Source organism: Symphalangus syndactylus, chromosome 7 (genome assembly GCF_028878055.3).
Source record: "Symphalangus syndactylus isolate Jambi chromosome 7, NHGRI_mSymSyn1-v2.1_pri, whole genome shotgun sequence".
Taxonomy (NCBI): domain Eukaryota; kingdom Metazoa; phylum Chordata; class Mammalia; order Primates; family Hylobatidae; genus Symphalangus; species Symphalangus syndactylus.
In genome coordinates this window covers 30,992,843-31,137,021 of record NC_072429.2, presented here as the reverse complement: position 1 = coordinate 31,137,021, position 144,179 = coordinate 30,992,843, and positions in this window count along the sequence as shown.

Genomic DNA, 144,179 nt, shown 5'->3' with positions numbered 1-144,179 from the left:
GCTTCCATGCCCTCTCTAGGTGTACCATCCTCCAGGAACCTTCATGTGTTCCTGAAGCTCTCTGAACCTAGTCCTTTTGGAATTTTATGGAAGCTTTTTTAGGTAGTCATGATTGTTTACATCATTGTTCATTGATGATCAACTCAGCCTCTCTCATCTCCTTTCCATGTGATTATAAAGGTTCAACCCTTCAATCACATAGTTGAGACCTCTGGCAACCAGCCCCCATGCTGAGGCTATCCAGGAGCACAACAAAGTCTCATTAGAACAAAAGATGCTCCTATCACCGGGAAGTTACAAAAGTCTTAGGAGCTCTGTGTCAGGAACTAAGTTCAAAGACCAATATTACAACAAAAGATTCTTCTAGCACCTCAGTCTACAAGAATTTTAGGATCACTGTCTCAGAAAATAGATCGGAGACCAAATATATATTTCCCATTATGTCACAATAACACAAACTAAGAGCAATGTATTTGGGTGAAATGTATATCATGTCATCAGAGAACAGTGAAAAGTTTTATGACCCTGATTGCATCACCTGAAATCTTACAACAATAAATTAAAAACAAATATTCTATATTTTCACTTGACAGACTACCTCAATGGGCCTGTATGCTACAAAACACCTAGACCATAGTTAAACCTAGGTTTCAATGCACTGCCAGGCCAGGAGCAAGTAAAGAAAATCTCCATCCCTCCATGTGTGCAAACACCACCTTAAAATAAAACAAACCTTGAACTGAAGCCAAAGTGGGAAGTGCTGAGCAAGGAGCAGATGAGGAAAACCAAAATTGTTCTAACTACAAATACCCATATATTGCTGCATCTAAGAATCAGCCTTGAGCAAGCTAGCTGTGAGCCAGAAAGTAAGAAATCTGAACCCAAGATTCCTGCATGAACTCAGGACCTAGAAGAGGACCAAGAGTCCCTTGGTTGGTAGCTTTCTTTGGCTTCCAACAAAAGCAATAGTAAATCTTCTTTGGAGGAAAGCATTTCCTGTTTAGGCCTACAGGAATCCTACAGGTGAAGATAAAAAAAGGATCCCACAATTAAAGATGACAAAAATACACATGAAAACCAGCCAATATAAATCAGAGATATCAGAAAGAAAACAGACTTCAACTTCTAAGATTTTCAGGTATTAGAGTTATCAGAGAATATGAAATTACTGTGTATGAACATTTGAAGGAGTACGCCAGGTGTGGTGACTCACGCCTGTAATCCCAGCACTTTTGGAGGCCGAGGTGGGCGGATCACGAGGTCAGGAGCTTGAGACCATCCTGGCTAACACGGTGAAACCTCGTCTCTACTAAAAATACAAAAATTAGTCATGTGTGGTAGCACATGCCTGTAATCCCAGCTACTCAGGAGGCTGAGGCAGGAGAATCGCTTGAACCTGGGAGATGGACGTTGCAATGGGCGGAGATCATGCCACTGCACTCCAGCGTGGGTGACAGAGCAAGATTCCATCTCAAATAAAATAAAATAAAATAAAATAAATGAACATTTGAAGGAGTAAAGAGCAATTATTTAAAATATGACCATACAATAAAAGACCATAATAAATGATTAGGAAGATTTTACAAAGAACTTGTTAGAACTTTTTGAAAGACAGAATTGGTAGAATAAACCCTGAACTAGTTAGGTAAAACAGCATTGTAGACACAGCTGAATTTGGAGGAAGATAGACAGGAAGACATTACCCCAGAATTCAGCACAGAGAGAGAAGGAAATGGACAATATGGGAGAGAAGTGGAGAGATAGAAAGGATAACCTGAAAAGTTTGTTCGATGTTTAATCAGAGTCCCAGAAAAAGGGCAAATAAAAGAGGCACAACATTTGATGAGATAACAGCTATTTTCTAAAACTGATGAATGATGTTAATTTGCAAATATAGGAAGTTCAAATAAGATTAATAAAGTGTGAATCCACACATAGACAAATTGTAGTGAAATTGTAGAAGCAAACTACAAAGAGAAGGTCTTAGAAGCATTCAGAGAGCAAAGACAGATCCACCTGCAAAGGAACCATGAGTAATACTGACAGCAGGCTGTTCAATGGCAGCAGTGGAGGAAAGTAGGTCTGGAATAATGTCTTCAAAGCCCTGAGACAAAATAACTGTCATGCTGAAATTGTTTTCCTTTTAATAATAGGAAAAAAATACATTTCCACAGAAAGAAATCTTTACTAAGGAAACTTGTAGAGACTGCACTTACAAAAGAAAATAATCCTGGAAGGCTGATATAGAAGGAATGGTTGGTAAAATAAACTGGTAAAAATGTGAGTGAATTTAAACATTGTCCATATAATATGATATTATGATAATGTTCTAACTTGTGTAATATTCTGGAGAAAAACAAAATATTAGACAATAAGAGCAGGTAGCTAATCAAATGTAGAATCCTAATCTCCTAAACTGCTCTATAATCTGGCCATTTGTCTTCTGTCTTCCTCTCCCTCCCTTTCTATTTCTCCTCATCAATCTTACTAAAGGATTGTTAATTTTGTTACATACTTTAAAGAAAACCATTGCCTTTACCAATCTTTTATTTAATATTTTGTGCTTCAAAACACACGTAAAGTGAGAGAGAAGTTACAAACTGAAAAGTTTTTTTTTTTTGACAACACAGGATTAAGAAGTTGTGAGTAGAATATATAAAAAGCTACTACAAAACATTAAGAAAAGATAAACAACCTCTGGAAAATGGGCAAAGTTTACTAAGAAAAGGAAAAACATGAACAGTTGTTCAACCTTATTAGTACTTGGGGAAACGCAAAATGAGACATCAATTAGATATCTTTTATACTCACTAGATTAGAAGAAATTAAGAAGTCTGAAAGTACAAGGTGTTGGAATGAACCGCAATACATTGCTTTGGGGAATGTAAATTCTCCAACATTTAGGAGTATACCTTGGCATTTTCTTGTGAAATAAAACATTGGCCTACTCTGTGACTCAGAAAATCCTCTCCTGTGTGTACACACTGCAGATATTCGTGCACATGTGCTGCAGTTGACACATACGGAAATATTTATAAAAACATTGTTTATAATAGCAAGAAAATGGAAATAACCAAAATAAAATGTCCATCATTAGGAGAGTGAATCAGCAAGTTGTAGAATATTCAATGGATTACATAACAAAGAGAATGAATGGGATACAACTGCATACACTAACCTAAAGATGAACATCAGGATCAAAATATTGGATAATAATAAGTAAATTATGGTATTGTTACTGAGAAGTGCGAGTGTCCTTGGGTCTAGTCTTCTTGGAGGAAAGAATTCAGCCAAGAGACCAACTGTAAAGCAAGCAAAAGGTTTATTAAGGAAATAAGAGTACACTCCAGCCACTGTACTCCAGCCTGGGTGACAGAGCAAGACCCTGTCTCAAAAAAACAAAACACAACAACAACAACAACAAAACACTCTAGGAGAGGAGTGGGCTGACAGTAGCAGCCAGGGTTAGGTAGTAGTAGAGTTTATTTAAAGAGACAGTACACTCTGAAAGACAAGGCAGAGCAGGCTGCTCAAAAGAGAATTAGCCAATAGCCTCGAGAATTCTGTGTTGAGGGTTTTTATGATGTCAGACTCTTTCTTCAAGTTCGTGTTTCTTGTCTTAAGTCTCTGCTTTTGTCTACTTTCCAGCTTCTGTCTTAAGTCTCTGCCACCTCCCCACCTAGTTCCTGCCCCTGTTTGTAGGAATCTTCCTTCCTGCCCCTTGATGATGTGTATGTGTGGGCCCAGTGATCAATAGGAATCCTCCCTAATGGAGGGAGTGCTCATTACTGCCACCCCAGGAAGGTCATATAGCAGTTAAATCTGTACTTACTGTGCCTGTGTATCTCTTAGGAATTTCCTCTTTGCCCTTCTTCTCGTTTTATCAGGATGTAGCTGGCTACATTCTGACAGGCTAACTGCAGAGTCAGCAATTACTGGATGTCTTAAGGGTGTTTTGGGCCATTCCTTTATGCACAGGCATTTTCCGTCCTTTCTGCTCATATCCAGCATGAATGTTTTGGGTGGTCTCTGGGGTGTGAGATTTTCCAGAGCTTCCTCCTCCAGGGGCTCCCCATCCTGCTCATGTCTGGCTATCTGCCTACTCTAACAGTATGATACTATTTATGTTGTGATAACATTTTGAATTTTGATAAAAACCATACTACTTTTGTGGTTTATGTATATAAGGTAACACAACATATTCTAAGATAAATTTAAAAGGAAAGAAATTTAAACAAAATGTAATGTAGTATGTGATAGCGGTTAATGGAGTGGGAGGCCTGGAGGACAGAATAGGAATAGAACACAGTAAGTGGGATTCAGGGATGGCTTGACTTTCAGAAGCAGAGGGTTTCGGAATCTGGTTGCCCTTGAACTGTGGAAGTGAGGTTTCTGGAACTGATTGACTTTCAGAAGGAGGGAGTGCCACCGATTAGCTGGCTTTTAGAAACTTGTGTACTCATACAAAGCTGTCATTGATCAATTTGTATAGGTTTAAAACCAGTTTCTTGTGATGATAGCTGCAGAACAATCAGTCTTTTCCTTGGAGTATAGGGACCTTTTATTCTCACTTATGAAGTAAGTCTTATTATTTCCACTTTAAAGATGAGATGGTGAACTAACTTGCTCAAGAATTGCCAGCTACAAAGTGGTAGAGCTAGGATTTGAACCTCAAAATCTTGGCTCCACAGTCTTCTTTCAACATAAGGTAGCTATAGCTGAAGTAGTACCTGTCATATTCCATGCTGTCAGATTATGATAAGATAATATTTATGGGAAGACTTTGAGTTGTTTTCCTAGCTCCTGATGCTCCTCCCCCCTTATCTGTCTTGGCCAAATGGCACCAGTTGTGCAAACAGAAATCTGAGATTATCCTTGACGTTTCTCAAGATTTCACCCTATCTCTTCTAATCAACCAGGGTCCTAAACAATTTAATAGCCTGACCATTTATCTCTATCTGCACATTGTTGCCAGAATAACATTTCGGAAAAGGCAAATCTGAACCTATCACTTTTGACTACCTTAAAATTATTCCACTATATTCAATTAGCCTTAGGGTAAGAATCAAATCCTTTCCCTACCTCTCCATCTTATCTTATACCACTCTCCAACTCTGACCAGGGCTGCTGACTTTTTTTTTCTTTTTTCTTTCTTTTTTTTGGTTTCTTCCGGCCACAAAGACCTTCCCTTGTACTGTTTGATTTGAAGTTCAAACCACTAGACTGTGTTACCAACTACCCTTTCTTGTGATGGACATCTAGAAACCCTTAGGTCATGCTTCCTCCTAAATTCTTAAAGATTTTTGCTTCTGATTGACTCTCTTTCTTTAAAACTACTCTGGCCACATTTCTTGATAATTGAAATATTTATATAGATAATTTACCTAATATCCTGATCAATTCCTTGTACTCTCCTTCAGTGATCTTGTTCTCTATCCTACCTAATCTGACTACTACCACAGACATACCTGAGGCATATGGTTCTCAAATTTTAGCACACATCAGAATCACCTAGAAAGCTTTTTCACATACAAATCGCCGAGCTCCACTCCTAGAGGTTTCACTCAGTAAATCTGGGGTGTGGTCAGAGTTTTGATTTACATTACAACCTCACTCCAAAACAGGGAGATGGATTTTCAACACATTTTGAGGCTCTGTTCGGAATGATATGATACAACATGCAGTCCAAGTCACATGTATTAAATTCATTTGGGGGACACCACAAAGAGACTGAAAGTCATTGTCCATCATGGCCCGAGCTGATGAAGATCAAGAGGCACATGTGACCATCCATTGAGAAAGATGTGCTATACTTCCTGAGACCTCATGAATGAAGAGAGAAAAGAAATAGTAGTCCTAAAGAAAAGTCCTATTTTAAAAAATTTGTGAGTCATAGGCATGACTTCTGATCAAACTGGTCCTCACAATAGCAAAAGTCTCTGGAGCAGTAATAAGAGAGTAAGGAGCTATGGGGATGCAAACATTTGTGAATAATTTTCCCAGGTAATGCTAGGAGTTAATAATGACAACTGTGGTTTATTAGAAATCTATGTGGCAAATACTGCGATAGGATGTAAGTAGACATCATAATGCATGCAGAGTACTTACATAGTATAGAGCAATTAATGATTCAAATAAGTGATAGATGTTACTGTCATTGTTAATATTATTATTATATTTAATGTTAGTCCTTATTACTCCTTAAGAGGTAATCATTATTGAGATTTTTGTAGAGGGGTGAACTGAGACTTAAATTAAGTTCTGGGACACACAGCTTGCAAGTATCAAGGCCTGGAGATGTATCAACTACTAAAACACATGCTACTCCCTCTACTTCATGCTATTTACTCCTTTGCAATGGAAGAGGAGCTTGGCATCAAGGTATAACTCTTAGTTTTTTCTGAAGAACTGTCAGATTACTTCTCTGGAATATGATTATGCAGTTGATTCAGTTTTGAACTTAGAGCAGAAACACATGTATATCCTTGTCAAGCATTTATTGTTATTGGCCCTATAATCTTGTATATTTACATACGTTTGAAACTCAAGAATTTCATTCAGTGTATTAAACTTGTGCACACATTTGACAAGCATGACTGATTTCAGACATTTTTGTAGTTTTCGATTAAAATATATTTAAAGGGGGTCAGCCAAAAAAGGGAAGGCAGCAGACAGAGCCTTACAGCTGACTGCGAGAGATTCCTTCATTCTTTAATCTCTTCAATTTTATATCATTCATGAATGGAAGTTCTTTGTCATGGGTTGACTTGGTGTACATTTACTATCCTAATCTCACTGTAATCTATCCCACATTTTCCCCATCTTGTTCATTCATTTATCAAGAAATATTTTGGCAGACTCTTTACCAAAACCTACACATTCCACAATTATGGAATTTGATCAATCTGCAAGATTCATAAGCTTATTTTTCAGCTGATTTTAAATCAAGTTTTAAAGCAAATGTGCTTTGCTTTTGTTGAAGCTGCAATGACTTTAGTTGTCACTGCTTTCTTTATGAATCATTCTTGTTGTTTGTCTGAGAAAAGTAATACGTCTATTTTTTTCCATTTAAAGATTCTAAAATGATTTCAACTTTTAAACTAACTTTTAGTTTAAAGGTTTAGTCTATCTGGGGAGGCAAAGAGTCTTAGGAGCCTAACAAGCAAGTTATGAAGAAAACCTTCACTGTTACCTTTAGAATCTGGGCACTTGTAACAATTTTGTGTAACCAAATGCCTTCAAAATGAATGTACATATGTGCTGCAAATAGAAAAGATATTTTTACACCATTTAGATAAATAATAGTTTTGGTGTGGGTGGATTGTTCTACGAATGTACAGTAAGCTAATGCATTACTCATTCCTTTGCATCTTGTCCTTCCATAGGGGAGAGAGTTTGTTTAAATAGAGACCAGAGCCTGCATATTCCATATATAATTTTCCCTTATCTCATAGATAGTTAAAAGGAACCACCCTGGAGATGCATGAAAGGATGCATTTAATTTGGGAAGAAAAAAATAACCTGTATTTGTCCCTTTTAATTAGTATATGAAGAACCAGATTTCTCTAAGGGTCTTCTTTCTAGTGTCTATTTATAGAACAGCATCTTAAAATGGCAGTTTCCCAGAAGAATGAGAATTTCTAAAACATGCCATGCTTTATATCATAAAATAGATTTTTGAAAAGTACATTACATTTAATAATGTTTGAGCAGTTAGGGATCTTTCTCTGTAGAGTAGCAAACACTGAGGGCTCTGTGGGAGTCCTCAAGTCTGTGTGTGTGTGTAGGTTTGTTTTAATTCATCCCGGTTGTCATTTGCTAGTTCATAACAGCCCTTACCCCCACAGCCTGTTGTATTCATTTACTTTCTCCAAATGGCCTCTGCAAGCATTTGGATTGGTGACTCCTGGGGCAAAAGAAAGATGGTGGTCTTGGGGGATGGGGTAAGAAATTTAGATGAGATGATGCTTCCTCTCTGGAATTGCTACAGAACTCCTTAGATACGTAGGATTGGCCGTTTGTGTTTTTGTTTTAAACAAAAAGTGATTCTTTGACTATTTTATATTTGCTTAACACCTATGTGTATAAATAGAACTACCAAATATTTTGGTTGAATATGCACACAAGTGAGTAATGGATGCATTTATTTTCAAGTATGATGATAAGAGACTATTAAAGAGCATAGTTTTAGGGACATGAGTGACAAAAGTATTGGCTATCAGGAGTTTTACATTTTTGAGTTTGACAAGTTATCAATGGATATGGATATGCATGTTTTTATACCTCTTGATCTATGTACCTAAGCATTCAGATGACCTGTGTCTCAAAGTTACCATGGAACTCTGAAATGATTGTGTGAGTTTGTGGCATAGATTTTTTTTTCTTTTTTGAGACAGGCTTTCACTCTGTTGCCTAGGTTGGAGTGTAATCACGGCTCACTGCAGCCTTGATGTCCCCAGGCTCAGGTGATCCTCTCAGCTCAGCCTCCCCAGTGGCTGGGACTACAGGCACATACCACCACACCAGGCTAACTTTTCTATATTTTTGGTAGAGATGGGGCTTTGCCATGTTGCCTAGGCTAGTCTCAAACTCCTGGGTTCAAACAATCCCTCCTAAAATACTGGGATTGTAGGCGTGAGCCACCATAGCCAGCCTGTGGCATAGATTTTATATCAAGGTTTTTTTTTTTAAAAAAAAAAAAAGAAAAAGAAAAACACACACATTATTTTGCTCAAACAAGAACCAAGGTTCTGCTCTTTTTTGTAGTTTCATTTTTAACTCAGGTGGTGCCATTTTTAAAGGCATTACTAATTTTGTGGACTAGTCTGATCATTCAAAGACAGGCTGGGATAGTACAAAGTGCTTTGAAGTCAAACCTATGGCCCACTGTGTGAACTGTGTGACCTTGGACAAATCATATGACTTCTCTGAGACTGTTTTCTGTATGCTAAACAAGACCAGTAATCTTCTGTACTGGGATTTTATGGTTAAATGAGATAATATGAATTCAATGTCTATAATAAAAAAGCAAGTTATGATCTATATAACATTGACTAAGCATTATCCTCCCACTTTCCCCATCTCGTTGCCAATATCTTAGCCAAAATGACCATTTGTGTCTCATTTGGACAAGTGTCATGTTCACTTAACTGTCTCTCCCCACTTCCCATTGCCTTGTTCTCCATATGGCATGCTGCTAGAATGATGTATTTAAGAAGTAAACTTGATCTGATCAGTGCATGCTAGAACTCTTCCAAGGCTTTCCATTGCTCTGAGAACATGGTCTAGAAGTTTCTGCATGATTTGGCTCCTGCTGCCACTTGGCCGCCTCAGAGTCATGTTCCCCAAAGATCTCATCATTCAAGCCTTCTAGAAGTTTCTGCATGGTTTGGCACCTGCTGCCACTTGGCCGCCTCAGAGTCATGTTCCCCAAAGATCTCATCATTCAAGCCTTCTACTTTTCCTATGATTTCTTGCATGTGCCCTGCTCTGCCATACCATCCTCTTTCCCTTGGTGCCCCTCCTTACTCAGGCCAGTCTTTCTGCTCAGAGATGTTTATTCTGTACCTAGTTGGTTGATACCTACTCTTTCTTTAGATCTCCACTCTTTTGTTGCCCTTCCAGCTACTTCCCCATTTTCCTGACCTCCCACTTCCTAGGCAGGTCTGATTCCTAACCCCCATAGGACCATAGTTTTCTACAAAACACTTAGCACAGTTATAATTTATTTGTGGTGTTTTAATCAGTTTTTATCTTGTAGAATAAAAGCACCATGATATTAAGGGCTAGGTCTGTATTTCTAATATCTATTAGATGACCCTCCATCAATATTTGCTGGATAAATTAACTTTTGAATGTCAGGGACCCCTTAAGCTTTTCACATTGGCCCCTTATAATGACATTGTGAGGTAGATGTTATGATCCCTCTCTTATAGAAGAGAAAAATGAGATTCAGAGCATTTTAGAAGAGTTTTGTTCAAGATTACACAGCACATAGAGTGTGGTACTATGATTTGCATGCAGGTTAAATCTTGTACCCTTAACAACTGGCCTTTGCTAACTCCTAAAGAGTAGTGAGTGCTCAGGATGTGGTTGCTCTGGTTACAATAAGAAATGATCTCGGCCAGGGGCAGTGGCTCACGCCTGTAATCCCAGCACTTTGGGAGGCTAAGGAGGGAAGATCACGAGGTCAAAAGATCAAGACCATCCCGCCCAACATGATGAAACCCTGTCTCTACTAAAAATACAAAAATTAGCTGGGCATGGTGGCACATGCCTGTAGTCCCAGCTACTCGGGAGGCTAAGGCAGGAGAATCGCCTGAACCCAGGAGATGGAGGTTGCAGTGAACCGAGATCACACCACTGCACTCCAGCCTGGTGACAGAGACTTTGTCTCAAAAAAAAAAAAAGAAAGAAAGAAAGAAATAGATCTCATCTCAACTAGCTCTGTTTTGTTTGTGTATTATCAAAGTACCTGGACTTTATGGAATCCTTCTGTACTTCATTGTCAATCCTTTATTTGTTCTAAAAAGGGTCAGACAATGTGCTATTGCAGGGAAGCCCATGTTTTGGAGTAAAATGCACAAATAATTTCTCTTGCCTTGCAAACACATTTTTTTTTTTTTTTTTTTTTTTTTTTTTTGTCATTGCAATGTGCACAAAGGGCCATGAGGACCTACAAGAAAGCCTGCCTTATTCTGACCAGGAGTGGGGAGCTGACAAGAGGCTTCACAGAGCAGGTGATGTTTAGAGAAGAATGTCTGCCATTTCCTAGTAGCCTGTGAGGCTCTCAAAACCAGGAATCAAATTTCCCTTATTTCCAAGTTCTCAATCATGTAGGGATAGGGTTCCCAGGTGTGTCTCTACGTGTAGAGGCTCTATTATACCCTGGATACACATTGATATGCATATATAATGCTGGAATCACCAGCCCCCAGGTCCTCCTCTCAAGTGTGCGTGTTTTTTGACCCATGTCACATTTAAAGTTTTTTTCAATTGACGTGTTTTCAGACAGAGTTCCCAAAACATCCACCACTTTGACATAGTCCCCTGTCATTCCATATTGTCTTGCACTGACATGATTCACTCATTGATATTGCCTGTTGCGTCCCTGTGGCCTTTGAGTTTGCAGACTGTGTGTGGAGAGTACCAGGAGAAAATACTCCTTGAAAAGGGAAGCCAGCCAAATGTTGTGGAAAGAGAACTGGACTGTCATTTGGAGTCCTAAATCTGCTCTTGACCTGGCAGGGACCTGTGACCATGAATGCTTTTCTAATCTTCTGTTGCCTGATGTATCTGTTAGGAATAGTAATCCCTACTTTGTCTCCATCACGGGCTTATTGTGTAAACTAAATGAGATATGGGCATGAGAAAATTTTTTAAACAGAGAAATGGCATCCAAATATAAGGGACTATAATTAAGGGTGAGTTTGACTTCAGACAGTGAGCAGGCAAGCCATGGATAGCCTGCCCTATGATTTCTGACACTTGCCACAGGAGGAAAGGACTAATTAAGAGTGCAAGAGTTACAGTCATGATACACAGGCACAAAGGGAGAAGGTCTCCTGCTTCCAATCTCCAGCATGGAGGAGTAGGAGAAATGAGATAACATTAGTTGCAGCAGAGTCACAGGGAACTATACAACAATTACCCAGATAATCACATTACATTGTATTGCACTGGTTTGCAGCAATATGTTATGGCGTCAATTATAAGGTGGAACATTAAACACTAGTTTTAAACCACTTAAGAGTGTTAAGAAAACGTCATTCAATAGTGAATTTTATTTTTCAACTGACAAAAGGGAGGAAATGTTTTCCTAGCCTTAATTTATAGCTGGAAGTTTATTGATAAGGCATTTTATTTCATAGGGCTTAATTTTATGCATAGTAGTAGCAGAGTTGTCTGGTGACAATTTATGCATTTGTAATTATTTCTAACCTCTGTTTAAAATTCTCCCTTAACTTTCCACATTTGATAACTTTCCAGATACAAATGCTGGCTTAGAGTCAGCCCAGTTTTGCAGCCATGAAAGCCAGAGAGGACCCAAAGAAATGGGTGACGCACACATCAGCCACCTGCCCTCCCCAGGCTGCCACCTCTGAACTGTGATAATAATGTACATTAACCTCTTTCTCTTCAAGTCGAAAGACTGCCAGAGTGCAAGAGGCTCCGGTGCTACATTTTCCTAGAATATGGTGCATTTTCTTTGTAATTCACCAGGAGATGTTATCATAGCTTATGGCGAAATATTAACTTTAATTTACTGAAATTGAGTGCTCTATGAAACATTGAATCAAGCTGCTTTCTCCTAACTGGTAAACACATTTGTTAAAACAAAAAGATTAGTAATTTATTGTTCTCTACCTGGGCTGATTCACATAAACCATGAAAATAACATTTTCATAACCTAGGACTCGATGTTTTATTTTATTTCTGTTTGTTTGTACTGCTCTGGGACCTATGCTAAAAGACTAATAGAACTATCAGAGCTCTCAAATCCAACATCATAAAACAATTTGTCTTGGAGTCATTTACTTTGTGGAGGAAAACACATACTTGGCTCTTTGCTGTAAATCAGAATATTACCCAGCATGTTGTCACAGCTGAAGGTTTTCTCTCTAGTGCATAGTGACGGTTAAGTTGAAAAGGACTGGTTCTTGGGATTCTTTCTTTTATGGTAAGAATTGCCCTGTACTTTTATTTTCCTCATAGATTCCTGGGCATGCCCCTGGGGTAGGCTGGATCCTTCTGTGGGCTGGATCCTTCTGTGTTCTTGTAACACTGACAATATTTCTGAGAACACATTCATTCTGTTCTGTGTAACTTCTCTTTTACAGGGATTTCTCCTTCTCCAAACTGAATTACTCGGGCCCTGACTCTCAATTTGTTAATGTTTATGGTCCTGTTGTGTGCAGGGTGTTAGACAGGTAGTGGGCATGCAATTGATTGTGGTTAAATAAATGAATGGTTTTTGTCTTCTGTCATTTTCCTCTTCAGAGTCATAAGACAATAAATCAATAGAACTTTGGTGATTTAAAGTTTGGAATAACTTTTATCACCTTGCTTGTGTTGGTATCTTGTCATTTGTTCAATTACAACATGTGTATATAATGGATAAGAGTGATGAGACTCTGGAGTTAGCCAGACATGGGTTCAGGTGTTCCCTCTCTATGCTTACCAGCTGCATCACCTTGTGAACTTAACTGCCTCAGTTTTCTGATCGGTAAAAGGGCATAGCATAGTAGAGAAAGCTGATGTGACTTCTGTACAGCACCACTGGTCAATCTTTGATCAACATGCAGAAGTGTCAGTGGGTTAAGGAACTATTCAGAGAAATGTAAGGGATTATCCACAGGGTACTGATTATCTATAGGGTCCAACTTTCGCATGTGAAAGTTAGTTGGAAGTCTAGAGGTCGAGAAAGTTTAAGCTGTTTCTTTTCTGAGACTTATTTCCTTATAAAATACTTCTGCCTTGTTGCTGGATAGCAGACTTTTTTTTTTTTCCATAAGTTGATCTTTCTTCCTCTTCCCATCACATCCCCCAAATTGTTGATATCTTGGCCAAGAAAAGAGACCTTCTGTGAATATCTCACAAAGCCCAGTTACTTTCAAGGACCATCCCTAGAGCTGTTGTAGGGATTCAGTGAGATTATATTTACAAAGTGTTCAGTACAGTCCCTAGCACATAGTGAACCATTTAATAAACATAAGCTGTTGTTTTTATCATTGTTGCCCAGCCACAGTTGCAATTGCATGTGGCTAGAATTGATATAAAAACATTACTGGTTTCTGAGAAATGCAAGGTGTTTTGCAGGTATGGCTCATGAATATTAAACACTTCCCTGAGAAGCTGTCCAAGGAATGACAATCACCTGCACCACAAATAGAGAGTCTGAAAGCTTACATGGAAATCGGCATGAATTGTACACACTGGTGTGTGGGTGATGTCAACTACAGCAATGACATGAATTTGGCATCAAACTACCCCTCCTCAGAGCACCTTAGACTTTGATTTTGTCTCAGGCTCCTGGGATAAATTCCTGGGTTGGGTGTGTGTTTGTATCAGGTATTCATGGTAAGCAGTGGGTGATACCAGTCTATCAGCCTTGGACCACAGGCAGACTCTATGCTGGAAGAGGCTATAGCTGCCACTTGGCTTGTCAATGGGGCTTCTGCCTTGGCATTGCATATTCTGTTTCAGTTTCTGAGGAGGGTAGTGGCAAACATGCTGGTCTTGGAAACTTGCATTAAATTTAAGTTACAAGAGATAGATTTTATAGAATAATAGAAGGCCTAGAGCTGGCAGGGACCTCAAGGCTTAATCTATAGTAACAATGAGCCAGTATTTATTGCATAGGTACTATATGGCAGGTACTTCACTAAGTGATTTTCATATATTCTGACTCATTTAATTCTTGCTATAGCCCTGCAAATTAAGCAATATTTTACCCATCTTTGTATGCAACAGGTACAGGCTAAATGTTTTGCATATGTAAAACCTCATTTAATCTTTATAACTTTCAGTAGGGAGGGTGATATTTTCTTTGGAAATGGAAAGACAGAACCTTGGAGAACTCAAGTGCCTTGTTTAGCTACAAATAGTTACTAAGTGACAGAGCAGGATGATCAACCCAAGGGTCTCTGACAGCAAAATATAAACACCCAGCTACTGTACTTTCATTTCTTACCTGTTGCTTATTGTGGTTGAGGCTAAGAACTAAAAGGGACATGCCCCGGGTTGTACAGGATGTTGGGTGGGTCCTCTTCAGGATCAGAGTTCCTTCCACGCTCTCAAACTCACTGTATGGACTTGCATGGCTTCCAGGGTTCTTAATAGTCCTTGATATGGTTTGACTGTGTCTCCACTCAAATCTCATCTTGAATTCCCAGATGTTGCGGGAAGGGTCCCGTGGAAGGTAATTGAATCATGGGGGCAGGTCTTTCCGGTGCTGTTCTTGTGATAGTGAATAAGTCTCATGAGATTTGATGGTTCTATAATGGGGAGTTTCCCTGAACAAGCTCTCCTTTTGCCTGCCATCATCCATGTAATAGGTAACTTGCTCCTGCTTGCCTTCTGCCATGATTGTGAAGCTTCCCCAGCCACACAGAACTGTGAGTTCTCCATTAAACCTCTTTCCTGTGTAAATTGCCCAGTCTCAGGAATGTCTTTATCAGCAGCATGAAAACGGACTAATATAGTCCTCCGCTGGTGTTTTGAGTCAGTCTCCTTAGTGGATACCTTGAATTGAAGTTTTCCATGTTTGGAACATGGGAAAAAGGAAACAAAACAAACAAATACAAAATAATAAAGTTTTCCATGTTTAGTTTTATTCTGAGTTATGAGCAGAACCAGACTATAACAGCCATGGCAAAGTGATTTTCCTGATTGGTGTCAGCTCTGCAGATGTATGCTTACCACTGTCCTTACTAAACTATTGGGAAGGGAAGGACAGTTTCTGTTTCCAAGTTATTGATGATTGAAGTCATCAATACTTTTATGTTACATAAGTGAAATTTGCAAAAAGATAATTTGCAAGTGTAGTTTCACATTTCATGTGGCCTAGACCAGGGTTATGGACCGGTACCGGTCCATGGCCTGTTAGCAACCGGGCTGCGCAGCAGGAGGTGAGTGATAAGCCAGCAAACATTACTGCCTAAGCTCCACCTCCTTCAGATTAGCAGTGGCATTTGATTCTCACAGGAGCACGAACCATATTGTGAACTGCACATGTGAGGGATCTAGGTTGTGCACTCCTTATGAGAATCTATTGCCTGAAGATCTGAAGTAGAACAGTTTCATTCCCAAATCACCACCCTGACCCAGCTCAGTCCATGGAAAAATTGTCTTCCACAAAACTGGTCCTTGGTGCTAAAAGGTAGGGGACCTCTGGCCGAGACTGATTGACTGTGGCTCTTTTTTCTTCTTTATGGATAAGACAATTCTGGAAGGCTAACTGCCTTCTATTTTATGCCTTTCTTGTCCTCAGGGAAGTTGGTGGTCAGTTTACCATGATATTTGATCATGAAGTTGGTGTATTATTCTGTGATTGAAAAGCTTTTTGAGTTTTTATTTTTTTTTATTTTTATTTATTTATTTTTAGAGTCAAGACTGTGCTATATTGCCTAGGCTGGTCTCAAACTCCTGGGCTCAAGTGATCCTCCTGCCTTGGCCTCCTAAAGCACTAGGATTATAGGCATGAGCCACCACACCTGGCCCAACTTTTCAAGATTTGTTGAAGCTTCCAATTTGTCTCAAACCCTGTTATAATAAATTTGTATTATAATATTTAGACATTAGCCTTGGTTGAGCAAATGTTTTCGGTATCATAGCTAAGGGGCTGAAATTAATATTTCAGTTATGTAACATGTAGAACATTATGGTGTTACAAGTGAATTTCATGCATCATCCCCTTCTCTCTCTCTCACCACCTTTTTTCTCTCTATTGCTTATTCATTGCATACCTATCTTTATATTCTCTTCTTTCTGAAATGTAACTTTCTACATAGATGATATTAATGCAGAGTAACCATTTATATTTATTAACTATTTAAGACTTTTTTGAAAAACTGTTTCTGAGATTACAAGCAATGACACTATGCTTGAAATCCCAGAAACATCTTTAAACATGCACACTCTGCTGCTCAGGGCTTGTATACAAGATAGCACATGGGCAAGGACGCACCAACTTCTTTGAATCCATAAGTCAGCAGTGTGCATATTTCACTGTAAAGAATAATCATGGTGAGATGTTCACCATCAGGAAGTAAATGACCAAATTTATTATTGATTAGTAAAGTGCTACATTTTGAGACATCTTTCCTTTCTTTTCTTCTGCATCCAGTGGACAGGTCATCTTGTTTCAACTGTTAGCTCTGTATTGACCTCCAAATCTTAGTTACTATCACATACTTCTCAGCTGTTATCAAATTCATTAGGTTGAACAGCTTCTGAGCCATTAGCTCTGCTGCCGGGAGGCAAGAGAAATTTTCTATGAAGTAACTCATGTTATGTTTCTGCACATACATTTCATCAGGTTAGCTTATGTCAAAGCAACTTCCAGGAACAGATCCACAAACAGATTTTATTATCCTCACCATCATCATAATAAATTTTGAGATGTTTATCTCACCATTGTTGTCATCATTACCCTCTCCATCATCATCTCCATCACCCTCTCCATCATCCTCACCATCATCCTCTCCATCATCTTCACCAACGCCCTCTCCATCATCATGTCCATCATCCTCACCAATACCCTCTCTATCACCCTGTCCATCATCATCTCCATCACCCTCTCCATCATCCTCAGCATCACCCTCTCCATCACCCTATTCATCATCCTCTCCATCATCCTCTCTATCACCCTCTCCATCATCCTCACCATCACCCTCTCCATCACCTTCTCCATTTTCCTCTCCATCACCCTCTCCATCATCATCTCTGTCACCATCTCCATCATCCTCACCATCACCCTCTCCATCAACTTCTCCATCATCCTCTCCATCATCCTCATCATCACTCTCTCCATCATCATCTCCATCATCCTCTCTGTCACCCTCTCCATCACCCTCTCCCTCATCTTCACCATCGCCCTTTCCATCACCTTCCTCATCCTCACCATCACCCTCTCCATCACCCTCTCCATCATCATCTCCATCACCATCTCCATCATCCTTACCATCAACCTTTCCATCACCTTCTCCATCATCCTCTCCATCATCATCTCCATCATCCTCACTATTGTCCTCACCATTATTGTCATGTCTGCCAATTTTTGAGCCCTGACTATGTGCCAAAAAATGTGCTAAGTACATTAACTATTTCATGCTATTCTATAAGGTAAGTATTGTTATGTCTTCTTTACAAGTATACACTTGAATCTCAAGAAAGTAAAATTATTTTTAAAAAGTCCCAATAGCCACTAAGTGGCTGCATTGGAATAAGATGCTGCTTCTGTTTGATTCTGAAGCCCATGCTAAGTGTCATTATACAATTATACAATTTGTTCTTTTTCTGACTACTCCCACCCACCCTTTCCCAGGCTTGTTGAGGAGGGATAAAACAAATACAAGGCCTGACAGATGTGAATGAATGCTGGCCAGCTTGAGCATGTTCAGACAAATCACAACCGGAATTTAGGTTATCTATCTGAAAAAAAGACAGCTGAATGAAATTATGGTTAATGCATCTTATAGTCAAAATTTCTATGATTCTCTGACCTCTCTGCTAACCACCTTGGAAAACAGTAATAACATCTTTGACTTTTCCTAAAATTGCTCCCTGATAATAACTATGACATCTTTCTTGCTTTATAGTTTGCAGTGTACCTTTGCTTGTTTTAATAACAATAGTAATAGCAATAGCTGTCACCTATTTGGCACTTCCTATGTGCCAGGCACTCATTTAATCTTCATGGCAGCTCTAAAGGTTTGTTCTTAACCACAAGTTTGTGAGGGGCCTAGTACATGTATTAATGCTGCTACATATAATGTAAGTGATTCATCCAGGATCAGCCAGGGTACAAGGTCACCCAGCAGCTGGCCCAGCTGGGACCCTGACCTAGTTTTTTCAATCTAGAACCCACACTATTTCCATTAAACATGGTTGCCCCTCCAATAGTGTCCTATTTCACTTTACTGAAACATACCTGTGTATCATAATACAATTCATTGTAGTATGGCAATTCCTCTAATACTCAGTTACTTATTTCTTGTGTTTCTAACCTAACAATAGAAACATGTATTAGGAATCAGGAGTACCCTGGGTAGGTTAAGTCAGCCAGCATATAGTCAAGAACACGTCAAAAGGGAATGGACATTACTTATATGGGGTGTCTTCTTTACCCACTCCTGCATTGGCATTCTGGTCTTGGATCACTGCTACTGAAAAGATAATATGCTGAGAGCAGAAATCTTTGAATGGTGCTTCACTTTTATTCCAGAGTAGTACACTTGTTTCTTTAGTTTTAATTTAATTCTTCAATTGAACTCTCTTGTTATTGGGATTAAAACCATTGTAACTTGCCCCGGTTTTTGATCATTTTACTCTTTGAAGACATGATAGTACTGAATTTTCTAATTTCAGAGGTGAAGGAATCATAATGAAATCTGATGTCTTAGAAAAGTGAATCTTAACCAGAGAGGCTGACCTCTTAGAGGGCATATTATCTGAATTTTGGAGACAGAAGGTGAGAGGGCAGAGGGACTACCAATTGAAGAATAAAACATATTCAGTATTCTAAAATAATATTATAACAGTAATGGAAAGTAATGAATATTATTCTGTTAACTAAGTTGTGGAAAGTCAAGCTTTATAAAAATCTCCTTTACTAGTAGGGCATAAGAGTTAAATGCTCCCAACAAGATGGGCATTCCTCTTTCAGGGTCAGAGTTTGAGAATGTCTGATGGGATGGGCCACGTTCAAGAGAAAAATATAGGCATGTTCTCAGACACATCATTTGTAATAGCCAATAGAAAAAACTAAAGTGACATCAGAGAGAGTGTGGCTGCATAAAGTATTATATCATAGAATGGGATATTATTGAGCCATTGATGTGAATGAACATATGTGTTGATATTGGAATTTCTCCGATATACATTTGAAGTTGAAACAACAACAATGTGAAGAACACAATGAATAGTATGATTCTTTGGGTATAAAAAGCAATGACCCCCCACCAAAGCCCTATAAAAACTGTAAACATCTCTCATTCTTTCCCCCCTTCAATTATACACCTCTCTCTCTCTCTCTCTCTCTCTTTCTCCTGTGCTATACATGTAGACAGACTTTTTTCTTCTTTTGGAAGGATAAACAAGAATTGTTCTAGTAGAATTATTTGGAAAGAGAGACTGCAGGGAGAGAAACTTAAACTTTCATTTTGTACCTTTTTGCTTTTTGAAAATTGTCAAACTAATTATCCCCTTCTTTGTTCAACAAATACTTAAAAGGCTACTGTGTCCCAGGCAGTATAATAATCTCTATAAGACTGGCCAGATCCCAACTCTCAGAAAGTTAAATCTAGTGAGGAAACAAATGGTAATAAGAAAATATACAAAAGATAATTCCAGAAATATCTAAGAGCTAATAAAAATTTAAAGGTTATTAGATAATGATTAATAGGGAGAGGCCACTTTAGATAGCATAGTAGTTAGCTGGTACTCCTTAAATGCTACATAAACAACATCACCACCAACAAAAAACGTACCCAAACATAGTGCCTTTCGACAAGCATTTATTATCAGGCTGAATTCTGCAGGTCAACTGTGGCTCAGATAATTGAGGTTGGGCTTGGCTGGCCAGACCTGTTTTGAGCTGTGGGTCATCTGTGCTTGTAGGTTGCAGGCTGAACTCAGATCTGCTCTGCATTTGTTCATTCTGGAGGCTGAAAGGTTAGCAGCTGTTCAGGGAGGCCCTTTTCATGGCAGATAACAAGAGATCACAGAGTACAAAGGAGCCAAGCCAAACTGCTAGAGCCCATTGAAAACCTTTGCTGGCATCATGTCTGCTGATGTCCCAGTGGCCAGAGGGGGTCACATGACCAACCTCCGCATCTGTAGGGTGGGGAATTATACTCCATTCATGGGGACAGTACATGGAAGTGAGTGTTTTCTGTAAAAAACTGACCCCATCAGTCAAGGCCTGTCTGATAGTTGAGTTGGGAACTGAACAACAGCAAGACAGCCATGCTAAGAACATGTTAAGATCTGAGGAGAGGCAGAGGAAATCATTCCGGGCAGCAAAAACAATAAATACCTAGAATTACTATCTACATTCTCAACTTCAACTGATTGACTCGATTGGAAACCATCTTTTCTTTAAAGTTTTCTATAAAAATAAACTCTAATAAATGTTATTTCAAAAGAGAGTAGCATGGGTTAAACATGTCTAAGATGCCTGTAATTTCAGTGCTTTGGGAGGTTGAGGTGGGAAGATCACTTGAGGCCAGTAGCTCAAGACCAGCCTGGGGAACATAGTGAACCCCCATCTCTAGAAAAAAGTTTGAAAATTAGCAGGCATGGTGGCATGCACCTGTTAGTCCAAGTTACTTGGGAGGCTGAGGTAGGAGGATCACATGAGCCCAGGATGTTGAGGCTCCAGTAAGCTGTGATTGTGCCAGTGTACTGCAGCCTGAGTAACAGGGCAAGACCCTGTCGAAAGAAAGAAAGAGAAAGAAAGAAAAAGAGAAAGAAAGAAAGAAGAAGGAAGGAAGAAGGAAGGAAGGAAGCGAAGGAAGGGAAAGAGAGAGGGAGGGAGGAAGGAAGGAAAAAGAGAAGGAGGGGAAGGAAGGGAAGGAAGGGAAAGAGAGAGGGAGGAGGGAGGGAGGGAGGGAGGAAGAAAGGAAGGAAGGAAGGAAAGACTTGTGAATCTGAAGCCATATAGGCAATCTAATATAATCTAATATAATCTTCTACAGAGAAGAGAAATTATGATCATTAAAGTAACAGGACACAAAATTGAACTTTTCTTCTGAGGCATCAGGATGCAACTGTTGCTGCATGCCAAAGGAAGTGCTGGACCATATGTAGTATTTCAAAGTGAATAACCAAAAATCAATTGGATAATTGTTAAACCTCCCGCTCACATGGAGGAGTAATTAAAAAAACAAAAACAATGAAGAGATAGTTTTGTAAGGATTTTCTTGAAAATGCTGTGCTGGGATTCCCAGCTCCTCCCCACCACCATCAAATCCAGGAAGAAATCCTTGGTGGTACCTCCCGGGAAGAAATTAAAGCTGTGGTTGGCGAAGCTGGACTCACACCTGAGAACACTCAAGCAGCCTGTGAAGGAGACAGCTGGGCCTGGGCGTGACTGCATTTCCTCTTATGGGCTCAGAAGTGTATGAGTCCTAGAGCTAGATACAGAACTTGTACCTGCTGGCCTTGGGTCATTTTAAAGGGATCCTGCCCATCAGGGTGAGGGGACTCGGACTGGAAGAGTCTGGGTTGTTCACCTAGGGGTAGAAGATGTGAAAGGTAGAAACCAAGGAGAACCGCAGTGGAGGCACCTAGAAGGGAGAAGCCATAACTGTGCTCATGAGAGATAGAGGGTGCATTAAAAACCTGCTAGTCTCAGGGAACAGGAAGCCATCAAAGGATTGTCCAATCCACATACATTGATCCCTCTTACTCTCCATCCTCTCCCACATACACTTGAACAGCTCACACAGCGGCTACCTGAAGAAGGAAATAAGCAAAGAAGAAGGCCGAAGCGCACCACATCCCTTCTTGAATGGCAGCTGTCTATAGCTGTCTGTAGCTGGGGGTGTGTTGGAGACAGAAAGGGCCCTGGCTTTGATAGAAGAATGGACTGTGTGTTTACCTGCTAGACTAGCTATGGTAATTCCTCAATCAAATCTGATATTGAGTGAGAATGATGAAAAAGCTTCCTAAGAATGATTAGAAATGCCATTTGATTGCCTGCATTTTTATCTGGGGTACCCTTCTGCAAAATCACAAAGCAGATTTTAGGGGTAGAGCTAATAAAAAATAAATTCACTTTAATGATTATGTCCCTTTGAATCTTGTCCAACCTACACATTACATTAAGAATTACCAGAAGATGGCAATTTAAGCATTGTGTTAGGGATTTTATAGATATTTTCTTATTCACTAGAACTCTATAAGGTAATTACAGTTGTCACCATTTTACAGATGAGCAAATTAAAACCAAGGGAGTCTGAGTGATTGTCCAGGGTCACAGAACAGTGCACGTCAAAGCTGGGATTCAAACCAACTCCTTTTCACCTGACTCCAGAGTCGATGCTCTTAGTGGATTTGACTTCTTCCTCTCTGAGTAGCCACTCCAGTGTGTGTAGAAAGTGACCAACCATGCTGATCCAGGCTTCTTCTCCAGTCCCCAGACCAAAGGGGCCCCACTTCTACAGCCCATCCTTGAATGACCGGGTTGTGGTCTGTCCCTATCCAGGCCACTCTCCTGACCTTGGTCCTATTAGTCATGCATGGCACCCTGAGCACATGTGAATGCTAAAAATGATCTTTCACCACATACATGTGTGACTTAGCAGATGCTTCAGTACCTAACTATCAGCAGCTCCATGGAAGTGGGTCAGGCTGCTGGTGCGCTTTCCATGGGCTCTCATCTCTTGCTGTGATTTTCACCAAGGTGGCTGAGGAGGACCCTCCATGGGGCGGCCTGAGGAAGGCATGTCAGTTGCCTGAACTTCCCCCCAGGGATCCATTCTGCTCATACAAATAGAGAAATCATTGCATCTGCTTCTCACCCAGTGAGGCCCATATTGGCAGTGGCACCTTGTTAAATGAAGGACTGTTTTGTATTATAGACAATGTGAGACAAACTACATTTTCTGCTTACTAATAATATGCTTTGCTGAAGATAAGGTCCAGGGAGAGTTCTTGGTAGGTTTACCCTAATTCAAATCCTGTTTTTAAGGAACAGCAGTTTTGAAGATTGTTTTTATAAAGGGAAGGGACAGGCGGAGTTGTATTTTTTGTTTGGCAGGAAGTACAGTGGAGGAAGTGTGATTTTGAAAATGACTTGCTAACCACAATGATAATACGCATACCTGAAGGCTGTTGACAGAGTATTAAGGCTGTCCTGGTACACTGCCTTCCTGCAGCATCTGTTGTTCTGATTACTAACTTCTGCTAGCTTGCTTCCTACTTTAAAGCAGTCTTACTAAGCCACGTGTGCCGTTTCCCAAACGTCACCTATTCAAATTCCATCTTCCCAATGGGCGCTGTTTCTCTGTACCCTTTGTGCTATTATTTGTTTAATATATTTATTTGACAGATTTTTTACTTCTTCTAAGAAATAATGTCTGAAATCATGGGTGTGGTGCGTCAGTCATATGTATTATATATAGAATTGTATAGAGAGAATTTTATACCTGCAAAATGAATATATATTGAAGAACACGGGCCCCTGTACTTCTTAAAACCTTCCAGGGTTTTACCAGTGGTACTTTCAGTAGTACTGTTAGATGATTTTCACTGAATTCCATTTTTAGAGGAGAAAAATACGTGAGGGGAAAGCTGGAGATGGGTGGAAGGAAATGAAATTTGTATTAGGAATTGTCTATGTTATTCTCCAGTATGTTTCTTACATTTTGTGAGATGCAGTGAGAATTTGATAGTGGTATTTTTTGTTTTGTTTTGTTTTTGTGTTTTGTTGTTGTTGTTTTAGTTTTATTTTTTTTTCCAAACTATTTTGAAATGGTTTTGTTGTGTGGCTTCTCAGTTACTCACTCATTCCTGCATTCATCCATGCAACAAATGCCTGTTGAGCATCCACTGTGTATTAGACACTGAGACACAATAATGGAAAAGGAGCTCCCTGTTTTTGAGGGGCTCAGAATCCTGACTGGGAAATGCGTAAATAAGTCAATTGTCATGCTCTGGTGGAAAAAGTGCTAAATCGAGGTGTGAACCAAAGGCTGTGAGAGCACCCAGGAGTTGGTGATTGACAATGGTCAGAAATGTTAGACTGTGTTAGTCATGGCGCTGGGGCTAAATCAGAAAAAACGAACCAGCTCCAGAACCCCTCCTTTTGAGTTCTGTCTTTATTTGCCAGGAGAGATGAATGTTGCGTCTTTCATCCAGAAGGACCTATTTGACCTTGAAGTGAATCACCTCAAAAATTCCTCTTGTTTTACATGTAGTCCTTTTATAGAGAGGCCTATGCGGCTCGGTGAAAGGATATGTCCCTGATGTCCTTTTCAGATCTCATGTGTCCTCCTGGATTGCTCTCTGGAAAGGTTTAGTTGTTTAATACTTTTGCCATGTGCTTAAAGAGACAGCCAAATTGCTGCAACAAAGATATGTATCCAAGGATGTTCATTGCAGTTTTGCTTGTGATAACAACTGAAAATATCCTAAATAACCATCAATGGAAGATTGAGTAAATACATTGCAGAAGATGCTGCAAGATAATACCAAACTGTCCATTAAAAGGATTAGTAGGACTTGTATATATTGACTAGGAGAATTATTCATAATATATACAGTAAAAAATGTAAAGAAGCAAATTAGAGTACCACATCTATAATATTATATTGTTTGTGTAAAAAAATTTGAGTTAATACAGTCTATGCATACAAAATATGCTGGAATGTATTCCAAACTGTGAGGAGGCTATGGTGGATAAGGTGGTACGTGAAGTGATTGAAAGGAAATTTCACATTCTTATTTAAGCGTACACCTGCATTTCATGCATTTTAGACTATTTTTACAAACAGACAAAAAAAAAAAAAAAAAAAGAAAAAACCAAAAAACCAAACGCATATTCAATTGTAGAAATGACAAAAAAAAAAAAAAAAAATTTGGAAGGGAGACTTGGAGACCTGCATAGCAGAGGGAGAACATGCCAGAGGGTACAAGTTCATGAGTCTGGTTCTTCCACTTTGCTTCTAAATGGTTGAATGGTAGCCTGGATTGAACCCGTTGTCTTCCTACTCTAACTCAAAATCTTCTCTCTTCCCACATCCCCCAGTTTTCAACCTTGGCATAGTCCTGGAGGATTCTTCTTTTCCTTATTTACTTGCATTCTACATCCAACTAGCTGCAAAGTGTCTTTCATGCATTGTCATTCTTTCCTTTTTCTTTGTTATTCTTTTGTAATATGTTGGTCTGGCCTATTGGAATGGCCTTCTTCCAAGTATCCATCTATTACACATTTTTACTCACGGCAGAGTAATCCTTCTAAAACAGAGAAGTAGTCCTTTTTGTTAGCCCTCAAGATTCTACCTGATGTCGCCTCACCAATTCTGTCATTTCCTACACCCTACACAAGATTTCTTCCACTCCTTAGGCCATGCTTTGTACCTTTTCTCTTTATTTTTTTATTCATAGGACTTGCTTCTCCGTTTTTTTTCTACTATGCACACTCATAAGGTATATTACTTTATGTTATAGTTATGGTGGTTGTACTACTCTCCTTTTCTCATGCATTCATTCATAGTGTGACTTCTGGGTACCTGGTATTGTGCTGGGTGCTGAAGATACAACAGACCGCCACACCCCTGTCCCCTCCCCAGGCTTAGGCAAAGCCTAAGGAGACAAGCAAATCATATTTTACAACTTGGGAGAAGCACTGGGGAGAGACCAAACATAATATCAGGAGAATAATAGCAATGATAGGGTGGGCACAAGAAGGAGAGTGTGGTTAGGAAAAGTCTGTTTGAGGAATGACATTTAATTTGGACTTGAAGAGCATAAAGGAGCCTGCCATAGGATGTGGAGGGCAGGGGTGGGTGGGAAGAACATTCCAGGCAGATGGAATATTGCATAGAAGCAGATGTTCAAAGACCTTAGAGCAAGAAAATGCTTAGCTGTATAAAGGATCTGAAAGAGGAGTTTGGCTGGAGAAAGATGATTGAAGGGCACTGTGGCAGAAGATGTTAGAAAAGTAGTAGCCTTAAAAGTTAGGACATAAAAGTTATAAATTTGGATTTTATTCTGAGGGCAGTGGCATGCTGTCGGAGGGTTTGAAGCAAGGAGGTTAGATTATAAATCCAGCTTTATCCCTTTCTGCCTTCCCTCTGGCACCTGTCACAAAATCCTGCATATAATCGTTTCTCAGTAAGTACTTGTTGCATTATTGAATGCTGTGGCTGTGATTGATTATAGAATTAGCCACATGTCAGCATGGGATGAATTTAGTCCTCTTTATCAGTTTTTATCCCGCAAGCTTGATAAGTTCATAAAAAGGTAACTTTCTTAGTAATCTCCAATTTTCAGTTCATTAATCACATACTGAATGATGGCTCTGGTTTTGCTTTAAGAAACAGACGTGATCTCTCTGAAGTATTCTGCATATTTGAACCTTCATTTAAATCCCACTGAGAGGTTTTAATTTTTTTCTTTAACAGAAGAAGTTTGAATTTTTGACATCAAAAAAACACAAAAGTGCTCCTGTCATCTGAACCACAAAGTATATGTATTTGTAGTGACTTAGAACATAAGTGGTCCTTGGCAATTTGTAGATGAAGAAAATGAAGCCCAGAGAGTCTGTGTCCCTTGCGTGCAGTCATTCAGTTTGTTAACACTCGGATTTCCTGGGTTCCACCATGCCCTGCCATGTTGCAACTTTCATTTTACTGGGGTATTTCTCTTTTTCTAGATTTTTCCTTTTTTTAAGGCAGTGCCTTGTTCTGTCACCTAGGCTGGAGTGCAGTGGTACCATCATAGTTCACTCCATGCTCAAACTCCTGGGCTTAAATGGCCCTCCTGCCTCAGCCTCCCAAGTAGCTAGGACTATAGGTATGGACTATTATGTCCAGCTAATTTTTAAATTTTTATTTATTTATTTATTTTTTAACAGAGTCTCGCTCTGTTGCCCAGGCTGGAGGGCAGTGGCATGATCTCAGCTCACTGCAACCTCCACCTCCCGGGTTCAAGCGATTCTCCTGCCTCAGCCTAACTAGCTGGTATTACAGGCGTGCGTCAATGTGCCCGGCTAAATTTTTTTATATTTTTAGTAGAGATGGGGGTTTCACCATGTTGGCCAGGCTGGTCTCGAACTCCTGACCTCATGATCCACCCACCTTGGCCTCCCAAAGTGCTGGGATTACAGGCTTAAGCCACTGCACCCGGCCTTAATTTTTTATACAGATGGGGTCTCCCTACGTTGCCCAGGGTGGTCTTGAACTCCTGGGCTCAAGTGATCCTCCAGTCTTAGCCTCCCAAAGCACTGGGATTATGGCCATGAGCCACCAAGCCCAGCCTCTTTTTCTAGATTCTTATCTAATGCACTATAATGTTGATAAGCAGACTGCTTAATAATTATTAGCATTATTCTCTTTCAATAAAAGCTGCTTATTCGATTTTTAAGAAGACATAATTGAGAAGTTTCTCCTGTTTATGTTTTGTGAACAACAAGTAATAATTAGGAATCTCTTTATTACAAGTGACAGAAACCAAATTCAAAGTGGAGAATACTTGGTTTCCATAGTTAAGCCATGGGAAGTAGGGCTGGCAGCAGGTACTACAGGGTCACAGCACTTCAGAACCTGCCTCTTCCTGGGAAAAGGCAGCAGTTTCTGTTTGCACCAGTGGATAAATGGAAAGGGGGAGCAATTCGCTCTCACATATAAGGAGGGCACTGTTTCTAAGGGGAGGGATGCTGACACAAAGCAACAAACGCTGGCCATACTTTAGAGAAAACAGTTATTTAGAATAGTAATCATAGTGGCAAATATTTGTGTAGCACTTTGATATTTTCTAAGTGCTTTCATCTTCACAAAAATCTTCTGGGCTCTCAGGAGGGACAATCTGGCTAGAGACAAGTGAATAAGGTAAAGAGCAGTAGCAGCCAGGTCAGAGGGACATAGGGAATGCCAGTTCATCAGGCAGAGACAGGGATGGATGGAGCAGAGGTCTGTCCAGATCTAGAATCCTTGCTTTTGACCACTTAGTGTTTTATAGACCCCCCCTGTTATAATGACTCCTTTACTTTAGATCTGTATTGGATTTTTCCAAATGAATGTTACTTTGGAGTTAAGTCTTCCAGATATAATAGATAAACAAGTTAGGTAGCAAGGTTTTAAGTTATTAACGGTTTTCTGGGTGGTTGCATTTATGTAATGATTTTGTAACTGGGTACCCGCATTTTTTTCTAAGAAAAGGGGAATGAGTTATTGAGTTTCCTTTCTCTTTTCCCCTTTTCCCCTGTCCCTACTTCCTACTAACCCCTATTGAAATGCAAATAGAGCCTTTTACCTTTCTTTCACCAGACACTTCCTGCAGGGCAAGTTCATCTTACTATGTAAATCAAGTCAACAGTTGATTTACAAACCAAAGCATGCCCACTGTGGAACTCTCACCCACCAGGAGGTTACCTCTAGTACTACTACTTACAAAGTAAGTAAGCGCTCTCTAAGTTAGTGAGTAGTACTATGCTACTGTCTCCCACCCGGGGAGTTTTTGGCCTAGTCCTGCCCACAGGGCGCCTGTAGTCACCTACCTGACCACCCAGTAGATAAGGCACCGGAGCTAGCGTGTGGAACTCCCAACCCTTGCTCACCTCCTCTCTTGCCTTTTAGAAGTGTCCACTTCTGCTCCAAAAGTGAAGTAGTACCCTTTAATCAGGAAGCCTGTACTCCTTCCCTTAAGCTAGTTTTGGAATATCTTTCTTTATGCCATACCTTGCTCCTGTTAACTGGAGTTTGTAAACAGCAAGTGAGTTACCTGCGTTTTAGTTACAATTTATTATTATTTTTTCTTCATAGAGATGGGTTCTCACAATATTGGCCAGGCTGGTTTTGAACTTCTGGCCTCAACCAATCCTCCTGACTTGGCCTCCCAATGTGCTGGGTTTACAGGTGTAAGCCACCACACCTGGCCTGCCCTGACTTCTTTAATAAACTTCTTTAAAAATACCTGTGATGTTCTAGGCCTGGTACTGAGTATGCAGGATTAAAAGTTGAACAGGGCATTGTCATTGCCCAGGAGAGACTACCAGGTAGTTGGGAAGACAGATATGTGAACAGATGATTATAACAATGGGGTAATTGCTAAGGAAACTCTATTCCAAGATGGCGGGAGGACAAAAGGCAGGGAGTATGTCTAGGGGTAAGTCAAATAAAACTTCTTGAAAGTGACAACATTTGGATCAAGTCTTGAAGAATATTTAAGATTTAGTGCCTTTTCTAGGCCTTTGGGGTGGTGGATGGAAGAAGAATGCTGCAAGCAAGGGGTGTAGTATGTGCACAGGCCGGCAGAAGGTCATGATGATGTGACCGGAGCACAGAATGTGGGTGGAGATCTGAGGGTGGTGTGAAAATGTTGTGAGGAGGAGCATGAAACTGTCTCCTCACCCCAGAGTCCACTGTGAAATTATAACATACACGTTGATAGTTGAGTTCTAGAATACTTGATACAAGTTGGAATCAGATTTTTATAATTATGCCTCCCCTCTCAAGGACCCAACTTCTGTTTGGAGTCCATTTTCCCATTCAGTTAACGTGTAAGAGAAGTGACTGAGGGAATTTTATTCGAATTCCACAATGCTGGATTTTTAACTTGGCTCAAAATCTTGGGTCACTTCAGGATATTTTGGGTTTTGAGAGGCCAGCCTGCTAGCTTTATTTTAGGACTGTTGCTACAAAAAGCATTTTTCACAATTTTCAGCAATTTCTACCTGTGTGTAAGTAAACCCTGAATTGGAGCTCTGCGGGGGTTACTTTGGTAACATTCTTTCCCCTTAAAAATGGAAGCAGAAATCAGAGACTAGGAGCCATTTTCCCTTTGTCCTCGTGGTTTCCTACTGTTGCCGTAACAGATTAGTGCAAATTTAGTTACTTAAACAACACAATTTACTTTCTTCCTGTTCTGGAGGTCAGAAGTCCGAAATCCATTTCACTGTGCTGAAGTCAAAGTGTTGGCAGGGCTGGTTCCTTCTGGACACTCTGAAGGGAAAATCCATGTTCCTGGCTTTTTCAGTGTTGAGTGGCTGCCAGCATTCCATGGCTCATAGCCCCTTCTTCCATCTGTAAGACACATCACTGCAACCTCTGCTTTTGGTACCACATCACCTTCTCCCTCGCAGACTCCTCCTGCACCCCTGTGATAGGCACTCCTGGGATGACATCAGGCCCACCTGGATGATCCAGGATCATCTCCCCACCTCCAGGTTCTTAACTTGATCATATCTGCAAAGTCCCTTTTGTCACAGGAGGTAATGCAGGTCCAGGAATTAGGTCAAGGACATTTCTGGAGGCCACTATTCAGCCTTCCACAGACCCCTACCAGTTTATGCATCCATAAACTTTGGTGGCAGCAGCTCTGGTACCTTCTCAATCACATTGATGCTGCACACATTTCTGTAGTTGAAGTTTTGTGTGCTTTTTGTCTAATTTGCATCTAAATGCTTTTGAATTTACCATACAGAACAATGCAAACAAGGAATTCATTGATCTAAATTTAATATCATTGTTTCTTAGAGTTTCTTAAGACTTGCTTGACAGTGAGGGTAATATTTAGCATAAAGTTGCCTTAGTAAGTTTAAAGGAAGAAAACATTTATTTTTAAAGAGCGAGAGTGATTGATCTCCCATGATGTCCTGTGATGTCTTTATTATATTTTCAGGGCACCTTCTCTGCTTTATATTCCTGTTGTTTGTGTATGTGATTTGTCTATTAGACTGTAAGCTTCTTGGGTATGGGGCCCTTTTCTGATTTATCAGTCTATTTCATAGAGCACATAACACACCTGAAATATGATTAGATGCTTTGCATGTATTAACTTTTTAAATGCTCACAAGAAACCCATGAGACAGAGACTCAGAGGATATATAATTTGCCCAAAATTAGACAACTAATAAGATATAGTGCTGATACTCAAACATACACTGACTCCTGCACCCATGCTTTTTCCAACTCTATTATGCTCCTTTTGACTACTGCACTCAATGCTGAATGAATTATAATTATTGCTTTATAGCTAGCACAGCACTTTTACATATCTCATTAGATGCCCATTAAAAAAAAGACAGGCAACTATCACTTGCTTCTTTATTTTAGAAATAAGCAAACAGGGTCAAAATGGTCAATATGTCCATTTATTCACTCGTTCAGTCTTTGATTATGCAGGCATTCACTGAACTTCTATGAGGTGCCAAGCCTGGAGGATGCCTTGGGAAACAGTGGTAGACAGGGAGAGAAGTCTGTTCCCTCAGGGAGCTTATGAAGCTACAGGGAACACAGCATTACCTGGGCCAGTTCTGCTCCAAAGGAGAAGTAGAGTGTTTTGTAGAAACAGACAATAGGGGATTCTATCTGGGTCATCACAAACACTTTGCTGTCCAGGGTATATTAATCAATGCACTTTTGGTTTCCAGTAACAGAAACTGTATTCAAAAAAGTGAAAACTTTTGGGTAGGTATTGACTTACATTGCTGAAAAAAATTTCTGGATGTTAACTAGCTTCTGACTAGGTTCAGAAATTTATATAATGTTATTAGAACTCTATTGGATTTATTCTTCACAGATTATCCTACTTGATTACAAAGGTGGCAATTGGGCAGTGATATGCCTTTATTTTTCTTAATAATAGAGACCCAGGAATATAGGACGGCAATTCTTCCTTGATAACTCCAAAAAACATAGTTCCTTAGGGGGACTCAGTTTGGCCCTGTTTGGACCACATGTCCAAATATCACTATGGCCAAGGGTTCAGAGTACATTGGACAAGTCAGTTTGCCCCCTTTGAGCCTCATTTTCCTTATCTACAAAATATGAATAACAGTTATTATCCTCTTCACAGCTTTACTGTGGGAAATAAATGAGATAATGTGTGTATGTATTGAACACAGAGACTGGCACATAACACACTGGATAAATACGGTTATTTTCATAATTATCAAAGGTAATATTATAAAATCCTTAGGATGGAAGAAACCACAGAGGTGAAGTTCATCTCCAGTCTTCCTTCAACCCTTACTACCTGAGTACTACTGGAGCACTTTGATTGGCAAGACTGGATCCTTTCCGCACCACCCCCCCACCCCTGCCCCACCCCAGCCCCCTCAGCTTCACTATGCAGGAAGCAGAGCCTTGTGCTTGACTTTGGAAGAGGATAGTTTTCTGAAAGGCAAATTTTCTGAGATTTTTCTGGCAAAATGTCTGCTCATCTTATGAGACAAAACTAACAGATATTCCTTATAGACTCACAGAGTTAGTATAGTCAGTTATACTATGGCATGGACCACATGTTTTAAAAAATCACCACATTATACAAAGTCAGCCAATAAAAGCCAAGAGCTTATGGGACAAATGGGGTTATGGGCACCACAATCACACTTCATCAATGAAACATCAAAGGTAGCAACCTCATAAAAACACTACTATAACTTTATCCATGGATACTTCAATAAATATGACACCTTGGCTTGAGAAAGATCTGAAGTGTTACTGTTGGAGATGGACAAGAAAAGGGTTCCTCCTTGTGAGTTGTTGGGAAATGGTGGAAGAAACATTATCAGACTTGATGACCTTTTGCAGCCTTAAATTCTGGTACATGGTTTTCTGCCTTTTAGAATAGGTCTTTCATGGCATACATTTATATTTGATACATACTTCATCAAAGTTGTAAATTTGGTCCAGTATATAACCACCTTTTTCAATTAATATCTATATTGTTGCTGCAAGTTCTTTTATAGCTTTATTATCTGCACTTTAGCTTCACCAAACAATTGAAGGCTTTGGAAATTTGTAGTTTTTTTTTTTTTGTTTTTAAGACAGGATGTAGCTCTGTTGTCCAGGCTGGAGTACAGTGGCACAGTTATGGTTCACTGCAACCTCTACCTCCTGGGCTCAAGCAGTCCTCCCACCTCAGCCTCCAGTGTAGCTGGGGCTATAGGCACATGCCACCACACCCTGGTAATTTTTGTATTTTTTTTTGCTGGAGATGGGATTTCACCATGTTGCCCAGACTGGTCTAAAACTTAGGCTCAAGTGACCTACCCCACTGAGTCTGCCGAAGTGCTGGGATTACAGTTGTGAGCCACAGTGCCTGGCCATAGAAATGTTTGAAACCACCAAACCCACCACTGTTAGCAGTGAAAGGAGCCACTGATGGCATGATTTGGCCATTTCTGGTTATGGTCTTCTTACATAGATGGTGTTTTCTTTTTGTGAAAAAGGTTGTTTCTGAGTTTTTTTGTGTGTTTGTTTGGTATTCAATCCATATGCTCAACAATGTTTCCATCTCTTCTATATTTACAGGCCTTGCAGGTCCTTACTGAATTCACGGCGCTGGAAGTTGTTCCAGCCATAGACATTTTCTTGAGTTTCCTAACGTTGTCTCTCATGGTTTGTAATGTGGATTTCTTTATACCTATTGCTCTAGAGAGACATATATTCTTTTGTTTCTTTTAAAATGCTCATTTTGAGTTTCTTCTCAAATCTTAAAATTTTCCTTTTGCATGTACTTCTTGGCATTTTTTGAAACTGGATACTTAGACATGAAGGGGTGTCGAAAGGGCATTTTTTATGTAGGCTAGTTCACAAATGTCAAAGAATAGCAAAACACAGCATTCTAGGATAATGCACATGGTAAACTGGTTGCTGGTAGATATTTGAAGTGTATGTTTTGTGTCTTGCATGGCTTAGTTCAGCTGAGTGGAGTTTTCTGTGTTCCTCCAGCATAGTAGTTTTTGGTGGAAAAAAATGAGTTCATGCATATGCAATATTCTCTATTACACTTAAATTGTTTCCTAATATATCAGTTGCATTACCACAAATTTTCCTTTTCAAAAGACGAAATCCAGAAAAATTGTCTGTAATTGGAAGAGAAGGGAATAAAACCCAGAATTTTTAACTTAGCCACTTTTGTCCCCCCTTACAGCAGTGCTAAAAGGGCTACCAGTTGTGTGAACATTCAGTATTTAAAATATAAAGAAATATATTTTTAACACAGAAATGCCAGAGCCTATGCATCTAATTTTATTACCTCAGGAGGTTATAAGGCTACACATTTATTTTTAAGCTATTGCAACCACTGTTTAAAATGCATTTGGAACAGTTTTGGTTTAGCCTTCGTCTCCAGACCCATTTCAAGGTATATTCTAAAATTGCTTTTACTATTTTATTATCAGGTATCTAACAAGTCTTCCTACTTGATTATTACTTTTTTCTCTGACTCTATCTGATTCTGAAACATATTACTAAAAGAGCTAGAGTTTGTGAACATATTTTATAAACCTTAAAGAATTATACTAACAGAAGTTGCTACTTTATGTCTTTGGCAATAGGCACTCAAAAATGAATTACCTTCTTCAGATACAAGCTTTTCCACCATTAAGAATTTCTAAAATAAAGGGCCAGGGCCTTTGAAGCCAATTCTAAAAGAAGATCTCTCAAAATAAATTGAATTTTGTTGGGAAAATTGTATTGCCATCTCTGTTGGAATAAGACTCTGTGTCTCTACTGGAATGTATGTTTACTCTCATATTTTACATTCTCCATATATATTTTATTCATGCCTGGTAAAACCGAATTGTCAAAACCTGAGCACTGGGTCCATATTCTAATTTTTAAAAAATATTTATCCACATGCAGACTCTACTTTCGGAGGCTAAAGCAGGTGAATCACTTAAGTTGAGGAGTCCAAGACCAGCCTGAGCAACATGGCAAAACTCCATCTTACAAAAAGTACAAAAATTAGCCATGTGTGGTGGTGCATTCCTGTGCTCCCATCTGCTTGGAAGGCTGAGGTGGGAGGATTGCTAGAGCCTGAGAGGCTGAGGCTGCAGTGAACTGTGATCCTGCCATTGCACTCTAGTCTGGGTGATGGAGCGATACGCTGTCCAAAAAAAACAAAAAAAATTGTTTTATTCAGAACTGTTTTTGAAATCTATTTTGTTGTTGTAAACCTAGTATGTTGTTTCCATACTGTGCTCTGTAATAAGTATCCTACATTGTACTTATTCGTTTTCTCACTATTCTCATCTTACCTTAAAAAATGTTATCTGTGTTGACCATCCTGTACATGTTCCCTTATAAACCTCATGAGAATCTATGTGAGAAACTTTGTGGAGCAGATAATGAAATGTTAGACTCCTGGGCCATAGCGCATATGTATATATCTAATTTGTCTGAAAATGGCCAGACTGACCTTCAGAATAGCTGTTCAAATTGACAGTCCCCTCAGTAATTCTTGCCCTCCTGCATCCTTGCCAACACTTGGTATGATGTGATTTTTCATATTTGCTTTTGTAGTGGGTATGAAGGGATATCATATTTCAATTTTTAAAATTTGTATTTTTTTATTAAGAGAAAATCTGAGTACTTTCTCATATCTACTGGGCACTCAGGTTTCCTCTTTTATGATTTTCCCATTTATATAAACTTTGGGGCAATTTTTAACAATTCTAAAAGGACAAACATTAATTCACTGAAAAAAAATTTTATTCTTAGACTTGCAGGAATTAAGACACTAGAATAAACCTGGATAATCTCTTAGTAGATTTGGATGATATGTCCATTTTTTTTTCTAAATGCACAGGAACAATGTAAACAAATTCTGGATTCTCTGCTTCTCCATCTGATTATAGCATGGAAGATTAGCTCATTGCATGACACCAAGTTCTTTCCCCTAAACAGCTTGACATGGCCACTTTTTAAAAAGACACTGGGAAAGCTTTGTGGTCTTTAGAGCCATGTTGTGTTGTCTACATATCTGAGTAAATTTTATGTGCTCCAGCAGGATTTGATTTCAGATAGTTAGAAAATACTGTCTTTGTGGAGCCAATTAAAGTAGTGACATAGATGGTGTATTCTTTTTCTTTCTCTGTGCGGAACTCATGTCAGAGTTCCTGTATCTTAATTGGCTCTATTTGAAAGGAAAATTCGAAATCCCCCGCTGCAGTATAAATGTACTTATTTATCTCTTGAATTTCCATCTGGTGCCTTCACGACTGCTGAGAATTACTTGTCTTGCTGCTCTTTGGAAATGAGATGCAGTGGCATTTGAATTGATGAGAGCACCAGCACCTCAGATGAGGTGGCATTCCATAAAGATGGCAGGTGGAATGCAGTTTCATTAGGTGCAAAGGTGAAAGCATGATTTCTAGAAATACACAGTTGAATAGGAATGATTTAGTCAATTAAAATTGATTTCTAGCAGTGATTCTCAAACTTTTTGTATTCATAATACACTTTGGAATAAAGAAAATTTTTTGACCTCTCATTTGATGGGAATAAAAGACCCCAAAGGACTCTGAGAAAGATAACACTCTATGATATAATGAGTCTGACATTATCAAAATGTCTCTCACACTTTGTACAAGCACCTGTAATTATCACACCACTGACTTGGTCATTCTTCAGCACAGTGCTACAGTTTGAGTATTGAGGTTCACCATGCTGGCTTATTTTTCCTCTGTTTGTGTGTTTAAGCTTTTATTATGTGTTCAGTTTCTTTCGGAAGTCAAGTGAGACTTTCAATTTTATTAAAATGATGGAATTTTAGGCTTATAAATCACTATAGACATCATCTGGCCTGATTTTTGTAGAGAAGTCAGGTCTCCTAAAAGTTAAGAAGCAGTTTTTTTTTTTTTTTTATTAATTTTTTTTGCATACAAAAACAATAAACATTTTCTAAAAATACATACAAACAAAAAGATGCGTATCAAACATATTAGGAAGGTTGCACATGGGAAGTCGGGGAATAGAAATGGGGGTGGGAGTTAAAATAAATGAGAGAGGGACTTTATATGGATCAGTGATAATAACTCAATCCTCTATTTGACAAAGAAGAGGGAGAAGGAAGAGGAAGAAAAAGAAAGTGGGATAAAGGATCAGAAAGGGAGGAAAATAGAAAAAATTAGAGTATGACTCCAGGGTAGACCTGTTTTGTTGTCACTGAGTTGGTTGGTTGGTTTGTCTGTTGTATTCTTCATGTTTCGCCAAGTTGGCCAGACTGGTCTCGAACTCCTAGCCCGAAGTGATCAACCCGCCTCGCCCCCCAGAGTGCCGGGACCACAGGCGTGAGCCACCACGTCCAGCCCCCACATTGCTTCTGGCCTCCGTGGTAGACCTCCCAGACGGAGTGGCCAGGCAGAGGAGCTCCTCACTTCTACCCAGACACGGGGCGGCCGGGCAGAGGAGCTCCTCACTTCCTAGACGGGGCGGCCAGGCAGAGACGCTCCTCACTTCTTCCCAGACGATAGGTGGCCGGGCAGAGGCGCTCCTCACTTCCCAGACGATGGGTGGCCGGGCAGAGGCGCTCCTCACTTCCCAGACGATGGGTGGCCGGGCAGAGGCGCTCCTCACTTCCCAGACGATGGGTGGCCGGGCAGAGGCGCTCCTCACTTCCCAGACGATGGGTGGCCGGGCAGAGGCGCTCCTCACTTCCCAGACGATGGGTGGCCGGGCAGAGGCGCTCCTCACTTCCCAGACGATGGGTGGCCGGGCAGAGGCGCTCCTCACTTCCCAGACGATGGGTGGCCGGGCAGAGGCGCTCCTCACTTCCCAGACGATGGGCGGCCGGGCAGAGGCGCTCCTCATCTCCCAGACGATGGGTGTCCGGGCAGAGGCACTCCTCACTTCCCAGATGGGGCAGCCGGGCAGAGGCGCTCCTCACTTTCCAGATGATGGGTGGCCGGGCAGAGGCGCTCCTCACCTCCCAGACGATGGGTGGCCTGGCAGAGGCGCTCCTCACCTCCCAGACGATGGGTGGCCGGGCAGAGGCGCTCCTCACCTCCCAGACGGGGCAGCCGGGCAGAGGCGCTCCTCACTTATTCCCGGACGGGGCGGCCGGGCAGAGGCGCTCCTCACTTCCCAGACGGTGGGTGGCCGGGCAGAGGCGCTCCTCACTTCCCAGACGATGGGTGGCTGTGCAGAGGCGCTCCTCACTTCTTCCCGGATGGGGCGCCCGGGCAGAGGCGCTCCTCATTTCTTCCCGGACGGGGCGGCCGGGCAGAGGCGCTCCTCACTTCCCAGACGGGGCGGCCGGGCAGAGGCGCTCCTCACTTCTTCCCGGACGGGGCGGCCGGGCAGAGGCGCTCCTCACTTCTTCCCGGTCGGGGCGGCCGGGCAGAGGCGCTCCTCACTTCTTCCCGGACGGGGCGGCCGGGCAGAGGCGCTCCTCACTTCTTCCCGGACGGGGCGGCCGGGCAGAGGCGCTCCTCACTTCTTCCCGGACGGGGCGGCCGGGCAGAGGCGCTCCTCACTTCTTCCCGGACGGGGCGGCCGGGCAGAGGCGCTCCTCACTTCTTCCCGGACGGGGCGGCCGGGCAGAGGCGCTGCTCACTTCCCAGACGGGGCGGCCGGGTAGGGGCACTCCTCACTTCCCAGACGGGGCGGCCGGGCAGAGGCGCTCCTCACTTCCCAGACGGGGCGGCCGGGCAGAGGCGCTCCTCACTTCCCAGACGGTGGGTGGCCGGGCAGAGGCGCTCCTCACTTCCCAGACGATGGGTGACCGGGCAGAGGCGCTCCTCACTTCTTCCCGGATGGGGCGGCCGGGCAGAGGCGCTCCTCACTTCTTCCCGGATGGGGCGCCCGGGCAGAGGCGCTCCTCACTTCTTCCCGGATGGGGCGGCCGGGCAGAGGCGCTCCTCACTTCCCAGACAGACAGGGCGGCCGGGAAGAGGCGCTCCTCACTTCTTCCCGGACGGGGGCGGCCGGGCAGAGGCGCTCCTCACTTCTTCCCGGACGGGGCGGCCGGGCAGAGGCGCTCCTCACTTCTTCCCGGATGGGGCGGCCGGGCAGAGGCGCTCCTCACTTCTTCCCGGGCGGGGCGGCCGGGCAGAGGCGCTCCTCACTTCTTCCCGGGCGGGGCGGCCGGGCAGAGGCGCTCCTCACTTCTTCCCGGACGGGGCGGCCGGGCGGAGGCACTCCTCACTTCCCAGACGATGGGTGGCCGGGCGGAGGCGCTCCTCACTTCCCAGACGGTGGGTGGCCGGGCAGAGGCGCTCCTCACTTCCCAGACAGTGGGTGGCCGGGCAGAGGCGCTCCTCACTTCCCAGACGGTGGGTGGCCGGGCAGAGGGGCTCCTCACTTCCCAGACGGTGGGTGGCCGGGCAGAGGCGCTCCTCACTTCCCAGACGGTGGGTGGCCGGGCAGAGGGGCTCCTCACTTCCCAGACGGTGGGTGGCCGGGCAGAGGCGCTCCTCACTTCCCAGACGGTGGGTGGCCGGGCAGAGGCGCTCCTCACTTCCCAGACGGGGCGGCCGGGCAGAGGCACTGCTCACTTCCCAGACGGGGCGGCCGGGTAGAGGCACTCCTCACTTCCCAGACGGGGCGGCCGGGCAGAGGCGCTCCTCATTTCCCAGACGGGGCGGCCGGGCAGAGGCGCTCCTCACTTCCCAGACGGTGGGTGGCCGGGCAGAGGCGCTCCTCACTTCCCAGACGATGGGTGGCCGGGCAGAGGCGCTCCTCACTTCTTCCCGGACGGGGCGGCCGGGCAGAGGCGCTCCTCACTTCTTCCCGGACGGGGGCGGCCGGGCAGAGGCGCTCCTCACTTCTTCCCGGACGGGGCGGCCGGGCAGAGGCGCTCCTCACTTCTTCCCGGACGGGGCGGCCGGGCAGAGGCGCTCCTCACTTCTTCCCGGGCGGGGCGGCCGGGCAGAGGCGCTCCTCACTTCTTCCCGGGCGGGGCGGCCGGGCAGAGGCGCTCCTCACTTCTTCCCGGGCGGGGCGGCCGGGCAGAGGCGCTCCTCACTTCCCAGACGGTGGGTGGCCGGGCAGAGGCGCTCCTCACTTCCCAGACGGTGGGTGGCCGGGCAGAGGGGTTCCTCACTTCCCAGACGGTGGGTGGCCGGGCAGAGGCGCTCCTCACTTCCCAGACGGTGGGTGGCCGGGCAGAGGCGCTCCTCACTTCCCAGATGGTGGGTGGCCGGGCAGAGGCGCTCCTCACTTCCCAGACGGTGGGTGGCCGGGCAGAGGCGCTCCTCACTTCCCAGACGGTGGGTGGCCGGGCAGAGGCGCTCCTCACTTCCCAGACGGGGCGGCCGGGCAGAGGCACTGCTCACTTCCCAGACGGGGCGGCCGGGTAGAGGCACTCCTCACTTCCCAGACGGGGCGGCCGGGCAGAGGCGCTCCTCACTTCCCAGACGGGGCGGCCGGGCAGAGGCGCTCCTCACTTCCCAGACGGTGGGTGGCCGGGCAGAGGCACTCCTCACTTCCCAGACGGTGGGTGGCCGGGCAGAGGCGCTCCTCACTTCTTCCCGGACGGGGCGGCCGGGCAGAGGCGCTCCTCACTTCTTCCCGGACGGGGGCGGCCGGGCAGAGGCGCTCCTCACTTCTTCCCGGGCGGGGCGGCCGGGCAGAGGCGCTCCTCACTTCTTCCCGGGCGGGGCGGCCGGGCAGAGGCGCTCCTCACTTCTTCCCGGGCGGGGCGGCCGGGCAGAGGCGCTCCTCACTTCTTCCCGGGCGGGGCGGCCGGGCAGAGGCGCTCCTCACTTCCCAGACGGTGGGTGGCCGGGCAGAGGCGCTCCTCACTTCCCAGACGGGGCGGCCGGGTAGAGGCGCTCCTCACTTCCCAGACGGTGGGTGGCCGGGCAGAGGCGCTCCTCACTTCCCAGACCGTGGGTGGCCGGGCAGAGGCGCTCCTCACTTCCCAGACGGTGGGTGGCCGGGCAGAGGCGCTCCTCACTTCCCAGATGGTGGGTGGCCGGGCAGAGGGGTTCCTCACTTCCCAGACGGTGGGTGGCCGGGCAGAGGCGCTCCTCACTTCCCAGACGGTGGGTGGCCGGGCAGAGGCGCTCCTCACTTCCCAGACGGTGGGTGGCCGGGCAGAGGCGCTCCTCACTTCCCAGACGGTGGGTGGCCGGGCAGAGGCGCTCCTCACTTCCCAGACGGTGGGTGGCCGGGCAGAGGCGCTCCTCACTTCCCAGACGGTGGGTGGCCGGGCAGAGGCGCTCCTCACTTCCCCGACGGTGGGTGGCCGGGCAGAGGCGCTCCTCACTTCCCAGACGGTGGGTGGCCGGGCAGAGGCGCTCCTCACCTCCCAGACGGGGCGGCCGGGCAGAGGTGCTCCTCACCTCCCAGACGGGGCGGCCGGGCAGAGGCGCTCCCCACCTTCCAGATGGGGCGGCGGCCGGGCAGGGGCTGCAATCCCAGCACCCTGGCAGGCCAAGGCAGGCGGCCGGGGGGTAGAGGCTGCCGCGAGGCCAGACCACGCCACCGCCCTCCAGCCCGGGCAACACCGAGCACTGGGTGAGCGAGACTCCGTCTGTAGTCCCAGTACCTCGGGAGGCTGAGGCGGGCAGAGCACTCGGCGTCAGGAGCTGGCAACCAGCGTGGCCAAGATGGCGAACGCGTGCCTGCATCCAAAGGAGAAAAGGCAGGCAGCGGTGGCGCGCGCCGGCAGTCCCAGGCAGTCCGCGGCGCGGGCAGCAGCCAGCCGAGTAGATTGTAGCCTGGGCCGGAGAGGAGAAAGAAAGAAAGAAAGAAAGGAAGGAAGGAAGGAAGGAAGGAAGGAAGGAAGGAAGGAAGGAAGGAAGGAAGAAGCAGTTTTAATCAGTTTCTTAGGTTTTAGGAAATTATCAAAAAGGAAATATCGCCTTGCTATGTTTTTGTTGAAGATTTTTTGGTAAATAAGACGTGGAGTCATATGGGTCTCCTGACTTCAGGTGCTTTGGGGATTCCCATCACACCTCACAAACCCTTGCACAGAAGGACACAGGGATTCTCATCGCACCTCGCAAACCCTCACAGGGAAGGACATGGGAAGAAGGAAATCTTTGGTATGATTCTTAGTCTATGTCTTGATATTTTACAAACCACATTTTAACCGAATAGGTATTTTCAATTACTCTTTTTTTTTTTTTTTTTTTTTTTTTTTTTTTTTTTTTGAGACAGAGTCTCGCTCTGTCACCCAGGCTGGAGTGCAGTGGCACAATCTCGGCTCACTGCAAGCTCCGCCTCCTGGGTTCACGCCATTCTCCTGCCTCAGCCTCTCCGAGTAGCTGGGACTACAGGCGCCCGCCACCACGCCCGGCTAATTTTTTTGTATTTTTAGTAGAGACGGGGTTTCACCGTGGTCTCGATCTCCTGACCTCGTGATCTGCCCGCCTCGGCCTCCCAAAGTGCTGGGATTACAAGCGTGAGCCACCGCGCCCGGCCTCAATTACTCTTTTTTGAAACAAGGTCTTACTCTGTCACTGTGGCTGGAGTGCAGTGGCATGATCATGGCCCAATGCACCCTTGACCTCCTGGGTACCAGCGATCCTCCCACCTCAGCCTCCTGAGTAGCTGGGACTGTAGGCATGCACTACTATGCCTGGCTAATTTTTTTGTTTTTTTGTATTTTTTGTAGAGATGGGGTTTTGCTATGTTGCCCAGGCTGGCCCTAAACTCCCAGACTCAAGTGATCAGCCCACCTCGGCCTCCCAAAGTGCTAGGATTATAGGCATGAGCCACTGTGCCTGGCCTATTTTCAATTATTCTTAATCTTTGTATTCTTCAAACTACTTGATCATTAAGGTCAGTCCAGGACATCATCTTAGGAAAAGAAAGACTAGGAGAGAGTATAGTTAGTAGCCACCCTTGCATCCCATGAAATGCAGAGATTCCTTATGGTTTGCCTTGAAACAGGGGTCTTATGGAGGGAAGGGCAGAGTGGATGGAGTAACTACAGGTTTTCCACATTCATTTCAATCACAGCCATACTTTTTCATTTTTCTTTTCTTTTTTTCTTTTTTCTTTTTTTTTTTTTTTTGAGACAAAGCCTTGCTCTGTTTCCCAGGCTGGAGTGCAGCAGCATGATCTCAGCTCACTGCAACCTCTGCCTCCTGGGTTCAAGTGATTCTTCTGCTTCAGCATCCCAAGTAGCTGGGATTAGAGGCACCCGCCACCATGCCTAGCTAATTTTTGTATTTTTAGTAGAGACAGGGTTTTGCCATGTTGGCCAGGCTGGTCTCGAACTCCTGACCTCAGGTGATCTGCCCGCCTTGACTTCCCAAAGTGCTGGGATTACAGGCATAAGCCACCGCACCTGGCCTCATTTTTATTTTTCTTAATATGCATTTGGCTTTCATGAAAGATTCCATTTTAAAAAGAATTTGGCTGCTACAAAAAATTTGAAGAAAAAAAAAAAACACTTCTAAATCTAAACCACTCCTAAACCTCCTTTAGAAAGAAGATAAGTTGAAGAAATACAGACTAGTTCATTATTAGTAGTGATTGCAGTAACTGTCTCATGGGGGTGACAGCACACCTTTTATATGGTAAGAACTCTTATACTGAAAAGGAGTTTTTTCCCTAAATGTTCTAAGGCAGGGGATCTCTAAAACCCAGACTGTAGAATGGCCTGTTATGAACCAGGCTGCACAGCAGGACGTGAGCAGTGGGCAAGTGAGCATCACTGCCTGAGCTCTGCCTGTTGTCAGATCAGCGGTGGCATTAGATTCTCACAGGAGCATGAACCCTATTGTGAACTGCACATGTGAGGGACCTAGGTTGTGTGCTCCTTATGAGAATCTAATGCCTGATGATCTGAGTGGAACAGTTCATCACCAAACCATCCCCCTCTTCACCCTGGTCAGTGGAAAAATGATCTGCCATGAAACTAGTCCCTGGTGCTAAAAAGGTTGGGGACTGCTATTGTAAGAGATTGGAAAAAAAATGATTCATAAGGAGATAGGTTTCAGCTCCACTCAAATAACAATTGCCTAAAATCAGAGGATTCATCTGACATGAGAATGACTCGGTGGAGGGGAGAGGGAGAGCTTGTTACCTGTCTGAACTTCACTTCTGCCATGTGAAAATTGGGAAATAAGTATCTATTTTTCTGAAGCAACTTGAAGATTAAATGACACAATAAATGTAAATCATGCATGTATGTGCTATATGTACAGAAGAGAACTCCATAATTGTGAGTGCCTTTGGTGGGAAATTTAGTGTTCCACTCCACACACTATTAAAGCTTGGGAGAGTTTTTACAAAGAAGGACGAATGACAGAAATACCAGCAGAATTTAAAGGACTTTTTTAAGTTGGTGGTTTACTTGAATTCATGGATGACTCATGATTAAGTGGAACTTGTATCATCTAAAATTCTGGGCTTCCGTGACCTGTGGGGCTTCTCTTGATAACAGATAATCTAGCTGCCAATGACTGATTTGGCCTAGTACAGAATTCCCATATCTTTAAGAGCGAAGATCTAAAAAGGAATTTTTTTTTTTTTACAAACTCTGAAAACATAGTCACTGAAAGCATTCTGTATTTGTCATAGTGGGAATTAATGGAACACGATGAAACTAAACCTAGAATAAGAGAGATTAATTGTCTTCAATTAATAGTAATAACACTTGTTCACTTTGGAATTAATTTATGCTGAACATAACATTGCAGCACTATCAGACATCCCTCTCTAGATCTCCAATTCCAGAAAAGTAGAAGCTCGCCTAAAGCATTCTCTTCCCTTTGTGGAAATGAGTATGTATTTTGAACACGATATGTGGTAGTAACAAAGATACAGGAACAATCTACAGCTATATGTATGCAAGAGGAAACAAGACAGGTTGAACATGGAGAGAAGGAGAGGGTTTAGCATCATTTCTTGGTCTTCCCTCCTCATGATGTCCACTGTATGGCTCCAGGCCATGCCATTACACAGCTTAGATCTTTAAGATATTTGCTGATGATGAATATGAGCCACTGTAGTCAGCAAACAGGCATTGGTCCCTGCTCAGAAAGGGCCTTCTAGTCCAATAAGAAGAAACAAATAAAGATGAGGCCATATGCCACGTAGGGACTGGAATCTGGGCTGGCAGAAGCCCGGGGTGCTCTGAGAGCCTGGCACCCCTCTAGGCCTTGAGGGTTACAGTGTTTCCAGGAGGGACTCACATCTAATCTATTACCACAAGAAGGAATAGGAGTTAGTCCAAGCAAGTGGTGGATTGGAAATAGGGCATGTCTGAAGACCTGGGGCTAAAAACACAGAGGGCAGAATTAAAAACCATTGAGTGATGTTGAAGCATAGAGGATTTCAGGGCGAGCAGTAAGCCGTGAAGCTAGGAAGGTAAGCACAGTGGGCCAAAGGTGTCAGTAGTGCCATGCCGTTTTGGATTTGACTGAGGAGTCCCTGAGATATTTTAAGCAGGGCAGAGTTACAGTCTACATGGATTTTAGCAGGATCACTTGGGAGGCAGCTGGGAGAGACCATTTAGAGGATGGTTGTGGTTAGGCTTGGTGAGGGGCAAGATGTGGCAGTGTTTCCATGGGGCTGTGTTGGTTCTGGCTGTACAATTGGATGTAAGAGCCCCCTTTTTTTTTTTTTCCTTTTCCCATGTTTCTACATCTTCTTGCCTGAATCCTTGTTTCCAGTACCCACACAAGAGTATATGTTAAAAGCGTTTCAAAAGTTGTGAATATATGCATTAAATATCAGCTATAAATAAGGAAAAAATGATAAAATTGGTCAGATTATACATACTAGTTTTAAGCTAGGTAGGTATCCCTCTTTCTTTCACCATTGTGAGTTTTTTTAAATATGACTTTATTTTTTTAATTTATGAGGATTCTATTTTTTCTCATTAATATTCAAGATTTTAAAATTGCTGATGGGAATGTAAATGGATCCATCCACTTTGGAAGCCAATTTATTATGAATTTGTAGTGAGTTTGAAGTTGAATATATCCCATGACTCCTATATCCATCTCTGGGCACATACCCCAGAGAAATTCGTACACAGTCTGCATAAGAGATATGTGTAATAGCACGGTGTTCATAGGAAAACTCTTTGTGGTAATGAATGAATGATGCATAGAAAATATCTGACAGACCATAATAAGGAAATTCATAAATAAATCATGATTTATGCACACAATGAAATACTAAAGAAATCTTGAAATGAATGAGATCTATCAATTTGTCCCTCTCCACGGACAAGTTTTATTTTTAAATTTTATTTATTTTTAAATTTTTAACGCACACATAATTGTACATATATGGGTACAACGTGATGTTTCAATACCTGTATACATTGAGTAATGATTAAATCAGGGTAATTAGCCTATCCATCACCTCAAACATGTATTGTTTCTTTGTGGTGGAAACATACAAAATCCTCTCTTCCAGCTGTGCAATATCTTATTGTTGACGATAGTCACCATGCCATGTAATAGGACACCAGAACTTCTTTCTTTGTAATTGTAAACTTGTATCCACTGGCCATACTCTCCCTATCCTCTTCTTCCCCTTCCCTTTCCATGGACAAAGTTTTAAAAGCACAATTTCAAGCAAAAAATTTAAGTCTCAAAAGAATATACTATAAAGGTAAATTTTAAAATATACAAACCAATATATTTTATTACATATGCACACATATGTGGTAAAAGTACAAACACATATGTGAAAATAACTCAGGCCGACTTTGTCACCAGTCTCTTTAAAAATACCCTGCTAGTACTTTAGTATATTTATATATAAAGAGCAAGATAAGTTCTACCAGAAGATCAATAGAGCTATAAATGAAGACTTTTTCAGTGTAAATAACCTGTGTGGTCCAGATATTATTACTATGACTGTTGCTAGTTTCCAGTTATTTACTGTTTACCATATACTTTTCCCATTTATGTGCTGGACTGGCCCTTAGGGATTTCACTAATGTTACGTTGGGGTATGTGAAAGTAATATTTGTCATTCATGACAACATCTGTTTGGAATATGTGATCATATTTTCTAACTGTGCTGCTTAGGAAATGTTCAATAAAGAAAAAAGAGTGTGAATAGTGTTGCTTTTTGGAGCAAAATGCAGTGCTCCATTTGCAATATCTCCTTTTTGCCAGAGCTCATTCTGTTGCAAGTAACAGAAACTGAAGTCCCACAAGTTTAAGACAAAATAAGGATTTATTGGCTCATGGAACTCAAGTGATGTTGTGTTAGCCATGGCTAGACCCAGATGCTTTTACATGCTTAGAATATCTGTCTCCCTGTTTGGCACCAGCCCCAGGCAGAAACAGTCCCAGGTTCACATATGCCCAGCTTAGCTACCTAAGCAGCCAGTGGCCATCTCTTCTGCAGAAACGTCCTGGGCAGACTTGGAATTGGCTTACTTTGGGTCACAAACCCATTCCTGAAACAGTCATGGTGGTGTAGAGATTAATTGGGGTATTTAACAAGCTTAAATTAAAAAAAAGTTTGGGACATAGATCAGGATGAACAAAGGAGGAACATTTTACTAAAGGGAAAGAGGTGCATGCTATCAGGAATCAGGTTTAGGCAAAATATGGTAGCAATACAAAAAACTAGAGCTGTCAGGGACCACCATCGCTTCTCTTACTGTCATCTTCCTCCTCCACACACCTAAAGAGAGAACATAATAAACAGGTTATGTATGTTTTAAGCTTAAGCGTTCCTTAATTTTAATAAAGCATAATTGACTTCTAGAAATGAATGGCCTTTCCACACTAATATTCATCATCAATAGCATTTGGCTGAATGAGAATTAGGGAGCTTCTCTAAGAGACATCCCAGAAATTGCCTTGTTCAATGATAGGCTTAAAGACAAAACCTGTGCTTGCCCACTTTGAGAACATTAGCAATTGGAGCTAGTTCATTAGCTGCCTTAATTTGCACAGATACTGATGGAAGACAGGAGGACCCACCTTCATCAGAATGCCAGCAAAGTACCATCAGAGTGCAAGCGGGCTTTGCTATTAAAAGCCCAGTAATGGCTTGCATCGGTTTATGCAGATTTGTGTGGCTGGTTACTCTGTGCCCTGGACTTGGCAATGCCCAGATCACATTTAAACCAGGAGCTAAGTGTAATTAAGTACTACCCTCAGCACATCTCTTCTTTTAGGACATTTTTATTCACCATGATTTAGAACATGACAATTGGGTGAGATTAAAGCAGCAAATTGTGCCTATAAAACAAACCCCTGAAAATAGCAAGGGACTATAAAATGTTATAAAGGGAATACTGCACATGCCTCCAATCCAATAAAACTTTTGTGAGCTGGGAGATTAACTGTGAAATAAAAGTAAGCCAATACAGTATGTGCCACATCCAGACTATAAATCGCATATTATTGTTTAGTATCACTTTTATGTTCCCTTTCCAAAAGACTCCTTTAGCATCGTGAGGATGCCCCATGCAGCATACAATTAATTAGCTTTCAAGGGAATCAGCTCAAGGGACACTTGGCCACTCTGCGAATGGAAGGAATGTGGGCGAAGGTGTTTCAACAGGATAGTATTTGGTCTTTGGGGGAGTGTTGTGGTTCTTCCAGTTGCTACTTTAGTTTCCTTATTTTCTTGGCTCCTGTTTATGTCCTGTCTGTTGTAACGGATGGAGCAGATTGCCAAGGCTCTTGAAAGCTATTTGCTTTTTGCTTAGAATCCCAGGGTTTTTATAGCTACATGGCACCGGAACACCCATCTACTGCAGCACTTCCTTTTAAAAATAAAGAAATGGAGGTTGTAAGCAGTAAGTGGCTTGCTTAGATTCGCACAGTAAGCTAGGGGCACACTGGATTCTCCAGGGATAATCATGCCCATTCTGTCTTTTGCCTAAAGCTTTTATAGTTTTTTTTCTCATTAATATTGCAAAATTGTATAGGTATTTTGTCCTGATAATAATGACCAAAAAATCCTCTTTTAGAACATTTGGAAAATTTGAAAAATAATTCGAAGTAAATTTTAGAAAACTTGCCTACCTTCTCACCAACCAAGGATATCCACTTTTAACGTCAGCCGTTTTTCTAGACGCATAAAAAATATATAGGTGTGACTCTTTACCCTGAAAAATAAAGAGTATTCTATTTTTTCAATTAATACACTTATTGGGAAGATTTCTTCACATGCAACATTTTCTCAAAACATGGTTTTTAATAACTTTCTACTTCAAAATAATGTTTCTTAAATAGTTTAAGTATTCTATTGTTGTTTTATTGCTAGTTCCTTCTTCCCATAGATCAAGCTACTGAAGAATTTTAAACATTAAAAATGTCTTGGAGAGACATGAAGAATGACAGAATATTGATGGAATGTAAATCTTTTTAGTCTTTTATGTCCAGGGTAGTTTTATGTGAATAATTGAATCAAGTTTTATGTGATAATATCCAAGTTTTTCACACCAGATTAAGATTGGATAATATTATTTCTATATCAAGATACATCTATGTTAGGTAGAATTCTTATAATTTGAATTTTCTTTATATGTATGCTAGGTTATAGAGATCAGTCTGTATCACTTTAAGATACTATGTCCTTCACTAGGTCTTCTATAGCAACCATTCATTAATTCATTCATCTATTTTTTCGTTTAAATGTGCAATTAAAGTATTGCCTTTTAAGCGTATGCCAAGTATTATGGTGTGTGGACAATAGAAAGATAAATATGACATTGTCTTTGCTTTCAAGGGACTTATACTTTATTTGTAGGGGCAGATAGGTGAACAGTTTACCCATCACTAGGCAGAACATCTTGTGAAATCACAGGAAGGCCAGATTTCACAGCCTGAAGATCAAGAAGGATTTTAATGGGCAGAGAGTGATAGTTCAGGCCAAGAGAACAGCAAAGACATAAAACAGTCAAAATACCTGGCATGGTCAAGGAATGCTAGGGTGATTGGAGAAAGCGTTTGGAAGGAGAAAAAGAAACAAGATCATAGACTGTAAAGGGAGACAAACTTTTTAAATTTGCCACGTAGATATATAAGGATACAAGTATTTTTTTACCCGTTTCTGTTACTGTTGATAATTCAGGTAGGCACGTAGGGATTATCAAGATTGTAAAATCAGCTGGAGACCAGGGAGTTATGAGTTCTGGTTTCTTCATGTTACTTAATGGTACATGGTCATGTTGCTTAATGTTCCTTTCTCTTTTTTTGAATATAGGCTTTGTTTCTTAAGTGTGAAATGGCAATAGCAAAATAAAATATCAGGCATGTTCACAATATTTAGATATTGTAATTAAAATGTGTTACTGTTTATTGAAATTTGCATTGAACTAACTTTGCAGCTTTAGGCTTTTCTCTCTCACATCCAGATAGCATAAAATTTAGACTAATACTTCGGTTAGCTGGATTAATGGAGACCCTCTGAAATTATTATTGAAAGAGAAACACAGCTTTATTACTTTCATATACATAATTTGAATTAAGCTAATAAAGAATTGCCTAATAGATGCCCTGATGAACCTGCTTTAATGAATACATGAAAATAATTTGTAATTATAATAATAATTTTATGCAAATGAAAGCTGACAAGGTTTTCAAGTGCTCGAAGATAGTTTGTTTTCTGAAATAGGGTAAAAATGCCTCTTAAAGTTATATAAATAGTGATTCTTGCATTTACATAGTGATTTCTCAGTTTTCAAAGCATAATACTTTAAAAAACTCCTTCTTATTTGGTCCTTACAATGACCTCACAAAGTATGTTAGAAGTTTTTAGGCCCATTTCATAGATAAGAATTCAGAGGTTGGTAGAAGTTAAATTGTTTGCCACACGTCCCAAAGTTAGTAATTGACGAAACCAGACCTGGAAGCTAGGTCCCTTGTTTTTAATCCATTGTTCTGTATCCCAGTGTATACTATCAATTTTCTTTTCTTTTTTTTTTTTTTGAGACGGAGTCTCGCTCCGTCTCCCAGGCTGGAGTGCAGTGGCGCAATCTCGGCTCACTGCAAGCTCCGCCTCCCGGGTTCACGCCATTCTCCTGCCTCAGCCTCTCCGAGTAGCTGGGACTACAGGCACCCGCCACCACGCCCGGATAATTTTTTTGTATTTTTAGTAGAGACGGGGTTTCACCGTGGTCTCGATCTCCTGACCTCGTGATCCGCCCGCCTCGGCCTCCCAAAGTGCTGGGATTACAAGCGTGAGCCACCGCGCCCGGCCTTATCAATTTTCTTAGTAGTTCTTCTTTTTCATGTTAGCTGGAGTATAGATTACCTTTACCGCATGTGTTTTGTATTTTGCGTAAATTCAGAGAGCAATAAGGATCAAGTTACCTTGATTATATTCTCTGAAAAAAACATGCATATGATGTTGACCTTATGTTTGCCTTAATAAATTGAAACCCGTACGATTCAAATGCTGAAACAAAGCTTTACTCTCATGTTTTTAGAATTAAGAGGAAATTTTCTAGTTTTATAAGATATTACCATAGGTCTTCTGTTGCTAATAAGATGGAAAAATTTAATTACATCAAGAAGACTGTAGGTTTAGAAAAGGTAGAAAGTTACCCAAGATAGCGTGTTTGTTAAGAATATACCCTAGAAAGAAAGAGACAAGTTTACATTCTTACTCTTCTTGACTGCTTTTATGAACGAATGTGGAAAACTTAAACTTCCAGAGAATCAGAATAATTTTTGTTTCTTTGTTTAAATGCTAGCATGGAGACAATGACCAGATCTATAATTGCAAGTTTAAGTAGGAAGGTATAAAAGCAAGCCCCTGAAATGATATGTTATTAAGAATTTTATAAATATGACATGTCTATATCAAAGTGATTTACCATATTTTAGTAAAAATATCAGTGACTCTCTTCTAAATATACAGATTTTGAAAAGAAACTCTAAACCCTAAAAGCATGAGGAATGTGGAACTTGACTGTATCATTTCTTCATTATATTATAGAATTGACATGAAAGACCCCTTCCTTCAGGTCTATGCATCAAGATTTATTGCTGGAAATAACAGATATTCTTCATTGTTCCTCTGTGTCTTTTATATAAAAGCCTGTGATATACATACTCAGGGCAGCATTAATCTTAGGCTGCAAGACAGTGATTTTATAGTACTCTAAGTAGTATTGTAAATTCCTTTGCACTGTGCAAACTTCTTTTCAGGTACTTAATATAAGAATTTCCTACCTGTCTGTCTTTCATGACACCCTTTGAAAGAATTGATGGACTTTATTACATGCTACAATAAACAGAAATATAATAAGGGTTCTGAATAGGATGGAATGACTTGTGGTAGAATAATGTTTCTTTGGAAAACAAGTAGAAAATATGGATAATCATTTTTAAAATTCTGCTTAAATATATCAAAGAGGTTTTGAAATCATGATGATTAGAATGGCTACAATTTCAGAGACAGGAAAACCAAGGAAAGTTGAGCTGATGATTCCCTACTTTTTTCCTGGGAATATTTGCTATTTCTGAATGTAGACAGCTGGGCAGAGGGCTACGGTTATGGGAAAGAAAAGCCTGCTGAACTTAAGGTGGTCTCATGGAACAGAGTCAGAATGGGAAGGAAGGTAACTTGAGGAACTTCAAAATACAGCCTGTCAGAAGCTAGAACCATTCCTCTCGATAACTGAAACAAAACAAGGATGCTTACTCTCACCACGCTTATTCAACACAGTACTGGAAGTCCTAGCCAGAGCAGTCAGGCAAGAGAAAGAAATAAAAGGCATCCAAGTAGAAAAAGAAGTCAAACTATCTCTCTTTGCTGATAATATGGTTCTATGCATAGAAAACCCTTAAGACTCTACCAAAAGTCTCCTGGAACTGATACGTGAATTCAGTAACATTTCAGGATGCAAAATCAATGTACAAAAATCAGTAGCATTTCTATACACCAATAACATTCTAGCTGAGAGCCAAATCAAGAACACAGTCCCATTTACAATAGCAACAAAAAAATGAAATACCTAGGAATATATCTAACCAAGGAGATAAGAGATATCTACAAGGAGAACTACAAAACACTACTGAAGTAAATCACAGATGACACAAATAAATGGAAAAATATTCCATGCTCATGAATTGGAAGAGTCAGTATTAATAAAATGGCCACACTGCCCATAGCATTTTACAGATTCAATGTTATCCCTATCAAAATACCAATGTCATTTTTCACAGAATTAGAAAAAAGTATTCTAAAATTCATATGGATGCAAAAAGAGCAAAAATAGCCAAAACAATCCTCAGCAATAAGAATAAGGCCAGAAATATCACATTACCCCACTGCAAATTATACTATAAGGCTATAGTAACCAAAACAGCACGATGCTGGTACAAAACCAGATCCATAAACCAATGAAACAGAGCTGAGAGCCCAGAAATAAAGCCACACATCTACAACTGTCTGTTATTCAACAATGTTGACAAAAGCAATGGGGAAAGGACTTCCTATTCAATAAATGGTGCTGGGGTAAGTGGCTAGCCATATGCAGAAGAATAAAACTAGACCCTTATCTTTCACCATATATAAAAATTAACTTAAGATGGATTAAAGATTTAAATGTAAGACCTCAATAAAAATCCTGGAAGAAAACCTAGGAAATACCCTTCTCAACATCAGCTTTGGCAAAGAATTTATGGCTAAGTCCCCAAAAGCAATGAAAACAAAACCAAAAATTGACAAGTGGGATCTTATTAAACTGAAGAGTTTCTACATAGCAAAAAAAAAAAAAAAAAAAAAAAAAAAAAACAAAGTCAGCAGAATAAACAGGCTATGTAATGGGAGAAACTATTCACAAAGTATGCATCTGGTAACAGTCTAATATCCAGAATCTACAAGGAACTTAAATGAGCAAGCAAAAACCAAATTATCCAACTAAAAAATGGACAAAGGACATGAGCAGACACTTCTCAAAAGAAGACAGGCAAGGAGCCAACAAACATGTGAAAAAATGCTCAACATCACTGGTCATCAGAGAAATGCAAATCAAAACCACAATGAGATACCATCTCACACTAGTCAAAATGACTACTTTACAAAGTAAAAAAAATAACAGGCTGATGAGGCTGTGGAGAAAAGGGAATGCTTATACATCGTTGGTGAGAATGCAAATTAGTTCAGCCACTGTGGAAAGCAGTTTGGAGATTTCTTAAAGAACTTAAAGCAGAACTACCATTTGACCTAACAGTCCTATTACTGGGTATATACAAAAAGGAAGATAAATGGTTCTACCAAAAAGACACATGCACTTGTATGTTTATTGCAGAGCTATTCACAATAGCAGAGTCATGGAATCAACCTAGGTGCCCATCAGTGGTGGAATGGGTAAAGAAAATGTGGCACATATACACTGTGGAATACTATGCAGCCATGAAAAAGAATGAAATAATATCCTTGGCAACAACAGGAATGCAGCTGGAGGCCATTATCCTAAGGAAATCAATGCAGCAACAGAAAACAAAATACTGCATGCTCTCACTTATAAGTGGGAGCTAAATATTGAATATGCTTGGACATAAAAATGGAAACAATAGATGCTGGGGACTACTAGGGAGGCTGGGGCATAGACTGAAAAACTACCTGTTGGATACCATGCTCACTACCTGGGTGACGAGACCATTCATACTCCAAACCTCAGCATTATGCAATATACCCATGTAACAAACCTGCACATGTACCCCCGAAACCAAAATAATAATTATGAAGAATCCAAAATAAAAAAATGTTTTTAAGTATATGGACTAGATAGTAAATTATAATGTCAAGCAATTATTTTTAGTTTTGGTAGTTGGTAGTTATGTTAATGGCATTCTGATTATATAATAAAATGTCAGTTTTTTTTTTTTTTTTTTTTTTTTTTTTTAAGAGACAGAGAGTCTTGCTCTGTTGGCCAGGCTGGAGTGCAGTGGTGTGATCTCAGCTCACTACAACCTCCACCTCCTGGGTTCAAGCAATTCTCCTACCTCAGCCTCCCAAGTAGCTGGGACTGCAGGCATGCACCACCACGTCTGGCTAATTTTTGTATTTTGTATTTTTAGTAGAGACAGGGATTCACCATGTTAGCCAGGCTGGTCTCAAACTCCTGACCTCAGGCAGTCTGCCTGTCTTGGCCTCTCAATGTGCTGGAATTACAGGGATGAGCCACTGCACCCAGCCAAAATGTCAGTTTTTAAAGAGAAAAACAAATAAAGCCTGTTTGCCTGTTTTCCCCTCAACACATTTGCTGAATTCTGAAGTTGAATAAGGTGGGAAGCAGAAATGAAAAAAAAAAAAAAACAGAGAGAAAGAATAAAACTAAGCTAAAAGTCTAAATACCTGGGAGGGAGTGTTGAAGAAACAAAGATTAGTGTTGAAGACATGCTGGGATAATGAGCATGGTGAACAGAGTAGATGTTCAGCCGAAAGCTGTACAGCACTACACTGTAGGAGGAGTACAGCTTAAGGAGGTGAACTGAGCATTACTACAAGTTCATTCTAGCCTCAAAGCAGATCAGTCTCTGGTAATCATCTCGAATTCTTTTTGCCTAGCAGAAAAAAGGGCAAATCTGACCAGAGGAAGATAACATATTCTGGAGCATCTATAATTTTTAATATAATATTTGATATTAAGTATTACTGACCAAAAAAAATTGAAATTAAAAAATCCTGTCAATAGAATGTAATATATTCACAGGGGATCAAGAAAATGGCATCATATGACAGAGTTTTTGAAATGACTACGATTTGTGCATTCAAGAAAATGGAACTGTGTGAAAATGGATACAAGCATGTATTTCTTCAGATAAGTAAAATCTATAAAAGGCATCAAATGAACATTGTAGAATTAAATAATATAACACATTAATTATTCCATAAATAAATTTAACATAAAATTGAATATAGCAGTAGATGGGAGCAATAAAAAAGCTGCTTGATATTATAATTTACTATCTAGTCCATATACTTAAAGTGTGTACAAATCATCACCCAAACTGACCATATACTGGCTCTTAAACCAAGCCTTATCACATACCAAAAGACTTGTAGTTTATTCAGATTATAGGTTAGTAGAAGCTATCCACCTGCAGCACAGACAGGAAATAAGAGAATCTCAAATGGAAAAAATAAGAGATATGGAATATAAGGTGAGTGTCTAATGTACAAGTAATTGGAGTACTGGGAGAAAAAAGAGAATTTGTGGCAGAATTAATATTCAAAGGACTAATGGCTATGAATGATCCAAATATGATAAAAATATTTACTCACAATTCTAGAAGCTCTATGAATCACAAGTAGAAAAAAATGAAAAGAAAATAAAACTTAGCCCATCATAGTAAAACTGATGACAACTATAAGAAGAAAATCTTAAAAGCAGCCAGGAGGTGGAATGGGGGAAAGTAGCCAAAAAAAAATGACTTATTTTCAAAAGTGCTACAATAATACTGACAGCTGACATGCTAGCAGAACAATGAAAGTCAGAAGATAATGGAATTACATCTTAAAAGTGAAGAAGTAAAATAACTGCCAGACTCTAATTTTTTACTGAAGAGTTAAAATGGAGGTAAAATATAAACATTTTAGACAAAAACTGAAATAACGTATCACTGGCACCTGTACTAAAATATACAGTGTAAGTTCTTCCTCAAGGAGAAGGAATCACAGAGATGCAGGAATAAATAAAATAGAATGAGAAATACATGGCTGGATATAATTAAATATTGACTCTACAAAGCAATGATGATGTCTTATGCAGTTCAATAGATTAGGAGTTCATATAGATTAAAATCAATAATGCAATAGCAACAGTAATGCAGATACATTCTTGGATGAGTATAAATCAAATTGATGTTGTATGTTTTACCACTATCAGAAGGTAGAAAAAGTAACGTTTTTGACTGTAATTATTAAAGAATGCATATTTTTGAGTAACCACTAACAAACTAGTAAATTATTTTTTACTAATAACTTACTGGAGGAGAAAAAATAATAGAAAACATTTTATTAATCTAAAGGAGAAGAAATATGAACAATTTAGTACAATAAAACATGAATGATAAAATGGTGTATATTAACAATAATAGGTCAATAATCTCATAGAAAATGTATCATTTCCAATTAAAGAATAATTAAAAGACTAAAATTGTCTCACTATTATAGATAATTGCAAGTATGTACTGCTTATGAGAGATCCACTTTAAATACACAGACACAAATTTTAAAGGAGAACAGTGAAAGATGTCCTCTACACTGTAAGCAAAAGGCAGCTGCTGGAGTTTTTTAACCCTAGAAAAGTAGATTCTAAAGCCAGATGCATAAGGAGGAATAGTACATAATTATACAGAAGGTATTACAGCCTAAATTTGAATGCACTCAGTACCATTGTTTTAAAATATTTAAAGCAGTAAATGACAAAAGAAAACTAAAACAGACCAAAACATAATCATAGTGAGTAACCTGAACACACCTTCTCTACAACCAATAGAACAGGCGTCCCCAAATCAATAAGGATATTGAAGATCTGAACAGTAACTTGACCTGATTAACAGATACGGGGCACTGCACACAATCATGAGGGAAATTATATTTTTCCAAGTGTGTACAAATCATCACCCAAACTGACCATATACCGGCTCTTAAACCAAGCCTTATCACATACCAAAAGACTTGTAGTTTATTCAGATTATATAATCTGTTTACAAAGAATTGAGGTAGAATAAAAAAACAAAAGATAGGTAGAAAAAAACACAAATTGCTTGGAAATTATACCTTACACTCTAAATAATCTGTGTGTCAAAGAAGACATCACATTGGTAATTTAAAATCTTTTTATCTAAGTCTGATGAAGAGATGAGTTATCAAAATTTGTGGGATGCAGCTAAAGCAGTGAATAGATGATAATTTATAGCCTTAAGTTCACATATAAGAAAAAACAAACACTTAAAAATCAATGATTCGTCCAGGCACGGTGGCTCATGTCTGTAATCCCAGCACTTTGGGAGGCTGAGGCGGGTGGATCACCTGAGGTCGGGAGTTTGAGACCAGCCTGACCAACATGGAGAAACCCTGTCTCTACTAAAAATACAAAAAAATCAGCTGGGTGTGGTGGTGCATGCCTGTAATCACAGCTACTTGGGAAGCTGAGGCAGGGGAATCGCTTGAACCCAGTAGGTGGAGGTCGTGGTGAGCCGAGATCGTGCCATTGCACTCCAGCCTGGGCAACAAGAGTGAAGCTCCATCTCAAAAAAAAAAAAAGATGGAGTCAAGCTTCCATCTCAAGAAACTAGAAAAAGATTAACAAACCACAAAGTGTAGACAAAAGGAAATGATGAAAATAGGAGTTAAAACTAATTAAAGAGAAAGCAAATGTATAATAGAAAAAAATCAACAAAATCAGAAGTTATTTCTTTACAAAGATTAATAAATTTAATAGCAAAACTAATCAAAGAAGAAAACACCAATACTAGGAATAAAAAGGGTCAACGCTACACATTGTAAAGATACTAAAAATTTCATTAATCAATTTGAAAATGAAAACTGAGAAGTACAATTCCTTGAAAAACATGACCTACCAAAACTAGCAAAAGGAAAGCAGAAAGACAGAATCTGTTATTTAAAATCTTCCCATACAGAGAGTTCCAGGCCTACATAATTTCACCAATGATATTTTTCAAACATATAAGGTAGAAATAATGAATCTTCACAATCTATTTTGGATAAATGGCCAGTGGAATACTCTCTAGCTTGTTTAGAATCATCAAAATAAGTTGCAAAAACTCTAAGAACTTTGCTAAAGCTGAGAACCTAGGTATCATCATGAATTATAAAATAATTTAAAAGGAGTTGTAATAAAAACGATTTTATTATATGCATTTTAAGTATATAACCATAGTATTCAAGACTGGTTTGTAGGAAAAAAGGCCAATAGAATTGCTACTGAATTTTAGTAAATTTTTATATAAGTGGACAGAAGTACAGAGTTGCATTTCAATTGAGTTCCACTAAAGATCCTTGGATGATAAATGTGTACAACTGGAAAGTATATGCATTGGGATTCAGAAGACCTGGGTTCTAATTTTGGCTCAAACTACTATGACTCTAGACAGAAAAACCCAATCTCTTAGAGCTTTTGTTTCCTCATCTATGCAACGAGAGGGTTGGGCCAGGAATATCTTTAAAACCCCTGTTAAATAAGATGACATCTGTGTTTTCTTTCCATTCTACCTCCTTGAGAGAGGATAAACCACCTTTGCAAGTGGCAAGATTTGAAGAGATTATTCCAGGTATTGAGTTGTCCCAGTTAGCAACCCAAGAAAACTCAAAAAGCCATCATACCAGTGAGATTGTTGATAATTTCTTCTGTGCAATGATGCTGACGTGACCTGGAGAAAAAGTGCAATTTCACAAACTCTTCATTTATTCAGCTGTTCCTCACCCACTGGGAAAACAGGTAGGCATCCAAAACACCACATTCTCTAGGTCACAATCTCAAGCTACCTCCTGTTTACTTGAACCCCTCTCCACAGGTTCTAAGTCATTTTTTCCTGCCTATAAACCACACAGATTCCATACACTTCTTCCTTTTTACTTCTTGTCATAAGAATGTTAAAATTATTGAATCTCTTCATTTTTGTTATGTTGATATCTCCAAGTAACTTGCTGCCAGACATAGGTTCTGGCTAATGTTCACCCAGTTCTACTGATTTAGCATACTTTGTTTTGAATGGAGTGACACCAAGTATTTTCAAATATATCATAACCACATGGTTATACATTTTTCTTTATGAAACCGCTGAACAGAAAGATTTGATAGACTAACTTCATGCTTTTTTAGCTTTAGTACAATAGATTTACCTTCTGATTAATACCATCCATCACACTATTTCTATAGAAGAATTTGCATGAATTTTAATGTCAGTCTTTTAAAACAGTAGTAATTGTATGGTATGTGTTGTAACTATTTTTACCAGATTACGCTAGGGGCTCTTCCATAATTAGAATACATATTACTAAATTGCCCTCCTTAGGCAAATTTTCTCTTCTAATGTTACATCTTAGCTGCACTTTTTTAATCAATGATCTCATCCTTTGTTTGCGGGAGGTGATAGACGTGGGAATGCCAAAAACAGCAGTGTCAAAGATGCTTTTAAAGGAGTACATTTAAAACAAAAGAAGAAAATTTTGGTAAAACAATCTGGCTGTGTCCTGTGTCTGCCGCCTGTGACCCTTGCTTGGTATTTCTAGGGAAAAACATACTGTTTCACCATGGCTTCTAAACCATCACTATGATACATATGTTCATTGCAGATGCATATGAAGTGATTTGGAGAGGAAACCTTGGGAAGAACTTTATACAAGTGTTTAAATATTAGTTTGTCTTGATTTCCAGGTAATTTCCTGAGTTGTTTTTAGAGATTGTCCCTTTTCCTGTTATAATTAAATCAGTTCTTATATTCATTTGGTGAGCAAGGCATCATTGCAGTTTATGCCTCATTATTGTCCAAGGGACAAAGGCTTCTCTCTTTGTCCAAATACTTGTTGGTATACTTTTTTTCTTACGTATTAAATAAGTAACAAATGATTCACATATCTGTTGAATATGCATTTTTATACAAAGAGGATTAAAATTGAGATCTGAACAATTGTCTTGTTAATGAAGAAGCTCAATTTTATTTCTTTTACCCAATAATAATCACTAATCCTTTTCCTGCTATTTTAGTAAAATAGAGGTTGCTACTGTTATATGGTAGCAAAATAGAACCACAACCAAAATGCATTGTTTCCTTCTGTTAGGTCCCACAAAGGACAATGACATTTTTTTTTTTGAGGTGGAGTCTCACTCTGTCACCCAGGGTGGAGTGCAGTGTCATGATCTCAGCTGACTGCAACCTTCATCTCCCTTGTTCAAGCAATCTTCCCACTTTATCCTCCTGGATAGCTGGGATTACAGGAGTGCCATCACGCCTGGCTATTTTTTTTTTATTTTTAGTAGAGATGGGGTTTCACAATGTTGGCCAGGCTGGTCTCGAACTCCTGACTTCAAGTGGTCTGCCCGCCTCGGCCTCCAAAGTGATGGGATTATGGGCGTGAGCCACCATGCTCAGCCAAAGAACAATGACTTTAGAACTACTTTTATTTCCTTTTTTTTTTCTGCCTTCCATACCCACAATGTAACTTTTTTCAAATGCTTTTATCCTCTCCTCACTTCTACTTCCTATTCCTTTTTTTTTTTTTTTTTTTTAAGAGATGGAGTCTTACTCAGGCTGGAGTGCACTGGTGTGGTCTTGGCTCACTGCAATCTCTGCCTCCAAGGTTCAAGCAATTCTCCTGCCTCAGCCTCCCAAGTAGCTAGGACTACAGGCACGCATTACCATGCCCAGCTAGTTTTTGTATTTTTAGTAGAGATGGGGTTTCACCATGTTGGCCAGGCTTGTCTCGAACTCCTGACCTCAGGTGATACACCTGCCTTGGCCTCTCAAAGTGCTGAGATTACAGGCATGAGCCACCACGCCCAGCCCTTATTCCCATTTGTTTTTCTGGGATAGTTTAATGGCATAAATCTCCTTTACAGTTGCCTGTTTTGCATCATAAGTTCTTCCTTGGCACTCATATTACTCATTCCTTGGGAGCCTTTGTGTTGTTTCGCTGCTCAATGCAGTATCCTCTTTTATTCATCTTCCATATTCTCCTAAAACTCAGTGTGCGCACATTTGTTACTAGTTTGGAGTATTTTTTCCAAGTGTTTCTTTCAAATTAGGCAGGTGTATGATATACTCTCTCAGTTACTGCAGATCCTAGATTGTCTTTCTTTCATCCTGATTGGGGAATTATATCTTGGCTGGTAGAAGGTTTTTGAGCTACTGCCCTTTTCTGTATTTGCTTGAAGGTGTTTTGGCTTTCAGTGTTGCAGATGAAAAGTCTGATATTTATGTGATTTTGGGTTTCTTTGAAGGTAAACTTGTTCTTTTGCCTGAATGCTTATAACATTTTTTTTTTTTTTTATCTTAAAACTTCAGAGATTTTACCGGAATGTGGCTGGAGTTGTGTCTTTTTTCATCATTCCTGCCTAGGGACTCCCAAGCCCTTTTAATTTTCAGCTGCAGATCTTTGCTCAGTTTGGGGAATTTTTGTTTTTGTTTTCCCTAGTATTGGCAATAATTCTTACTATTGCCTTTTCTCCATTTGTTCCATTTTCTCCATTTACATTATCTTGAGCCTGTCCTCTTAGTCTGTGTTTTCCTTTGTGATTTCCATATTTTTTTCTTTTTGTTTTGTGCTTTGAGATATTTCCTATGCTCGACCTCCCAGGCTACTAATTGTGTTCACCACAGTTAAATCATACTTGTCTTTAATTCTTTTTTTTTTTTTTTTTTTTTTTTTTTTTTTGAGACGGAGTCTCGCTCTGTGTCGCCCAGGCTGGAGTGCAGTGGCGCAATCTTGGCTCACTGCAAGCTCCGCCTCCCGGGTTCACGCCATTCTCCTGCCTCAGCCTCTCCGAGTAGCTGGGACTACAGGCGCCCGCCACCACGCCCGGCTAATTTTTTTTTTTTTTTTGTATTTTTAGTAGAGATGGGGTTTCACCGTGGTCTCGATCTCCTGACCTTGTGATCCGCCCGCCTCGGCCTCCCAAAGTGCTGGGATTACAAGCATGAGCCACCGCGCCCGGCCGTCTTTAATTCTTTTACTGATTTTCTTGGTTCAATCATTTAAGTTCCAGGGTGTCTTTTGTACTTGAATCACCTTTATAATGAGTGCCTTTATTATTTTGTTTATCTGGTGTTCATCTCTCTTCCTGGAGTGGAGTCACACCTATGGAGGAAGATTGGAACCTGATCCACCTCTCTGCTTTCTTGGGCTTCCAAGGAGGGCAGGCATTTTTCTCTGTTGACTCACTAGGACTCAAGTTTGGTTGTTGGAATATCCTTAATTGTAGAAGTCCTGTATCTGGTAAAACAAACAAACAAACAAACAAAAAACAAAAACAAAGACATTTCTTGTCTTGTGAGTGTAAGACTTAGAGCAGGCTGTTAAACCTCTCCTACCGCCACTCTCCATCTGGTCTTCCACTCTCCAAGCCCTGAGAGTAGAAAAGACACAGCTCATTCATTTTACTCCCTCTTGGATGTTTAGAGCTCAGGGAGACTCAGCATTCTCAAAAGGGTTAACGTTGAACTCCTCTTGTCCAACTTTGCTGGGTTTTATAGATCTGCAGTTATCGTACTTGATGTAGGACTCTGAAGCTCTCTGGCCCTTGCATAGAATTTGTTTCAAATTCTCTCCTCAGGGACTTCAGTAGACTGAATTCTACTGGAAAAGTGGTAGTAGCTGCTCTCCTTAGGCAGAAGACTGAGCTGGTGAAGGAGAACAAATGGTATAGGTGGTCATATTTTAGAAAACTTGCTCAGTTCCTTAGGAATAATAATAGTCATAGCTATAATTAATATCTAATAATTAATAGCTGTAAGTTACCACAGTGTGCCTGTCACAGATTCTGTTACATAGGTAGTAACTTGGAATTGAGGAGAAAGAATTCTAGAGATTGATTCAAGTACTGACTCACATTAATCGACTGTGCACCACTGGACAGATGGTTTAACCCTTTTGTGCCTGTTACTTGTCTGGAAGATCAGGATAATTGTAATCATAATTCCTTGTTGGAGTTTAGATACTGTAAGGGCATCTATGTCACCCATTACCCTCTTCCTTTCCCCACCATCTTGTCTTTTAGAATTGCTTTGCCAACCGGGGTGGTCTATGTAGTCCTGCTTATACTATATGACCTTGTTTCCCCAGCTATAGCTGATAGGATCAAAAGTGAACGCCTGACCCAAGCTGGGTCAGATGAAGTGCTTTTCCCAGAATAGGGAGTTTAGAGATCCTTGTCAGTCCCAGGAGGCCACTTGAACTGAAGGCAGGCTAACATAGCGGCTAAGAAGACTGTTTGAAGCAGTCGGCCATCTCGGCCATATCCAAAAAGAAGACAGAGAACTCACTGGCACAGATATGAGACCGCATAAATCCCAGATTAGAGAAAGCAACAGAGTGAGAGACATTCCTTGGTTCCTGATGGTTTTTTGGTTCCTGGCTCCAGTCTTCCTCCATAGGCTTATTGAATTTTCTCTTTCTGGGATTCATAAGCTTGCTTCTACATAGTAACGAATTCTACCTATATTCTATGGACTTAGTTTAGTTGGGTGAGTTTCTGTTGCTTGAGATTGAAGGATTCCTAAGACACTTATCTTTATAGCTGGCAAAATGAATACACATAGAAAATGAGAATGAAAAAATGTCTTGGAAAATAAAGCAGAATCATACAGACACAGTTCTTATTGCTTTGCTGGCAAAATCATATGCTTGCGTATCTATAATTTTGGTATGTTCTGCATATGTTTTTAGCAGCTTCTACACTTTAAACCAAGGTTATTAGTCTTGTGTCTAATTCATTCCATTCAGAAACTGAAATATTTTTTAGCAATGAATTACACTGGATATTGGTCACATTTTGGAATTAAACTATTTTCTCTTTCTCCTGTATTTTTAGAGTTGGAGAAGAGATGGGAAAAAGGGCCAACATGCTGGCCCTTTGAAGTTCAGCTTCCATTTTCTACTTTGTGTAGATATTTTTCATCTGAGGAATCAGTCTCCTTTGGGAGAATGGTGTCTTTTTCCATAAAAGAAAGCTGATCCATGGGGAAAACAAGTAATTGCTGCTTTGACAGTTTCATCTAAACTTATATTCCTAGAAAGAAGACATCACAAAGTATATGTTTTCTTAAAAGTTACTACTTTAAGGCCACACAAGCAATGGAAAAAAATCCAGATACAGTCCCTTTCTCTAGCTACTCTGTTCAAGCATTCTTTCAAGATGTAGAGAGGAAAAACCATCATCTCCCAGTTTGTTTCTATCAGTGTCTGATCAAGAAAACATAAACCACCCTATGTATTTCAGCAGAGGGAATTTAATGATACAGATAATTCATTACATAGGCAATGGAAAAGCCAAGAGAGCAGCCAGCAGCGTGAGGCTACTAAGGGATTGGAGGAACAACATCAAAGCCAAGATGCCAGAGTCAACAGACAGGAATGAGAATGTGGGCAGGGCTACCCTGGCAGGAGTTGGGACCATGGAGAGAAGGCCTTTTGAGAATGAGTTAGATCATGAAGGAGATGCTGCCTCTGCCAAAGAAGAGACACTACACAAGACAGAGTAAGAGGGGAAATAAATGCTCTGACTTCTCCTACACTCCAGAGCCTCTTGCTGAATGAGCCTACCTAGAAGGAGTGGGTAAAGGAGCCTGGGAGATGTAAATCTCTAAGACACTGAGCAGAGCAGAGAGAGGGAAGGGGGTAGAGCTGAGAGCAAGCAGGCAAACTCTGTCATATAGTTTATCTAATTCTTGAAATTTCAGTTATTTGACTGTATCTATTATACTCTCCCAAGGTCAAATCCAGGAGGCCGACTTCGGCTTGGGCAAAAGTTTTTAGCAGGTGGTGATACTTCCTTTCTGGGGGACTTGGGAAATGTGTGTATCTGAGGGCAAGTTTTCATTCCTTCAGTGATGGGGCGTAGGGTATGCTCTTGGGATCTGGAAGGTGAGACAAAGATGTTTAGTGTTCTGTAGTGCATGGGGCAGCCCAGCACAATAAAGAACTGCTGTATTGAAATGCCAATAGTGACCCATCGAGAAACATGGTAATTTTATGTTATACAGTCATCTGAAATAGAAAGGGTTATCTAAAAAACCAGTATGTCTATGGTCATTTAAGGATTTCCACCTGGACCATCTTTGGCGGAGATATTATGGAGAGGATTAGAAACTCAGGTAGTGAGAACAGAGGCAGGATTGGAGTTGGACTTGACCTCTGTGTTTTCTGACATCCTAAAGATTTTATAATAATCCTTTTGATAATTATAAAAATACCAGCATTTATTTGGGGCCTGTGCTGTACCAGTCTCTGTGTTCAAAGCATACACACATTATCTCATTTCCTGCAATAAAGCAGTGAAGAGGATAATAACTATTATCCACATTTTGCAGATAGGGGAACTGAGACTCAAAGGGGAAAAACTGACTTGTCTACATTACCCTGTTAGAAAGTGATAGAGGAGGAACTTGAACCCAAATTATTTCACTCTTAACCCATATCCTTAGACAGTATGCTCTGACTTCCCTATTCCAGTTTTTATGTCCCCCCATCTCTGAGTTTTGAATCGTCACCTTTATATCTGTGTTATGCTGTATGATTGTATCCTCTGTGTGCCTTTCTTGCTGTGGATGCTGGTGCTTAGGGCTCAGCTACTCCAGGAAGCCATTCAGGGTAGACTGAGGTTGTACAACCATCACATGGCCTCAGAATGTTAACTTCCTAACTTGTGACCCTGCTGTTTCTCCTGATGCCCTGCAGTTTATTCAGTACTCAATCTGACCATATCTTCCTACTCATGACCAAGAGTTCTCTGCATGGACCAACTATGAAAGAGGAATTTTCAGAAAGTATCTATCTTGGTTGTGCTTTTATTCCTCATACACATAGAGTAAGCAGAAGTTAGCACACCTAGGATCAAGATAACTTCATGCATTTACACAAATATTGATAAAACACTAACTGTGTACCAGACATGTGTAGGATGAACATAGGTGTTGCTTGTAATTCTCATGGGGTTTAGAGTCTAGATGCTGTGCTACCCAGTAGAACTTTATGCAGTGTCCAGCACAGTTGCCAATAGCCACATGTGGCTTCTGAGCTCTTGGAGTGTGGCTAGCAATTGAAGGACTGAATTTTAAATTTTATTTAATTTTAATTAATTTAAATTTAAATACTACACATGATTAGTAGCTACTATATTAGAAAATATGGGTGTACAGGGAAATTAGGAAATTATGATGAAAGATATACATTTAACATTTACAGTGTCTGCAATGGGCTAATCAAGGGATAGAGGAGTAAGACTTGGCATATTGGAGTTCACAGTCTAGGGAGGATCCAAACACTTCTATAGATTTCCATTGTAAGCACGGTTTGAAATAGAGTCTCAAGCAAATGTGGTAGGTAGAAAGTGAGGTAGTGACTGGCAGTCTGGAAAATTAGGGATAGTTTTAAGGAAGAGGAGCCATTTCAGTTGGACCTTGAAAAGTGAAGGGAATGCCTAGGCAGAGAGGCAGCCTTTCTGGTAGGGAAAGGTTTCTCAATCTGGGCACTATTTCAGGCTACATAATGTGTTAATAATAAATATTCTGGGATGGAATATTTTCTTTGGGTGTCTGTCCTATGCATTGGAGTATGTTTAGCAGCATCTCTGGCCTCTAACTACCAGATGTCAGTAGCACTACCGCCTCCATTTGTGAAAACCAAAAATGTCTCCACTCATTGCGAAACAGTCTTTAGAGAACAAAATAGCCTCTGGTTGAGAACCTCTGTTGTAGAGGAAGTGTTGCACGAAAGCTACAGCTGTGACATATGGGAGGATGGTGCCAGCGGAGAGGAGGCGGGTGAGTGTAGGGCCAGATATCAAAGAGCTTCAGGCATCTGATGTGCAAATGATTCTGTAAGCAACAGAAACTGGTGGAGTCATTTACACTAGGACAACCACAGGACTGATGTTGTTTTGCAAGCAAACCTGAAGTAAGGTGTTCTCCAGCATGTTATGCCAGGTGGGAAACAAACCAAGCTGGGAAACAGTTAGAAGCAGACCATATTAGGGCTGGCTTAACCACAGGCAGTAGCAGCTAAGATGGGGAGGAGGTCAGCATACCTAGCCAGTAGCATTTAAATGAATTAGGTCCTTCCACTGATGTCTTGAGTGTGTTCAAACTGACAAAGACATTCTTAGAATGATAGACTTTGAAGACATTCATATGATTTTTAAAATAAACTCTATTCTGGACTTTACTATTTTCTTTTCTTTTTTGGGGGGGTGGGGACGGAGTCTCACTCTGTCACCCAGGTTGGAGTGCAGTGGCACGATATCAGCTCACCGCAGCCTCTGCCTCCTGTGTTCAAGCGATTCTCCTGCCTCAGCCTCCCGAGTAGCTGGGATTACAGGTGCCGGCCACCATGCCCAGCTAATTTTTGTATATTTAGTAGAGACGGGGTTTCACCATTTTGGCCAGGCTGGTCTTGAACTCCTGACCTCGTGATCCACCCATTTTGACCTCCCAAAGTGCTGAGATTACAGGCATGAGCCACCGTGCCCAGCCGACTTCACTATTTTCAATGGAAATGCAACTCCTCTCTAGAGTGATGTTATGTGTAGATTTGTTGAATTAACAATGTCAGAAAATATTCTTTTCCTACTTCATATTTAATGCTGTCTTGGGACGGAGAAGGTAAGAATATAATTTTAATCTTCATTTGTTATAGATTATCATGATGAAATTGAATACACCTATGTAACATACCTGTAGAGTAAGAAAAATGTTAGTTATTTCCATGAACAGTTTGAGTATTCAGAAGTAATCATTATAATTACTTGATATAAATACTTTGAATCAGAAAAGACAGCAATGAAATAATAGAAATCCTGTGGTTTTTAGGCCATTGTTTCTTTTAGATAATATTTTGTGGTTGCATTAATTTCACTTATAAGCGATCTGATTAATTTGTTAAACTACTGTAAATCAGAACAGAAAACAATAATCTCAGAAGAGTTTATAAGTTGAAGTTATTAATATTCAGAGTTAGGTTGACTTCTAGGGCATATACTATGTCAACACTGAGACAATAGCTGTGAATGAGCAATGGATGGATAAATAATAACACATGTGCATAATACATAAATGCATTTATTATATACACAAATAAAAATTGCTTGCCTTCTTAGCTTATTTTAAGTTTTAAAAAATCCTTTTAGATACCTACAAGGACATTTCTTTTTTTACCAAGATTTATAGGTTGACTGAAACGGAGAGCAGCCTTCTCTGACTGAATCTGTATCACTTGCCTACTAGTTCTCATGGTTTAGCTCTGAATTTTATTCTCTCTTGTGCATTTAAATCCTTGTGAAAGTGAACCAGGTACTGTTTATAATAGCACACAATAAATTGTGACTAGGACCATCCTTTCCTTTGGTTGGTTTTTCCTTCTTACAATAAGTGAGGAAGCTCCTCGAAGGCAAGGGCCACTTCCAGTGTCTCTGTGAGATTTCTAGAAAAGTAATTGGGATTCACTTGTGTTTTAATTCCTCCAATGCTCTGACTTGTGGTTAATATGGTTGAATCTTGGGCCAGCCAGCAAATTGTGTGTTTAAAAATTAAAACAAACCCAAAATGCCAACCTGGCAGTGAATGATGTTTCTTATGACAGAACTTATGATCCATTACTGGAGATAAGTCCATAAATCCCATAAAACACTCCTTCCAAGCTTTCTTAGGTAAGTTTTCCAAGTTTAGTCCATGAAATATTTCCTGGTCATTTCAAATATTTTTGTTCCAAGGAGTTTTCATTGTTTTATGATACAAAGCCTTTGGTATATTCTTGTGGGGAACTGTTGCATGTATGTTTATTTGTTTGTTTGCTTATAGTGGAAGAAGTTGTTTCAGAACCTTTGGAATACCACATAACACTCCAAGAAAGACTCTTTTATGCAGAGAGGATAGTTTTCTTTTCTGCTTTTTCAGCTTATCTTGGGGTAGGATGGAGGAGGATGATATGCTACAAAGATAAATGATTAGAAAAGGAGGCTGCGTTTATTATTAGAGATGAAATAGTACCTTATGGTAGTAATAAACTGGCTCTCTGGATACTTAGTAACTGGAATTGCTATATCTGCAACCTTATAAAAAATAAGCCTCGGATAAAATGAACCTTCCTTTGGCACTAAAGTCCCCTGTAGGAGTTCCGAGGGTTCTGCCCTGCCCTTATGATTTCATCTCCCTAATTTGTTTGCAGTCAGGCCACGTACCTTGTGGGCCTCATTGTTTCCACTTGGAGTGAGAACAAACAGTTGGCATCTTGATTTTGTGATTTATCCATTTTTTTTGCTTTGCTTTTGGCATTTTAAAAACCTTCATTTGTTTCCAAATCTTATTATTTCTGACCATTGAAAAGCAACGCCCATCGGGATGCTATTTTTAAAGGTGCTTGTGTAGCATAAGCAGGTGCTGGACAGTAAATCAATCTGGTTGCATTTTGTTCTCATTAAAATTTTGCACCCATCCCCGTTGGCAGAGTGGGAGAGGAGGAAACACAATGAGAGACAGAGACACCAGCTCTCTCTGCTGTTGTGAAGAATCTGTAGTCTTCTTATGGGATACGTAGTAACTTCTCTGTCCTGTATTTTTTCCCTCTTCTGGAAAATCCAATGAAGATTGGATGGCATTGGGCAAACTATCGTATCTGAGAAATGGACGCAAAAGAATACAAATAACAAAAACACAAAACCACGACAGAGCCATTTATGTAAATATGAAATAAACTTTAGGGATTATCTAGCCAATGGATTATTATTCTGGCTTTAGTAGAACTCTTGAACAAGTAAAACCTTTCATAAAATAGTAGTGTTTAAAACAATGACGATGATGATAATAGAAAAATTTATTGAGTGCTTCTCATATTGTAGTTTAATTATTCATGTAAGAAACTGGATGGTAGAAATGATGTATGTGCCAAGTCACATAGTTACAAAGAGACAGATCTAGGTTCTTAATGACGTGGTAGAACCACCTTCACCAACTCTGAAACCTATACTTCTAGGCTTCTTTATATAGTAGATTATTACATGTTTTTATGGCATTAACTACTGCCAGTCAACGTCTTACATGAGGTGAACATATTAAGTGCATTGTAAGAGAACTCAGCTATGCAGCGGTGGATATACGAGTCTATAGCTGATAATTAGCCAATTCCCTTCAGAACTGTTTCTGAATTGTCCCTTCTGAACTGTTTCTGAAAGCCAGGATTACCTGGAGAAGACCAGGCACAGTGTCAGGAGTTGAAGGTGCATAGTTTCTGTTGTTCTCAAGAAATCCACCAACTGGCACTGGAAGCGATGTGATGCATTTTTGGGAATTGAGTGGTCACACTGGGAAATAAGAATAACACCTTGAAGCATTTTTATCCATCTCACTGTTAACTAACAGAGCGAGGACAGAAATGATCCTCATTGTGTACTTAAAATCATTGAGATGAACCAAGAGATGACCAATGTTGTGGGTTAATAAGGACACTAGTCTGGAGGTATGTCTCGCTAAACTTTGAGTTATGTCACCAGTTTTTTTAAACCAGGGTCTTATATCACTGATACTTGGGGTAAGCGAACGATCTTACTGACTTTCTCACCTTTCTAATACCTGAATGTGTGATCATGAGTTCTAGATTGACAAGCAGAGAGAAAGAAAGAAAGGAAAACATGAAGAGTGAGTAGGAACAGGGAAGTGAAGACAGGGAAAAAGAGTAAAGAGAAAGAGAGGAGGGATGTGGGCGGAGAAAAGGGCCGAATATATCTAGGAGAGATAAGCATCATGTGGAGCATAAACAAACGTTTAAATAAGTGAATAAAAATATTGGGTCCTGAATGAACATCAAATATGCCTAAACCTTGCAACAGATATTTACGATTACTTCATAAAAGCATCTTTGTTAATCCAAAATAACTAGAAAATGAAGACAGCTTTATAATCGTCATCTGATGAAAGATATACTGAACTGGGTGATCCTGGCCAGTCAGTGGCCTCAGTTGTCTCTTGTGCTAAATGTAAAGTACAGTAAATGAACCTCTTTTATTAATGCTAAGATTATCTCCTCATCTACTCCTTTCCTGTTGGCTTAAAGATTGGTCATTTATTGCTGCAACAATAATTGATGTAGGGTTATTACTTTAATTAGATGTAATTAACAAAGAACACACTGCTTTGATATTTTTATTTTCACTAAAGGTAATGGGGATATTAACTGACAGGTTGTTCAAGCACCAATAAAATGAGCCATTATACTTTTTAATTTTGTTGCTTTCAACTAATTAAATATGTGTTTCTTTACTTTCCTTCATTTTTATTTCTTGTCAGATGGTCTTTCTGACTGAAAAGATTTCTTGTCTTTACTGATGTTCATTTATGTCTATGCAGAAGTCAAGTCACCTTTTAATAATTTGGGATTCTTTCTTGTTCTTTTAAAATAAAGCAAAAGCTTTGCAAGATATTTTGCCTCTAGAAGACTGTGTATGTTATTTCAATGTTTTTATCCTTCTTCTAAATGTCAAATTATTTTCTAGAGCATTTTAAAGGACTATAGTTACCATTTTAATTAATTTATTTATTTCATAATTGGCTAGACATCTCCTTTTGACTGGTTGCATCATTTATGTTAGTTGTCTTTAATACAGTTACAACTAACCTTCCTAAGTTAAATAAAGATAAAATGAAGAACTAAGTGTTGATAAAATTCATCCAAAATCTTTTACGAGAAAACATTCACTTGATGAAAAGTAGATGTCTGAAAACTTTTGCAGTTAAGAGTAAATAAAAATGATTTGGTTCGAAAATATCAACTGTGATTTTGTGGAGGAGAGAGGTTTTCTCTGAGTAATCCTTTAGTGTCTGCTTTTAACTGATAATTTCCATTCAGTGCTAGATTGCAGGTCCCAAGGAACTACCAATAGATCATTATGTTTTCCCAAAATGTTCTTTCCTGCTTGTCACCCAACTGATACTGGATATCACATGTAAAACTGTGGCACAGGTCATCTATTCCACAGAGCAACAACAACAACAACAATAAATTGTGGGCTTTTGAAACTAGCACCCAGTTCCATGCCTGGGAATTGGCATACAGTTAAAAGGTGTTTGTAGAATAAACGTGGATTCTTATGAAGAGACATGTTTGTTAGAGAATAAATTTGGCCAAAAAAGAAGCACTCATTTATGGTCCATTGTTCAGAACAGTGCTCTAAGCCATTGTCAGTCTGATCTCACTGTGATAATTTTGTATTGAAGTCATTAAGCTGGGGACAAGCATCCTCAGAGCACGAAAAACCAAAAATAAGCCACCATACGTTTATTCTAGAAAGTTATTGTCAGTTCTTAGTTATTGCGGGATCTGGCCAGCAGCCCACAGTGCAGTGGGGCTCTCTCTTTGTTCCCAGGTGGATCGGCAGGTTGAGAAATAATAGACACACACAAGATAGTGAAAGCTGGGTCCAGGGGGGGTCACTGCCTTCTGGTCCCACAGTGCCAACAATGCACTGGATATACCAGCATTTATTATTAAGTTTAGTGAGGGCAGGGGTAGGTTAGTGAGGGATTTAGGGTCATTTGATTATGAGGTGAGATGGTCACATGGGGATGAAGTAATTCTTTAACAAACATTTGTATGTAGAGGTACAGTATACAGAGATAGAAATTTACAATATAGTGTGTGCGTCAGTAATTTCTAACAGAGTCTTAAAACGGAAACACAATCTTTCCATAATCTATGATTAGCAAGATATTAATCAGCAGTAACAATTGCAACAAAAGCTGGTTACAAACAATCCATGGAAACAGGACGTGAAGCTAGACAACAGGTTAGACCAGAAATTCTCAGAAGGGAATATACCTTAACCCTAAAGAGGCCTAGAAGAGCTGTGGCAAGATGAGGGCGTTTATAGCCCTATCTTATCCATGTGGACAGGAGCTCCCCATGCGTCCATTTATAGGCTCTCCACAAGGGTCGCATTCCATCCCCAGAGCTATGAACATCTGCTTTTCTGGGATAGGAATCTTGGTGATGTGAAACCTCCTTGACTGCACGTCCATTCATAGGCTCTCTGCAGGGGGAAGCACATCATGCACTGTTGGCTCATTCTGGCAGTCCAACCTGGCATTGTTTTTACACAATCCTGCATGCAATTTTGTATTTACAATAATCAGGAGCATTTCATCTTTTATTCCATAACAATAGTTTCAGGGGGACTCCCTACACTTAGTTTCTTCAAGAAAAAACTTTGGTCACCAAAAAGAGGTATGCAGCTGAATTCTGCCTTCAGCATGTCAATAGGGAAATATAATTAATCAGAAGAACAGGCTATTTGAAATATTGCAAGTTCACCTCAACACTGGGAATCAGTGTTTCTCAAAGTGTCTTCGATGGGACATTTGAATAAGAACCATGTATGAGTCCAATCGCCAATGCAGATTTCCAGGCCCCAACAGCCTGTTTACACTCATTATTTGGGGGCATGCACAAAAATCTACTTTTTCAACCGGTTCTCCCAGAAGGTCCGCAACTAGATAAAGTTAAGTAACCTTCCCCATGAAGTATCATTACCATAGTTCTAGTTGGGCAGCCATTCAGGGAACAAACCAGGCATCATTGTAGTTGTGCTTTGTTTAGGAAAGTGATGTGATGCTTTAAATGAGACACCTGGAATGTTTGTTTTAGACCTGCATATTTTCTGTGTCTTTGGGCATCTTATTTTTAGTTGTAGAGCTAATTATCTGATGATAGGATTTTTTAAGAAAAGGAAGAAAGGAAGGAAAAAGGAATACAAGAAGCTAGTTTTCTTTGTCATTGTGTGTCCGGAATTGGTGGGTTCTTGGTCTCACTGACTTCAAGAATGAAGCCGCGGACAGTTACAGTTCTAAAGGTGGCGTGTCCGGAGTTTGTTCCTTCTGATGTTCGGATGTGTTCGGAGTTTCTTCCTTCTGATGGGTTCGTGGTCTCGCTGGCTCAGGAGTGAAGCTGCAGACCTTCGCAGTGAGTGTTACAGCTCTTAAGGCAGCGCGTCTGGAGTTGTTCGTTCCTCCCGGTGGGCTCGTGGTCTCGCTGGCTTCAGGAGTGAAGCTGCAGACCTTCGTGGTGAGTGTTACAGCTCATAAAAGCAGCGTGGACCCAAAGAGTGAGCAGTAGCAAGATTTATTGCAAAGAGCGAAAGAACAAAGCTTCCACACTGTGGAAGGGGACCTGAGCGGGTTGCCACTGCTGGCTCGGGCAGCCTGATTTTATTCTCTTATCTGGCCCCACCCACGTCCTGCTGATTGGTAGAGCCGAGTGGTCTGTTTTGACAGGGCGCTGATTGGTGTGTTTACCATCCCTGAGCTAGACATAAAAGTTCTCCATGTCCCCATCAGATCAGTTAGATACGGAGTATGGACACAAAGGTTCTCCAAGGCCCCACCAGAGCAGCTACATACAGAATGTCGATTGGTGCATTCACAGACCCTGAGCTAGACACAGGGTGCTGATTGGTGTATTTACAATCCTTGAGCTAGACATAAAGGTTCTCCACATCTCCACCAGACTCAGGAGCCCAGCTGGTTTCACCCAGTGGATCCTGCACCGGGGCTGCAGGTGGAGCTGCCTGCCAGTCCCACGCCGTGCGCTTGTACTTCTCAGCCCTTGGGTGGTCGATGGGACTGTGTGCTGTGGAGCAGGGGGTGGCGCTCGTCGGGAAGGCTCCGGCCGCATAGGAGCCCATGGAGGGGGTGGGAGGCTCAGGGACGGCGGGCTGCAGGTTCCGAGCCCTGCCCTGTGGGAAGGCAGCGAAGGCCCGGTGAGACATCGAGCGCAGCACTGGTGGGCTGGCACTGCTGGGGGACCCAGTACACCCTCTGCACCCGCTGGCCTGGGTGCTAAGTCCCTCATTGCCCGGGGCTGGCAGGGCCCACCGGTTGCTCCAAGTGCGGGGCCCGCCAAGCCCACGTCCACCTAGAACTCCAGCTGTCCTGCAAGCACTGCACGCAGCCCTCGTTCCCGCTCACGCCTCTCCCTCCCCCCCGCTCACGCCTCTCCCTCCCCACCTTCCTGCAAGCCGAGGGAGCCGGCTCCCGCCTTGGCCAGCCCAGAAAGGGGCTCCCACAGTGCAGCGGTGGGCTGAAGGGCTCCTCAAGTGCCGCCAAATTGGGAGCCCAGGCAGAGGAGGCGCCGAGAGCAAGTGAGGGCTGTGAGGACTGCCAGCATGCTGTCACCTCTCAATTGCATCTAGTAAGCAAAAAAGGGGCTTGATCACAGTGAATATGTGGAGGGGAAGTGAGAGAAGGTTAGACAAACATATTGGATAGGTGAGAGGTATGGAATGCTATGTAGCAAGCTTAGAATTTTCAATTTTATTCTGTAGGCAATGGTAAGTCAGTGAAGGTGGAGTAGAGGAATCAGATGATCAAAGCTTGTCTTGAAAAAGTAAAGAAAGGCAAACTATCAAGTGGACTACAGTGGAGAGAGCAGTATGTTTAAAACTGCAAGAGATTTTTGCTTGCATGCATGAAAAGAAAAGCCTGTGCATGCCTGAATTCAACCAAGAGCAAAGGGCTAGTTGCTAGCTAGAGAATAAAAACAAAGTACCCGCTGATCAGAAAAACACCCTGTGAGCAGATTTTAATCAAAGCCCTAAATATGATCACTGAGAAGTGATCATATTCCCAGGTCACTGTTGGAGGACAGCATTTCTCTTCGAGATATTTTTTGTGTTGTTGAGTTTGGCATCCTGCTTGGGATTCTTCTGAAGGTTTACGTAGGTTGACTCTGTAACCTCAGAATATTTGCTTAGGATTTGATGGTTTTTCAGGGAGACTGCACTGAGATTCTGCCTTGGCTAGACTTTTCCTTTGATTATAGAGGGGTCCATTTGTCTGGTAGCCTCTTCATGTATTCCTTTGAATGTTAGTTGCAATATAATGCCACCATAAAAGGACAGATGGTAAAATGGTAGTGACTGAAATCTTTCCTCTCCTGCCACCATTAAATCAGAGTCCTCAATAACTCAGAATCTCATTATTCTTTTGATGGAGAGATGAAGGGCAATTCATTCTTTCAGCCCTCCAGTAAACATTGAATGCCCTCTATGTGTCAGGTACTATCTGAGATATTGGCACTGTGAAACTACGAAACAATAATTTTCAGTCAAGTGCGGGGGAATGGGCACCTACATGGCTAATTAGTGGTTACCATTGCTCTTAGGATAAAATCACAAATCCCTCATCTAGTCTTAGGGCCTCAGGTCTTCTAGCCACTCTGTAGTTTCTAGGCACATTTTGTTTCACTCTTTTCATATTAGGTGCGCCACCCACATGGCTTTTGTTTCTGACATTACCTTGGTCCTCTCCACCTCAGAGTTTTCTTTTTTGCTCTTTCTGTATCCAGGAATGTTCTCTTATTTCCCATTTGTCTGGCTAGCCTCCATCATTCTTCAGAATTTATTTTAAACTGTCACTTCTCTGAGGACATTTTCTTTATCCTCCAACACTGGATATTCACCTCTTGCTGTGTATTCTCACTGCTCCTTCTGTTTTTCTTTCATAGCACTTATTAATAAGAGAATTGAACATTTTCATAATTTTTGGTTAATTTCTATTTCCCGTTCCAGACCCTAAGCTTCATGGGAGTATGGGGAGTGGCAGAGGCATTCACTGTGGTAACTTCAGCATGCTGACCAGACCGTAAATGACACTTGGTACACATTTTTAAAAATATTTGGGCCGGACGCGGTGGCTCACGCTTGTAATCCCAGCACTTTGGGAGGCCGAGGCGGGCGGATCACGAGGTCAGGAGATCGAGACCACGGTGAAACCCCGTCTCTACTAAAAATACAAAAAATTAGCCAGGCGTGGTGGCGGGCGCCTGTAGTCCCAGCTACTCGGAGAGGCTGAGGCAGGTGAATGGCGTGAACCCGGGAGGCGGAGCCTGCAGTGAGCCGAGATCGCGCCACTGCACTCCAGCCTGGGTGAAAGAGCGAGACTCCTTCTCAAAAAAAAAAAAAAAAAAAATATATTTGAATAAATAAATGGAAGGTGGTGAGTGCAACAGTTGAGTATGCATGGAGACACAGGTTGAGCATACCAAACTCAATTTGGAAGGATCAGGGATATCAATACTTTAAACCCAGTATCTACTAAATACACAAAATAATGCCCTGTATCTCTTCAAGATCCTAACTCATCAACCACAAACTAAACTCTAATGACTATGTCTACTATGATGGTAAAAGTTACTACTATTTTAGGAAGAGTTTCAACAAAAGTCAAAACAAAATGATTTCTAATGTAAATCTTAAGTATAAGAAAATAAGCACATTTTCAATTAATGGACATGTTTCTATAGAATAAAAAATGGCTATTTCTATGTTTGATCGGTTTATATATAATCCTTTCTGAGTAAACATTCCACTGTCTGGTTTAATAACTTCAATACATTTCTTAAAGATTAACATGATTATTTGCTTCATTTAGTCTTAGTTTTTATTATTGTACCTGCTGTAAATTGTTTGTCTCACTTATTTTTTATTTCAGACATATCTGTGTTGTTGTATACCAGGTCAAATCATATTCTAACTGGAGTATACATTTAAGGGTTCTGTATTCTCTCACCATCTAAGTTGATAATGACCTTAGTCATTTTTGTTCTTTACCAATTTGCCTGTTTGCTATATATTCTTAAGGTAGTTCATTGAGGAAATTATAATCAAATCCATGAAGTTTGACTAATGACTACTCTCAACATAGAGTTAAAATCCAAAAGATCTCTGTGGAATATTGATCAGACAATGTATGAAGGCACATACATGATGTATAGTAAAACTAAATCCATTTGAGCCATCCATTATCCTAGGTTATCACATATATGTCAATTATTAACCAAAATTGGCAGTAAAGTGTTGTATTAGTCTGTTCTCACATTGCTGTAGAGAACTACCTGAGACTGGATAATTTATAAAGAAAAGAGGCTTAATTTTCTCGTGATTCCACAGGCTGTACAGGAAGCATGGTCAGGGAGACCTTCAGGAAACTTACAATCATGGTGGAAGCAAAAGGGAAGCAGGCACATACTACATGGCTGGAGTAGGAGGAAGAGAGAGCAGGGGAAGGTGCCACACACTTTTAAACAACCAGATCTCATGAGAGCTCACTTACTATCATCAGAACAGCAAGGGGGAAGACTGCCCCCATGATGCAATCACCTTCTCCAGACTCCTCTTCCAACACTGGGGATTACAATTCTACATGAGATTCGGGTGGGGACCCAAATCTAAAACATATCAAATGTAAAGGCTGGAAAGAAAAAAAAGTCAAATGTACACAGGTTTTGCACATTGGAAAACATTTAATGGTGGTCGTATTTACAAGTAACCTGACTAGATATTTTGAAGTTGGAAAATTTAGGGTTCGGTCCATTGAGCAAATATACTGAGCTTTCCCTGCATGAAAATCATTGTACTAGGCTCAACTGAAAATAGTGGTGGTGGGGAGAGAAGATTTGTTCTTTCAAGAATTTGAAATTTGTTCAGAAGGATAAAAGCAAATAGAATCTAACAACTGAGTAATGCTTGGAACATGACATATGAGCTAATAAAAATATATCAAATACAGTGCTCTTTAATTACAAGTTAGAGGCGCCAACCCCCTGCACAGATGACCATCCTCATATAACTTTTGACTCCCCCAAAACAACTATTAATAGCCTACTGTTGCCTGGAAGTCTTACTGATAATATAGATAACCAATTAACATATTTTGTATAATATGTATTATATACTGTATTATAATCAAGCAAGCTAGACAAAAGAAAATATTATTAGGAAAATCATAAGGAAAAGAAAATAAATTTACTATTTATTAAGTGGAAGTGGATCATTATAAAGATCTTCATCTTTGTTGACTTCAAGTTGAGTAGGCTGAGGAGGAGGAGGAAGAGGAGGGGTTCGTCTTGTTGTCTCAGGAGTTTAAGAAGCAGAAGAAACTCTACATATAAGTGGATCCATGAAGTTCAAACCTGCATTGTTCAAGGGTCAACTATAATTAGTTTTGGGTATAGTGATAGTGAATAACTTATGTGAGAGGCACTGAAGGAGAGCTTCCTAGAGAAGGTGAGTTTTGAGCAAAAAGTTGAACATGTGAGAGTTTATGGATTTGTGGGGACAAGGCAGGGTCATGACTTGGTTTTATTGGAATGAGTAAGTCCTATGCAGGTCCCAATAATAGTATAAAAACAATTAGAAACTATGTCAGTTGGTGACTAAATGGCTGCTAAAAAACAGTTTGGTTAATAAAAATTACCAATTGTAATGATGTTTTGATGGTATTATACATTAAAAAGTAAATTCTTTATTAGCCTGATGCCTAAATGCAACTACTGCACAACTGTTTTCATTTTTATATAGTGCTCTACAAGCCTTCACTACAATGTATATTTTACACTGTTGCAATCATAGTATATACAGCATTTTGTATTTTGCATTTCCTATTTAACTGTACATCATAAACATTTTCTACCTTTCTATATGGTTACAATAACTTTAACAGTATAAATTTTATCATGTTGATCTATTGCAATTTACTGAATCATTGCCTTAATATTGCATATTTAGATTGCCTCCTGGTTTTATTTTATTCTTGGTAATTGCTGCAATAAATACTGCTGTACCTGCAATATTTTTTTCTTCTGTCCAATTGTTTTAGAGTACAAATTCACAAAAATAGATTCATGGAATGTAAGGGTTAGAACATTTTTATAGTTCTTGCTGTTTTGCCATTCTGATATTAGGGTCCTGCAAGTTTTACTTGGCCACCAGCAAGGTATCTGGGAGCTGCTTTTCTCTTGTGTATGCCAACAATAGGTTTAATTACTAGAAATGTTTTTGTTAATTTTATAAGCTTGAAATGCTATTTTAAGATAGGTTTATTTAGGGTTTCTTACTTTCTTGTGTGGGTGATTATTTTCTTAGTTTGCTTATTTTTTGTATTTCCATTCATATAAATTGTATGTTACTGTCATTTGCCTTTTTAGCTAAAATGAAAACTCTTTTCTTTTCCAAATAATAAGAATTATTTAAAGGGCATGAGATTTATGTAGGACCAATGGAAAATATTCACTCAAGAAAAAACCAGGAGAATTCTTTGTCCTTCCCCTGCGAAGCCTGAACATATCATAATACATAATAAATAAGTAAATGTGCTGCTGCTGTCTCTGGTTGAAATGGCAGGTAGGGGTCCACTTTCTTGGGCTCTTTACTTTCCTGGCTGCTGAAACAGCTCTGCAGAAAGTACATTAACATTGTTTTACAGTAAGAGATACATATACTTGAAAAAATAGTCTATGGCTGATGTTCTAATTGTAAGTTAAAATAAAGCGAAGTTGTTTTAGAATAATGACACTATAAGGAAAGTTTCACTGTAGAGTTTTTAAAGGCTCAGGCATGCAGAATATATTTTTTCCTTATTCAGTTTAGTAAACTATAAAACAACATATTGATTGCTGAGAAGAATACTAAAGTGAGCTGGTTTATGATTTAGAAAGCTTTCAATATAGAAGAGGAGATAAGGTACATATACAAATAGCAACAAGATATGGGATTATGAAAACATTCTCTAACTGAAGAGTAGAGAGATTTTATTACATACAGAGGAGAAAGAGAATTACTTTATTGGAATGGGGGGCAAGGAGGACTCATTTCAAAGTCTTGACAGGAGATTCTAGTAGGCAGCATTCAGGGTTGGAAGGAGGGTATTCCAAAAAGGAAGGCCAGCAAGAGGCAGGTCAGAGCAACAGGTGTGCGGGGAGGAGATCGAAGGAATGGGCAGAGCTCAGATTTGGCTGGACATGCCTCAGGTAAGAAGGGTAAGGCTGAAACTATCATAGGAGAGGAGAGGGGTGCAGGCCTGAGAGGTGAGACTTAGGGATTTTAGACTCCTTGTTTTGGGAATGGAGATACTTTATTCATTTTTTTGAGATAGAGTCTCACATTGGCACCCAGGCTTGAGTGCAGTGACACGATCATGGCTCCCTGCAGCCTCAACCTCCTGGGCCCAAGCGATCCTCCCACCCGAGCCTCGTGAGCAGGTGAGACCACAGGCACATGCCACCACGCCTGGCTAGATTTTAAAATATTTTGTAGAGATGGGGTCTCCCTATGCTGCCCAGACTGGTCTTGAACTTCTGGCCTCAAGAGATCCTCCCACCTTGGCCTCCCAACGTAATGGGATTACAGGTGTGAGCCACCATGCCTGGCTGGGAATGGAGATACTTAAGGAGAGTGACAGGATTAAAACTACCTTTACTCCACTTCCAAACTTTTTTTTTGACATAAACTTTCAAGTAATGAGTTTTTCTTTGGCAGTTTCCATCCTTACACAATTTTTTTCCAAGAACTTTCTGTAAATTGTTTGTGTACATGAGAAAGAGTAACACATTTCAGAAAGAACTAGACTGAGCAATGAAACTGGATTATAGTCACAGCATACTGGGTTATTTGGGGTAAGTAAATCTGCCTCTCTGGGACTCAGCTTCCCCACGTGTCAAATGAGAATGAACTGGCTATTTCCAAAGTTTCTTCCACTTCAAACATTCTGAAATCCCAAATATATTTTGAGTACATTAAAGATTCATTTTCTTAAAGTCTATATATCTTCTCTATAAACTTGAAATTCTATCTTGAGGGAGTCATTTCTTTGTATTTTAGCTTTTAAATCATCAGTAGTTCTCTTTCCAAATGAGAATAATCCAAAGGTAATATGGCAAATCAGTGAGGTGTTGTGAATTCAACACGACTTAATTATATTAACCCTCTCTCACTTGATAGCTGGGGGAGTAGGAATGTGTCATGTGAAAAGTGACGATTGAAAAGAGGGAATACTTAATAATGGTAATAATAACAAAAACCACTTACATAGCACTTACCATGTACTTTTATGTGGATTAAATCACATAATCCTCCCCACAACCTTGTAAAATTGGTACTACTGTATTATAATAATCACTTCACAGATGAGAATGCTGAGGTATAGATATATAATTACTTCCTTAAGGGCACACAACTCATTAGTGGCAGAGCCAGAATTTGAACCCAGGAAGTCTGACTGAGCATCCGTGTGTTTAATTACCACACAGCACTTTTTCTGAAGGGTCTGCAGAGAGAAACATCTGTAGAACTGGATTATGTCTGTAGAAACACAAAGATCTCAGTCTCCAGGGGACATGAGTACAAGCTTTTAGGAAGGGAAGATACCAATGTGCCAGTAACACTGTTGTGACCTCAACATTTTGCTCAGGAATGTCATCATCAGAAGTATCATTATAACTAATCAAAACAATATTAACCTCTCCCTTATCTGAACTGTGTTTTAAAATGTAGAATTATAGTTATACTACTTTGGCATGCATTGATTCCAGTTAGAGGAATTCGCAGGTAGATAGATGAGATTGTTATTTGGAGCTCTTAGTATGTTGCAAGACCAGAATGTCCAAGCAGTGTGGGTGTGAGAATAGGGAAAACCAGTTGGGTTTTCTAGTCCTTGGGTCATGTTGAGGGACCAGGACTCCTTTATGCATTTCTCAGCTCAACTCTTTGAAAGGTCAAGCTTTCATCAAAGTCTTAGTATTTTTTGCTGGCTTTCTTTGAGAAATAGTTTTCCTATAGAATCCCTTAGAAAAACTACTTTTTGTTTTTTCTGAGTTTGGCTCCTCAACCTAGCAGACAGGCAGAATTGGAAAGAAAGGTCTTGTCTTCAATCTATAGAGGTGATTAGGTGATCAATTAAAATACTGTATGTACTGCCCGAGTGTAGTGACTCATGCCTGTAATTCCAGCCCTTTGGGAGGCCAAGAGGGGTAAATTGCTTGAGCTCTGAAATTCGAGACTAGCCTGGGCAACATGATGAAACCCTGTATCTACTAAAAATAAAAAAATAAAAAATAAATAAATGAATAAACAAACAAACAAATAAATAAAACTAGCCCAGTGTGGTGGTGCATGCCTGTAGTTCCAGCTACTTGGGAGGCTGAGGTGGGAGGATGGCTTGAGCCCAGGTGGTCAAGGTGGCAGTGAGCTGTGATTGTGGCTCTGCACTCCAGCCTGGGTGACAGAGTGAAACATTGTCTCAAAATAAAAATAATAATAAATAAAATACTGTATGTGACTGTGCTTTGTGACTTACTAACTGCCCGACAGATACAAGAGTTGTAGTTATATCCCCTGAACATTTATATTCCAAGTGACCATCACCAGAGAAATTCCTCTGTTTCAAGGAAGTGTTTGAGCAGTCAAGATCACAGCTTTTGATACCAAGCAGACCAGGGTTTCAATTCTTAAGGTTCTGTACTTCATAGACCACAGAAAGAGCATGGGATTGACATCCACGCCGATCCTGTAAGCTTGTTTTGGGGCTTGGATGGGGTAGTATATGTGAATTGCCAAGTCCAGCACCACAGAGAGTACTCAATAAATCTTATCTATTGGTAGTGGTAGTGATAGTCATAGAAGCACTATTCTAAAGCAAGAGCCAGAAAAAGCAATAGAACAACTCTAATTATCCAGCATATACTTGAAACCAAAACAATTGTGTATCCCAAGTCTTTAGAAGCTCATTCTCTTTGACCCAGTTATTTCAAATCTGGGATTCTATTCTAAGTAAATAGTCAGTGATTAAGGTAAAGACTTACGTACAAGAACAGTCATTGAAGAGTTTTTTTTTTTTTTTTTTTTTTTTTCTTCTTGAGATGGAGTCTTTCTCTGTTGCCCAGGCTGGAGTGCAGTGGCCCAATCTCTGCTCACTGCAAGCTCCGCCTACCGGGTTCATGCCATTCTCCTGCCTCAGCCTCCTGAGTAGCTGGGACTATAGGTGCCCGCCACCACTCCCGGCTAATTTTTTGTACTTTTAGTAGAGACGGGGTTTCACTGTGTTAGCCGGGATGGTCTTGATCTCCTGACCTCGTGATCCACCCACCTCGGCCTCCCAAAGTGCTGGGATTACAGGTGTGAGCCACTGTGCCCGACCTGAAGAGTTATTTTTAACAGTGACAATTAGAACCTACGCGTCCATCCATAGGAGAGTGCTTTAATAGAGTGCAATGTTGTTATTTATTTTGCAGATTATAAAAAAATTCAAAAAATATGTAATGACAAGGAGCAATATTATTTAATATTTCAGAGAAAAATCAAGATTGTTTTATGGTTTTAATGCTATTATACTAATATTTATAAAATATGTGAACTAAATAGATTTCCTTGGCTAAAAGTGGAGATAAAAATGATAACAATAATGCCTATCTTAGAGGAATTTTGTGAAGACTATATGATGGTTACGACATGCCTGACATATAATACATGTTAGCTTTGTCATTGGATGTTGGCTAAATTTAACTTATTTTCTAAATTTTACTTAAACTTCATCATACACTAATGAGAATCTTTTATTTTACAGGAACTGAGCAAGATACTGGGGATACAGAAATGATTAAGTGGGGACACTGAGCATATGACATTCACAATCCAGTGAGGAGAGAGGTATATAAATAAACAGGAATGGTGGACTTAGAATTATTTAAATTCTGGAGTCAGCTCCTAAGACGTGAAACACATATCTTCAAAATAATTAGGTGTATAGCCATTATAGGTACCTTTTTGTGAGTTTTAAAAAGGTGGCCCCTCTCTTTAAGAATGAATTATAGAAAGGTACCTCTTGCCCCCAGCCGAATCAGCTGCACAGTAGGGTACAGGCTGGGTTTCAGCCCCTACTGCCCTCTCTTGGTTTATTCCTGCTGGATGCAGCCTGCTCACCTGTTCACAGAGGCCCTGAAAATACCCTTGAAATGTCCTGAAATTGACTGTGAAGCACAGTAAATATGATTTGGTGTCTGTAACCTTGAACAATAATTATTTTGCACACTGAGATTTGAGAAATACTGAACTAGATTAAATGATGGAACAAAGGAAAAATCTATAGGCCGTTGTCTGGATAATCCCTAGTGTTGTATGGGAGATGTGCAGAGAATTCTGAAATGTTTCTTCTCAACTGCAGAGTTGTCTCCATTATATTTTAATAGTGTCATAAGTTGAATACACATTGATAGTTTTGTTTTTTTTGAGCATTGCATAATATAAGGAAAAGCATCGAGCCCAGGGATTCACACATAGCAAGTGTTTACTAAATATTAGTTAATCCAAGTATTAACCTTGTTTCATCATATCCACAGGCATACTGTGCTTTGAAAAGTTATAGAGTAGTGCTTGCCTCTCATTTTTTGTTTTCCTCACTGAGGTCCTGCTAAATAACTCTGAGCAGTTATCACGCCCAAACCCATGACCATTGGATTAAGCAGAGTTCTGCAGAGACAAAGAACCAATACAGGATATTTACATATCCTTGTCTCTGTATCTCTCTCTCTCTCTCCATATATGTATATACATCTCTATTTCTATATCTCTATCTATCTATCATCTATCTATCTATCATCTCTCTCTCTCTCTCTCTCTCTCTCTCTCTCTCTCTCTCTCTCTTTCTCTCTCTCTCTCTCTCTCTCTCTATCTGGCTAGCTATCTAGCTACCTAGCTAGCTATCTAAAAGGAGATTTATTATGAGGAATATGTTCATGTGATGACAGAAGCTGAGATGTTCCACATTCTGCCTTCTCCATGCTGGAGACCCAGAAAAGTCATGGTGTAATTCAGTCCTACAGCAGGACAAGAAGAGCTGTCCCAGGTCAAACAGTGAAGCAGAAAAAAAAAAAAAAAAAAGGTTGGGGGTGGTGGATTTCTTTTTCCTCTACCTTTAGTTCTATTCAGACTCTGAGTGGATTGGATAATGGCCGCCCACATTTGGGAGGAAAATCAAGTTTACCGACTCTACTGATTCAAATGCTCATTTCATAGGAAAACACCCTTACACACACGCCCAGAAGTAACATTTATCTGGGCACCCCATAACCCAGTCAGATGGACAAGTAAAATTAACCATCATGGTTATTTGTCTTCTCCAAGGTTCAGAATCCACCCAGGAGCCGAATGGTGCGTGATGTGGCTCTGCAGGAACACAATGTGTATTAGCATAGGGTTCTGGACAAAACTGTAAGGTGGTCCCAAGGGAGGCAGAACAGCTTCTGGTGACTAGCTGAACATTCACTCTCTTGCTACAAGTTTAAATAGTAAGCAGTAGCTATAAACTTTGGTTTCAGTTTGTTAGACAAAGCATTGCCTGGCTCTTTCTTTTTTACGGTGTCATTGTTTCTAGTTTGCTTGTACCTAATGCTTTCCTCTAGGGAGTTCAGAACTGTTCAGCTGCAAATTCATATTTGATGTTCTTGTTCTAATCCCAGATTACTGCATGAGGACAGCTGGAACAGACCGAAAGAGAGAAACTCATAGGGGGAAGGAAATCATTAGCTTGTCTTGAGTCATCAGGACCTGATAAAAAGTCAGATTAACAAGGCTTAAGCTGCTATGGAAAGCCAGAGAAATGCCCTCAAATATTAATCTTGAATATTTCCACTCCACTAACATTGCCTGGAAGTATTTTAACATTCACCAGATAGGCATCCCATCTTCAAGAAACGATATGGTTCTGTAAAAAGAATAATGAATTATGTGAGGATTGATTTTCAGTATGGACTGTAGTCCTGCATAGTAATTGAATGTGGACTGGGCAGCAAGGCTGTTTGGATTCACATTCTAACATTTCACTTGATAAGTTGCCTCATCTGTAAAATGGGGACTGTAATAACATCTACCTCCCAGGGCTTTTTGTACAATATTAACAAAACAGAATCTTGCAAGGGTTAAGCACTCAATAAATGTGAGATACTATTGTTATTGTCATTATTATAACAGATAAAAGTTGGCAGATATTGGTGGATGTATTCATTGTTAAATCTCCCTTTATTAGTCTTTATATTATTAAATAATTGGGAAAATAAATTCATTTTATTTTATATGCACCATAACTTGTTCAAATTTTATTAATATTGATAATGATTTATCATAAAATGTATAGTTTATAGAGTACCTTCACATGCATTTCTTCCTCCCAGCCCCATAAGGATGATGCAACTGAGGCTCTGGGAAATTGGTTATTTAATCCAGGGTGCCTGATTGGCGAGTGGTTAAGACTTGAACCCAAGTCTTCACACCCCGGATGCATTACTGTAGCTGTTACACTGAGTGGAGGGAGCCCGAGGTTTTAAACATACACAGGCTTCATTGTTGTTAGAATCTTTATTTGATTGTACCGCTACCATTTACTATAGGTCATTTTGTGAGCAACTGCCTGATTTCATGGAATATCAGATTTTATATCAGTAAAAATTAGAGAACAATGACTTCTCTCTACTTGCTTTATAAATTAAAAAAATATATATATCAGATCACATATAGAGATGGAGCTATCCCAGCTCTGGGTCCATGGTAGTTAAGGCAAAAGCAGTCTCTTCATTTATCGTTGATAATGTACCACACATAGTGCCAAACTATCATTTTTTTAATCAGATCAATGTTTTCATCAATGAAAGCTGATGTTAGAGTTTGATTCTAGTGGCACCAAGATCTCCTGTAATCCATGATTGCTTGGCAGCCATTCATGGTGATTAACATACTTTTGCCAAAAAGAAGTGACAGTGAGGAGAATGAAGGTAATGAAGAGAAAAAGAAAAGTGGACTTCCTCTAGACTTAGAGAACATAAAAACTTCATTAGCAGCTAAACAGCAAGGGGAGGGATCCCGAACAATGATTTCATTCCTTTGCTCCTGTGAACTAGGTGTTCTAGACATAAAAATAGAGGAAAGACGAGAACATGTGTTCAGTGGGTAAATGGCACGCTGCGTTATATCATCCTGGTGTGGTTTTCTAATTATTCAGAATTAACATTTTGATTGTGAAATGAACGCTTGGTTTAGGGGAATCTTTGAATTAGACTGTGTGTTCCTTGTACTTCATCTCCATATGGTTCTAGGATTTTAAGGTGAAATGCTACAAAAATGTAGGTGAATGATAAAGTGCTAGAAGCATGTCAGAGAGGTGTGAGAATTTTGCCTGTTCATACTGTGGTGATTATTTTGTACACTGCTAATTTTATGATTAATCCTGGATTGAGGAATGCAAGCAATTGATATATCTTAGATGGTTGACTTTATTATTTTTTTGTTGTTGTTGTTGTTTTTGTTTTTTGAGACAGAGTCTCACTCTGTCGCCCAAGCTGGAGTGAAGTGGCACCATCTCGGCTCACTGCAACCTCCACCTTCTGGGTTCAAGCAATTCTTGTGCCTCAGCCTCCCAATAGCTGGGATTACAGGTGCCTGTCACCACACCCAACTAATTTTTGTATTTTTAGTAGAGATGGGGGTTTCACCATGTTGGTCAGGCTGGTCTCGAACTCCTGACCTCAAGTGATCTGCCTGCCTTGGTCTCCCAAAGTGCTGGGATCACAGGCGTGAGCCACCATACTCGGCCTAGTTGACTTTAAATAACACAAAAGCAAGTTCCACTGAAAAGGTGAATCCTATTGCTAGTGTAAAGTGCAAACCATTAGTAAGTTAAGCGAGTCTAGCTCGAAAATAACCCAAATCTGCCTATTGCTTCGCAAACTCAGGGCTGCTAGCCTATGTCAGTCACACGTGTTTCTCATGTTGATTACAGCATTGGGCTCCTAACTGTTCTCCCTGTTGCCACTCTTTCAGGCTCATAATCCGTTTTCTACTGAGTAGCCAGAGTTATCTTTTAAAAACATGAATGAGATGATCTTACTTCCCTGCTTTTGAATCTTCCTATAGTTTCCAATTTTACTTACTATACTGATAATAAATTCGAATTTACTGTGACGGTCTACAAGACCTGATGGAATCTGACCTTTCTGTCTATGACTGCATCTCTCACTCTTCCCACTGTGGCTCCATATCATCCACTCTCCCTGACCATCTTTCTGATGTCAGCCAGACTTTCTTCTGGCTTACGTATTTGCATTTGGTGTTCCCTCTATCTGAATGACTAGAGCCTTCTGTCACAAAAGTCTCAGTCCAAATATCACTTCTTCAGGTAGATCTTCCCTTTCTGTCCAGTGTAAGGAACTTTAATTGAAGAACTCTAAATGAAGTTATGTTACTCATTTATTCACTTGTTTAGCTGTCTCTCCCTCAACTACAATGCAGGTTCCATGAGAGCAAGGATGATGTTCATTTTTTGCTGTTACCATTCCTGATGTTCAGAAGGCACTCAAGAATCTTTGCTGAATGAATGAGTAATACAACTTAGATTGCTAGTTTCCATGAAAGGACTACAACCAGTCTGCAGGATCTTCAGGTCAGGAACTGGGCCTTGTGCTGGTTTCCATGATACTGCTCTATACATGCTCAGGAAATATCTGTTGAATTGGATTCAACCAAAACATTTGAATTTCTGTTCAGTGAGAAGTGTTCCCTATGTAAGAAGAAATTTAAAGCTATGTTTTGATAGCACTCTTCTGAGAGAAAGCATGCTTTTTAGTTGACTGCCATCCCAGTTTGCCTTGGACTGAGGGATTTTCTGGGGACATGAGACTAGTGGGTCACCCTACATACCTTCCCCAGCTTTAGAGCCAGAAGAACCTAATGGGTCAGTTAGGAATTATATTTAGGTGCTAGTAACAAAAGCCAGAAATAACAGTATTTAAACCACAAGAGTTTACTGTTTCATGTAAAATGAGTTCAGGAGTGGGGACATCAGGGATGTATGGTAGCCCTGGTGCATCCACTTCTGAACTCATTTCATGTGAAAGGTCATCAGTGACCCAGGTTTCTTGTATGGTGTCCACTATCCTTAGTGTATGACTCTCATCTCAGAGTAGCCTCATGTTCCAGTGTGGCTGCCGCAGCTCCTTCAGCTATGACATATACATTACAGCCAGTCACCTAGGGAGTAAAGAGGGACAGAAAAGCATTTGCTTTTCTGTTTGTTTTCTGTTTGTTTTTCTCTTAAGAAGACTGTTTCATTTAAAATCTGTTTGTATTTCATGAGCTTTCTGTAAGTAAAGGAGAGATTGGGTAATATGAGATAATCTTTCAGCCGGGCACATTGCCTCTTCTCTGAATAATTCTTTTTTTTTTTTTTTTTTTTTTTTTTTTTGAGATGGAGTTTCACTCTTGTTGCCCAGGCTGGAGTGCAATGGCGCGATCTTGGCTCCCTGCAACCTCCACCTCCCAGGTTCAAGAAATTCTCCTGCCTCAGCCTCCTAAGTAGCTGGGATTACAGGCATGCACCACCACACCCGGCTAATTTTTTTTTTTTTTTTGTATTTTTAGTAGAAACGGGGTTTCTCCATGTTGCTCAGGCTGGTCTCGAACTCCCAACCTGAGGTGATCACCTGCCTCGGCCTCCCAAAGTGCTGAGATTACAAGAGTGAGCCACCACGCCCGGCCTGAATAATTCTTATTTAGAAGTTCTGTTACTAAGAAAGAGAGATGGGGTGATGAGTAACAGACACTTACTTAGCATCTTCTGCCACATCTAGATTAACTACTTATCGACTTAGTGACCTTACAAGGGTTGTTTCATTTCTCTGTGCCTATTTTAAAATATGCATTATGGTTATGCAAACAACAATAATAGTAATAGCTACCTATCTACGGGGTTCTGCTCTTGTCAGGCATTTTATATGCATGATGTTCACCCTCACAATAATGCCACAAAGGGTTGGTAATTAGCCTTGTTTAGATCAGAGGAGTGAGGCTTAGCTCTTTGTGGTAAAGCCAGAATTTAAACCCAGAGCAGTTTGGCTCAATACCCATTCTTTCCATTACACTTTTCTTTCTACCTTATTGGCTATCAAGATTCAATGAGGAAATGAACATAAACTGCTTGACCTGTAAATTTTTGACATAAACCAACGCAATGATTCTGTTAAGAAAATATCTTTGTTTTCTCTAACAACAACAACAGCAACAAAATATCTATGGTAGATGTGTGTAGGAAATGATTTGAGGTCACCTTGAAGCCAGCTGACTCTGAAGAACAACCCTTCTTCTTCCCAACTTCTGATGTTGAAGAACTCTCTTTTTCAGAAAATTATCTTACTGGTCTGACTCAAATCACTTCTTTACTTTTTATTTATTTATTTTTTTATATTTTATTTTTTTGAGACAGAGTCTCGCTCTGTTGCCCAGGCTGGAGTGCAATAGCCCAATTTTGGCTCATTGTAACCTCCACCCCCTGGGTTCAAGTGATTCCCCTGCCTCAGCCTCCCAAGTAGCTGGGACGACAGGCATGTGCCACCAGGTCCAGCTAATTTTTATATTTTTAGTAGAGACGAGGTTTCACCATGTTGGTCAGGCTAGTCTGAAACTCCTAACCTCAGGCGATCTGCCCACCTTGGCCTCCCAAAGTGCTGGGATTACAGGCTTCAAATCACTTCTATTACTATTATTATTATATTATTCTATTTTGTCTTTGCATGGTTCAGTCCTGATGGAGAGCTAGATGACCTGGCTGTGGTTTTTTAAATGCCACGAGAAGGCAGTTATTAAGTCATTTCTCACTCTTCTCTCTAAAAGTAATCAAGAGGTGAAAAAAAGTCTCCCATGAGTTGTTCTAAGGAGACAAAAATTTCCTAGTCCTGGGGGCAGGATGAACTATACACCTTTCTTGACATTTGGCAATAAATATTCTATGTAGTGCAGCTCTTTCCTTTGGCATTCATGTCTTCATGAGCCCAGAGCCCAGGAAACAGTTCCCACATGCTCCATGTTGAAGTGAGTTGAGTCGTTTTGAAAACTTGTGAAGTTTTAAGATACCTTCTTTTGTGAAATTTGCTACAGCCATCAGTCTCACTAATAATGCCTTGAAAATAGCTGATTCCTGTAAGGTGCACTATGCTCTTTTCTCATCTCAAAGCCTTTACAAGAAAATTTCCCCAGACACAATGAACTCCTGTGCAGAGAGTGATGGCTGTATTTATTTCCAGGGAAGAATAAATCAGAAGAAAGCAGGGAGAATATTCACATCCTCAGGCCTCGAAGGAGGCTGCTGGGAAACAAATGCAAGACAACTGGTTTTCGTAAGATAACTCATAGCCTGTTTGAAAATCCACTTTGCAGGAAATAGAATAGAATCAATAAGCCAAAGCAGCAATTTCTTTACGTTTCCATTGATCATTGTGTTCCCTGTTTTAAACATTCTTGGTTTGGAAAAAATGTAGATTACATGTAACCTTTGTGGGTATAGTTTCATACAGAAGTATTAGAGGATTGAGTGAGAAAACCAGGAAATGGGAAGTCTCAGGTTGTATTACCAATCAAGGATCATACAATCGTAATTAAAGTGAATGCTTATCAAGGGCTTACTATATATCTGACATTGTGCTAAGATCTTTAATTAGAGATCCCTCATTTAATTATACAAATAACCAAAGTAACTATATGTAGTAGAAAATGACATCATTTCTGTGTCACAGATGAGTGGATGGAGGCCCAAAGTCTCTCAATAACTTGCCCCAAGTCACTTCATTGCAGGTGGTTAAGATGGGATTTGGACCCATTTCTGTTTTCCAGGGAATTACAGTGTATTAGACTTCTAAAGCTGCCATGACAAAATAACAGATTGGGTGGCCAATACAATAGAAATTTATTTTCTTACTGCGTTGGAGACTGGGATTTCAAGATCAAAGTGCCAGCAGGGTGGGCTTCTCCTGAGGCTCCTCTCCTTGTCTTGCAGAATACTACTTTTTTGCGGTGTCCACACAAGGTGTTTCTCGGTGTGTATACACTCGTGGTGTCTCCTCTTCTTCTTATAAAGACTCCAGTTCTGTTGGATTAGGGCCACACACTTATGACCTCATGTAACCTTAATTACCTCCCTAAAGCCTCTATCTCCAAATGTTATCATTTTATGGGGTAGGGATTTAACATACGAATTTTAGGGGGAGACTGTTCAATCCATAACAACAGCCAATAAATTGAACTAGTGTATTCAGCTCTTGCTCTGACAGTAGGACTTTGGTTAAAATTATAACTTCTCTGGCCTTGTATCTCTCATGGATCTAAAACAAAGATAATTTGATCATTTAGTTTTTAAAGACTTCTGTTAAAGACTCTTAAAAACCTTATAATTATGAAAGCAATATTCCATAATTTATTAATAAATTGTCACTATTTGTATAAAATTAAAATGAGGTCATTCTCATACAACCTGTTGTGAAGGTGGGAAGGCATAGAGATTTCTTCTGGGGGCCACATATTACCATTTTCCACTGATATTATTGGCCCTCTTTGTTTTTTAAACACAAATGAATGCACTTTTTCTTTTTGCTTCTTTACTACTTTTTCCAGCAAACAATTATTGTTTATTTGATGTGCACCAGGCATTCTTCTTTTCAAGCTTAAATTCATTAAATGCTTGATATGTGTTAGATGCTCTCTGAACCTCATACATTCATTGAGTCAGATTTAGCCTTTCAATAAGCCTATAAGGTTGTGCCGATAGGGAAATTGAACCTTTCTCTGGTTAGATAATTTACTCAAAGTCAATCAGCTAGAAGGGGTGGAGCTTGTATATGACTTCATCTCTCTCTGATTCCGAAACCTGCATCCTTAGTCCTTAAGCTACTGAGATGAACTGTTACTTGTGCTCTTGGAGACTCTGTGATATATTCCTCCACCTGCTCTTGCGGTTTTGATTTTTGCTCCTGTGGTTTTGATTTTTGCTCCTGTTGACTGTCTCTCCTTGATATCAGGGTCTCTCCCTTTCTCCGTGCCTCCCTCTCCTAGTTCATTTCATCTTGTACAACGCACACAATATGAAAGGGGGAGATTTACCTCTGTTTTACTCTTAAGTTTAATTGCATTGCCTCTTTTAACCTCTTGCTGATTAAATAGTGGGAAATGTAGAAATAATTGTCAGATTTTTAGGAGAAAACAGGTTGAGAAGTGCACTTGCTTATTGACGATGCTTTCCCTTTTCACTGACATTACCTGGACTTTTGTATGCAATTGCTTTGTGCCTTCCATTATTTTTAATTTCAGCTTACAATTAGAGCTTGCAAATTGAATTGCTTTCTCTGAGGAGCTGTGATTTCTCTATTTGGCAAGTGCCAGGCACCCCCCCCACCACAAATCCCCACTTGCTCAGCTGAAATTAACATGGTTGATTTTGTTCTCTTGTACTGCAATCGGGTCTGATCAGTAGAATCATGATCTCACTTAGTAATTGCTTCCACAGAGTCTGTAGGGAGAGCGGATATGAGTGGTGCTCTGCCTGATGAGGAGAATGGAGGTTCTCCAGGGGAGTACAAGGGAGCTTTAGGCAGTGATCTTGGGGATTATAGAGAGCTATCCCTCTTTACTTGCACTCAGAAGTCTTGTGGTGTTTACCAAAGCCATTAAGGGCCCTGATGTTGGAAGTGTCCTCTTTGGAATCAGGATAAATTCAAAGATGTGGTTAGCTGTTATCACTCACAGATGCTGCAAAGGAAAGCGTATTAACTGTGGGTGTTCTAGCTCAATGCCAGCTTAGTTCTGGTTATTTTTATTAGGGAAAAATCTTAAGATCTAGTCAATTCTTCAGTTCTTCAGTTTCATGTTTCATCTCAAAAAAGTTGATTTGAGTTCCACAAATGAAAGAGATTAGTTTTGCAGGGTGCAAAATGAGATCCATTGTAGCTTTATGAGTGGCGAGTGGCAGGTCACTGGAGGTATTCAGGAATCTAGACTGGATGACCTCTAATGCCCTTTCTAATGCTGAGATGAATGATCCACTCCCTCACCTCTTTCTGTTCTCCATATGGTAGCAGCCTATAACTCTAACATTTATGAACTTTGTGGTCTCTTAATACCTCAGTATCTTTTATGTCTCTATGTCTTTGTACTTCCTTTTCCCTAAATCTGGGAAACTTCTCTCTGGTCTTCTGCATGGTTGGCTCCAATCTATTTTTCAGGATACAACACAAGCATTGCTGCCTCTCTCTATACCAAGCCCCATCTTTAGGACTGAGTTAGGGATTCTAGTCTGCTCCTGATGCTTACTTGTCACCCTGTGTTATAACTGCTGGCAGCCTTGTCCTTCCTCCTGATGTGAGCTCAATGATAATTCTACATTGATTGATTAAATCATACATTGAAGATGTAATAGACATGCCAAAAAAATTGTTGAATGAGTGAAACAAAATAGTGTTTGATTACTTTTGTGTAGAGAATTATAGATTTTAAGAATAATATTATTTTGAATAGCATTTTAAATTTTAATAGTAAGTTTCATGGTACTAGTTTTCTCTTATATGTACCTTTTCAGCCATACTCTTTCTAGGAATCTTGCTTACTTGTCAGTGAGCATGTATCTTGGTTTTTAAGAAAGTCAGGGCTGGGCACGGTGGCTCACACCTATAATCCCAGCACTTTGGGAGGCAGAGGCGGATCATGAGGTCAGAAGTTCAAGACCAGCCTGGTCAACATCATGAAACCCCGTCTCTACTAAAAATACAAAAAAAAAAAAAAAAATTAGCCAGGCATGGTGGCACGCACCTGTAGTCCCAGCTGCTTAGGAGGCTGAGGCAGGAGAATCGCTTGAACCTGGGAGATGGAGGTTGCAGTGAACTGAGATCGCACCAGTACACTCCAGCCTGGGTGACACAGAGAGACTCTCAAAAAAAAAAAAAAAAAAAAGTCAGAAGGTACTGATATCTTCTAAAATTCAGTATAAAGAAGTAATCACTGTGCAGTGCTTATTTCTATAGACAAAACATTTTGTATTTGTTACATTAAATATAATGGATAGGAAAATCTCTTCACCATTTGGTGAGTGGTTATGAATCACATGGAAGCAACTATCCCTTTTATTTGCAAATTGGAAAGGTTTTTCTGGTAGTGATGGGCCTTCAAGAGACCTCCTTTCCAATAGAGGGTGCTCCTACTCCACAAGCTATGAGGGACCCCAACAGATGAAGACATCAAAAGAATTGTTCTAAGTGCATCACAGCTGGCTACTTGGAATTATGGTTTATGTTCAGCTGTAGCCCAGTTTGAAGAATTTGAAACCAAGGGGGAAAACGTCTATCTGTTCATTTTGCGAGCTCCAGTCTTGTTACATGCAATGTTTCAGCACTTCTCAGGTGAGCAGCGGAAAGTGTAGTTCATCTAGCAGAGCTGTGCTTTTAGAGGCCCCCATGTTGCCCCTGCGTGATGTATGAGTACCTGTGCTTCTCAAGGAACCCACATTTGCTGAGTGCATTTCTATTTCACTTTCTTTTTCTAATAATTTTAGATCAGGTCAACCTGTTCCGCCTCTGGCTACATGAGAACAGTGAATACAGAATACAAAATGATTAACAGATACAGTGAAAGGCCTAGATAACTTGTTTTCTTAGAGACCCTACACAGAGTTGTGGAAGGTCATCAGCCTTCGTTTCACATCTGCTTAGTTTTGCTTATGGTGTGGCTATGGCCCTTGCTGTTTCTCTGCCTTTTAAATCCTTACTATCCTTTAAGTCTGGCCCAAATGCCCATGCAGAGTTAAATACTCATTCCCACATACTATCCTGCTCTGGTTATTATTAATGTCACTTGCTTTATTTTGTCTTGTGTAATATTAGTTGCTTACTTATGTATCCCTCCTTTAAGACTATAAATACTACATGGCAGGAACTGTGTCCTGATCCTCCTTGCACCCCTCAGTACCAAGAGCCTGCACATAAAAAGTGCCCAATAAACCTTGATTGATTTGAAATGAGTATTTCTGAGAACTGTACTGCATGTAAATATTGAACTCAGAATAATTAAACCACAGCTTTATGAGTTCTTTAGAAGTGCAGTTGGCTATATATGTTCATAATAATCGAAAGGATAAAAAGTAAATGGTAGGTGAAATATGACTCATTTTGTGGTGGGCATAGGGGTGGTGCTCCAATTCAGGAAATGTTGTTTTGTAACCTTATCATGTGATTGTACTCAAAGGTTTTACTTATTATTAATAATATGTTTTCCATTTTTGTGAAAAATTAGTGTTTGGGTGAGTTTTGCATAAGTCGTGCTTGCCACGTTTCACACACTATATTATGGCTTGTGTCATGTATGTTTGACAATTCTTTCATGCTTTTCACGGTTTAATCTTTTCTTCTTTGTGACAAGAAAAAGTCACCCAGCCTTTCCCTGCATTTCTCTCCTACACCAACTTTGTGGTGAAGACGTGGTGCCTTGTGGTAAGTGCACTGTAGCAAAGAGTCCCACCCTACCAGTTGTCTGGGAAACTATTGAATGTAATCTTTTTTTTTTTTTTTTTTTTTTTCTTGAGACGGACTCTCACTTTGTTGCCCAGGCTGCAGTGCAGTGGTGCAGTCTGGGCTCAGTGCAACCTCTGCTTTCCAGGTTCAAACAATTCTCCTGCCTCAGCCTCCTGAGTAGCTGGGATTAAAGGCGTGTGCCACCATGCCCAGCTAATTTTTTTTTTTTTTGAGACAGAGTCTTGCTCTGTCACCCAGGCTAGAGAGCAGTGATGTGATCTCTGCTCAATGCAACCTCCGCCTCCCAGGTTCAAGCAATTCTCCCTGCTTCAGCCTCCTGAGTAGCTGGGATTACAGGCGCCCGCCACCATGCCTGCTAATTTTTGTATTTTTAGTAGAGACGGGGTTTTGCCATGTTGGCCAGGCTGGTCTCAAACTCCTGGCCTCAGGTCATCCACCCACCTCAGCCTCCCTAAGTGCTGGGATTGCAGGTGTGAGCCACTGCGCCTGGCCTTGTAATCATTGTTTTTGAAACAAAAACCTTTATCACAAAAGTAACATGACCCAATGTGAAAAATGCAAACAGTCTACAGAAATATAAATGGTGTGGAAAGTGAGCTTCTTCCTTCACACATCCTCTAAATCCCACTGTGTTCCCCCAGAGAACGGCTGTCTCTATTCATTTAATAATATGTGTGTGTAACACACACATGACTTTTTTTCTCTTTCAGTTTTAAAAACTGTATATATTTAGGTATACAGTATGATTTCTGATGTACATATACACAGTGAGATGGTTACTGTATTCAAACATATTAACATATCCATTATCTCACAGTTACATGTGTGTTATTCTTTTAGCAAAAGTATTTGCCAATTTTTGCCATTTTTTTCTTGATAACCATTATTTCGATTGCCCATCTCGCCGAATGACAGAAAACACTTTACTAACAGTTCTACTTTTCATGGTTTCAGTTACCCACTGTCCAAAAGTATTAAAATGGAACATTCCAGGAGTAAACAATTCGTAAGTTTTACTTTGCATGCCATTCGGAGTAGTGTGATGAAATCCTGTGTTGTTCCCTTCCATCTTGCTCAGGAGGTGAATCATTCCTTTGCCCAGGGTATCCACTCTTATATCCTACCCACCCTTTACTGTCTAGGAAAACATATGGTATATACAGGGTTTAGTACTATCTGTGGTTTCAGGCATCCACTGGGGATCTTGAAAAGTATCCCCTGTGGATAACAGGGGTCTACTGTATACAATCCTAGCAAAATTATTTCAAGTTTCGGTCCTGACTATTTCAGTTTCCCTTGCTCATCCTTCTCTGGGACTTATTTAAATACTGGGAATTTAAGGAGTGTAAGGAGTGTCATGGTTTCTGGACTGAAGAGATAGCTGGACCTCCATGGGGTCTGTCCACCATTGAATTTGCTAGGATGTACATCATTCCACACTGTTCCAGACATGGAGCCCTCTCTGGGCATCCAGTGAGGTATTGGCAGTCCCACTTGGTTCTTGGCCATACTAATTATGCCTCCATCTGCTGGTCGGTCTATCGAAGAGCCTTTCAGATATGTAGACTTTCTTCCTTTTTTATTCTGCAAATGAAAAATGATTCTTCAAGGATATAGGAAAGTTATGGGGCCACCTTGGAACTTCTCTACCTCTGATACCCCCCGACTCAATCCAGCCATCTCTTTTCAAGTTTTATCATACCTTGATAGAGTGAAAAGCTCCTTTAGAAGAGTTTGCTGTCAGGGTTCAGAGGGAAAGCAGGCACGGGCGGCTCTGCTCTCAAGCCCTGTACTGATCTGAGAGTTCTATTTCTCTCATCCACTTGACATTAACCTTCTTGGAGAGCTCAGAGTATGTGATCTCTTTTCAGATATATGACTAGTTTACACTACTTGTTTTATTTTTCCTTGTTCTCCTGCCCAGGGAGAGGTATTTTTCTCCTCCTTCTAGTATAGAAAAACAAAATGTTTGCAAGTGTTTTACAAGTGGATCTCAGCTTTGGAAAACAGACGTGTCCAGAATTGGATGTCTTTTTCTAGCTCCGGTTCTAGTGTGACATCTTTACCTTAAGGGCAGTGGAGTAGCCAAGTTGGTGTTACAGGGTAAAAACGAGTTTGGGTGAAAACATACTCACTTACTACTCTCAGAATCATCCATGTCCATAAATGCACATGTGCACACTTATGTTGTATTTGTATTGTTTTGTTTCTGTTTGTTTGCTCTTTGCATAAATGAGATCATACTTCACATATTGTTTGTGACATGTTATTTTTTTCCTTAGCGATGTGTAATGAACATATTTTAATGGCTACTAGGATTTTTAATTTTTAAATTTTTATTATTTATTTATTTTTGAGACAGAGACTCGCTGGGTTGCCCAAGCTGGAGTGCAGTGGCATGATCTCAGCTCACTGCAACTTCCGCCTCCAGGGTTCAAGTGATTCTCTTGCCTCAGGCTCCTGAGTAGCTGGGACTGCAGGTGCCCACCACCATGCCTGGCTAATTTTTGTATTTTTAGTAGAGATGGGGTTTCACCATGTTGACTAGGCTGGTCTTGAACTCCTGACCTCAGGTGATCCACCTGCCTCAGCCTCCTGAAGTGCTGGGATTACTGGCATGAGTCACTGTGCCCAGCCTTAAAAAAATCATTTATGATACTTTTCACCATATAGAATTTTTGAAGATATATACTATTGTTTGCCAGGGGCACCATAAAGCATTTCTGTAAACCTGTGTTTCCCCAAATTTACACAAAGAGGGACATAAGTCATGGCATCCAGTAGCCCTCCTTCCTTCCCTGTTCTGCTCACATGCACAAGCTCCTTCAGGTCCCAACTCCTGTATTGTAGCACAGAGCAGAAATGTCTAGAAAGCCTACTGTCATAAAAACAATCAGAACACAAGCTCTAACATAATTCAGTCTGCTTTCCTTACGTAGAAATCATCAAAATCCCTTTTTACTCAGCTACCTGAATAGTCATTCCAAGTTGAAAAGCAAGGTCTATCCTGTGGGGGTGTTGAAACTGCCTTTTAATGAGCTTTCATTCCAATTGCATTTGGGGACCTCAAAAAGGCATTTGGCCTGCTGAGAGCCAAGTTTCAGTGAACATATCTGGAGACTTCTGTCTCTTTTTAAACTCTTTTTTTATTATGAAGAAATGGAAACATACACACAATTTGAGGAAACAGTGTCATGAAATTTGTGAACCCGTCACACAGTCTCAACTCCTACCCATGCTCTCTCCTCCTTTCTAACAGACTGTTTTGAAGCACATCCTGGGTATAATACTGTTTTATCTGTAACTATTTCTGCAAGTATCTCTCAAAGATAAGCATTTTTAGTAAACATGACCATGATGTCGTTCTCCTACTTAAAATATTGTAACAATTATTTAATATTAACAAATATTAATATTAATCAGTGGTTAAATTCCACCAATTGTCTCATAAATTCCTTTTTAAATAAATTAATTTGTTCAAATTAGGATTCAAACAAGGTCCTCACATTGTACTTGGTAGATAAGCCTGTTAAGTTCCTTTGAGTCTATAATTTTCTCCCTGCTCTGTTTTCTTCTCCAATTATTTGTTGAAGAAATGAGAACATTGTTCTTTAGGGTTTCTCACATTCTATATTTTGCTGATGATATATTTTGCCCCCATGTCATTTAATATGTTCCTCTGTGTATCTTGTAAATTGGAAGTGAGGTTACAGCAGCAATTCTCAAAGTGTGTTCTGGGGATGCATGGGGTTTCTGAGACACTTTCAAGGAATCTACGAGATCAAGACTAGTTTCACAATGATAGTAAAATATAATTTGCTTTTTTAAAAGCTCACTCTGTCATAGGTGTACAGTAGAGTTTTCCAGAATCTAATTGACATGTGGTATCACAAGTTGAATGCAGTGCAGATATAAAAATCAAACTCTCTTCCATTAAGCCATGTATTAAAGAGATTTGCAAAAAAAAACAAAAACAAAAACAAAACAAAACAATTCAATCTACTTATTTTTGGGGGGAAAATATAGCTGTTTTTCATAAAAATGTGCTATTTATGTTAACATTGATAACCAAAATGAGTGACTGAGGCAGGCATCTCAATCAATCAGAGTTTTTAAGCCAGCATCAGGGCACAGCCAGAAAAATGTAAATCACAGAGGCATCTGTTGCTGTTTTTCTGAATAGGTTTTCAGAAGGTTTATATTTATACATTTTCCTAAAGGGAGAAAGACATGTAGGGAAAGAGGTGGGTAGGAGCAAATGGTTACATTCTTGTGAGACTTTAGTTAATGCCCAGCAAATCTACATTTCACATAAAATTAAGGTGAATGTTTGAAGATAAAATAAAAAAGAGTAAAGGAAGAATCAATTATGCGTACATTTCTGAGTAGGTGGAGGAATGATTGATCTTGTCTCTGTTCTGCACCTGGAGAGAAAAGGTTGTAATGATATCATCAGTGTGGAATCAAACAGATTTTAGTTTTAGGAGCTAGACTTAGATTGTAGACCTAAAGTTACATATGGCATGTCCTTGTTTATGGGAGGCCAGCAAAAAATTTGCCTATAAATGATTTGTGGGGGCAGTCATTCAGAGATGCCTGAGGCCTTTTACCTTTCCTGAGGGGTCTGGCTAATGTATAATTCTAGTAACAGCTACTCATTTGAGGAGGGTGTGTGTGACTCAGCCTCCAGGCTTGACTTTCGCTTTGGCATAAGGAGTTTTGGGGTGCTGAGATTTTTATTTTCCTTTACAACATATAATGGATTCATTTTTGTCATTTTAAAATGAATTAGTAAATAAATATTTAACATATCTCCTTCTCCTCCATTTAATTTATTCAATTATTTATTTATATCTATATTTACTCATGTATTTATTTCATACTGTGAAAGGAAGTGACTGAGGCTAAGGCTTTCTAATTAGAGCGGAGTAGGGAAACTGTGAGAGGATTTCACTCACACCTGCTTGGGGTCAAACCACAGACTATTCCAATAGACTTGAATAAACAGCTGAAGTCAGTATCGGCCAGCCTTCAACATCTCTCAGGTGGGAGGACCCTGGTTAGCTAACCAATCAGAATGGGTTTACGATTCAGGATTTCTGCCCAGCAATGATCTGCCTTTGAAAACATTTTTTTTTGGAAATCCCTGGTAAAAAGCCTCTTCTGCTCTTGCTGTATAGGACACAACTCAGGGCTGCCCTGATTCAATGTGCCTGAATTGCAATTATTGGTTTACCAGAGAAATGTTATTTCCTTTGACTTTTGTGTTAGTCTTTTTTTTTTTTTTTTACTTAACAATACTTAGGTTTATAATCCAATACTGTGTTATATATTTTGTTGTTCAAATTTTTCCAACTTTGGCTACTGAGAGTTCTTTCAGTTGGCCTCCTGTGTCCCTTGACACATCCCCCCTCAAGGTGGGTTTTTTGTTTTGTCTTTTATTTTTCTTTTGAGCTGGAGTCTCGCTCTGTCGCCCAGGCTGGAGTGCAGTGGCGCAATCTTGGCTCACTGCAAGCTCCGCCTCCCGGGTTCACGCCATTCTCCTGCCTCAGCCTCCCGAATAGCTGGTAATACAGGCGCCTGCCACCACGCCCAGCTAATTTTTTTTTTTTTTTTTTTTTTTTTTTTTGTATTTTTAGTAGAGACGGGGTTTCACCGTGTTAGCCAGGATGGTCTTGATGTCCTGACCTCGTGATCTTCCCGCCCTGGCCTCCCAAAGTGCTGGGATTACAGGCGTGAGCCACTGCGCCCGGCCTGTTTTGTCTTTGTGTGTGTGTGTGTGTGTGTGCACTTCTTACTACGGGATTATCCAGGTGCATGTATGTTCTGCCTCCGTTCTAGAATCTAGAATTTTCCAAAGATCTCTGGCTTCTTTTATTGGAGAATGGTATTAAAAATCAAGATGTAGGCCGGGAGTGGTGGCTCATGCCTGTAATCCCAAAACTTAGGAGGCCAAGGCGGGCAGATCACCTGAGGTCAGGAGTTCAAGATCAGCCTGATCAACATGGAGAAACCCTGTCTCTACTAAAAATACAAAATTAACTGGGCATGGTGGCACATGCCTGTAATCCTAGCTATTCAGGAGGCTGAAGCAGGAGAATTGCTTGAACCTGGGAGGCAGAGATTGCAGTGAGCCAAGATTGCACCACTACACTCCAGTCTGCGTGACAGAGCGAGACTCCATCTCAAAAAAAAAAAAAAAAAAAAAAAAAAAAAGACCTGGGCTCTGGGGCACTGGGTGTGCTTATTGCTACTTGGGCATTGTTTCTTTTAGGGCTTCTCAGTTAACAGATGTAGAGGCCGAGGGAAAACTTCCCCTTTGCCCTCTGATGGGTCACTGAAAATCAATTGGCACAATGCTGATTAATGGAAGAAAAGATGTACAAATATATTTGATTATAGACAAGGGAGCCTTCAGAATGAATACCCAAAGATACAGGGGAAACCATTTTTATGGTTGGATTCAATGAAATATGGACAGTCGTGTAGAAATACAATTGTATAAAAAGGGTCTGATCTCTAGACTGAGTAGGGAAACCCAGAAAGGCCTGTCTGTCTAGATGTCTCTTGGCATCTCTGTGCAGCATTCTTTCCTTCTAGGTATGGGCCAGGACTCTCTCTGGAATGGGGATCTGATGACCTACAGTCAAACAGGTAGGTCAGATAATTCCTTTATAGGCAGTTTTTATACAGAAAGGTAAAGGGGAACATTAGAGTAATATTTTTAGGTTTTATGGCTAGCCCTGGGGAAAAGGGGTTCTGGTTTCTCTGACCCATCTTAGGGAAGAGGGATTCTAGTTTCCATGGCTAGCCACAGAGGAGAACGGGACTGAGAGACAGAAGAGTGGGGGAAAAGGTCAGAAGGTCAGAGAGAAACTTTTGCTTCTGAGGCCTTCATTTTGGGGTGTCGTTTTCTGATCCCCAACGCAGAGCTTAATCTATATCAAACTAAACATGAATTCATACTGATGTATCCAACTCTTCTCATCATTCTAGATCCTCCCCTTGCTTACTTGTGAACTCTCACTTCAACAGTGGGAATGTGTATATGCATATATTAATCAGTGGCTGTTTCCCTGCTACTTTGCTAATAACCTTCTCAAACTTTTGGATTTTTCCCAATTTAGTAGGTGAGAAATAATACCTCATTGTAGTTGTAATTTATATTTCTCTTATTATGAGCAATGTTCACATCTTTTCAAATGTTTAAAGTCCATTTGCATTTTATTTTTTGTGACTACTCTGTTTATAACTCTGCCATTTTGGGGGGGTTGGTGGTCTTTTTCTTCTCTACTTTATAAACTCTTTATATATATTTGTGATGCCAAACATTTATTAGTTGTATTACAGATATGTGTTTTTCTAGTATGCCATTTCTGAAAGTTTATCTTGAAGCTTATAGCAAATATGATTTTCCCCCATTTTATAGGTTTTGTAGGGAAACTACCCTTTTATCACTTTATAATAATGGTTTAGGAGGATGTGACTACCCTTTCCTCCCCAAAGATTGACAGGGGAGATAAAAGCCCAGATGTGTTTATGTTATTTCTGTCCCATTCTCTCTCCCAGTCCTGGCCAATCATATAGGACGTTTTTCTAGACACAATGATTCTTCTGGTGGTGGGGTGGGTCATGGGCCAACTAGATCAATAGAAATCCTTTTGGGCTAAGTGAAATAAGTGAAATAGATGCCTAGAGAAAGGCCACCTTAACTTTTTCATTATGAGCTTGGGCTGTGGGGAGAAATGTCAGCTGCTGCTTTGAAAGACTCAGCTTGAAAATGAAGCTAATATCTAGAAAAGAAGAGAGGAAAGATAGGGGAAGAAAGGGAGAAAGATGCCTGAAGGCAATATTTGAACTTCTGGATCTAGCTATGCCTCTTTCCGGACTACTTGATCATATGAGCCAGAACAATTCTTTGCTGCTTTTTCTTAAACTCATTTGAGGTTTTTTTTTTTTTTTTTTTTTTTCTAATAGCCGAAAAAAGATAACTGACTGCCTGGGCACAGTGGCTCACACCTGTAATCCCAGCCCTGTGGGAGACTGAGGTGGGTGGATTGCAAAGTCAGGAGATAGAGACCATCCTGAACAACATGGTGAAACCCTGTCTCTATTAAAAATACAAAAATTATCTGGGCATGGTGGTGTGCACCTGTAATTCCAGCTACTCAGGAGGCTGAGGCAGGAGAATCGCTTGAACCAGAGAGTCGGAGGTTGCAGTGAGCTGAGATTGTGCCACTGCACTCCAGCCTGGCAACAGAGTAAGATTCCATCTCAATGGAAAAAAAAAAAAGTGACTAAAATAAAGTTACTTTGAGCTCAAAAGTTCAAAAGATGCTTGTTGGTGTCTAGTGGTGGGGGCATATATCAGTTCTGATGGGCAGCTATATTATGAAAACTAACAAAATAGAATTTTAATAAATTAGCACAGCATCACAAAAAGTTCTCCATAGAATTAATGGATTAAAGTGTTTTAATATTTTTGTCATTAATTCAGTTTTCAGATAACTGAAAATTTTAAAAAAGAAATCTTTAAAATATTTGACTGTTCTTAAAAATACTTAATTTTTAATATCAGGGCATCATCTGTTTTCTACTTCTGTTAAGACATTGGTAATTGTGTCTGATGAGTTGTTTTTCAATTCTTTTCTCCAGCCTGATTATAAGACTATCAACTCCATCTAAGAGTTTTCAGTTTATGTGAAGCCATATTCTTCAAAGACACCTTGGAAACTGCATCTTTATTCCATGCTCCATTTCTCAAATAATCACCCTCCACCCTCAAGAATGGGTGCTGGTCAAAGAGAAATGATTGTACAAAGCAATGGTATCTTATGTGAGGATTATGTTAGAAAGTCTAGGCATAAGGTAAAAACCATATCTACTGAAAATTGACCTTTAAAAACATATAGGAAGTTTCCTTTTTTTTGTGTGTGTAAAATGAATAATTGTTCATTAATGGGTTGAGGATAGCCAATTTTTTCCTCAGTTTTAAATCAGGTGGCCTATTTCCTTGATTGAGCACTAGGTAAAACACTTCACTTGGGTCTAAGGAATATGGTGTAGGAAAAATACACAGCTTTAAGTACTAGAATGACTCTCACTTATGCTCACACACACACACACTGATACTTACACTGAGGTAAAGGGACGTAACAGCAGATTTGTATCTTCCAAATTATGCATGCACCAGGTCACATACTTACTGAGTAGATCAGCAGGCTGAATTGTCCTCACTTTAAAGATTATGTATCTCTTTCTGCCATGTGTGTACAATCGAAGGCGCAACATTTACATGCACAGGTGATATGAGTTAATTGAACTATATGATCTTCTCATTCTGCCTGTGGCAAGAACAATATAGAACAGGAGAGGTAACGTCTGGCTCAAGGCAAGATAATCTGATTCTGTTTCCTGCAAATGTAGAGCTGGGAATAAAAAGCTGAACATGGAGTAGGGGGGCTACAGCTAGGACATGATGAAGCCTCAAGGCTGGGCCTACATCTTGAACCCTCAGTGGCTGCCTAGTTCTTGGTCCCAGCATTTTACAAAGCGGAGAAACACTTCTTCCCTTGACTTGGTTTCACTGGACACCTGTATATTTTTCTAATAAATCTTGCACTCTTTCCCCAGAGTATTGCTCAAGCTAACTTGGAATGGGTTTCTGTTACATCCAAAAGATCTGGATTAATACAGTGCTATACTCTGAACAAACTCAACCAGTTACTCTTATAATGGTATGAGTATCGTCCAGTAAAACTGATACTTTGAAACTGAACATTTATTTACTTCAAAATTTAGAAAAAATGTCAGTATTCAAAAGGAAAAAAAAATCAGCTTGTGAAGGCCTGACACTTATCTGAAGTTTGTGTTGTTTCTTCTGACCTAGTATGTCTTCCCTGTACAGAACCACACCTCTTTGATTGGCTGGGGCAGCTTCCTGCTTTTCTGGCTTTCTCTAGTCCTAAATTTTTGAATTTTTAAAAAATAAAACTTATATTGTGCTATATTTCCCCTCTTCATTGTAAATTTCCCATTTTCCTTAATAAAGTTCTCCTTACACTTAAAGAGTAAAAACTAACCCGGAGGAAGTTTGTTAATTGCTGCCAGAGGGTGTTGCTAAGGCTGTGTGTGTGTGTGTGTGTGTGTGTTTTATAAACAAGGCAATTTATCACATGTTACAAGACAGTTGTGACTCAAGGATATTAGAAAGAGGTATAATTTATTAATAGAAGTGTTTTTACAGTGATGGAAACAAAGAAAAGATTAGATCATAAATAAAAGAGAGAAAGAACTGACCTTTACATCAAGTGTTTTCCAGTCACTTCTTAATTGCTTTCCACTAAAACTTAATTGAGGAAGCTTGGTGCTGTCCTGCTCATATTATAAATGCTGGACATAGAATGGAATACGGTATGTATATGGAGATGAAAGACAGTGAGTGACTCACCTAAGGTCACATGCTTAGTTAAAAACAGCTTATGAAGCAGTATAGCACAGTGGCGAATTCTGAATCATCCAATGCATGCCATATAATGACTGGATGATATTAGTTATTTTACTTCTCTGTGCTTCCATCATCTTTTTTTTATTATTATACTTTAATCTCTGGGGTACATGTGCAGAATGTGCAGTTTTGTTACATAGCTATACACACGCCATGGTGGTTTGCTGTACCCATCAACCCGTCATCTACATCAGGTATTTCTCCTAATGCTATTCCTCCCCTAGTACCCCATCCCTGACAGACCCCGGTGTGTGATGTTCCCTTCCCTGTGTCCATGTGTTTCCATTGTTCAGCTCCCACTTATGAGTGAGAACATGCAGTGTTTGGTTTTCTGTTCTTACATTAGTTTGCCGAGAATGTCCATCATCTTATTTTTAAAATGGATTTGCCTACCTTTCATGAGCTAATATGAGTGAAGCACTTGGCACAGTCATTTTTCCATTTATAATAATTACTACCAAATTTTAACCTGGAAATTCCAGGTACCTGCTGCCTTCCGTGTCACCTCTGTGGCTTGGTCATTTGATGATGACAGTAGGAAGGAGTGAGATAATGTGCCTTCTTCTCAATGGATTTGGCAGAAAAATGAAGGAGCCAAATTATAAGGCCCACAACTGGTTTTACAAATTACCTTTCCTTTCATTTTCTTCTTGTCCAAATGAAGTTATTACAATGAATAATTTTAATACAACTCTCTTTCTCCAAAAATGTGCAACGTCCCCATCCTGCTTAACGATCAGCTGGAAATAAAGCTTGGAGATATTTCATGGTTGTAACCACAGTGGTGAAAAGGTGGGAGACTTTTAGGAAGACATCAAATGGCTTTTTATATTTCACACAACCTCCTGGGAGGTGGAGGCTAGGAGTCTCTGGCAAAACTAATTCATTATCTGTAAACCTGTTTTTTTTATGCCAACCTAGACCTCACAGAGGACCAGGACAGAATGCTATCTGAATTATGCTGTCTCTTCAGGGTACTACTGTCTCTTAATCTTTGATGTTCAGTGCCACATGCTCATTTTCCTGGACCATTTGCCCATGTACTTTGGTCTGGATAGGTTTGCTTTTGTAAATTTCATATATAAACTTCAGAAGAAAGGAACTTGGGAGTTTTTCATGATTGGCAAAGCAATCAGCTCTGTAGCTATCCATGGAAGATTATGGCGATGGATGAAACCAGCATTCTGGAAGTCATCTCCAGCAACAAAAAATGACTAGAACTTTCTTATCTCTTAAGAATTTTATTGATGATAACTTTTATTAACTTGAGGAAACCTTAGCGTATTCACCTTTACTATGGCATTTTTCACAAACATAGAAAGCTGCTAATGTTAATTTTAATATAATTTTTAAGTTAGCATACAAATTACATCCCTCTTGACTTACTGCCCATATAGCTGGAGTCATTCAAAAAGTCAGAAATATCAGGCTCTTTGCAGTGGTTTCCTTTAGCTTTTCAGGAATATAGATGTCAAACAATTAGTAAAATTCTCAAATCACAGACACTTCTTTTCCTCACTCTTGAGTTATATGTGTTTGCTGATGTGAACAGATGGACTCAGTGATTGGGTGAGACTTTTTTAGCTCTACATTCTCTGTGTCACTCATTGTCATCACTCATGGTTAGGGAAGGACTTCCCTTCACATTCTGTTATACTCTGATTCCCTGTAAAACCTAAAGATGATTTCTAAAAGTCATTGGTTCAACTCACCAGATTTCTCTTTGGTTCTCAGAGTGTGTATTCACTTAGCCTATAAACCCACCACTGCCATCTAATCATGCAATTTCTTCATCTCTAAATGCATTTGCTCACAATTCTCTGTATAACACAAAGTAAAGAAATAATGGAAAATAATATTCTGCTTCTAATGCTGCTTCCTGCTTAGATCTATTTCATTTCTTCTAAGACCCTATCATATTGGCTAGTAATTACTTCCTGACTCTTATTTTCTGCTTTATTTTCTATTCAACCTCTCAACCTTTCCTTCATGAGCTGCTGGTAACTGAGTTTGATTCATTGCTCAGCAAGAATTTTCATTGTTCCCAATCATCTTTGTAGATGGGGTTACTTCAAAAGCGTGTGTTTAAAAATATGAAGTATATGATTATCAAGATGTGGAAAATTCATAATACCTTATTTGTACCATTCTTAGTGAGAACTGCGCTAATATTCCTTGACTCTTTACCATGTCCCAATGCCTGGCCATGTGTGTGCTCTGTTTGTGTATGCACATGAGTGGGTACATGTGCATATGTGTCTTCAAGTGCATGTGCATGAATGAGATCTCATGTAATTCTTAAAACAGCTCTATGAATTTTGGGTATAATCACTGTCTTCCTTTTACAGATGAGGATACAAAAATTCAGAGTGATTAAGTAATTTCCCCAACATCACATACCTGGTAAGCAGCAGGACTCAAAATCACACTGGGTATCTACCGAAGTCTTGCTTTTGATACCAGCATTGCTCCCTTACTGGTACTTTTCTTTTTGACTTATGGCATAGTTATTTGAGGATGGGTTTTGCTCACCGTAGCAGATTAAAGATGCTGTAAGTTCTTTGACACTCTTCCCATCAAGAGTTGGGTTCTATTTCCCCTTTCCTATACGCTGGACTTGCCTGAGACTATTTTGATAATAGAGTGTAATGTAAATAATGGCAGGGCATTCTGAGCCTTGCCCTAAAAAGGACTGGCAGCTTCCACTTTGATCTCTAGGAACTCTGAGCCAGTGTGTAAGAAGTCCACATACCCTGGGGCTATTCTACTGAGAGGAAGCTTAAACCAGCCACTTGGAAAGGCCATATAGAGATAGAGAAGGCTGTCCAGCCAGTCCCACCTGTTCCAGCCCTCAGTCGTTCTAACTCTCCAACTGTTCAAGCCATTTTAGCTCAGACCACAAACTTCATTGAGCAGAAGTTAGCTTATTCTTACTATGGATTGTCCTAATTCTTGACTAGTGGAATCATGAAATACAATGATAATAAATTGTTGTGTCGAGCCATTAAGCTTTGGAGTTGCTTGTTATTGAGGAGGAGATAACCAAAACATCCACATTTGTGAGTAATATTCTTTGAAAACAGAAATGATGTCTCATTCATCTTTATATTTCTAGCATTTGTGTCACTGGAGGTCAATGAATTTTAGATGACTGAATGAATAAATGAATGAGTGGAATTAAGCTATTGGGAAGACAAGCACACAAATCTCATGGAGCTTCTGTTCCAGATGGAGTGAGGGACAGGTAATAAAGACATAAATAAACATTCTCAGGAGGTGGTGAGTACTATGATTGGAAAATAAGGCAGTGTAAGAGGACATTTTTGCAGAGACTGGATGAGGGAATTGAGTGAGCCTTTTAGTACCTACATGCCACATGGACTTTGACTTTCATGCTTAAAAACCAAGAATCTGGCCTCTATGTTCTCTATGTCCATATACCCCTGAGTTTTGTGATGGCTGCATCACATCTCAGGGCCTGAAAAGAGGTTGGTGCCAGGGCAAAAAGCGTGGGCAGAAAAAGCATTGGTTATGATATCCCTCAACAAAAACCACCCCTGGAATATGCTCCATTCTCTCTTCCAAATCCTTGCAAGTGTAGTCCCCTCTGTGTGGAATGTTCTTTACAAGTGCAAGCCCTTTCATCGTTTTCTTGTCAAGTTAAAATGTTCCATTCTCAGACAGATAAATTTCTTCCTCTACTGTGTTACACGTCTTTGTTTTAATAGTACTTTTCTCAAATGCTTGCTCATCCTCTCTAATATAAAAGCTATCGTTATATAGCTTTCCCCCAGCTATTTGTGAAATAAATGAGGGTAAAGGATCTGTGTCTTCCCATTGTCTCCACTATAGCCCTTAGTACAGTGTATTGCAGTAGAAGATGCTTGTTACATGCTTATTCAAAACAAGAAACAGAGGGAAGAGATAAGGAAGGAAAAGACCATGCCTCCTTAACTTTATTTATGTAAGAAACACCTGGCACATAAAATATATTTGGTAAATAATGAATGAATGAATACATGAATGAATTGATTCGTGGGTAACTTGGTACTAGTTTTAGTATTTTTGGCCATAGGTTCATTTTCTCCCCTATTAAATTCCTAAAGGCAAATATATTTTTTTCCAATAGTTGAGTAGTCCTCATTGATGATCTGGGCATCACACTTTTTGTAATGTACATAAGGAACCAAATTACCAGGTATTGTAAAAATTGGTCACCAGAGCGTGTCCTCAAGTTCTGTACATTTAATTAAACTAATGTTGTAATGGTAACCAGATTCTCACAGTGTGAAAGCTGCTTTTGGGAAGTAACTTAGGAATTTTTAGATGCTAATGTTCATTCTCTCTCTTTCTCTCTATCAGAACATAACCTATAACTATTTAAGTTCACCAACTGAAATATTAATGAGCTAAAAATGCTAATTTTTAATGCTGAAATTGCCCAATTTAAATCTAGAAAACAATTTATGCAGTAAGATGCCTTAATGTGATACAGGCACATACACCCACCACCCCCCTCCACACATACACACACGTGCACACGCACACACACACATTTTAACTATTTTGCTATAATCCAAATTAATAATTTGAAAAATACATTTCCCCCATACATACCTGTAGACTCTTTAATGGTAGCTGAACTTAAAACTTACTTTCTCGTGTAAGTTTCTGAAAAATTATTGATTAATTAGAATGTAATGACATTAACTATGCCACTCTTGTTTCAGTAGCAATTTCAGTTAATAGTGTGAGATGTAAAATATGTAAAAAAGGCATCACATATATTATCTTTGCATTAAAATGACAATGGATTCTGTTTATATCATTCCATTAGGTCAGACAGTACTGAATGGTTTAGATGTATTAATAGACACCCCAAATGTTACCTCTCCCTTTTAAATATCGTAACTGGCAGAAGTACAAATGTTAGTGAAGGTACAAAACTATTTCCTGATTGAATGGGAGAAAATGACCTTGAATGAGTCGACACAGTTAAGGAAATTAATTATTTTAATTCAATACATTTGAAGAATTAAGTCAGAGACTTTAAACTGGGACATTAGAATGAATGACCATATTATTTGCTATATAAATATCAGGAATTGAAAGCTTGTTTGTTATTTGCTGCTTGTTTAATTGGTTGGTTCCTGGCTGTAAAGGGAACATTGGGCTCATCCTAATTGATTAAGAACCTTGTTTCTCCGTATTCTTTAATTTTGGATTCAAGGCTTGTATGTAATCTGTTTGATGGTTTTATTTGCTTTTTCTGTAATGCAACTTTGCTGACTAGGAATTGGTTTACTCTTTCATGTCTGAAGGCTCTAATAAATCGAGGAGCTTAGGCAGACAGCTCTTTTATCCAAGGGCCCTTACTGGGCTGGTGATATTGCTGAAACCTGCCTAGCCTCAAAAAATGCTCAGAGAGGGATAAGAGTCCTGCAGGGAGGAAGAAACAGGGAAATATTTTGCAGTGACCTCAAAATAGACACACACACAGAGAGAGAGAGAGGACAAATCACTCACATGGAAGTCTGTGCCAAAATGAGAATGAGAGTAGGCTGGTTCTGCTTTGGCTGATGAAAGGATGGTGAATTGAAAAAAATGATCAAAAGTGACATTGTGGGCCAACTAAGAAATATCAAAGGAGACTGTACTGCCGATCAGTCATGGAATTCACCATCCGCTAGGGAGCAGCTGCACAAACGTTTGCTGAGTGATTATGTAGAAACTGTAGTGGTTGGTGTGGTAGATGTAGCCATAACGCTCACTGGGTTCTCTCTGTTTCTTGCTTTGCTCCTTGTCTTTCCTTTTGCCTTTCCCCTTGCCCTTGACCTTCTCTTTCTTTTCACAAAGACAGAGCTATGTCAGGGACATTCCGGGAGACACAAAGATGCATGAGACATAATTCCTGCCTTCAGGGAAGTCTCAATCTGATGGAAGCGACAGAAGTAGAATGGGCAGTGTTTACCTGTATTTTTTGTTTTGCTTGAAAACAGATTCTGATAAAATTGCAGGAAATCAATGGGGTTGGGGGAGGTCTAGTTACATTAATTAATGAGATATGAATTTTATTACTGTCAGAGGGCGTCCATCATATTTGATTTCCTCTATTTTGGGAGTGCCAGTTAATTAAAAGCTTTACTAATTATGTTCCAAGTGGATGGTATCTTTCTCTTTCTGAGAAATTTAATCTACATTCCTGTCTTTGCCTGTCTTAGTCACACATATCAACTTAGGATTCTGACTTACAAATCTGACATGAATATGGCAAAATGCAGTGTGTTCTTCGGGATTAATCTTTAATATTTTCAAGATCCACATCAATTGAAGGATCTGAGTTGATGAAAAGATGACTTTCAGCTTTCTGGAGGAACTCAAGAGGGACTGGGGAGTTTATTTGGTCCTTGGATGAAAGAGAAAAGGTTTTGTTGTGGGGATAAAGCAAAGGCACTTTCCGTGGTGAGCTGACGTCTTGGTGTTTTTTTTGTTTTTGCTTTATTTTCTGGCTGCCTCAAGCACCACATCATCAGAGAAGCCATCAGTGCCTTTGGTCTTTTATGTACAAAAACACACCAACCAGTGGAGGAATATGATGTTTGTGATCAGTGCTTATGGGTAGTGGTGACTTTTGATAGTTTTGGGTTTTTGGTGCTAGCAAGCTACCTGAGTGTCAGTGTGTCACTGTGCCCAGTGATACTGTGGCACAGACACAGTTCATAATAAAGGCTCTCTCTATGCCTGGAAGGCCCTTCTCCACTTTTTCCAAATACATACAGCATCCTGGCCTCGCGGACTTTCACCTGCTTAGAATCCATTCCTCCTCTTCCTGTACCACCATTTTGATATTTTGGAGAGCCTCTTCTCCCTCAAGCTGAATCTGTGGGAAACAGTGTAGTATAGTGTTGAACTGGATGGTGTCTAGAGCCAGAGTTCATGGGTTTGAACCCAGTACACACACTCATCATCAGTATTGGACATACTCTGTTCTTTGTATTGATCTTTCTGTATCTGTCCTCAATTGACTGAGCTCCTTGGGAGCTCCTCTAGTTGTCATTTCCATGTGGACAACTTCAGCTGCTAGCACAGAGCCTGGAACATGATAGAGCTCATAGGATTAAATGAAGGAACCCCTGTTGTGGATAATGACAGGACTTGCTGTGGAACACTGGCATGGCATTTTGCCTATTCCACCTGTATGTCCATCAACATTGATATAAAAAAAGTTTTCATCTGAAGTTAGAGAACAATGTCTCTTTCAACCTAAAAACCCTATCACTTTCCAAGCTGCCTTTTTCTTGTAATTTTTTTCAAATGTGCTATGCATGGTTTCCAGGTCATTGAATGAGTGTAGTGTTTAAGGTAGTTCAATCCTTTGGAAACTGTCAGTAGACTTGAAACTTTGGTGATGTTGCCTTATTATCACTAGTTTAATGGTTTTTTGGTGTGTGCAGATAAGGTCTTTTTGACAAGTTGGAAACATGTGAACCCATATACTTCATATATTTTGGCAGATGCATTTGTGATGAGGACTTCTTGAAGATAATAGTCTAACTTTTATAATTATTTCTCTATAGTAAATAATATTATTTTAAAGGAGAATTATTTTCTTTCCCTATTAAGTGCTACATGTCAAAGAAGTAGGAGGATGGAACAAATTTGAATATGAATTTCTCCTGCCGTAGAAAAGTTAACATATAGCTCACTGAAAACTGTCTAGGTCAAATAAATGAATATTGACTTTGGGGAAAAAAGAAAAGTGAAAGAGAAAGAAATGTAGAAAAAAGTATAATTCATTCTTTTAGCGTGGTGGGTTTATACGCTTTAGCGTGCATCTTTTTGTTGTTGTTTGTAGGCCTTGATGTATTGATGTCTTACATCACAGATGCTAAATCACCTCTCAGTGCATTTTTAAGTGCTTAAGGCAGAGTTGTTCAAGTAATAGAGAAAAAGTGCTAGCTCATGTGGTCTGAATCTTGATTTCCGAGTGACAATTTTCTTCTTACTCCTCCTATTTACATTTTTGTATGAATTGGGGCATGCTCCTAATAATTCCTTCTTCTCTGACTTGAGTCACTATTTCATTTTGCATTTCCATATGCTAAATATCCAAGCTCTAAGACTGGAAGAGTTTTAGTTATAATATAATGGAGAGAAACATCCATTATTATAATATAATGGAGAGAAACATCCATTATTGTAATATAATGGAGAGAAACATCCATTATTGTAATATAATGGAGAGAAACATCCATTATATTGTAGCTGAGATAAAATATTAGTACTGTTATTTAACAGTTGATTGTTAGCATGCATTGATCGATATTTAATAAATTAAAAATTCAGAGCCCACCCTTCTATCTCATTTAGCTTCTTACAGAGGAAAATCATTTCAGGCTCTTTAGTCTTGGTACAACTGTGCTATAAGAAAGCAATTTCAGTAGAAAAAATGGATTTGGATCACAGCTTCTTGATGGGCTTTGTAGAATTTGTCAGTTAGAAAAAAAAAAATGGCCTTACTGAAAATGTGTTTGCTTCTCTGCTTACACGTTCTAACTCAGTTCTGATGCTGTTTGAACAATTGTCGACATGCCTCTTTACCTTCCAATAATTAGGAGTAAAAACATTCATTCTCAGTTTTTGTTTTGCTCTTGCTCCTTTAAAAGTTGATTAAAAGTCGCCAGGTTGCTCAGAGTTCTAAGTGAACAGACATTGTCATTAGCTCTTTGATAATGTTCTCTGTGTTCTATAAACCAAGTAATCAGGTTTAGCCTGTACTTGTGTCAAAGTTCCCAGAGGGATTGCTAATGAAAACAAAAAGGCAATATATGTCATTGTAATAAACCATCATTTTGCTTAAAATAATTTCAAAATGAGTATTTTAGCCCCATGTACTACATTTCTGACCTTAGTTCCCCAGGTTCTTCTCTGTCAATATTTCAGCTATTACGAGTCAGGGTGAATTAACCAAGGTTATGTCTACACCAACATTTTAATTATCTGGCTTTGTTGATGGCTCGTTGAAATTGCTTTCATGTGGCAGGTTGAAACACAGCAAATTTATAGTAGGGATGGCAACCCAGCATTCAAAGCCTTCTTTATGTACACTTCTTTTCATAGGAAGACTATTTTTTTAACATTTAGAAAATATACTCTATTTAACCTTATTTTTTAAAACAATCTTGCACAACAGAAGCATTATTGTTTAGAGACCCTAGAGGTTTATGGCATTATAACAGAGACTGTAAATTAGGGTTCCTTAATCAAGGCACAACTTCAGTTGCCAGGGGCTGTTCTGTGCTTTGTAGGGTGGGTAGCAGCATCTCTGGTTTTTACTCACTAGATGCCAGAAGCACCTTTCTTTCCACCAGTTGTGACAACTAGAAATGTCTCCAGACTTTGCCAAATGTCCCCGGGGGGAAATTATTACTGGCAGTTGAGAACCATAGCTCTAAATTGTTGTTTCATATAGGTTTTATTATTTTGCCCCATTTATGTTACCCTTTGGCGTGTTTCTATGACATAGGTCGTCAAATTTAGTTAATTTTCCCCTAAGAAGCTTTTTTTCTTGGATGTAAAAATAAATTTTAATTTCTATGGAAAATTTGCCTCATATCACAGCTTCCTATATCTGATTTAAGTTCTCTTGATTACAGGTAGATTATGCTGATTCAACTTGTTGGACCAAATGTTTCTGCTATTAAGAACAAAACAATAAATTATTTCTAGAAGGTAAAAATGTTTCTATTGGACATTTAATAATATTTGAATTGAAACTCAGAATAAAACTCTTGTAGTGTGGAACTTCCAATATTGATGTACCCTTATCTCTTAATAGAAATATTACATGTCATACAAATCTCACAGTTTTAAATATAGTAATAATAGAAATTATTATAACAGTGGCAGATATTCACCAAGTACTGATTGTACCTGGTAATGTACCAAAGCTTCACTTAAGTCGAGTCACTTAATGCTTACAAGGGCCTCAAAGCAGGTACCACTGTCATATTATAGAGAGAGAATAAAGAAGCTTTAAAAAAGTTCAATGGCGTACCCAAGTCAACTGTTACTCAAAGTGGGTGCCATGACTTGAACCAAGGGTTTCTGACTCTTAAAGATGCTGCTTCAGCTTCTGTGGGATTCTTCCCACCACTTTCAGTTCTTCTCTGTTGCATCTCCTCAGGTTTACCTCTGTAGTGCACTCTGGACCGACCTTTAACTGCCAACATCTGAATCTCTGCCTGAGGGAATTTTTGGTGTTAGGGACTGCCCTGCCCGCACTCAGAGCAGGTCAGAAGTTCCAGAAAATCAGCACCCACCTCGGCAACTCTACTGACTGGTGGGAGATTTTAAATATCCCAACTCCTTCAACCCTAAGCTGAGATAACTCTGAGGCTGTTCCATACTGGATTGCAAGATTCTACACCAGCATTGAGCTCCTTTTGCCCATGATGATAGAGAATTTGTTTGATAATATGCCCTTTATTAACTGCCTTCCTTTTCCTGTTTCATTTACCTACCCCCTTCCAGTGTTTCCTGAATCGCTTCCTAAATAATCTACTTGTAGTGGAATCCTTACCTCAAGGTCAGCTTCTGGAGGAATCCAAACCAAACTAAGCTGGTTGTTTTTCCAAAATGTGCTTTGATGAAGAACTTGCTTGATATATCGTTGATGTTGAACCCATACTAGAGTTCCACATTGATCGGCTAAAAACTTAAAATTTTATATTTTTTATAGAGGGGTAGACCAACAGTTCACATATTTTCAGCTAATGTATTACAGTGTATTTCTCATGTTATAAAAATTTACCAGTTTACTACTTGGAGTGAATTTCCAGGATGAGATTCAGAGAGGACAAAAACAGGTGGAATCAACAGTCTTCTTGAGTTGAGGGGATGGAACTGGGAGTTCAGGGAGGTCAAGTCAGGAGAATTTGCAAAGTACAGGGCAGGAGAGAGCTGCACAGAGAGAGGATAATCCAGAGATTTTTAGCAGATGAGTACATTAACACACTTGTAACTGTATTCCATATGTTAAGGAAACGATAGGAAAAATTGATTATATTAAGAAATGGAAAAGATCTTACATATATTTTCCCAAACAAACTTGTACAGATGGATATTAAAATGTTGGAAATGAAAAATATAATTAATGAGATTCATGACAGATTACATGTTGCAGAAGAAACTTTTAATAAACTTGAAAAGGTAGCAATACAAACTATTCAAAATGAAACACAGACAATAAACAGAAGGAATTGAAATAACACACACATACGTACATATACATAGATACGTACGCTGTATATACATGCACTATACATTCTAAAGCAACCACTAAAATATCACTACCATGAGTTATAGTTAATAAGCCAACACAAGAGATAAAATACAGTAATAAAAACGTTTGACCCAAAAAATGCAGAAAAAGAGAAAAAGAATAACAAAGAACAGACAGCACAAATGGCAAACAAATAGTAAGATGGTAGATTTAAACTCAGCCATGTTAGTAATCACATTAAATGCAAGCTGTCTAAAAACTCTAAAGACATAGACTGTCAGTTTGGATTATTAAAAGTAACCTCTAAGTACATGCTGCCTATTGAAAACCATTTTAAATACACAGACACTGAAAGGACAACCAAAAAAAGAAAGAGAAAGGTAAATTGGACTTTAAGAATTTTGCTCTTTGAAAGAGACTGTTAAGAAAGTGTAAAAGCAAGCCTCAGAGTGGGTAAAAAAAATTTAAATCACAGATCCGATAAAGGACCTGTTTATAGAATATATAAAAGTTTCTCAAATTTTAATAAGAAAAAACACTTGGAATTTAAAAAATGGGCAAAAGATTTGGACAAACACTTCACCAAAAATATATATGGAAAGCATATAAGGACATAAAAGGATAATTAATTTAGTTATTAGAGAAATGCAAAGGAAAACTACAATGAGATACCATTACACATCTATTAGAGGGGCTAAAGTTAAAAAGAAGAACCATAACAATCATCGGAAAGGATGTGGAGCAACATGACTCTTGTACACTGTTGGTGAGAAGATACAATGGTGCAACCACTTCGAAAACAGCTTGGCAGTTGTAAAAGAAGTTAAACAGGCCAGGTGCAGTGGCTCATGCCTGTAATCCCAGTAATTTGGGAGACAGAGGCGGGCGGATTACTTGGGGTCCGGAGTTTGAGACAATCCTGGCCAGCATCGTGAAACCCCATCTCTACGAAAAATACAAAAAAAATCAGCCGGGAATCATGGGGCATGCCTGTAATCCCAGCTACTTGAGAGGCTGAGGCAGGAGAATCGCTTGATCCTGGGAAGCAGAGATTGCAGTTAGCCCAGATGGTGCCACTGTACTATGGCCTGGGCAACAGCGCAAGACTCCATCTCATAAATAAATAAATAAAGTTAAACATATATCTGCCATGTAACTCAGTCATTCAACTCCTGTTTACCAAAAGGAAATCAAAATATTTGTCAATATAAAGAGTTCTATAGCAGCTTAGTTTGCTATAGACAAAATTGGAAGCAACTCAAATTCCCATTAGCAGATGAATGGATAAAGAGTGTGATCTATCCATGAAATGAAATACTAAGCAGCAATGAAAGGAGTATACTATTGATGTACAGAAAAACAAAGATGAATCTCTAAATAATTGTGCTGAATGAAAGAAGCTAGACAAAATAAAAAATATATATTTGATGATTTCATTTATTAAAAAATAATTCTAGAAACTGCAATTAATAGTATCTGAACACAAACCACTAGGTCACTGGGAAGTGGGGGTGGGGAGGGGTGTAAGGGTAAGAAGGCATGAAGGATAGATTATAAAGGGGCACAATTAGGGGCACAAAATAGATTATAAAGGGACTTCTTAAAGTCTAATTTACCTTTCTCTTTCTTTTTTTTTTGGTTGTCCTTTTGGTGTCTATATATTTAAATTGTTTTTCAATAGGCAGCATGTACTTAGAGGTTACTTTTAATAATCTAAACAGACAGTCTATGTCTTTAGAGTTTTTAGACAGCTTACATTTAATATGATTACTAACACGGCTGAGTTTAAATCTACCATCTTACTATTTGTTTGCCATTTGTGCTGTCTGTTCTTTGTTATTCTTTTTCTCTTTTTCTGCATTTTTTGGGTTGAATCCTTTTTATTCTATTTTATCTCTTGTGTAGGCTTATTAACTATAACTCGTGGTAGTGATATTTTAGTGGTTGCTTTAGAATGTGTAGCGCATGTATATACAGTGTAAGTATATATGTATATGTATGTTATTTCAATTCCTTCAGTCTATTGTCTGTGTTTCATTTTGAATAGTTTGTATTGCTACCTTTTCAAGTTCATTAATAGTTTATTCTACAACATTTAATCTTACATTAATCTCATGCATTGTATTTTTTATTTTCAACATTTTGATATCCATCTCTACAAGCTTGTTTGGGTATGGTGGATAGATTCATGATGTTAATGGTAGTGAAGGCTTCGTGTATACATACATATGTCAAGACTTATCAGATTGTACTGATTAAGCATCTGAAGTTTACATCAATTATCACTCAGAAAACATGTTTTAAATAAGATAATTTTGAAGGAATCTGTGCAGAAGCCCTCTAAATTTATACCATCTTTTGTAGTTGTCATATTCACATCAAATTCAAGGGTATTGGTTTTATAAACTCATCTTTATTGAGTCTTTACAAAATATCTAACTTAGTTTTCAGCAAATCAACTTTTTTTCACACTCAAAATACGTTGTTTAATGTAATATAATTAAGTTATCTAATTAAGAAAGCAAATGAAAGTGGCGTATGGTGTTTTTGGAACAAACACCATCAATGTGTGATAAAAATCCCAGCTTCTCAATGGAGGAGAAGTTCTGGGTCCATTAGAACCTGATTCAAGGTGTCATCTGCAGGCCAGCAGCATCAGTATCACCTGGGAGCTTCTTAGACTCTCTGACCCTGCCATGGATTAACTGAATCAGGTTCCCTAGGTGATTCCTATGCACATTAAAGTTTCAGAAATGTTTTCTTTGGGAATAGCCTACTAGCTTTGAGAATTGAATGTGTTATGGTGCTGAGGCAATACAGGTTTTTTTTTTCTCTCATGGAAATAGAGTTCTTCAGTTTCAAGCATCAGTTAAGTAGGACATTGTTTACATATTTTCTACTGTTATAATTTTTCTTTTTTCATATCAGGTTTTCTTTTCTTTTCTTTTCCTTTTTGAAACAGGGTCTTGTTTTGCTGCCCAGGCTGGAGTGCAGTGGCATGATCATGGCTCACTGCAGCCATAACCCCCCGGACTCAGGCAATCCTTCCACCTTAGCCTCCTGAGGACTACAGGCATGTGCCACCATGCCTGGCTTATTATTATTATTATTATTATTATTATCATTATTATTGTTATTTGTAGAGATGAGGTCTCACTATGGTGTCTAGGCTGGTCTCAAACTCCTGGGCTCAAGTGATTCTCCCACCTTGGCCTCCCAAAGTGCTGGGTTTATAGGCACGATCCACTGTGCTTGGCTCATATCAGGCTTTCTTGAGGTATGATTTACACACATTAAAGTTGACCAATTTTTTGTGTACAAGACAATGAGTTTTGATAAATATATAGATTCCTGTAACTATGACTTTTACAGCCAGGATACAAAATATTTCTATTTCTTCAAAATATTCCCTTTGGCCCCTTTGCAGTCAGTCTTTTCCTCTAATCCTTGGCCCTTGCTAGAATTTCATATAAATGGAATTACCTAGTATTTCATCATTTTTTGTTGTTGTTGTTTGTTTTTGTTTTCTCACTTGGCACTTGCTTTTGAGATTCATCCATGCTGTCATATCAACAGTTCATGTCTTTTATGGATGCAGAGTATTCCATTGTATATATGTACCTTATAGTTGGTGGTGGAAGGCAGGCCTGAGACTAGTGTTCAGGGAGCCTAGACATACTCATATGACCTTATGTGGTACAGAGGCTGCCATGGCTGTGGCCTTAAAAATTGGCAAAGAAGTTGGAAACATGAATTCTAGTGGTTGAATCCTTACCCTCCAAATCCAGGTGATAGTCACACTTCAGAAAAGGGTGCTGACCAGCCCATCCACCCTATCACAGAGCTCTGACAATCCAGACATTTCCCCGAAAATTTGCAAATCTTCTTGTCCCTTTCTATCAGGACATCTCTAGAGGCACAGCCCCTCTCCTGCTGTAAATACAGTGCCCTTTGGAGAGGAAAGTGTGGGGGCAGAGAGAGAACAATTTACTTGAATTGCTGAATATTTGCCTAATGGTCTTCAAATGTTATTGCCTACGGGCAAAACTAGTTGTTTTTCTTCTCCCTTCTACCTGTATGTAGAGATACCTGAGGAAGATCAGGCCGATGACTCAGAACATCACACGATATAAATTTTGGCACGATTTGTTTCTAATAGAATTTATTTTGGAAGGTTACCTGAAAACTCCAAATGATTATTTCCTGCTTTTAACTGACAATCCTGACATTTAAACTTTTTTAACCTATTGGTATATTTTATCATTTTGGAAAGGTTGCATCTTGTTTTTATCATTAATTTTATTTGGGAAACTGAGTCAAACCTCAAGTCAGGTTTGACTAAAGTTTTATTTATAGTTAAGTAGTGATTAGAATTAGCCACTGGACAACCATATCAGAACTAGGAGCTCGATACTAAAACAAGAAGGATAAAAATAATCAAAGAGGATTTGCAGATGATTAAGGTACTGAATTTCAGGTGTGCCTTTGAAAAATTAATTCCCTCTTTTTGCAAGCTGTTGCATCTCATTTTACTAGATACCTTGCAAAGTATTGTTGATGAGATGCATGCTTCATGGGAATCATTCTTTCACCTGTATTTGGGTATGCTTACATGCAGGCTCTTTAGAGATTCACTTAAGATTTTCAACATTTCTGCATTAGATATTTTTAAAGAGAAAAATAAAATCCAGGGAATATAGCTTTTGAAGTGGAAAATCTGAAACAAAAACAATTTGATGACTGTCACAGACAAAGCTGCTAGAGCTCTAAAGTATAATGCAAGGTTTTTATAAACTCCAAGTTGTAGGTTACTCTTTGGCGTATGATAAATGAGTTCTGAGCCTAGAAGTGGTTTAATCTGAAAACTTCATTTGAGGAAAAAGCAGAGAATTTGAAGGTATTGAATAGCGAGCACACACGCGCACACTCACACAGACACATATTTTTCATTGTATATACACACATGCATATATAGCTCATTTATCACTTGTTGGACAAATATTCACCGAATTCCTACAGTGTGCCAAACCTAGTCTCTGCCCTTTATTGCCTGCCCCACGGTTTAGTGGGGGAAAACTTAAGTAATTAAAACAAGTATTATGATTAGGCTAGTGCCTGGTAGCACAGAAGCATGTATCAGAAGGAAATAGTTTCATTTTGGGGCCAAAGACCCCTCTGAAGAAATGATGTTTCACTATATTATTATTGCACAATGTCTTCATCTTAACCAACTTCCAGCGCCTTGCAGAGCTATGCAGAGAGCAGTTCAGGGCTCTGTTTTTTGTTCTTGTGGCATAGAAGTTGCCCATCCTGGCTGGGCGCGGTGGCTCACGCCTGTAATCCCAGTACTTTGGAAGGCCGAGATGGGCGGGTCACGAGGTCATGGTACTAAAAATAGAAAGAGATCGAGACTATCCTGGCTAACATGGTGAAACCCCGTCTCAACTAAAAATACAAAAATTAGCTGAGTGTGGTGGCATGCGCCTGTAGTCCCAGCTACTCAGGAGGTTGAGGCAGGAGAATCCCTTGAACCCAGAAGGCGGAGGTTGCAGTGAGCCGAGATTGTGCCACTGCACTCCAGCCTGGGCGACAGTGCAAAACTCTGTCAAAAAAAAAAAAAAAAAAAAAAAAAGAAGAAGAAGAAAAAGAAGTTGCCAGTCCTCTCTATTTGTGTCTGGGCCTTTCTGGCTTATTTGAAATTCCACGGGGAAAAGATCTGAGAACTAGAAGATTTTACCAGGGGGGAGGAGGGATCATAATATTGAAGCCATATACAGAACATTGACTTTCTACCAGCCATCTTGTTTTGTGCTTTACGGAAGAGTCCCATGCTATATACATTTTATGTACTAGCTGCGCTCCCCCATCCTCTCTTAAGAGAAGGAGATAGAAAGAAGAACATAAGCAGCGTGGGTGATGCTGCTAGCTGTTCTTCTCAGTGAACCTTGGTCCCAGAGGGATATATCTTAGGAGACTTGACACATTTCTCGTGGCACTTTCACAGTTTGAGCGTCTTGCTGAGAACAACTATGTGTGATTTCTAGGATGCAAATGGTGTTTTCACCCTATGTAAACCTTCACTTTATTTTTTATTTTTGAGACAATATTTATAGTTACTTTTTCTAAATATTTTCCTAAATATTTAATATTTATAGTTACTTATCCTAAATATTCTCCTGTAGTGATTATAATTAGCCACTGGATAGCCATATCAGAATTAGGATTTCGGTACTAAAAAAAGAAAGATGAAAATAATCAAAGGGTCACCTAGGCTAGAGTGCAGTGCCGTGATCATAGCTCACTGCAGCCTTGAACTAAGCCTCAAGCAATCCTCCTGCCTCAGCCTCCTGAGTAGCTCAGACTACAGACATGCACCACTACACCTGGCTAGTTTTTTATTTTATTTTATTTTATTTTATTTTATTTTATTTTATTTTATTTTAATTTTTGTAAAGACAGAATCTCACTATGTTGTCTAGGCTGCTCTTGAACTGTTGGCCTCAAGTGATCCTCCCACCTCAGCTCCCAAATTGCTGGGTGAGGTGAGCCACTGTGCCCAGCCAGCTTTCACTTTATTAACTAACTTTTGAATGCAGCCTTGCTGTTCATCCTTCATGTACTTGCCTTATCTCAGTTAACTTCCAGCAGTTCTATGAGAATAAGACATGTGTGATTTCCATCTTAAGGGACAGTGAAAATGAAACAGAGGTTAAATAACTTGTCCACATACCTTTAAATGACATAGTGAAGATTTACGTGCCATGAAGATTTCTGTGCCATGTGCTCTATGTGACACTATCTTTCTGGTTTCAGCAATTTATTAAGGAGCCCTGAAGGTTTTGTTTGGAACCCTGATGAAGACTGCTTTAAACACTGTTGGAGAGAGAAAATCCAGAGGGAAGGTGTCCATTGATACCATTTTAGGAAATGTTATCTGAGAAGCAATGCATTCTATCTCTGTTTTGAGAGAAGCTTTGAAAGAAACAGAGAGATATCCATGTATCTTGGAGTAGATGCTTGGGATACTGTGGCTTCACTGAAGGCAGGGCAGCTGAAGCCAGAAGCACAATAAATTATAACAATCCTGAGCCTGAGTCACTCTCCCAGGGCATGGATGCGCCATCCAGATGCAGAGCTGTTGAATGATGGCTGCCCCTGCAGCCTGGCTTCCCACCTGGCTGCATTTTGAGGCAGCAGGTTCTCATTATGCTTTATTCTTTTTTCGAGAATGTGTTCTTGAAATTGAATTAGATTTGCTTCCTTCATAGCATGTGTTGATTTTTAAATGACTTCCTGGTGGGTTTTCCTCAAGATCTTCAACCACGATGCAGAGGTTCTCAGGGTAAAATGAAGTATCCAACCCGAAGAGAAAACAATGTATTATTTCCTTACCTTCAGGTTTAACTGGAAGATGCTGCATTTTGAGCAGTCATGATCTTTATTTCTCCAAATGCTTTTGCTTTCCCTGCTGGGATGGCCTAAGTCAATTACCGTCCTCTGCCTGAGATATTATTAGTTTTCTTTCCCAGAACAAAGAAAATTCTTACCATCATCCAGGAAAATTGCCGATCTTCTTGAAACTGTTGCATTTTCCATGGGTACTGAAATGTACTCTCCATGGGAGATTTGGAGATGAAGGTCAGGATTCCCTATAAATGTATCCCAGGGATGTTGCTCAGAAAGATATCTCTTTCCTTTAAGTTCTTGAGAAGGAATCTGAACTGGTAATGTTTCTATCGTTGTTCATTTGTTATTCATTCATTAATCCGTTCAACAGATATATATTGACCATCTGCTGTGTGTCACGCACATAATAGAAAAAACAGACAAGGACCCTACTGTCATGGAAACTGCATTTCAGTAGGCCGGATGGACAAATAAACAATCAAATAGGAAGTATATTAGATAGTGGTAACTGCTAAGGAGAGGAGGAATGGGAGTGGGAGGCTGGTTGTTTGTGTGTGTAGGGCCATGTGGGCTGCCCAAAGGATAATGACAATTTAGATGGGTTTCCCGGGAAAGATTTTCTCCTAATAGTTGAAAGAACTGAGGGATTTCTGGGGGAAGGTTTTCCAGCAATGAAAATGAGTACAAAAGGTCTGGTGTGTCAGGAGAATAGCATGGAAAATCAGGTGGCCAAAGCAAAGTGACAAGACCAGGAGGGAGCACAGAAGGAGGTTAGTTCAAAGAGGTGATGGAGTGAGGTATGCTGGTTAAGTAAGGATATTGGCTGTACTCAGAGCTAGACATAAAGATAGGGGAATTTTGAGCAGAGAAGAGACATAATTTCATTGTATTTATCAGGAAGGCTGTGGCTACTGAACTGAAAATGAGCCAAAGGGTGACATCGGTGGAGGCAGGGAGGTTGTTTAGGCTATAGGTGAAATAATCCAGGCAAGAGATGGTATTGGCCTGGATTAATTAAATTTAAAAAAAAAGGAGGGCTAGGTTATTGAAATGATTTAAAGTTTTTTTTAATGTTAACTGAAAAGGATTCTATATTTGAGATTTACTGTTGCAATGTGGACAGCTAAAGTTTTCAAAAATAGAATTTGTGTACAGATTTTACTACATGAAGCACCTACTGAATACCCAGCTAAATGGTGGTGTTCTAGAAAGACTCTGGAACAAGTCACTGTAATCTCACTGGATAAACTACAAAAACAACATTTGCACATGTGCGTACACATTCTAGTTTAGAAAATATATGAGCTGATCAGGTATTTTTGGTACAGATTATGCTTAAATGCTTATCTTAGGAAGTATAGGAACCCATCTTTTAGTACAGATTATGCTTAAATGCTTGTAAGAAACTAATATTTATTGAACACCCACTAGCTACCAGGATCTATGCTGGGCATTTTACATAAGGAAGCACATTTAACCTTCAAAACAACTCTATAACAACAATTATCAAAATTCTTGGTTTCAGGAACCCTTTAGACTTTTAAAACCTATTGAGGACCCCAAAGAGCTTTTATTTATGTGGGTTATACATAGCCATAGGTAGGTAGGTAGGTAGTTAGATAGATAGATAGATAGATAGATAGATAGATAGATAGTTAGTTTACTGTTTTAAGAATTAAAACTAAAACATTTAAAAATTGACGGATTCATTTAAAATAATAATAATTAACCCATAACCCATAACATAAAATATATGTTAACAAAGTATATTTTATAAAATTACTATAATTTATACATTTTTTAAATGTGGAAAGAGCAGCATTGTTTTAATATTTTTTACAAATCTCTTTAACATCTGACTTAGAAAATATCTAGATTCTTGTATCTACTTCAACTTTCAATCTACTGTGATACGTTGTTTTGGTTGAAGTATATGAAGAAAATCTGGTCTCATATAGATATGTAGTGGAAAAGGAATGGGCATTTTAATATCCTTTTCAGATAATTGTGAATGTTGTCTTTTGATATTAAGTTAAAACCAAAAATGTAGAAGTTTCTGGAAAGTTAGTTGCATTGTGGAATCTGAGATATATTCATTTTTTACTTTATTAACTTGAAATCCATTGATTGTCTTGCATGTTGCCTATGCTTAAGGTTGTAACATTGCACATTGGTCATTTGGAAAATGCTGGCTCACTGAATTATGTAGCTCTCCAAATGCTGACACATTTCATTATATAATATATGTTTTAAAAGTCATGTGTGTTACTATCAACACTAATCTCGTCAGAAAAGCCTTTACATATTAGGAAGCTGTCAAGCTGCTCACACTGGCAGATGTAAGTTTTCCAAAATTCCGATTTTCACTTAATAGATCAAATTTTATCCTTGGCAACAAATGCTGTCAGTTGCTATCATTGAAGTGACAGATTCTCTGCTTTCATTTTCAAGAAAATGTTTACCAAATACCCAGGTCCCAATAATCATAGTTTATCTCAGTCATTATTTCAGGTAAAATTGGTGCCCTTTGAAAAAGGCCAATAGTTCAGCTCACAACTCAAACAGCTGCACAAATAGTTTTTCTTGAGGCAGTTGTTATACTTCAGTGAGCAGCAGAGGTGCTTTATGTATACCACCCATTTTATCACAGAGAATGTTAAAAAGATTAGCACTAAAGGGTCAGGATTTAATATGATTAATCATTTTTACTCCTTCATTCAGCACAAATGAATTTTCCCCCTCCCTCCATCTCTTTTCTCTACCTCTCTCTTTCTCTCTATCTCACTACAAGCACTAAGTGGCGAAGAATGCAATGATCCCTAGTATAGTTGGGTGCCACTGCCTGGATTCAGGCTGAGGTGTCAGCAGTTTTATCCGCTATTGTTTTTGCACCATCAGTGCAAATGCCAAGACAGTGACAAAGCCAAACAATACCTTAGTGTTATTATAAAATTGGTTTTGTTGTTCCAGACTCCCTGATAAGATCTGAGGATATTCCTCCCCATTCCTGCTCCATAGACCTGTAGACCACACTTTGAGAACTGCTGCTGTATGTAATATGTGTTTTACAAATGAAGAAACTGAATCTTAGCAATTATCATTATTCCTATTACTATGGCTCTGTAATGACTACAGCTACAACTGCTGCTGCTGCTAGTACTATGAAGGGGCATCTTCTGCCTCTTAAATCATTCCTCTTTCTCCTACACTGGTTCTTCTTCATTCCATCCTAACAGCAGGGATCTTCCACTGAATCTAAGCAACTTGTGTAAGGTCACGTGGCTTGTCAGGAAAAAAGACAGGACTCTAACTCAGGCCTGTCTGACCCAAAGGTTGTCTGGAAACTTGGTCTCCCCTCCTCCCCTCCCCTTCCTTACACACACGCATGCATAGACAATAGTAGACTTTATGGAGGACTTTGGAGAAAGTGTAAACTTGATTATTCAAAAGGACACAAGGATCTGGGTGAGAATAATATAATAAGCTCAACTGTAAGGACTTAAATGAACATTATTTATGGGGCAAATAAATAGAAAAGACTCAGAATGAAGTGGAGTCTCCATTTGGCCATTTCTAGAGAAAATGATGGAGAGGAAAGGTGGGTAAGCTGATGTCAAAGTGAAGAGTCTGGCCTTGATTAAAAAGCAAATAGTTTTAGGTTTTTAAACAGATCACAAGATGATGAAAGTTATATTAAACTGACATTGGTAGTGAATGCATCACCAAAATAAAGAGAACAGGGCCCGAGAAAATCTTGATAATTCGGCAAGCAGTAATGGCTTAAGCCACAGTGAAAGGAGAGAAGAATCAGAAAAATATGGCAAAGATAAAGCACTGAAAGTGTGGTCATTGGTGATGGGGAAATGCAAAAGAAAATGATCCTGAAGGACTCCCAGCTTTCATGTGTGAGGCTGCAAGGGAGATATGGTATCTCGCAGAGACTGATGATATCTGGAGGAGACTATGCTGTTGACAGTGGTGAACTGCTGGTGATGTCAACCTAGCCAAAAGAAATGAAGGTGTTCTAAAAACAATTCACATGTGGCATTGAACGGAGGTTATAGTAGATACAAAGATGCATTCCCTGAGAGTGGGTGGCTGAGGGCTTATCGTGGAAGATCCCTGCTGTTAGGATGGAATGAAGAAGAACCAGTGTAGGAGAAAGGGGAGTGATTTAAGAGGCAGAAGATGCCCCTTCATAGTACTAGCAGCAGCAGCAGTTGTAGCTGTAGTCATTACAGAGCCATAGTAATAAGAATAATGATAATGGCTAACACTTAGTGAGATCTTATTCTCTAGGCTTGACATACAATGGATTTTGAATTCTCAGAACAATTTTATGAGTGAGAACAGGTTTCTGTTTTTGAGATGAAGAAAAGATGACTTAGAAATATTAAGTAACTGGTCTAAGGTCGTACAGTTAGGAAGTGGCTGAGTCAGTCCTGGATCCCCAATCTCTGTGACTCCAGCACCACTCCTCCATCTTAATGCAGCCTTAGGGAAACCAAGGAGTGGAAAATGCTCAAAAAGGGCTGTGTAAAATTCACAAGTTAAGTTGTAGAGTATGAGAACTGAAGAAAATCTTTTTTTTTTTTTTGAGTTGGAGTCTTGCCGTGTTGCCCAGGCTGGAGTGCAGTGCCGTGATCATGACTCACTGCAACCTCTGCCTCCCAGGCTCAAGCAATTCTTAGGCCTCAGCCTCCCAAGTAGCTGGGATTACAGGTGTGTACCATCATGCCTGGCTAATTTTTGTATTTTTACTAGAGACATGGTTTTGCCATGTTGCCCAGGTTGGTCTCAAGCTCCTAGCCTCAAGTGATCCACCCACTTCAGCCTCCAGAAGTGCTGGGATTACAGGCATGAGCTACTGTCTCCAGCCCCCCCTTTTTTTTAGATGAGATCTCACTGTGTTGACCAGGGTGCCAGACTGGTCTAGAACTCCTGGCCTCAAGCAATCCTCTTGCCTCAGACTCTGAAACTGTTAGGATTACAAGTATGAACCACTCTGCTAGACCATTTTAGTAGGACCAAATAAACTGGTGCCTCATGTGAGGTCTCAGTAAATAGATGATAGAAGAGGTTGGCAAGAAATGATGACTGTGCCTAAGGAAATGAAGGGATCTAGCAAAACCAGTCTGTATATGGGAGAGATTTGTGAGTAAAAGAAAAAAACTAAAATGGCTTAAAGTAGATATGGGTTAATAACTGAAGTGATTTAAATTTTAGTTGAAAAGAGGCTTAAGTTAGCTGAAATGGATAGGAATGATGTCAGGTGACAAAAAAATGAATTTTCATGTTGGTTTGATGAGTGGTGAATATGGGAGAAGCAGGTTAGGAAAAATAGGATTCAGAGTGCAGATGGAGGAAGCAATTTCAGCTTTAAGTAGTGGCCCTTCCCTGAAATAGCAAGAAATGTGAACAGTAATTATTAGAGGGACTACTATTTAGAATTTGCTAAAATCAGTAGAAAAGTGGCTGGGAATTCTAGGCTAGTGGTCTCAGTGAATTAAAGAAAGATTGGGATTATCTCTTGTCATGAGGCTAAAAACTCAGCTTGAAAATTTCAGGGTTGGAGGAGGCTTCAGATGTCAATAATTAAGTTATGTGACTATATTATGATGAATTATTCCATCATATACTTTTAAGCAATCAGCCATTTAATACATATGAATTTCATCTCCCTTTCTTGTCTTTTCTTTATTTACTAGAAGCAACCCTACTTGAAGGCAGAAGCCCTGCTGGTTGTTTCTGGGCACTATTCGGTGCCCAGAACCTAGCCAATTGCCTGATATTTAGCGAGGGTTCAAAAATATTTGTTGTATGAATTAATGAATATACTTCAACTCAGCCATTTGATGTTAACTTTCTCTTTATGCTAACTCTACTCTCTCCTCACAATTGTATAAATGATTTTTTTTCTTCGCAACTTGTAAAATGATTTTCATCTTTTTCAGTCATTATAATGACCCTGTGAGTTAGGAACATTGTCATTATACCCATTTTATAGATGTGGATACTGACTCTCTCACCCAAGGTTATAGCACAGTGTAGTTGTTTAGAGCCTGGGTGTTGTCAGATAAGCCATTCTGAGCCCCAGGTCTGTCATGTACATGGCGCATTATTAACCTGTCTTCCTTTGGCAGATTTTTTTTTTTTTTTAATTTCACCTAGCCTCAGTGTTCTCATCTGTATTAAAGAGATATGAAACTGTCCTGTGGGCCAGGCACAGTGGCTCATGCCTGTAATCCCAGCACTTTGAGAGGCCAAGGTGGGCAGATCACGAGGTCAAGAGATCGAGACCAGCCTGGCCAACATGGTGAAACCCTGTCTCTACTAAAAATACAAAAATTAGCTGGGTGTGGCGGTGCATGCCTGTAGTCCCAGCTACTCAGGAGGCTGAGGCAGGAGAATCGCTTGAACCCGGGAGGCAGAGGTTCAAGCCGAGATCAAGATCGCACCACTGCACTCCTGGGCAAGACAGAGCGAGACTCCGTCTCAAAAAAAAAAAAAAAAAAAAAAAAAGAAACTGTCTTGCACAATGCACAATGATTGAAAAGATTAAGTAACATAGTGGCTATAAACTACATGACAAAGCTGAGCACGAAATATGAACTCAGGCAGTGTGATATATTGGTGAGAGCACAGACTCTGGAGCCAGACGGCCTGGATTTGAACCTCTAATTGCTGCTGTGTGATCTTGGACAGGTCACTAATTTTTCTGTGTCTCAATTTCCTCATCTGTAAAATATGAGTAATAATGAAGATTAAACGAGTTAATACTTGTGAAATGCTTAGAACAAGTGCCTGGTACATATTAAGTACTATGTGTGTTTGTTCATAGGTGATATCTATTGAATTTGGGAGGGTCACAGTATCAGTGAGTGGTCCCCCAGTTTCTTCTTGAACACTGATGAATTAGCAAGTAACTCTCCAAATCTTACTTACATTATTTACTTTTGCCTCATCTTTTACCATATGCTTTTAAGGGATCTGCTAGTTAATAAACATGATTGCATTTCCTTTTATTTTTTTTTTTCTTTGTTTGCCAGAAGGAGCCTCAAAGTGTCTAGTGATTGGCAGAAAAATAGAAAAATCAAAGATTTTAATATTCTGATGATTATATTCTCTGCCTCATTCTTAAAATGAATTATTTTTCCTGAATACCAACTCTTTAGACTCCTCTTCTACCTGCCTCTACAATTCTCAATACTTAGAAACTTGCTCCCATGTCAAAAACCAAAACCAGAAGTGATTTCTGTGTAGACATGTGAAGACATCTTATTGAAATGCTCTCAGGTTAATGTCTTTTTGCAGGTGACCCTTGCTCCATCTCTGTGGGTTTGACTCACGGGTCACAACACACAATCGTTATTTCAGCTTATCACCATCAACAGAATGAATAGAGTCCATTTTCACAATTGTTACTTTCAAAGCAAATTACTCAGGATGAAAATCTTTGCAGGGTCGGAAAGTACATAAGTATTCTTAGCAGGGAATAAAGGTAGGGGTGATGAGTGTATCATATGTTTGATTTAGTTTTGTTTGCAACTTCTCTGTAGAGAGACTTGGATTGCAAGGGGAAGGTTTGGGATCAGAGAGAGGACCCAACAGAGGCATTTGTTGTGAAAATCTCACTATATAGTATCAGAGGCTGTTAATGCTAATTGAGGTGATATAACCCCCTTGATATTTGGGGCATCAGTTTACAGAATAGTAACATTTTTGGATCAAAAGGATTTTAATGTAATGGGTCGTCCCGTGTTGAAGAGGTGGTACATTGTTAAAGACAACTACCAAAACTTCAGGTTTCCACAGGTTCTCCCAGAATGTTGCCCAATAAATTGAGGGTCTGCAAATCTTCAAGATTTGCAACCTCTCTGCCGAAGTCCTTATTTAATTCAGAGAAACTTTATTAGAGATTTGTGACGTACCAGACCTTATGCCAGGCAGTAAGATGAATGGAAGGATGGTAAGAAAAGCCTGGATAGGGATTTCTGTCTGCCTAGGGAGCCAGGTAGGTGAACACTTGTCATTGTTCACTTGACTGTAGGCCAGTGCTAGGGAGCAAAATGTCCTGGGACTGCAACAGGGAAAGTAAAAAGAGGAGGAATTGCTACTTTTTGAGCATCAGTGGTGTAGCAGGCACTGTGTTATGGAGGGAAGACTGAAAGGAGGACAGAAATGTGAGGGAATTGAGCATTGGGTAGCTAAATAAGTTATGACAGAAAATTCCCATCTGGAAGTGAACATGTTTAAGGAATGGCTGGTGGCAGGAGGGTTGCCAGTGAAGGCTGGAGGTGAAGCTGACAAGAGTTGGGTCATTATTCTGCCAACGGGTGGCAACCATCCAAGGCTTAAACACAGAAGAAATACATTGTTAGATTTGTGACATAAAAAGATAACTCAGAGAAGCATGGAGGATGAGTCGGAGAGGAGAAGCTCAAGAGGTAGAAAGTCCAGTTATAATGGGACTGTTTGCCAAGGCAAGAAATAATGTGAGCCAGGCAGTTGTGTTCAAGAGGCAGCAAACATTTGACTGAAGCAACAGGACTTGATAATGGATTCATGACAGCCACTGAGAAAGGTGGAGGGCTGTCTGCCTTTCCCAGCACCAACAGCTTTGTGCACCTGATGGTGCATTTTCTTAAGAGAGAAGAAGAGGAAATTAATGAGTTACCCTTTCCTGGGTGAGTAATGCCTGCAACAGCTTTAGTTTCCATCCATACAAGGGGAATAAGAATATCTACAGTCAGAGAGGTTGTGAGGATTAAACAAAATAATATGTGAAATCAATGTGAAACAATGCTCAGGACACAATGCCTTGCAATTCAAGTGTTGTCTTCTCTTCAATACACACACACACACACACACACAGACACACATACACTCTCATGGAAAACTCTATAGCCTATTGAAATCTTTGAAATCCTGCCCTGACATTAAATAATATTTTAATGCTAGAAATTTACTTTTAAAATTCCAATAACATTGCTATTAAAATAAAGAGATAGCCAACGGCAAAGTGACTTTGAACAGAATTCTTTCCCAGAATTGTAGATGAAACTTAAAGGATCCTATGCTTTTGTAAGGAAATGGTAATGTACACTGTGTACATTTCTTTTGCCATCTATTGAGTAGCTTGGCTATCCTCCTGTTTGCCTTAAATTTTTTATGAAGTACTTCACTGAGTACCATAGAATGTCAGATGCTGTACCAAGTGAATTAACTAGCATAGCTGTGAAATACTTTTCCTGGTCTGTTAGTAGACTGCCATTAAAATTGAAAACATGACTGGTCTGGTGTGAGTAAGATTTAGGTGTATAACATAGTCTGGGAAAATGTTGGGATCCCCCATTTGTTGTTAGTTGAAATGCTTTTATAATCAGAAAACAAATCTATAGCAAAACTTTGTATGTTAAGAAAATGTTGTGTAAAGGGCTAGGGCATCTTTCTCAAAACAAACTGGATATCTTCTTCACAGAAGCTAGTCTGGGCAGATCTCCAAGAACTTGCAGCTTCATCAGAGCCTTGTCATTACCCTGGACAAAGGCACAATGTAGTTATTGCCCCTTCAGGTACCTGATCAAGGCTACAGTGCCCCAAGGGCATCTTCTGTAGTTTCAAGCATTCTAGGGTGGTCCCTCCCTCCCTCCCCAATAGAATCCTGAGCCTCATTTGGTAGGTGTCCAAGCCAGTTACCATCATTCCAGCATGCCTTTAGTTAGCCAATATTTCCATTAGCAACCTGCTTCTCCACTCAGAAATGTTAATGCTGACCCTCTCTTCCCCTGGGGACTCCTCTCTCAGCACCCTATATTGCCTGGATAATCAGGATTTCATGGAAATGGAAATTGGAGTGGTGTAATAGTAAAAAATTATTTAAGAGTCATAACACCTGAATTCTAATGAGACTCATTAGCGCGGTGACCTTGGTCAAGGTAAGCCCCTCTAAGTCTCAGTTTTATTATCTCTACAATGTAGATAATGATGCCCACTGTTCAAGGTTTTGGGGAGATTTAAATGAGACAATGTATGTAGGAGCTACTAGAAAAATGTCCAGCACAAAGTAGTTGTTCAACAAATGATTCATTAAAAATTTTAAGAAATGGCCAGGCACGGTGGCTCGCGCCTGTAATCCCAGCACTTTGGAAGGCCAAGGCAGGTGGATCATGAGGTCAGGAGTTTGAGACTAGCCTGGCCAACATGGTGAAACTGAAAATACAAAATACAAAAATTAGCCGGGCATGGTGGCGCACACCTGTAACCCCAGCTACTTGGGAGCCCGAGGCAGAAGAATCGCTTGAACCCTGGAGGTGGAGGTTGCAGTGAGCTAAGATTGTGCCACTGCACTCCAGCCTGGTGACAGAGTGAGACTCCATCTAAGAAAAATAAAAATTAAATTCTTACCTAGAATTTGCCTGTTAGAGGATCAAGATAAATATCCTTTCTGAACCTTCTGTATTATGAATGTTGGATTGCTCTGGAAAGAAGCTTGAATTTGGAGTTTACAAGTCAGTTGAGTTGGAGACTTCTGTATTCATTTACAGTTGTCCTTTGGGCTACAAGAATTTCAGCTTTGCAAGATATCATGCAAGTGAGGCAAAATGCCTTATCATGGCAACAAATTCAGTGGTGGAAATATCTTGCTGATCTTTGGCAGTTTATCCACCAGTAAGTGTTCTTAAAAATAACATGCACAACACTTACAGCAACTGCCATTTTTGAGAGCTCTTTATGCTCCAGGCACTGGGCTAAATTCTTTATGTACAGCTTCTCACTTTTTCCTCCCTACAACACTGAGATGGTTGTCTTTACACTAGTTTTACGGATAAGAAACCTGAGGCTCAGAGAGGCTGAGAAAATACATACTGAACCACCACCTTGTATACCCAGAGCTGTTACTGATTCAGGCTCAGTCAAGAGACACTGCTGTTTGCTTGCTGAAATAAAGCTCCATTCAGAGAACACACACACACAGAGGATCAGGGTGGCTTGGTTGAATGGAGCAAGATGCTATAAATGGCTTGTGCAGGAAGCTAAATAGAAGGGCAATCTGGATGGTGGTTACTCCCAATGGCTCTCTGGGGGTTGTGAATTGCTCTGCCCAGGTACGCCTGCTTGATGGAGTGAGGGGAGTGGAATCCTCTCTCGCTGTACTCTCTAGGCTGGGCACCCACACAGCTGCATCTGCTTTGGGGAAGAACACTATTTTCTAATTTGCACAAAGACACCCAGTGGACAAGCAGCAGCCTGGGAAAAGCTGATTTCACAATTGTGCCACCAGCACTCCATCAGCACGAAGAACACATGATTACAAAGAACAGGAGAGAAAAGGGTGGTGAGGAAACACAGACTGATCCCTTAGCAAGCAGAATTCAAAGGAAGGCCACCATAAAACAAAATAGTTAGGAAAGAAGAATCAAAGGCAATTAGGTGTCTTCAAGGGCCAAAACCCAACAAGGGAATATTGATCTACCATTTGAAAGGTCCATGAGAAAACTAGGGAAAAAGTGCCCCTTACAGTAGAAGCATGCTTAGATATCCAGGAAGTCATCACCAGTGTAAGAGAAGCTGTAAATATTTATGAAGCTACAAGGCAAGCATTTTAAAAGGAGCTTTTTTTTTTCCTCTGGGTATGTTTTTTAGAGGTGGAAAAATCTTTAAACTTTAAAAGGGATGTATTTTCTCTACCGTATACTGGAGTTTTATAAAGCACTGCCTCCTGCCAGATGCTCTGAAATGGGCTTTATGTTATTTCAGAGAGGGGCAGTTGAGAATCTATAAAGGCAGGTCATGCCTAAGGTGTTATGAATTTATAATAGCAGAGGAAAGAAAGAAAGAGACAGACAATAGAAGAAGATGAGTTAAGACTATCTTATTTTGTGACATGATGAAATTATTAGGAAAAAAAAAACCAGAAGAACAGTGAGCTGATTGAGCTGTGGTTTGGAGAATCTCAATGAATGTAAAGTATGGGCTTGTAAATGAAGAGATACTTAAAAGAAAATTGTAAATTTATGTTTGCCTTCTAATGTTTGTTGAAAACAAAATTCTGCACAGGAGTGATTTTCTGCTTTTCAAAATCAATTCTTAAAACATTCTAGATAGTTAGCTAAACAAATTTTTATTTCTATACAGAATATATATGTATATCTACACATGTACATAATCATATATATGCACATGTATGTATGTGTATATATGTGTATATGTATGTGTGTGTGCATATATGTGTATTTATGTGTGCATGTGTATATGTGTGTGTATGTGTGTACATATATGCATGTGTATATATGTATATGTGTGTATATATGTATATGTATGTGTGTATATATGTATATGTATGTGGGTATATATGTGTATGTGTGCATGTGTGTGTGTGTTTGTATCTTGACCCTTGCACTAGCTGCTACATTATATACTTTAACCATAGGACTGTCCAGAAATTAACTTCCAGTATAAATGCATGATTTCCTTATATTTATTGACTAAATGTCTAAATTTTTCAGTAGATTTATCATCTGTTAAAGGACAATAATCGCATAATAATATAAACCTGCTTTCTCCTTGGGGTTGCTGTTAGAGCAAATGGCTACATAAAATCATAAAATTTTAGAGCTGAAAGAGACCTTTGGGATCATTCCCTCCAAAGTCTGTGTTACAAGCATGATACAAATGTGAGATACTCTTATTTATCTTTATCCCTATGACATGGCCATAATGTACATATCATCAAACCAAAATAGTAAGTGGTAAGTGGTTTTCTGCCATGGCTCACCAAGCCATGCAGAAATCTGCACTTGATTCTGAGCTCTGCTTTTTGAATATTTCCTGGTAGTGGTTCTTTTGCAAAACTTACCACAGAAAGATGATGGAAAACACGCAAACCTACTTAGTGATGTAGGTCCTGGTAAGGGAAATAAACCAAACCCTTTCTGCTAAGAATGTTGAATTACTTTTTAAAAATATAATGTTTATTGAGATATAATTCATATACAATACAATTCACTCATTTTAAAAGTGTACATGGATGAAACTGGAGGGCATTATCTTAAGTGAAACAGCTCAAGCAGAAAGTCAAATACTGCATGTTCCCACAATTATAAGTAAAAGCTAAATAATGTGTACCCTTGAACATAGAGTGTGGAAAAAATAGTCACTGATGACTTTGAAGGGCAGGAGAGAGGTGAGGGATGATAAATTACTTGATGGGCACAATGTATACTATTTAGATAATGGTTACACTGAAAGCCAAGACTTTGCCACTAGGTAATATGTCCATGTAACAACTATATGCCCATATAACTTGTACCCCTTAAATTTATACAAATAAAGCTATTTTTCATAATAAAAATTACAGTGTTTAATGGCTTTTAGCATATTGACAGTCATACCATCATCACCACAATCAATTTGAGAACATTTTCATTACCCCTAAAAGAAAAATCTTATTCATTGGCAGTCGCTCCCCATTTTCCTCCTCCTTCCAGCCCCTGGCAATCACTTCTACTGTATGTCTCTACAAATGTGCCTGTTGTAAAATTTCATATAAGTTGGATAATACGTTATGCTGTCTTTTAGAACTGGCTTCTTTCAGTTAGCATAATGTTGTCATGGTTCATATGTTTTAACAGGTATCTACTTCATTCTTTTTCATGGCTGAATAATATTTCATTATATAAATATACTGCATGTATTTATCCATTCATCAGCTGATTGACATTTGGATTGTTTTTATTTGGGGCTCTTATGAGTAATGCTGCCATGAATATTTGTGTACAAGTTTTTGTGTGGACATATATTTCCACTTGAGTGTCTGTGTAGGAGTGCAATTGTTGGGTCATATGGAAACCCTATTTGGCATTTTAAGGGGCCGTCAGGCTGTTTGCCAAAGGACCTGCACCACTTTGCATTCCCACAAGCAGTGTATGAGGGTCCCATTTTCTTTTCTTTTCTTTTTTTTTTTTTTTTTTTTTTGTGGAGGCAGAGTCTTGCTCAGTCACCCAGGCTGGAGCTTAGTGGCACAATCTCAGCTCACTGCAACCTTCGCCTCCTGGGTTCAAACGATTCTCCTACCTCAGCCTCCTGAGTAGCTGGGCCTACAGGTGTGTATCACCATGCCTGGCTAATTTTTGTATTTTTAGTAGAGATGGGGTTTCACCATGTTACCGGAGCTGGTCTTGAACTCCTGACCTCAGGTGATCTGCCCACCCCAGCCTCCCAAAATGCTGAGATTGCAGGCATGAGCCACCATGCCTGGCTGAGGGTCCCATTTTCTACATCCAAAAGAATCTATCTATATAGCCATTGTTGGAGGATGTGAGGTGGTATTCCACTGTGGTCTCCTTTGCACTTCCCTGGTGGGTAATGTTGTTGAGCATATTTTCATGTAGTTATTACCTAGTAAGTTACTTTTAAACTTTCATGGTTTGGTGAAAGAATACCAACATTTTCCAGAAAAGACTTTGAAGTTTAAGACTTTTTGAGAAAAGGGCAAGAAAAGTTCAGAATCAGGGGAGTAAGATTCTACTAGAGTTGGGGAGGAGGTTATGAATGCAATAGTAAGTCAAGAAGGTTAGAACAGAGCTATGTTCTCTTTAGAAGATACGGGAAGTGTGTGCAAGAATTCACTTAGCTGAAAATAAAAGAAAACCTGACAAACCTATATAAGCAATTGAGCTTTATTTTTCTCATGTTAGAAACCATCTACGGTGGTAGGCAGTGTCTGGCATTGGTTTGCTTGTTAGGGCCAGTGACTCTTCAATTTTTAAGAAGTTATTCTCTGAATAAAACGTTCTAAAAATGTTTTTTAACTTTTACCTGTCAGTACTTGGCTGCTGGACTCCCAGATATCATGTTTAATTTCAAAGTGAAAGAAAGGAGCAGAGTGAAGGGCTATTCTAGTATGATATATTTCATTTTTATTGGGAAAGCAAACATCACATTAGCCACAACTGTTTTCACATGACCGCATGGATACTATAGAAAAGAAAGACTATGTGTGGGGTTAATGTTTACACTTGGTACTAAGATATGAATTGGAAATATTAGCCATTTGAGATCTTGTTTAGGATAATAGTTGTTTTAAAGGCTTTAATGAGGCATAATTCACATACAACAAAATGTACATAAAGTACATAATTTTATGTGTGTGTATGTATGTGTGTGTATATATATAGTACATAGTTTTATGTGTGTATGTGTATATGTATGTACACACACATATACAAAATACATAATTCTACGTGTATATATACACACACACATATATATATACACACACACACATTCATGAAGCCATCACCATAGTCAAGATAATAAACATACCCATCATTCCCAAACGTTTCTCATGCCCATGTATAATTTATCCTTCTCGCCCCCCCGCCACCCCAGTATTGTGATAGGCACTTATTAGTTCTTGCAGATTCCATAGAGTTTTCAGGTGATTAAGTCATCTGCATACGAAAATGGTGTTGTTTTTTCTTTTCCTTAATGCGCATGCTTTTAATTATTACTATTTTATTACTTGCCTTTTTGGACTTGCTAGAACCTTCATGACAATGTTGAATAGAAATCATAAGAATGAACATGTTTGCTTTGTTTTGATCTTTGGAAGACAGCATTCAATTTTTTACCAAAAATATAATTCTATCCATATGTTTTTTGTACGTACCTTTTATCATGTTTGTAAAGTTTCCTTCTATTTTTAGTTAGCTAGAGTATTTTTATAAATGAAGCATCAAGCTCTATTTTTCTGCTTCTGTTGACATGATCACACTTTTAAAAACAAATTAGTTAATAATAACAAATTTCTAAATTATATCAATTGATTTTTTAATATTAAACCAAATCTCTGTTTCTGGGATAAGTAACATTTGATCTTGATGTACTATCCAAACATATGTGTTTAATTAGTTAGGTCTGTAGTTTTATTTTCTTGTAATATTGTTGCCAGGTTCTGATATTAGAGTAATGGTGGTTTTATACAATAATTAGGGAACTATTGATTGACTTCTCTTCAATTTTCTGGAACCATTTATTAGACTTGGCTTTTTTTTCTTCCTTAAATGTTTGGTAGATCACCAATGCAAACATCTTGGCCTGGAGTTTTCTTTGTGGGAAGGCTTTTAACTACAAATTTAATTTCTTTGATAGATATTTAGCTATTTATGTTATCTATTTCTTTTTAAATGAGCCTTGGTAATTTGTATCTTTCAGGGAAATTGTCCATTTTCTCTATGTTGCCAATTTTATTGACATAAAGTTGTTTATAACATTACCTTATAATTTTAGTATCTGTAGAATCTGTTGTGATGTCAGTTCTTCCATTCATGGTATTGGTCATTTGTAACTTTTTCCCCTGATCAATCTTGGTGGAGATTTTTAAAATTGTATTTATTTTCTTAACAAACTATGTTTTGGTTTTATTGTTTTTCTTTAGGTTTTTGTTTGCTTTACTGCTTTCCTACCTTTGAACTTTTATTTTCTTATTATTTCCTTTCTGCTGCTTACTCTGCGTTTTATTTGCTCTTCTTTTCCTATCTTATACACAAGTTTCTGCAAATATCTTTGTTTTATTCCTTTTCCTGAGCAATTCTTCTACTACTGTTTGGATAATCTAAGGACAGTTTTTACTGTATTCCTCCAGCCTTATTGACCCAGGCTCTAGCACAATGGCTCATGCGTGGAGTATGCCATGCTTCCTTATCACTGATACCTTGCGTCTGTTCAAGAATTCCTTTTTTGATCTCTGTCTTTCCATAACACTTCATGTCCAAGATCTTTTTGGTTACTTTTCAGATAATCTCTACACTTGCCATGCTCTATTAATCCTAACTTTCTACTGCTTCTTGATATAAAAAGCTTTGTTTTATTTCCTTCAGGTGCAAATCATCTCTCCATTTCCTAATCTCTACCTTAGATATAGTTTGCATGCTGTTAAACATCTTTTTGACTACAAGAACACCTGTAAAAAGTTAACGTTTAAGGGCAGAATTCATTTGCTATTCAGTTTTCTATCTCCCCATAGCCACAATTGGTGCCTTGTATATTATTTCATTATGCACATAATAGGAAA